Source organism: Apodemus sylvaticus, chromosome 13 (assembly GCF_947179515.1).
Source record: "Apodemus sylvaticus chromosome 13, mApoSyl1.1, whole genome shotgun sequence".
Taxonomy (NCBI): Eukaryota; Metazoa; Chordata; class Mammalia; order Rodentia; family Muridae; genus Apodemus; species Apodemus sylvaticus.
The window spans coordinates 59,642,389-59,786,567 of NC_067484.1; positions in this window are offsets into that span (position 1 = coordinate 59,642,389).

Consider the following 144,179-nt stretch of genomic DNA (forward strand, 5'->3'; position numbering starts at 1 on the left):
GGAAACATTCCTGAATCCAGTTCTCATTTGTATATGGCAAGATGGGTACATGGGCAGGTCAGGAATTGGAGTTTTAGGATGTCTAAAGAGCTAAGATAATATAGGGCAAACTTGAGCTTGCTGAATGGAAATAATGAACCCAGGCAGTTTCCATCTCAATCCAGCCTTCCCAACTAAGTGCTTCTGCCACAGTAAAGCTATTTCCTTGTGAAGGCTAAACTGGTCATTGGCATCTCTCTAGATTTTCATTTTATCTGCCTTGGAAACTCAGGAGGAGAGAGATTCCCTCAATATTCTCAGCCAAAGAGATTAATTTTCGCCAACCTCAGGAGTGGTCAAAGATATTTCCCTTCTCATGACCCAGGAACAGCCAGTTAAGCCTGCTAAATGTTTGATTGGCTTCTAAAGGGGTGGTAGTCACTTACAATGATCTTCACTGGGATGGAGCATAGAGTAAGTTGGAAACAGCTATTTGAAGGATTGATGCATTGGCTAACTTTCATACCAATGAAGCCTCCAGTACGTAATCGTCACACTTGGACAGGTCAGGAATGAGGACACTGAACAGGGTTAGGAGTAACAAAAGCAGTCTGGTCCCAAAGAACTTTTGAGAAGTCGCTCTTCTCACACAAACCCATCATGGAAGAAACTTACATCTGAGGAGAAGATAGAGGAGAAAGGGACCAGGGCAGCCTGAAAAAATGAGAGCATACACCTGAGGCTGGTGCTCTTCAGAACCTAGGGTGCTGAAACCCAACCTTTGGCTAATGGCAAAAGCATATAGGAAACTTAGTATGGCAGGGTCTACAAGGCAGTTGGTGAGCAGAGATTCCAAGCCCACTAACTCCAGAACAGGCCCTGGATCTCCCAGTTTTCTAACTGTGGAGCTGTGATGAGCCTATGAGTTAGTTGAAAGTTCCCAAAGATTCTGTTTTCTGTCTAGTTCAGATTATGGGACTTGGAACATCCACCTATGGCTGTGGAAAAGAAGCAGGACCCAGGGGAATAAAGGAGAATCCCAGCCTGGAGGATTCTAATCTGAGGGCAGACTTTGGATTTCAGGAAAGATATAGGTTCAGTGGTGGCAAACAGAAACTACAACAGAGGAGGTTTGAATCTGAATGAATTTAGGAGCTCTAAATAAGGATTTTTATACAAGAAGAGTTGCCATTACCATTTCAAAAGATGTCGCCAGTAAGGCAGGCACAATTATTATAAGCATTTGGCACAAGGAAATGCAAAATCAATCAGGCACAATGCTTCTCATGTAACAGATTTAGAGGATCAATTTACAGATACTTGATAGTATCTGTAGATACTTGGTAGTATCTTCCTGATTAGAATACAGAGCTACTTGTAGTTAACAGCAAACCTTTTAAAAGAGTTTCAACTTTCTTATACGCCCTGGGGCTTAATGAGTTCCCAGGTGAAATCCTTATCTAACATTTACCTTTTAACTTCTAAAAACTTATAAACTTAATCAATGCTTTCCTTAGTACAGTGTCAGAGCCACCCTCTTCTACATATGCAAGGCATATAAACCTGCATGATGTTGGGGGTTGTAATTATGTAAACGACTATGAGGCAAAGTGTTGTAGGTCTTAAAAAGAGTTTGCAGTCAGTGATTCCACTTCAAAAAATGGATTATCGGCCAGGGCTCTTAGGACCAACTTGTGAGAGAGGAAAAGAGGAAATTGTATTGAAAACTGATTTTGAGAACAAAGGTGCAGAATTATTCTCCAACTGGAGAGTTCCACAGCCTTTCCAGGAGACTTTCTCCTCTGAGTCAAATGCCTCATTCTGTGGAAAATTTTTGCCACACAGAATATACTGGGGTTGGTGTGACATCTCTCCCTTTTCTAGTTTTTTAATTGAAGTTCATATATATATCTTTGGCAGAAATGGAGAAGACTAGTCTCAAAATGAATGGAAGAATAAGGAGGAGAAAAAGGGTTCTTTCTGTAGCCATAGTGATGACAATAATCCAATGTAACCAACTTATAGGGTTCAGAGACTGCAGACCAAGTCTAATAGATTGAGCTAAGTCTTCTAGATTTTTGGACCCATCATATGCCTTGCTCATAGCTGAAATTTGAGTTTGTAATTGAGCCATATCATGAGTAATACTATTATCTTTCCAAATTCCCAACACATGATTTTTAATAAGAGTCCAATTATGTTGTTTATCATAGGCTAATGGGATTATGGATATGTATCGAAAGCTTGCATGGCACCTGGTAGAAAGCTGAATCTTAATATTTTCTACCTCTTGTCCTAATCCTAAAACTACATCCTCTAAAGCATCAAACTTTGCTTCTACTTTCTTATCTATAATTTGTTGCTTTAGTAGCATCAAATAAATATTTTTATTTAAATCATTAACGAGGTGTGCAGGCTTCATTTCTGAGACTAGAGTCACTGATGAAGCTTTAAATGAAGTTATAATTGTAATCAAAGCAGTAATATTTAATATCAAGGCTGTTATAAAATGCTTTGGTGTAATAAGCCCCTTCAATCTTTTAAATAGCTGTAAAATTTCCTTGTCAAACCAAGCATCTTTGAAATCTATAGGAAGCATAACATATATAGAATCATATGTTGTATGATTCTAGAATCATGACTGTTATATATTTATCTATGTCCGAATCCACACAATTGGTATGTCTACATGCATAGCAATTAATCATACAATGCAAGGAAAATAAATTTAAGAGTCTGTGGCTGCTACTGAACAGTTACCAACTCTATAGCTTCTCTTTTTAGATTCTTTAGCTGTGTCCATGTCAGCAGTCAGCAGTCTCTTTGGAGCCAGTGAAAGCTTTTGTAGCTTCCTTTTTGTCTTCTGTCTCTCTTGCTTTTCTTTTCTCTGCTGTCTCTCTGAACAGCTGTAGATCACACAAGCTGCTCAGGGATCTCAAGTGAGGAGTTAGTATCCTGTGGAGACATATATGAATATCCCCTCTTGAAGGAGATTAAAGCATTTTGTCCTTTTTAGGCTCCCTGCCTAAAGGACAGGAATTCAAGGCCCATACTTAAACATAGTAAAAGCAAAATACAGCAAACTGGTAACCAGCATCAAACTAAATGGAGAGAAACTTGAAGCAATCCCATGAAAATCAGGGACTAGATAGGTCTGCCCCTTTTCTCCTTATCTTTTCAATATTGTACTTGAGGTAATAGCTCACGCAATTAGACAACATAAGGAGATCAAAGGGATACAAATTGGAAAGGAAGAAGACAAACTATCATTACTTGCAGATGACATGATAGTCTACTTAAGTGACCCAAAAAAATCTACTAGAGAACTCCTACAGCTGATAAACAACTTCAGCCAAGTGGCAGGTTATAAAACCAACACAATCAAATCAGTAGCTTTCCTATACCCAAAGGATAAGCAGGCCGCGAAAGAATTTAGGGAAATAACACCCTTCACAATAGCCACAAACAGTATAAAGTACCTTGGGGTGACTCTTACCAAACATGTGAAAGATCTGTATGACAAGAACTTCAAGACTCTGAAAAACGAAACAGAAGTAGACCTCAAAAAATGATTAAACCTCCCAAGCTCATGGATTGGCAGGATTAATATAGTTAAAATTTTCATTTTGCCAAAAGCAATATACAGATTCAAAGCAATACCCATCAAAATCCCAACTCAATTCTTCATAGAGTTATAAAGATGAATTCTCAAATTCATCTGGAATAACAAAAAATCCAGGATAGCTAAAACTATTCTCAACAACAAAAGAAACTCTGGCGGAATCAGTATCCCTGACCTCAAGCAATACTACAGAAAAATAGTGTTAAAAACTGCATGGTATTGGTACAGTGACAGACAGGCAGATCAATGGAACAGGACTGAAGATCCAGAAATGAACCCACACACCTATGGCCACTTGATCCTCGACAAAGGGGCTGAAAACATCCAATGGAAAAAAAGATAGCCTTTTCAACAAATGGTGCTGGTTCAACTGGAGACCAGCATGCAGAAGAATGTGAATTGATCCAATCTTGTCTCCTTGAACTAAGCTCAACTCCAAATAGATGAAGGACCTCCACATAAAGCCAGACACTCTGAAGCTAATAGAAAAGAAACAGGGGGAGACCCTTAAGGACATCGGTACAGGGGGAAAGTTCCTGAACAAAACACTAATAGAACTTGCGCTAAGATCAAGAATTAAGAAATGGGACCTCATGAAATTACAAAGTTTCTGTAAAGCAAAGGACACCATCAAAAGGACAAATTAGCAACCACCAAATTGGGAGAAGATCTTCACCAACCCCGACATCAGACAGAGGGCCAATATCCAATATATATAAAGAACTCAAGAAAATAGACCCCAGAAAACCAAATAAACCTATTAAAAATGGGGTACAGAGTTGACTTTCTTTATTACGATATGTAAGTATTTTAAGGACTGTTATTTTTCTTAATATGTTTCTTTTCCAATTGTTTTTGTACAAGTTTATTTATACCCTGTATTTTTTCTTCCGTTAGGGGCCACAATTGAGCCATATAGGCTTTTTTTCATTTTTATTTCACCTTATCTATATTAAAAGCTCCTTTATTGGCCCTTATGAAAAATGCTGTATATTTTGGTTGTCTGAGGTTACTAGTTCTACGTCCATATTAACAGCTGTTTCCTCTCTTTCAAGTTTGTGGCTGAGGGGCTGCTTCTGACTTTAAAAATGTAAGTTGAGTTTTCCTTTCTTTTGCCCTGTAAGGGGTGGTCGATCCTTGTGGAGCTTTGATTTCAATTCATCATTCCAATGCTTGCCTTTTTGGCAATGAGCGCAAACTCCTGGAGGAGCACTCCTTTTATTGGAGTTGCTCTTATTATTTCCTGGACATTGCCTTTGCATATGTGCTGACTCACTATATTTAAAACAAATGGGCTTCGAGGTTCCTTTTCCTCCTCTACCATAGGATTGTTTAACATAGGTGCTGAATTTCTGTCCTTTCATAGCTGCATCATAAGCCCTTCCTTGCACTATGGCTGGTGAGGCATCTATGCAGGCCTTTATATGTTCCTGCACTGTTCCTGTTTTCACTGTTCCTGTTCCAGATACAGAGCGACAGTGCCATCCATGCTAAAGAGACTTTCTGCTTAATGGAAATGGAAGCAAGTGCAGATAACCTGGAAGGGCCAGAGACACACACACAGTTGACAAAGGAAGACCAAGGGAATACTCTTACAGAAGAAATTTTAATCCATGAATGCACGTTTTTATCACATACGCTATAGCTCAACAGAAGCACACATATATATTTATACATACAACTTTTCTTTTGGTGTGGGAGCTTTTTAATAGGCCACCAGTTGAGAACAGCACACAGAATGAAATACAGAGACTCAGGGTGTCATATTGAGCAGGCACACTGAAATCGCAGTGACTAGCAATCACAGGTGAACAGGAGTAAAAGACAGATAACTTGAGGACAGAACACAGGAACACGGAGGGGCTGAGCCAAGCAATTTCCATGCCTGGCAACTAAGCATATAAAACAATGCAGCCCAGAATCCCTGTCAACCTTGAGCAGCAACAAGAATATCAATAGCTGCAATAATACCAACAGCTGCCTTCCTAGTTACTAATTCAAGGGTCACCAAGGCAGCCATAAAGATAGGAAATCCAGGCATTTCTGGATTTCCACTAATTAATTAGATCACTGGGGTTAATTTAGAAAGGCTGGCTCAGGCTGTTGTGGTACACACTTTCAATCCCAGCACTTGAGAGGCAAAGGCAGGCAGATATCTGAATTCAAGGCCAGCCTGGACTACAAGTTGAGTTCCAGGACAGCCAGGGATACACAGAGAAACCCTGTCTCAAAAAAATGCTCTATTCTGCTTGAGATTCATGCCTATCACCAGGGTTGCAATAGGATCATTGGCTCTTAGGAGGATGCATCATTCTAAGGAGTCAGGATCTTACCATCTTTGCCCAAAGGTAGCTACCTGCCCCACACCTCCACGAAGAGTCAGTGGGAATGCCCTGGAGATTTCTAACTGCAGTGCCCAGAGTGATTTACATCCAGGACATTTTGGTTTTCAAATACTGCTCAGGCCTTTCAGATGCTCTGTAGAATAAGGGGGGGGGGGGGTAGGAATCTGCTTGGACAGATTGCACTGGGAACAGAAGAAAGGATAAAGTAGTCCCACTGGTTTCTGAAGTTCTCAGAACTAATCCTTCTCAGAAATAATTATATTTCATCTGGTGGGTGCTAACTTTTAGCCCATATTAGGAAGTAAAACAAAGAAGCAATTACCAGTTCTTGGGAAAGTTGTTGTTTGTTTTCTTGCTTGCTTGGTTTGTTTTCTTCTTGATGTTTTTCCTCTTCTTAAAATGCACAGCAGTAAGTGGTGCTCAGAACCAGCTATTCTACACAGCCAGATTCAGTGATTCTATCTCTGTGTGTGTGCTGGGAATCTACCCAGGTCTTCACTCATGCTGAGCACATATTCTACTACTGAGGTCTTCACTCATGCTGAGCACATATTCTACCACTGAGTCACAGCACAACCCACTGCATTTGTTTCTGTTTGTTTTTCTTTCTCACTAGCCACACACTGTGTACCAGTAATTTACCCAACTCCTACCCTGCCTGGTAACCAGCATATCCCCACTTCTGGAAGCAACAGTGCTCAGAAAGATGCCAAATGGGAATACAATCTAGAGATTTAAATTTTAGAGGTCACCTGAGCTTCTTCCCCCTTCTAAATGTTTAAAGACACAGAACAGAACAGTCCAAATCACCCTGTGGAGACCTGTTGGCCCTGCAGGCCTTTAGGCTCCTGTTTTGGAGGATGTTGACAAGGTCCAAGAGCAGGAGTGGCCAGATGAGGGAAGTTAAATGCATAACACATCCAACACATGGTGTCATCAATACAGAAAAACAAAAGGTGGAATCTGGAGCATGCACTTGGACCCTGACACTTGCAGGCTCATCTCTGGGTTGCTATGTTTCACCCATTCACGCCTCTGAAGGTCAGGGAAATGCTCTGAGTTAAACAGTGATGGAGTACAAGCAAAATGTCACAAATAACATTTGAGAACTTCAGAGATAGGTGCTGAACGAAAGAAGTGGGCTTTGAGTCTTTATATGATTCTACATATGTGTGTGTTTGTGAGTCTGTGTGTGTGTGTGTGTGTGTGTGTGTATGTTTTCTCTTAGTAGAAAAGGACCATGTCCCAGTCACACTAGTATATGGAGATTTATAAATGCTAGTCTCACCTTCAGGTCTTGTTTCTCTACACAAGCTCTCTTGCCTCGGTGTCGACCATTTACTTCCACCTGTCTGCCTTTTCCAAATGACATCTGTTAATCAAGCTGGCCCTTTGGACCAGAGTGCTGTCACCATGGTTATGCCTGTACTATCCATAGGGAACACCATTAGATGGCCTCAGTTTCCCAAGAGTTGAAAACAGTGCTCTGTAAAACTATATCTTGGGTTTACACAGTGTCACCCTGGGGCACCTGAAGAAGTTCTTCAAACATCTCATATTCATGAGCTCAGTAGAGTTACAACATATGAACGGTTAGGTGAATTATACTTTGCACATGACTGAAATACACAGACAACAAAGAGTCAGATCTCAATATTTCCAGTAGCAAGACAATTCTGCCAGCCTTCTCACAGTGATTAAATAATGTGGGGGCATCGGTATCCCTGAATTTGACCTCTGGGATCTATAAGCCATCCTGCTGCTTTAAATGTAACTCAGGAGAGAAGACATGTAGGCATATGTAAAATTGTTCCATATTTTAGTTAAGCTCTATGAAAAACAAAGGGCCAAGGAATACAAAATCATGCTTATGTTTCTTGACAACAAAAAGCTATTAACCTTTTTCCCTTTCACTTTGGAGAGCTAGGAGTTTCTCAAGGCAAAGTTTGCTGGCTTCCAAATGGAAAATGCAAAACTCTACTATATGGTGTAACATCACTGAACAGGTGCAAGTAACCCTTTAGTTCAGCAGTACTGTCTGATCCTCTGCAGAATCTGGTCTCTGATAATCTTGAGGGACATTTGCCCTCAAGTTAGAAACATACTGGCATATGATATTTTGCAACTGCCATGCTGAAAAAAAAAAAAAAAAAACTGTTTCCCAACCCGCAGCATTTGCTCAACTTCTTTGTGTGTGACTTCTATCAGTGGAATTTTGTTCAATTGATCAAGGCCACTTCAAAGGCAGAAGAGAAGGGGGGAGGCCACATACACAGGAGGCACTTGCAAACAGATTCCTTGCAGATGTAGTCTCCCACTGCAAGGTCCTACTTCTAATCTGACCTATGTATTTATTTCTAATGGAACATCTTTATTCCTACACAATCAAGCTTTGGAATTCTGGCCCCTGTGTGATATTCTCTAGACCTGAAGCGGCTCACTATGTACAGAGTGTTCATGTTTCAGTGTCATCAAAAGGAATAAAGAATAAATCTACATTCAAATATTCATTTAAAAATAAGAATAAAGGCTGTTTAGAACAACTGTAGCATTAACAGAGCAAAGACCAGTTCTTCTGAAATAACCCTCTATATTTTCAGTGGGGAACTAAAACAGAGGAAGTAGTTAAATGATTCCCTTAAGGTCACAGACTCAGTGTGTACAGAAGCCAGAACTGAAGTGCTCAGAACCAGGAACTCTCTTCCTCTCCTGTTGCTGCAGAGTGGCACCACCTTTGAGGACTTTTCAATCACATTCTCTAAGTCATGAGGTATAAGAGTGGCAAGAACTGCTGTCAGCTCTTCTGTTGTGGTAATCAGGAGTTTCCAGCCAGGTGCCAAACACTGTCCTACGAAGCATTTTATGGGTTGTTATTCTGCCAATCCTCTTTTGTGCTGTTTTTGGTTTGTTCCAAGGCTACATTTCCTTTTCTTTGATTAGATTCTCTTTTTACTCTTAATGGAAAAAAGTATGGAGAGAGAGGGATGGTAGGAGAGAGTATCATTCATTAAAGGAGAAAGGAATTTAAACTTTTGAAATGATAGCATATAATCCAAAATTTTTCATTCTTTTAAAATGTAATTAAAAGAAAATTAAAACATTTCTATGTCCATTTTCTCACTACTACCCATTTTTTGTCTGACCCAGCCCCTACCAAATCCACGGCCTTCTTGTCTTTAATCATTGTTGTTACAAAAGTAAATGAATAAATATATGAATGTAAGCTCTATATGAATAAACAAATGAATAACTATATGAATGTAACACTAAAGTTCATTCACTTTTGCCTCAATTTATAACGAAGTCTGAGCTAAGAAAGCTTTTACAAGTCATCATGTTGGGCTCAGTAGTTAGAGCCATTGATGAATAAGCCTGACACCCTGACTTTAATTCCAAGGGCCCACAAATGGTGGAAAGGGGAGAACTGGCTCCTGCAGCTTTTCCAGTGGCTACCTCTCATTTTTCTCATGCCTGAAAATGTTAATTCTTTATAAATAGTCACCATGTTGACATTCCAGTTCACAAATATACTATACAGGGGTAATTTAACAATTAAAAAACAGGGACAAAAAAAGGCTCCTGCTATTTCAAAATCTCCATCCTGGAATTGCATCCTTTTTTATTGCCATAAAAATAAAAACTTAAAAATAGATTGCCATGATGGCCCAGTGAAACCTGGAACATCATATTTTACAGACAGAGGTGAGAAAAGTCTCCTAGGAAAAAGTAGAACTCCCTGTATATTCATAAGCTGAAAATCTCACTTGGCAATTTACTATACTTCTGAAAACTCTCCTTCTTCCTAGTGACAAGGAAATAGTATAACCAAGCAAATATAGATAGGAAAGAATCCATCTTGTAGCCAAAAATTCTGCTAATCTTTGCTCTAATCATTTATGTAATCACTGTAAAAAAAATTCCAGAAACTCTAAATCACAGGTTCTTTCTTTCTTTCTTTCTTTCTTTCTTTCTTTCTTTCTTTCTTTCTTTCTTTCTTTCTTTCTTTCTTTCTTTCTTTCTTTCTTTTTTTCTTTCTTTCTTTTTTCTTTCTTTCTTACTTTCTTTCTTTTTTTCTTTCTTTCTTTCTTAAGGGCAGGTAGATTCCAAACAATAGGTCCAGACTAAGGATATTTACATCAGAAAAACCTTACAAGGTTCTTGCCATATGAATGGGTATTGGACAAAATAGAAACGTTTTACATTTGAGTTGGTACCTGACTCATAGCTACCTTTCCCCATTCCAGAGGCCAGGCTTTCTGTCTTGCAACTGAGTTTGGATATACCACGGACATCCACTGACATGTTAAGCCTGTTCTGCCTTTAACTCTTGAGCTTGCTTGTTATGCAGACAGGCTATTTCTACCCAGGCCCACCTGGATGGCAAGGGAAGTTTGTGAGGACCTGCTTTTGTGTTGCAGACTCCACCTAGGGAGTTTTTGACCAAAACAACATTTTTACCTTATCCATGTGAGATTCAGGAGACAGTAGGTACTTTTAACTCAGAGAGATAATTGGAGTAGCAGTGAAATAGTTAGCACACCAAGCTGGGCCTAAGGGTTGCAGCTGGTTAGTTTACCAGACTGGGCTTTAGGGCTGCAGCTGGTGAGTTCATCAGGCTGGGGGCTAGAGGCTGCTACCAGAGCTGATCACCAGGGGCATCAGAGGCCTATGGTGGCACCCGGCATGGCACAAAGAAGAATACAATTGGTGGACTAGGCATAAGTGCTCTTTGAAGACAGCTCGAGCCAGGCAGCTTATCAAACTTTACAATGCCGCCATCTTTGTCTGGAAGAGCAGACATGGGAACCATCCTTCTTCAGCTCCCAGGATAGCATGACAGTGGAGCCAAGGTGAGGAAACCCTTTAACCGCATGTGCCCTGGACTTTGGGTAAACATCCTATATTGCCCTAGAAACCCTAGCCATTTACAGAGGAATGTGATGCTTAATTTGAGATGTTAACTTGACTGTGTTGGGGTTTTGTCTAAGCTCCACCCCACACCTCTCTGGCAATAGCCAGGTATGCCCCGCCCCAGAGATCTGACCCACTATAAGAGGGGCTACTTGCTCCTCCTTTCTCTCTTTGCTCTCTGCTCTCCCACACTCTCTCACCTCTCTGTCCCTGGGGCTCTTCACCCTCCACGTGGTCATGGCCGGCCTCCACTCTCTCTCTTCTCTCTCTCTCTCTCTCTCTCTCCCTCTCTCTCTCTCTCTACCTCTCTCTCTCTACCATTAACTCCCATCCCCTATTCTGAATAAACTCTATTGTATACCAGGTATGTGTGTGTGTGGTTCCTCAGGGGCAGAGATGCCCAGGCAAGGGCCCGCCTGGACACCTTCCCCCAAGCCGCCTAGCCATACTCACCTAACCCCCTATACTCCCCCCTTTTAAGCCCTTTCATCTTGCTGCCGAAAGTCTTCACTTGGTGCCGAAACCTAGGAATGAGAAACACCATGGGATATTAAGCCTCTGGGTAAGTCTTACACACCCACTGGTGAGAGCAATAGTCTCTGAACTTCCCGCATTTCCCTGCAGGACCGCTGCTGTTCTGTTCCCTCCCTCTATCCGGGTGGAACTCAGCAGCGTGCAGAGGCAATGCCCTTCCATGCAAGTGCCACCAGGCTCAGCTATCTATTTCACTCCTGCATCTTATTGCTATGACAGTAGCATTTATTCTACTGGTTCCCCTTGTTTTCTTGCCTGCTGGCTTGGTGGCCCGCGGGGCTCATGGGGCGCTGGCCAAGCCCCGGCCTTGGCTGCAGCTGCTGCGGCCCACGCCAGACCCCCTCCTGCTCCAGAACTGCTGATGAAGCTGCTGCGGCTGCTGCCACTTCCGCAGCAGCTCTGCCCCTCCTGTGCCATTGCTAGGATAAGAAACAAGCTACTCCCCAGCTACTGCAGGCTACCTAACTTCCTACTTCCGCTGCTGACAGGAAGTTCTGCCCTGCGCATGCTCGATCACTAACTTTCATCAGAACCGCTGCAGAGTTGGGACAGTGACTGCTACCCATGGCGAGGTCTCTCCAGGCTCTCAGAATCGGCTGTGCTCCATCCCTGCTGAGCAATGCTGCCTCCTCCCCACAACAAGCCTGCACTCCTTTCCCGTTGCTGCACCTCACCCCCTACCACCATACTGTCCTGCTCTGCTGGCTACAGTGCAGATTTCTAGGGCTTTTACCTGCAAAAGCCTAGCCACAGACCATGCCCAACTCCACACTGGCTGCTGGGATGCCCCATCAATTCTACTACCCGATTCTCTCACAGCTCTACGGCTTCTCCCTACAACCCTGTCTTCCCTCTTCTTCACTGCGAGGTCCCACCACTCCCAATGTACTCTACTGTTAATAGAGCAGGCCATGACTGGTCTTGCAGCCATACACAGGCAGGAGAAGCAAGGTTGGGGGACTGGGTCCCACAGCCAAGCAGTCCACACTGGCTTCCACTCATGTGTGCTACAAGTCAGGTTCTTCCGTCTAGCAGATTAAAAATTTAAATAAACATTAACAATAATAGTAAATAACCCCCACCCCCCCATTCTGAATAAAACCTATTCTATACCATGTATGTGTGTGTGTGGTCCCTCATGGGCAGAGGTGCCCAGGCAAGGACCTGCCTGGACACCTTCCCCCATGCCGCCTAGCCACACTAACCTAACCACCTATACTCCCCCCTTTTAAGCCCCTTCATCCTGGTGACGAAAGTTCTTCAGACTGGACTAGGAGACATCCAGAAATATACATTCTTATTTCACACTCCTTCTGTGGTCCTGTCAGTTTGTCATCACCCTGGACCTGTGCCTTCCTGAACCAAAGAATCCTGGTTATCTTGGGGCAGACTTTGGTCTATAACATATATGAAATCCCTGCAAACAAAATCTGCCTATATGATATCATTTTAAGTCACTAGTCTACAGCCCAGAGTTACATACTTTTCTCTGTTGAAAATAATAAATTCTTTCAGAACAGCATCAAGATGCACTTGAAGAAGGCATGTCTTCAAGGGGAACATGACAAAGAAACAGAGGCACACTTACATGACACATGGGGACCTCAAATGTCCCATACACCATAGAGCATTCAGTGAGCACCATGTATAGAGGAATACCTGTTTCCAGATGCACAAAGTGTCCGGCATATATATATATATATATATATATATATATATATATATATATATATATATATATAACCTGGGCCAAATTAATTGGCAAAGAGAGTGGCACGACTAGAAATTGTGGCCCTTTTGCAGTTGGTATGTCAATGTGGGTGTATGCTGTAAGACCCTCATCCTAGCTGCCCAGAAGTGCGAATTCTGATAGCAGCCTTCAAAAGAAGATGGAGAACTCTCAGCTCCTCCAGCTCCATGCCTGCCTGGGTGCTGCCATGTTCCCGCCTTGATGATAATGGTCTGAACCTCTGAACCTGTAAGCAAGCCGCAATAAAATGTTGTCCTTATAAGCATTGCCCTGGTCATGGTGTCTGTTCACAGCACTAAAAGCCTAACTAAGACAGTTCTCAACCCTGGATAATTGCACTATCAGAATTAGGTACAATGTTTTTGGAACTCTAGAATATAGACATACATATTGTGTGTGTGTGTTTGTGTGTGTGTGTGTGTGTGTGTGTGTGTGTGTGTATGTGTGTGTATGTAATCACGCATAACTTCCATGAGTAGGTGAGATAAATTGCAATTTCACTGCTAATACTGTAGAGGTTATTCCACCCATTGTGTCTTTGGGAGGAATCCTGCACATGTACCTTCAGAAAGCTGTACCACACCTTGCAGATGGGAAATTGTGACAATATCTTTTAAATCCTGGGAAACTGTCTTCTGCTTGCTGCTTGTTGCTGCATCACAGGGGTGAAGACAAATAACCTAATGGTCTCTGTTGCTGTGCCTCCCTTATTATTATAAGCCCCCAGCATCATGAAGGGGCAAGCTTCTAAGATGTACTGCCTTAGCAGATCTGAAATGAACTGCCCTTACTTTAGTTTGGTGGGAAGCCTATCTACCTGAGAGGAGTCACTTTTCCTCATTTCCTTCTCCTTTTTTGCCAGGATCCTCTTTTTTTCTTTTTTTTCTTTTTTTTTTTTTTTGTGAAGAGTTTTTGATTCCAAAATCACTTGTTTCAGTTCAAAGTGGGATCACAATTGAGCCTGCCTTTCTGTAAGAAGGAATGCATGGCTCAGTCCTCAGATCCCTGTATCATTCTTAAGACATAGAAGCCTAACACAGAGAGTTATGAATTGCCTTGATGGGGTAGCCCAAGAATAATAACAGGTTCTCCTCTCTCTCTCTCTCTCTCTCTCTCTCTCTCTCTCTCTCTCTCTCTCTCTCTCTCTCTTTCTCTCTCTCAGAATTTATAGCATTTAATGGCAGCATTTATTGTTACATTCTTTGATAGTATAGTTTAGTTAATTTTACAAATATCTAACTATACCTAGGTGTGCAAGGAGGAAGACAATATTGAAACAATATTGCTAAGGTTTGAAATTCTGGGATTCTCAGTAGACCAGAATCATTGCCATTGCTTGGTCACCATCCAAGTTCCACAACCAGGTTTCAATATCAGGATTTCTGAATGTGAGGCCAAGAATTTGAAACTTGATAAATTCTGCAAAGAGTCGGATTTACAGAAAGTGCCAAGATCTATAAGGTGGATATTCTTCTAGGGTGTGAGGAGCAGCTAAAAGAAGGAAGGTGTTGTCTGTGGCAGGTGGCACCCAGGGTCCCCCATAGTCACCTCACTTTCCTCTCACTCACTAGAGTAGACACTGACATACTTGAATGCCACCACACTGTTCCAACTTCCACAAGGCTTTCATCTGACACATTAACAATGCACCTTTTCCAGCTATTCATTAAACAGCCAGTTGCCCATGTCTCCAGGACAAGTGCCTCGCTTGGACGTGAAGAGAAACCCCCGATTTCTCTCTATACACCTCTGCAGAGCACATTGCTCTTGCCAATATTCCTATATCCTGTGGTATAATTTAAATACCAAGGAAAGAAAAAGAGAGAGGAGATTCAGTAAGGCTGCAACCTAACACTTACTCAGCAATATTCCATGAGACACAATATCCCTTGATTGGGTACTGAACCAATGGAAATTATTTCTCTATCACTATTAGTTTTTTAACTTTTATTAATTTATTTATATTATTGTTAATTTTACTATTAGTCCAGGAAACTATGGATCAGTACAATAAAACTAACGAAAGAGGAGGAATGATCCTGGAGTTTTACCATTAACCAAATCATAGATTTCAATGGACATTAAAGAGTACCTCATTGCAATAAGGAAACTTCTTTTTCTATGAGAATATTTCTGAAAATGACTATTAGGAACACTAGAACCACTTATAGAAAAATGTGTTGCTAAAGCCTAGAAGTTCATATGTTGACATCCTGCTTAGTGACTTGCCAATCATGTGACTTAGGGGTTTCAACTTACCCTACATATGCCTCCATTTTCTTCTCTGTAAAGCTAGCATCAGGGTGTTATTTTACTGTTGTACTCATCAAGTGCAACCCAGGGTGGACTTGTGCACAGAGTAATGGGAAAAGAATGTGGGAAGGTTTTGGACTTGTAAGGCTTGACTCACCGTTGAACAAAGCCTAGAATGAGCCTCTTCTGCAGGACTGTGTCCCAGTTCATTTCACTCATGTATGGGAAATTCTGAATGTCAGTCAAGTGAAAAAAGCTTTGGTCTGGATTAGGTTCAAGCAGCTGCCAATGATATACAAGCATTTTTATTCCTAGGAATGCCAGACAGGTGGACCAAGTACGCAGATACCCACTAAGTGTTCTAAACTGAGTGTCCAGTGGAAGTCTAACGCTCAGATCCAAATAAAGTATATAGTGGAGAATTCTATGCTAGAATAAATGCTTAAACAACCACAAATTTTTCTAAAATAATTAGTGTCATCTATAACTGCCAAGGAAAACCTCGGCTTAAATAGGGGTTCTAAGAGAAGGGGTGTATGTCAACGGTTGAAAACAAACTCAAATCAGCTGTCCAAGCTGATGACCTGTTTGGCTCAAGGCAGCTGGGAGACTGCTTGTTTTTTTGTTTTTGTTTTTGTTTTTTTTTTAAATTTGCTCAGTTTGGAGATTACCAAGCAGCTTTTTCTCTCAAGATAGCTGTTGTTGTTATTGTTGTTGTTGTTGTTGTTATTTTGGTTTTTTGAACTAGCGTTAGCCTTATAACCCTAGTTGTCCTGAAAATGACTGTAGAGCAGGCTGGCCTCAAACTCAGAAATCCACCTGCCTGTGCCTCCCAAGTGCTGGGATTAAAGATTTGAGCCAGGACTGCCTGGATAGCTTTATTCATCTAACACTTCACACTGTTGTTCATCACCAAAGCAAGTCAGGGCTGGAAGTCAAGCTGGTCAGGAAGAAATAGCTAATGTAGAGTTCTTGGTGGGATGTGACTTACTGGATTGTTCTCCTGATTGCTCAGCTTGCTTTCTTATAGAGTCCAAGACTACCAGCCCAGGGACAGCACCACCAACAATTGGCCCTCCCACCATTGATGACTACTTGAGAAAATGCCTTACAGCTGATGAGTAACCATACTAATATTATTTCATGGAGACATTTCCTCAACTGAGACTCCTTTCTCTGTGATAACTCCAGCCTCTATCAAGATGACAAACAAAACTGACAATACAACTCCATTATTTTTCAGTTTTTTGTTAACTTATTCACTTTCCACACTGGTCACTGTCTGCCTGCAGGTCACACCCTCTCACAATAGTTCCAATAGAGTGATAGGGACACAAACCCACCCACCAAACTTTAGACACAAAATGTATCCTGTCCACAAGAAAAGTAGGGATGGAGGATGGAGCGGAGACTGAGGGAAAGGACAACAAATAACCAGCCCAAGTTAAGACCCATCCCACGGGCAAGCACCAATCTCCAAAACTATTAATGATACCCAGGTATGCTTAAGACAGAAGACTAACATGGCTGTCCTCTGAGGCACTCCACCCAGCAGCTGACACAAATAGATGCAGATACATCCACAATTATATAAAAATATGTATCAGCAGGATGCAGAGAATAGTGGTGTTAACACAAACAGAACACTTAGCATGCAACAGGTATCGGTGAAGCACCTTATATATGCATTATTCACTTAGTCAAATGGCAAACTTAGATGGAAAATAATGTCAGAATATGTTCCTTATTTACTTAACACCCATTTTTAAGAAAAGAAAGCCTAGGTTTCAGAAAGCTAGCAATTTGTTCCAAGTCCTGGAGTCAACTAAGCCGGAAGGACCAGGAATGAGGCATGGAGACCAAGCTGTGTCTGAGTCACACATTTTGCCCTCTGTCTTCAGTTGACCATCTGGTACCTGAACCTGAGTTTAACCTGACAGAGGCCTATGAAAAGTGGCATAAGTGGGCTGCTTCTAACAGCTGTTGCAACTATGCTTTGCATAGCGTGATGTGGACATCACGCACTGGAATGACAGTGTCTAACAGGAAGTGCAGAACCTCAGCAAAGCAAAAGGTGAGCCAAAGCAAGTTCACCAGCCTTGTCTCTCTGCTGCCTTGTCTGCACCTCCCACAACTTCCTATGCATGTGAGTCATTAATCTTGATTGGAGTCTGATAACTGAAACATGAGAGATGCCTGAGGGGCTTGTTCCAGGCACTTTCTTTTTATGAAACTTTACTTTTTGTAGGATCTTCATGAGTTAAAAATAACTATGCAGACAAAAAACGCAGGAAGGAATCCAGCGGGCCCCTGTGGGAGCCTTTAGGTGTCTGCTTCAAGTGTGCTCTGGTGAAGCCAGCAGGCCCCGGTAGGACCATTCAGGGGTCTACTTTGGGATCTGAACAGCCTGGGCCACAGCACTCGGTCTCCAGGAATTGTGGGAGACCTGGTGTGCACCAGGAGGCAGTCTAGGAGCCCACAGCTTGCTCCGGTGGTACGGAGCTTACATTCCAGTCCTGAGACCTCTGGCAAGAGCCCTCAGATCGCTCTGCTTCCAGATCCAGATCAGCCTGGGTGTCAACACCACATCTCCAGGTCCTGCAAGAGGCAATATGGGCTTCTGGGAGGCCAGCTGGGAGTAGTCAATGTGCTCTGGTGAATCCAGCAGGCCCCCTGCAGGAGCCTTCAGGTGTCTGCTTCGGGATCTGAACAGTCTGGGCAACAGCACCCTGTCTCCAGGCAGTGCAGGAGGTAAGCTGTGCACCAGAGGCCACCTGGGAAGAGGCAGCTTGCACTGGTGAGTCCAGCATTGACAAGAACAACTAACACCAGTGAGAACTAGATGGCAAAAGGCAAACGTAGGAATGTCACTAACAGAAATCAAGGCAATATGGTAACATCTGAACCCAATTCTCCTTTAACAGCCTGTCCTGGATACCCCATCACACCAGTAAAACAAGACTTGGATTTAAAATCACTGGTCATGATGCTGGTACAGGACATACTTAAAGAAATTCAAGAGAAAATGGATCAAAAGTTAGAAGCCCTTGCAAGGGAAACACAAAAATCATTGAAAGAAATTCAGGAGAATACAAAAGCCAATAAGGAGGAAATGCAAAAACCACTTAATGAAATACAGGAGTACTTTGGTCAACAGGCCAAGGTCATGAAAGAGGAAACACAAAAATCTCTTAAAGAATTACAGGAAAGCACAAACAAGCAAGTGAAGGAGCTAAGCAAAACCATCCAGGATCTAAAATCTGAAGTAGAAACAACTAAGAAAACTCAAAGTGAGACAACTTTGGAGATAGAAAGCCTTGGGAAGAAATCAGGGGACATAGATGCAAATATCAACAACAGAATACAAGAGATAGAAAAAAGAATCTCAGATGCTGAAGATACCATAGAAACCATGGACTCAACAGTTAAAGAAAATGCAAAATGCATAAAGCTTGTAACCTAAAATATCCAGGAAATCCAGGACACAATGAGAAGACCAAACCTAAGGATTATAGGAACACATGAGAGTGAAGATGTACAACTTAAAGGGCCAGCAAATATCTTCAATAAAATTATGGAAGAAAACTTCCCTAACTTAAAGAGAGAGATGCCCATGAATATACAAGAAGTCTACAGAATGCCAAACAGACTGGATCAGAACAGAAATACTTCCCATCACATAATCAAAACACCAAATGTACTAAACAAGGAAAGAATATTAAAGGCAGTAAGAGAAAAATGCCAAGTAACATATAAAGGAAGACCTATCAGATTCACAGCAGCCTTTTCACCTGAGACTATGAAGGCTAGAAGATCCTGGGCAGATCTCATGCAGACTCTAAGAGAACACAAATGCCAGCCAAAACTACGATATCCAGCAAAACTCTCAATCACTATAGATGGAGAAACTAAGATATTCCATGAAAAAAACAAGTTTACCCAATATCTATCCACAAATCCAGCCCTACAAAGGATAATGGGAGGAAAACAGCAATACAAGGAGGGAAACTTCACCCTGGAAAATGCAAGATAGTAACCTTTCATCAAACCCAAAACAAGTTAACCAATCAAATGTAAAAAAAATAACGTCATAAATGACAGGAAGTAACAATCACTATTCCTTAATAAATCTTAACATCAATGGACTCAATGCCCCAATAAAAAGACATAGACTAGCCGGGTGGTGGTAGTCCACGCATGTAATCCTAGCACTCTGGGAGGCAGAGGCAGGTGGATATCTGTGTTCGAGGCCAGCCTGTTCTACAGAGTGAGTTCCAGGACAGCCAAGGCTACACAGAGAAACCCTGTCTCGAAAAAACCAAATCCAAAAAACAAAAAGACATAGACTAACCGACTGGATACGTAAACAGGACCCTGCATTTTGCTGCTTACAGGAAACACACCTTAGGGTCAAAGACAAACACTACCATAGAGTAAAAGGCTGGAAGACAATTTTACAAGCAAATGGTCTCAGGAAACAAGCTGGAGTAGCCATTTTAATATCACAAAAATTGACTTTCAACCCAAAGTCATCAAAAGAGACTCTGAGGGACACTTCTTGCTGATTAAAGGAAAAATACAACAAGAAGAACTCTCAATCCTGAACATATATGCTCCAAATGCAAGGTCACCCTCATTTATAAAAGACAGTTTATTAAAGCTCAAAGCACACATTGCACCTAACACAATAATTGTGGGTGACTTCAACACTACACTTTGCTCAATGGACCGATCAGGAAAACAGAAACTAAACAGGGACACAATGAAACTAATTGAACCTTTGGACCAATTAGATTTAACAGATATATATAGAACAATCTATCCTAAAGCAAAAGAATATACCCTTTTCTCAGCACCTCATGGTACCTTCTCCAAAATCGGCCATATAATTGGTCACAAGACAGACCTCAACAAATATAAGAAGATCAAACTAATCCCATGCCTCCTATCAGATCACTATGGAGTAAAAGTGGTCTTCAATAGCAACAAAAACAACAGAAAACCCACATAACTGTGGTAACTGAACAATATCCTACTCAATGATACCTTGGTCAAGGAAGAAATAAAGAAAGAATTTAAAGACTTTTTAGAACTTAATGAAAATGAAGACACAACATACACACATCTATGGGACACAATGAAAGCAGTGCTAAGAGGAAAACTCACAGCCCTGTGTGCCTCCAAAAGGAAAATGGAGAGAGCATACACTAACAGCTTAATGACACACCTGAAAGCCCAGGAACAAAAAGAAGCAATTTCACCCAGGAGGAGTAGAAGGCAGGAAATCATCAAACTCAGGGCCGAAATCAATCAAGTAGAAACAAAGAGAGCCATACAAAGAATCAACAAAACCAGGAGCTGGTTCTTTGAGAAAATCAACAAGATAGATAAACCCTTAGCCAGACTAACCATTCGACATAGAAACAGTATCCAGATTAACAAACTTATAAATGAAAAGCGAGATATAACAACAGAAACTGAGGACATTCATAAAATCATTAGATCCTACTACAAAAGCCTATACTCAACACAACTGGAGAATCTGGAGGAAGTGGACAGTTTCCTAGACAGATATCTGACACCAAAACTAAATCAGAATCAAATAGATCAACTAAATAGTCCCATAACACCTGAAGAATTAAAAAGGGTCATAGAAAGTCTCCCAAACAAAAAAAGCACGGGACCAGATGGCTTCAGTGCAGAGTTCTATCAGACCTTCATAGAAGACCTAACACCAATACTCTTCAAACTATTCCAAAAAAGAGAAACAGGAGGAACTCTACCCAACTCGTTCTATGAAATCACAATTATGCTGATTCCAAAACCACACAAAGATCCAACAAAGAAAGAGAACTTCAGGCCAATTTCTTTTATTAATATTGATGCAAAAATATTTAATAAAATTTTTGCAAACCGAATCCAAGAACACATCAAAACGATCATCCACCACGATCAAGTAGGCTTCATCCCAGGGATGCAGGAATGGTTCAATATAAGGAAATCCAACAATGCAATCCACTACATAAACAAACTCAAAGAAAAAAATCATATGATCATCTCATTAGATGCAGAAAAAGCATTTGATAAAATTCAGCATCCTTTGATGCTAAAAGTCTTGGAAAGAACAGGAATTCAAGGCCCATACCTAAACATCGTTAAAGCAATATGCAGAAAACCGGTAGCAAACATCAAACTAAATGGAGAGAAACTTGAAGCAATCCCACTAAAAATCAGGGACTAGACAAAGCTGTCCTCTCTCCATATCTTTTTAATATAGTACTTGAAGTTCTAGCTAGAGCAATTAGACAACATAAGAAGGTCAAGGGGATACAAATTGGAAAGGAAGAAGCCAAATTATCACTGTTTGCAGATGACATGATAGTCTACTGAAGTGACCTGAAAACCTGCACCAGAGAATTCCTACAGCTGATAAATAACTTCCACAGAGTGGCTGGTTATAAAATCAACTCAAGCAAATCAGTTGCCTTCCTATACTCAAAGGATAAGCAGGCTGAGAAAGAAGTTAAGGAAATGACACCCTTCAAAATAGCCACAAACAATATAAAGTATCTTGGTTTGACTCTAAACAAACAAGTGAAAGATCTATATGACAAGAACTTCAGGTCTCTTAAGAAGGAAATTGAAGAAGACCTCAGAAAATGGAAAAATCTGCCATGCTCCTGGATTGTCAGGATTAATATAGTTAAAATGGCCATCTTGCCAAAAGCGATCTACAGATTCAATGCAATCCCCGACAAAATCCCAACTCAGTTCTTCACAGAGTTAAAAAAAGCAATTCTCAAATTCATCTGGAATAACAAGAAACCCAGGATAGCTAAAACTATCTCATCAAATTGGGAAAGGATATTCACAAACCCCACATCTGATAGAGGGCTAATATCCAATATATACAAAGAACTCAAGAAGTTAGACCCCAGGGAACCAAATAACGCTATTAAAATGGGGTACAGATCTAAACAAAGAATTTTCACCTGAAGAAATTCGGATGGACAATAGGCACCTTAAAAAGTGCTCAACATCATTAGTCATTAGGGAAATGCAGATCAAAACAACCCTGAGATTTCACCTTACGCCAGTCAGAATGGCTAAGGTCAAAAACTCAGGAGACAGCAGGTGTTGGCGAGGATGTGGAGAAAGAGGAACACTCCTCCACTGCTGGTAGGGCTGCAAGATGGTACAACCACTGTGGAAATCAGTCTGCAGGTTCCTCAGAAAACTGGACATGAGACTTCCAGAGGAACCTGCTATATCTCTCCTGGGCATATACCCAAAGGATTCCCCAGCATGCAATAAAGACACATGCTCCATTATGTTCATAGCAGCCTTATTTATAATAGCCAGAAGCTGGAAAGGACCCAGATGCCCCTCAAAGGAGGAATGGATACAGAAAATGTGTTATATTTACACAATGGAATACTACTCAGCAATTAGAAACAATGAATTCACGAAATTTTTAGGCAAATGGTTTGATCTGGAAAATATCATCCTAAGCGAGGTAACCCAAGCACAAAAGAATACACATGGAATGCAATCTCTGACAAGTGGATATTAATTAGCCCAGAAGCCTTGAAAACCCACGGCACAAATAGCATAACAATGACTCCCATGAAGAAGTATGGAGAGGGTCTTGATCCTGGAAACGGTTGATCTAGCATTGGAAGGGAATATAAGGAAAAAGAAAAAGGAGGGAGGTGATTGGAGAAGGGATGGAGAAAAGAAGGTTTATGGGACATATGGGGAGGGGGGATCCGGTAAAGGGGAAATCATTTGGAATGTAAACAAAGAATGTAGAAAATAAAAATATTAAATAAAAGAAAAAAAAGAATGCATAACGTATTTTTGAGCCATTTTCTTTGTAAGAGTGAACAGAATGGCTGGTTTACTTATGTATTTTTAAGTATGTGTTCTATTAGCAGGGTCCTTGTCAAGAATTTCTTAGAAATAAAATCCCACTGCCGTGTCTCTTTCTTGTTCCAGAGTTGAAGAAGATCATTTATGAGCTCACCGATTTAAAGATCATCACATCTAAGACTGTACAAGCAAGCACATGGAAACAGACATTTCCCCAGATCAAGTACAGCTGAGACAAGATCAGACACTCAAAAGCAAAAAAAGGACATGTATAAAGTTGTAACTTCCTTGCTAAATAAAAGCTGTTTTTAAAGCCAAAATAAATAAATAAATAAATAAATAAATAAATAAATAAATAAATAAATAGAAAAAAAAAAAAGAAAAACGCAGGAAGTCAGGATAACTGCCTAGGGTGACATTTAATAGGCCACAGATCAGCACAAAGATTATTATTTCCACCTTCATGGGCATCTGAGTTAATTATTGCTATGATTAAAAATCATGACAAAAAGCAAATCAAGGACTAAAGGGTTTCTTACATCTTACAGCTGGTAGTCTGTCACTGAAGGGAGGCAGGACATGAACTCAAGCAGGACAGGAACCTGGTAGTCAGAGTGGAAGTATAGACCTTGAAGAAGCACCTCATGGCTTGCTCAGTCTGCCTTTTACAGCACATAGAACTATCATCCCAGGGATGACTCTGTCCACAGTGAGCTAGATTTCCCACATTAGCCACGATTCAAGAAAAATATATTACAGGTTTGCCCGCAGTAGAAACATTTTCTCTGACTGGGTTCCCTCTTCCAAAATGACCTTCATTTGAATCAGGTTGACATGAAACTACCCAGCACAATGCATCAATACCAGTACTACAAAGGCAGAACTTGCAGCAAGGGGACAAATCTTTCCTGAGGTCACATTCCTAACAAATCTGAGAACAAATGATTCTAACCTCTATCTGCTTTATAAGACCAAATGTTTATATTATGTAATAATGACACATCTTTAAGAAAGTCTAAGATATGCAAGGAGCAAGGATAGATTGATAGTTAGTAATAAAAAATGCAGTGTGTGTGTGTGTGTGTGTGTGTGTGTCCATCCTATCATTGCAATGATGATTTTGGTTCCATTATCATCATAGATTCTTCTGGTCTCTTCTTATGTTCTTGTCATTAGACTCTGTACATCCACAGGATCACACATAGTTATACAAATGAGTCATGTGCTTAGCTTTGTAAAGTGATCCAGAATATCAGAGATGGATAAACAACAGCCTCTGCTGATGTTGTGGTGCAAAGTAAAGCAGTTGAAGTAATGGCAGCAGATAGGATGCTTCAAAGCACCAGTTCTGTTTTGTCACTGTGCAAAAACTTTAGGGAAATATTATGTGTCTAAGTTGGAGGAGAGAGGATGATCTCTCAAAGGATGCCTCCTCCTTTCTATCCCTTCCCGCACCCTATAAATCTTGCCCAATCCTTGAGCACACAAAACAACAATTAGCCCCATCCTCCTTCTCTGTTGCCTGACACACATAGAATTTTAATAGTAGTAAAAATTCAGCTGTTTTAAGGAAATTACACAACTTGGGTCATTCCAAGAATTACTTGGAGGCTTTTGGAAATGAGAATATTGTGTAAAACTGCCCTGAGATGACCCACACTGAGTTCCACCATCCCAACTACTTATTGATGTGGTTGAAAATCAAATAGATCTTTTCCTATAATGCTGATGACTTAGGTATGAGAGTACAAGGCATAGATTCAAGTCACAAATTGCTATCTGTACTCTCTGTTAATTGACTGAAGCCAGGTTTTATATCTAATTTTTATTTCTACATTTGAAATTTAGAAACTGCATTCAAAGCTTAGAAACTTCACACGTGAAAGAGTTATTCTTCAAACTGTTGAACATTTTCTTAGTCAATGTTATTTGCTGTGAATATACCATGAGCACAGCAACTCTTATAAAACTGAAACATATCATTGAGGCCACCTTACAGATTTGGCGGTTTACTCCTTTATCCCCATACTGGGAAGGATGGGACTACACAGACAGACATGGGGCTGGAGATGTAGCTGAGGCTTAGACATTTAGATCTGTAGTCAGGAGGAAGAGAGAAAAACACTAAATCTACAATTGAAAACTCCAAATCACATCACCTGTGACAAGTTTGCTTCAATAGGCCATACTAAACCCAACAAGGCTACATCTTAATCACTGCCAAGCATTGCCACTCCATAATGACCATTTAAATAAGTCAGCCTATGGGAGTCACTCCTATCCAAACAGCCACACTGAGTAGATAGTATCCACCCTTTTCTAATAAAAGTCATGATATTCTTACATGGAAAGCTAGATTATTTTTTCTTTCTGAGATAGGGTTTCTCTGTAGCCTTGGTTGTCCTGGATCTTGCTCTGTGGACCAGGCTGACTTTGGACTCACAGATTGTTGCCTGTCTCTGCCTTCTTACTGCTGGGATAAAAGTAGGCTTGGGCCACCACCACCTGTTTTATTCTTCAAACAATTTGTAAAGAATGGTGGGAAAATAATATAGTTAGAAAAAACTGTGCAGGTGTGCTGTGTTTGTGTGAGTCCATGTGTACATGTGCTGTGTATGTGTGTATTGAAAAGTGTAAGTTCCATGGCAGAAAATATTGCATCCTATAAGTATATACATTCTACAAATTACAAAATAGTTTTTATGGAGGATACAAGGCTTTCAGAGATTTGGCTTTAATTTTATTTTGATGCAAAGCCTTACTGGGTGGCCAGATAAGTTTTATGTAGCCCAGGCTACTGGCAAAACTCATGGGATACACCAAGTCATAGAAAGAAAATTCAAGGTAATCTTCCTGCCTTAGCCAACCCAATAATAGGATGATAAGCTTTTCCCATCGCCAGGTCTAGCCCATAAGTAGTTTTTAAGGTTAGTTTTTATTGTATTCTTTCTCCTCTTTGGCACTTCAGCCTGCAGCATAGTATATAACAGTCTTTTACCAAATAGTGAAATAAACCCACCCCATGGAGACCATATGCTCGCCTCACAGGGACTAAAAGACCACTGGATCCTTTAATGGTGAACTACTTCCTCATGAGGTGAGTGTTATTTTCCAATTTACAAGGGTGGAGGAACAGATGCCCCAAAGGGAAGCATTCCCAGGTTATCATGGTGTGGTGGAACATTCATGTTCTACAACCCCTAGTGTCTTTGCACAGCTGGTATGTTAATGTAACTTCTTGGTATCTGCTTCCTCAAACAATATCAATTTTGCTCTTCTAAATTCTGGCAATGCTGGGAATTGAGAGTAGCTAAAGCTGCAGACGGGCGACACCATTCTGCCAAGACACTACTAACAAACTATGGATTTTACAGGACAAGAAAGGACATGATAGGATAAAAGCATTACAAATGTCTTCACCTCTATTGGACAGGCATCTGAGCCATGTGCTCAGGGTCTTTCTGTCTCTCTGTCTCTGTCTCTGTCTCTGTCTCTCTCTCTCTCTCTCTCTATCTGTGTGTGAGGGATGGGGGAGTGTGTGCGGTTTTTTATGTATATATGATAAACATGAAACGACTATGTTGATAGGGAATCATGACTTTTTCATGACTTTTTTCCTTTTCTTGCCTGGCAGGTGTAAATTCCTTCATGGTTTACACGGCCAACTAGGATTTATATCAAGTTTTCAACACTGAGGTAACAACCCATTAGGTTGTCTGGTTTGGATGGTCTGCATGGGTTTCCTATTGTTGCTGTTGACCCTGGCTTTTGGGACATGAGCCACTATGGTTGCCTGTGGGTGGCCACTATGCCAGGTCGTTTATTGAAGACCTTGCTGTACATACTACATTTTAAAGAAGGTTATGGTTTGGGTACCTAAGGTGCTTGAATAAGGGAAAGCTGGTCTCTGAACCTCTTATAAACCTGGTGAAAATGTGCATTTGTCTACCTCATAGAATCAGGTAGGCTTCCTGCCCGTTGCACTGGCTTGGCTGTCATATTCGTATCAGTTTGTCTTTTCCTAGGAAATATCATGGATGTGAATGAGTTTTGATAAACCTGAATCAATCATGGGAAATGCAAGAAAATAATACTCTTAACTTGGTGGGGAGTAAGGGTAATTTTGTCTTGAAAGACTCAGAGTAATAGTTTGAATATGTGTGTTAGCTTTGACCATGCCCTTGGGGGCTGTTGGAGCACTTGTTGAAAAGAATTCTAGTGTACCATGTCTAAGCTCAATGAAAAATTCCTCCATTCAATCTGGATGCCTGAGAGAAGGTTCCTCAGATACTGGTCCAAACTGTATGTAAGTCCTGACAAATCTTTTATAGAGACAAAGCCTCTTAAATCTCTTTGGACTATATTCCTATCCATTTTAAGACAGGTTAAGTCCTGGTTTTAATAAATGGCCTTTTTTATCATGATGCTAAAAGATGCAGTAATGTTGTTTATTTCTGTTTTAGCTCAATGAGATCTTCGCCTTCCTGGAAAAGCTGGAGGCCATTGCTCAAGTTCATGCCAAGAGTGCAGATATCATTACCCGGGTAACTGCATGGAGTGAGTAATCTGTGTGAACTTGGTTCTGCTTCACATCCATTTCTTCTCTTCAGCATAGCTTGAACACCCCAAGTGTTCATGACTCTGGCATAAACACATTGCTAAAATCAAAATCCATGCTCAAAAAGCTTATAGCTCCAGGCTTACTTTTTACTCCCAATATTAGGTCTGCAGAGGTAGGAGGGTACTCAAAATTTCAAGGCATTTAGATGTGATTTCAAGCTTTTTGTTCCTGGCTGGAAGTACTGTGTCTTTGTTCTTTAAGAATCAAAATGATCATCAACCAGGATCAAATAGGCTTCATCCCAGGGATGCAGAGATGGTTCAATATAAGGAAATCCATCAATGCAAACCACTACACAAACAAACACAAAGAAAAAATCCACATGATCATTTCATTAGATGCTGAAAGGGCATTTGACCAAATTCAGCATCCTTTCATGCTAAAAGTCTTGGAAAGGACAGGAATTCAAGGCCCATATCTAAACATAGTAGAAGCAATATACAGCAAACTGGTAGCCAACATCAAACTAAATGGAGAGAAACTTGAAGCAATCCCACTAAAATCAGGGACTAGACAAGGCTGCCCCTTCTCTCCCTATCTTTTCAATATAGTTCTTGAAGTCCTTGCTAGAGAAATTTGACAACATAAGAAGATCAAATGGATACAAGTTGTAAAGGAAGAAGTCAAACTATCACTATTTGCAGATGATATGATAGTATACGTAAGTGACCCAAAAAACTCTGCTAGAGAACTTCTACAGCTGACAAACAACTTCAGCAAAGTGGCTGGCTACAAAATCAACTCAAGCAAATCAGTAGCCTTTATATATTCAAAGTATAAGCAGACTGAGAAAGAAATTAGAGAAATGACACCCTTCAAAATAGCCACAAACAGCATAAAGTACCTTGGAGTGACTCTATCCAAACAAGTGAAATAACTATATGACAAGAACTTCAGATCTCTGAAGAAGAAAATTGAAGAAGATCTCAGAAAATGGAAAAAAATCTTCTTGATCATGGATTGGCAGGACTAATATTGTTAAAATGGTCATATTGCCAAAGGCAATGTGCAGTTTCAATGCAATACCCATCAAAATCCCAACCCACTTCTTCATAGAGCTACAAAGAGCAATGTTCAAATTCATCTGGAATAACAAAAAAACCAGGATAGCTAAAACTATTCTCAACAGTAAAAGAACTTCAGGGGAATTTAGTATCCCAGACCTCAAATTTTACTACAGAGCAATAGTGATAAAAACTGCATGGTATTGGTACAAAGTCAGGCAAGCAGATCAATGGAATAGGATTGAAGACCAAGAAATGGACTCACACATCTATGGTCACTTGATCTTGGACAAAGGAGCTGAAAGCATCCAGTGGAAAAAAGATAGTCTTTTCAACAAATGGTGCTGGTTCAATTGGAGGTCAGCATGCAGAAACATGTAAATCGATCCATTCTTATCTCCTTGTACTAAGCTCAACTCCAAATGAATCAAGGACCTCCACATAAAACCTGACACACTGAAACTAATAGAAAATAAAATGGGGAAAACCCTTGGGGACATGGGCACAGGGAAAAAGTTCCTGAATAGAACACCAATAACTTATGCTCTAAGATAGAGAATTGACAAATGGGACCTCATACAAGTCCAAAGTTTCTGTAAGGCAAAGGACATTGTAAAAAGGACAAAACGTCAACCAACAGATTGGGAAAGGATCTTCACCAGCTCTAAATATGACAGAGGGCTAATATCTAATAAATACAGTGAATTCAAGAAGATAGAACCTAGAGAATGAAATAACCCCATTAAAATTGGAGTTAATTCAATGTGGGGTACCGAGCTAAACAAAATTTTTCACATGAACAACTTCAGAGGGCTGAGAGACACCTTAAGAAATGTTCTACATCATTAATCATTAGGGAAATGCAAATCAAAACAACCCTGAGATTTCACCTCACACCAGTCTGAATGGCTAAGGTCAAAAACTCAGGAGACAGCAGGTGCTGTCAAGGATGTGGAGAAAGAGGAACACTGCTCCATTGCTGGTGGGATTGTAAGATGGTGCAACCACTTTGGAAATCAATCTGGTGGTTCTTCAGAAAACTGGGCATGGCACTTCCAGAGGACCTTGATATACCACTCCTGGGCATATCCCCAAAGGATTTCCCAGCATCTAATAAGGACACATGCTCCACTATGTTCATAGCAGACCTATTTGTAGTAGCCAGAAGCTGTAAACAACCCAGGTGTCCCTCAACAGAGGAATGGATACAAAAAATGTGGTATATTTATATAATGGACTACTTACTATTCAGCCATTAGAAACAATAGATTCATGAAATTCGTAGACAAATGGATGGAGCTGGAGAACATCATAGTAAGTGAGGTAACCCAGTCTCAAAAGGTCAGCCATGGTATGAACTCACTGATAAGTGGATAATAACCTAAAAACATTGAATACCCAATAAATAATCCACATATTAAATGATGTCCAAAAAGAACAGAGGAGTGGCTCCTGGTTCTGGAAAGACTCAATGCAGCAGTATAGGGCAATACCAGAACAGGGAAGTGGGAAGGAGTTGATGGAGGAACAGAGGGAGGGAAGATGGCTTATGGGACTTGTGGGGAGTGGGGACCAAGAAAAGGGGAAATCATTTGATATGCAAATAAAGAATACATCGAATAAAAAAAAAAAGAAAAAGAATTGGTCATCAGCCAGGCAGTGGTAGCAAATGCTTTTAATCCCAGCACTCTAGAGTCAGAGGTTGTAGGGTCTCTGAGTTTTTGGCCAGAATGGTCTACAAATCCAGGTTAAGAACAACCAGGACTACACAAAAAAGGCTATCTCAAAATCAAAACAAAATGCAAAAACACATCTTAATTTTCAAGGTCATTTAATGGTGTGTACCTTTAATCCCAGCACTAAGGAGTCAGAAGAAAGGTAGATCCTGTGAGTTCCAGGACAACCAAAATTGTATAGTAAAACCCTGTTTCAGAAAACAAAGCCCATGCAAACAAACAAACAAACAAAAAACCCAACCAAAGAAAAATGAATCTTCAAATTTTCACCATAAATCTGGTTACAAAATTTTCTTTCTAATTTGACTGATATCTTCTCCAATTGTTTTTAATTTTGAGGCAGCAGTTTCAACTTATATATTTAGTTAGATAAGAAGTGAAGAAAGGAATATCTAAAAGTTACATGCTAAGTAAGTCTTCTGTCACTAAAAGAGTTTACATCTAGAAAATTTTGATTGGATTATTGGCCGGTCTTTTAATTGCATCTGGAATCAAAAACAAATTCCTGAACAAGGTCATGCACAGCTTCTCTCTCTCTCTCTCTCTCTCTCTCTCTCTCTCTCTCTCTCTCTCTCTCTCTCTCTGTCTCTCTCTGTTGCATATCTCTCTCTACCTCCATCCTTCCATCTAGAACTTTCTATATACACTAGTCCCCATGGAGCCGAAAGAAATCCCGTTGCTTCCAGTTCCAGAATTCTTGGATTAAAGGTGTGTGCTACTATGCCCAGATACCAAGGAGTTTTCTGTAATTGACCTTTTGATGTGAGGCCCTCCCTAAATGTGGGCGGGGCCTTTTGCCTGGGACATCTATAAAAGGACTTGATGGAAGGAATGTTTGCTTTTCTGCCACTTGCCCTCCTTCTTGCTGGTCAGTTACCTTGTCCTGCTGTTTGCTGCTCCATCACTGGAAGTAGGACCAAGTTCCTTGCGATTTCACCAAAGACCAAAGACTGTAGAACAGTACAACAGGATTCTATTCAGATTTCTATGCCAGATTGAGACTGTGGAGAAGTCCAGCTTGGTGCACTGAGCAGCTCTGGATTGTCAGCTTTTTCAGATAGAGAAAGACACTGACTGTTGGATTATGCAGACCACATCCTTACCTATGAAAGAAGGCTTCTTCTACAGAGTTCAAGAAATGGAACTCCTCAGAGATAACTCTACATCCAATATCCTCAACATGGCGGAACCTGAGATTGAGGTGGAAATCAAAGATGACCAAGAGGTAATTGCTGCTGAAGAGAATAGCATTTTCCATTATGCTGTATTAGGCCTCGTGGACAACCCCGAGTACCAGGGTATCCTGAACCAACAGGGTGATAAGAACCTGGAAGTCAGCTTCAATGACCTTGGTGTTGATGTCGCCTTCTGGAATCACGAGAGTCATCAAAACCCCAGACATGTACAGTTGGAGGTATTGGACACCTTAGATGCCAGAGTTCAACAACCACAAGTACTTGCTGCTGAAGAGAACAGCGTTCTCCTAGAACATGCACTAAGCTTTCTGGACAACCCTGAGCACCATGGTATCCTGAATCAACAGGGTGATAAGAAGTTAGAAGTCAGCTTGAATGACCTTGGTCGTGATGTCACCTTATCAAACCAAGAGAGCCATCAAAGCCCCAGACATCTACAGTTGGAAGGATTGGAGACCATAGTTGCCAGAGTTCCAAAACCTCAGCCCCGGTGCACTCGACCACGAATTCGTAGAGGTCTTACACCCTGGCAGCAAGGCACACTTGAGCAAGCTTTTCAAGAAGTTCAGTACCCTAATGAGATCACAAAGAAGATCCTTGCAAGACAGCTGTATATGGGACAATCCGAAGTGCACCGGTGGTTTAAGATGAGAAGAGCTAAGTACAGGAAAATTCAGAGACTGCAAAAGCTCAAAAGTGCCCCTAACGGTACCCAAATTTCCATTGACTAACATTTCTGGAGAAGTCCTGGCATGGCATCTTAGTCCAGGAGCAACCTAACCCTTTCATCAGTCACAATCTGAATATTAAGAAAGAGAAACAACTTTTCATTTCAAGGCCAGCCATAGCTACTTAGGGGTATGCTGACTTAGCAGAAAACATCTGTAAAATAAACACTTGAGCTTCCTGGTCTCTGAGAGAAGAACAAAAAACACCAGAAACAACAACTACAAAAAAAGGTAGAGCAAGTCATGAAAAGTAAAACAAGCGAGGAGAGGATTGACAGTCTAGGGAACCAGGCTATAATAGAAAGAATAGTTTGAGAGTGAGCCAAAGCTACGTGATGTTATGCCTGTGCTAAGGCAGCATTTCTTCAGAAATCTGACCCAGGACAGCAGATCTCAGAGCCTTCCATAATAATGAATTTAGGTCATGTTGGTATCCACTGGCTTCTCAGGAACCATATTAACTTTCTAAAGAAATGATGAAAGCAAGAGCTTCAACGTCCACAATGATTATCTGTAGGAAGCGAAGCCATTCACTACCCGTTTCCTGGACTGCCTAATCGGATGGATGCACAGTCCCGACATGCTTTGTGAAATGCACTCAGCCCTGAACTCTGCTAGGAGGAACCAGGAAGAAAAGGAGATGGAGATCTCCATTCATCTGATGACATTCACAGCGAGGAAAACAGTTCCTTCCTGCAGCATCTCTTAAACACCTGGTGCCAGGCACTAGACTGTAGAGGCCAGCACAAACAGGCTTTGCATAGCCTTCGATGCCAAAGAGAATTCAAACTAATCTCCTTCAGAACATAAGCAGAGTCCGTGACTGTGGCAGTCAGGCCTACAGGAGTGGTATATAGGCTCTCATGTTGTTCTGTGACCCCTTCCATTCTCACCATGTAGCTTAGGCTGTCCTTGAACTTACAGAGATAGATCTGCCTGCCTCTGTCTCCTTTGTGCTGGGATTAAAAGTATGTGCCACTAGACCATTTTCAATGAAATAAATAAATAAAACTTGGTCTCTCAGTGCAGTTATTTGGGGACTAATATAAGTTTAAAACTGTGGGAGGGGTAACTGAGAAAGGGACAGCATTTGGAATGCAAATAAAATGATTAATTTAAAAATCAAAAGAGCCACTCAACTTCAGGCTCAACGGGATGTTACCACTGGCTTATGGATCATAATGTATTACCAGTACAAGCAATTTTAATCTCTCAAATTGATATCCCCCAGCAGGCATCTTTACTCAGAGATACTGTATCTGGGGCTCCTTTCCTTTTCAAGTCCCAAAATACCAGACTCTAGCTGTTGTGATTTCAGAGGCTCAGCAATATCTTGAGAGAGGAGGTGAGCGAAGTATACAATTCACTCTGACATGTTTTAGTGCAGTGATATGCTTTCTTCCCATGACTCCTGAACACCCAAACTTAAATCTTTTTACCCAGAGTCCCCAGTTTGTAGTGCTCTCATGGGATGGACCCAGGGGTGCTAGAACTGTTACCCCTTCCCCCTTCTCATGTGTTCAGCCCAGCAGCCAGAGGCCTTAGCTCTTCCTTGGCAGCCATTGAATCCAGTCGACTTCTTGTATTTCGGACTTGTAGTGCCATTGCTTGGTTGGAAAGTTTCCCCCCTGTGGCTCCTCAGTGCAGATGCTCCCCCCCTCCCCTTCACTCCACTTCTTCCTGATCTTGGAAACATCTGTTCTCCATAAGGAAGAAGAATCAGGGCATTTTTCCATTTGGATAATTTCTAGTGTGTATTTATTAGATTCAGCTACAGCTGAACATTATACCACGTCACCTAAAGGAAGGCATCTGCTATCCTCAAGAGTTTTCCTGTATGCTTCCACAGGATTAAGAGGAAAATGCAATCTCCATGGGGTAGAAACAAGGAGAATTTTCAAATCTCCCAAATTGCCAAGCTAGGGCTGAGCTTTCTTAAAAGATACAATGTCATTAAACCCACAGAGAAATGTATCTCCCCTCCTCATTAGGTGTGTAGAGCTGACGGTGCCTTAAAGATGGCGCTGCCCTAGCCTGGCCATCCAGAGTAAACAAGCCCGTATAAGGCTTGGATCACTCAGTGGCGTGATCTCACTCCATGTTGCTTGGCCTATGGTAGAGCGAAGCGTCATCTCGGACCATGGGCCATCCTAGCAAATGTATATCAGTCACGCTCTAGGGAGATTCGGGGGCACACCCAGCAAGCTGTAACTAAACATTCATTCTGAGTAAACTCTCCCTGGAAGGAACTGGTGTGCTAGTCTTTCTTCCAGCTTGTCAGGGAACCAGCATGGCATATTTGGTGGCCTGTACAGGTACCCTTTTTTCTTCACGTCCCCGGGAGTTCCAGAACCTGATGAGAGTCAGAGCAAGCGCTTGGTAATTGGCCGGTAAGTTGGGCTCCACATTAGAAAGTCCTCCGAATGAGGCCTCATCCCTTTTAGGTCCTTGGAAGGAGGCATCATAAGGTGAAAGTAAAAGCAGCCAGCAGACTATGTTCATGCCGGGAGGAATCCCTCTGTTAATTGTCATTCTGGTGTTTGTGGCAGTGGTTCTGATAACTTTAATCAGCTGTTTTTGCCTCCGCTGCCACAAGTTCAAAGGCAAAACTATTCAGAACTTTTTTAACGGGAGTGAGGGGTTTGGGGAAAGTTATCTGCAGCTGTCTGACTTGTGAGAGTTGCCTGCCTGCCATACAGGCTACAGCTGAGGCCATAGAGCAGGTTAAAGAGGCCTGCTCTGGTACATGCTCGGTTAAATCTCAAGAGCCTCCTTGCAAACCACCGCGCCTGTATCCTAGCTTGAAAGGAATAGAGGGGGAGCAGGATTCAGGAACAGATGGCATCTCTGAGAGTGAGCGAGATATGGAGGATCTAGAAGAAGCTATACGGGAACTCCTAGCAAAGGTAGAACGAAGGAGAAAAAAAGAGAAGAAGGAGAAGCAAGACAATGAGTTAAAGGGGGCGAACATGGACGTGAGACACAGGGTGTTGCAGACAGCCCCTCCACCCTATGCGGAAGTGTCCACTGGCCCATCGTCCCTAGGATCAGCAGAGGGGGCCCAAGCATCTCATACCTTTTGCCCTAATACATGGAGAGAAGCCGCTATGGCTTTCCCAGTCTATGAAGATGCTAATCAAGTGAGATCTCATGAACTGCCCGACATCAAGCTCCTAAACAATTTGGCAGAGTCAGTTCAAGCATATGGCATTAATGCCTCTTTCACCCTTGGTCAGGGAACCAGCGCAGCACAATTAGGAAATATCCATTTGCAGTAGACAGAGACAATCAGAAAACCGCACCAGGTCAAAGACAGAGAAGTACTATCTCAGTGGTTATAGCTACAACAGAGCTGCTCTCACACTGACAGGACTTAGAGGAGTCAAAATTGTTGTAAGATCCTCTAGGAAGTCAGCCGTGAGAGTGTATCTCCAGGAAACAACTGGGAAACCTCAACCCTGTTAACACCATCTTAGAACATCAAAACAAGAACCAAGCAAAAGCACTAGTAGATATGATGATCCAGAAGAACAAAATCTCATAGGGCCTCAACACTAGGCAAAGAATTGCAGGTAAAATAAAAACTAGCTTCTCTCAGAATGAATTCAGAGATAGATATCTAATACAAATTAGTTAATCCTGAAATTATGTGCATATGAGTGCCTCCAAAAAGATTCAACTTGATTAGATGTCTCTGCTATTACATTTTCATTTCAAGGCCAGCCATAGCTACTTAGGGAGATGCTGACTTCGCAGAAAACATCTGTGAAATAAACACTTGAGTCTCCTGGTCATCAGGTTGATTAGATTTCTCTGCTATTACATATATGTAACAATAACAATATTTTTAAAAACCATGTCAACAGGCCACGCTTTTGAGGGGAAGTGAGAGGCAGGTATTTGAGAGGTGGTGGAAGAAAAAAGGGAAGGGAGAAAGTAATATAATCATATTTGAATCAAAAGAAACAAAAATTTTTAAAAAACATTTAATCTGTATATCCTATGTTCCAAGCAAAAATAAAACAAGGGTCATTGCCTCATTCATGCAAGGAAGCCACAGCTGTGCTTTGTCCAGAATAGTGAAGTCTTTATTGTTGTGATGGACTCATGGAAGCTGTGTGTTAAGAGTATGACCCTGATAAACTGGCTTCATTATGCGTTAACACATGTTACCCGAAGATAGTTGATATAAGGCAGAAGATATTTCATTGTAAACCTTAACCTTTATGTGCCTCATTAGGGAGGAGGGCTCTTACTAGAGCCTGAAAGAAAATATTTCTAGAATTCAATCAACGAGAATGGCCAGAAGACAAAAGGAGGTTGATATAATAGAAAAATCAGCCTCTGAGGTGTTAAGAGATGTTTTCATAGTGTGTGTGATATAAGTTTTTAAGGCGTCCTCCTATGTGTTCACCCTGCCACACCACACCAACCATCCCCATGCCAGATTTGTTTTTCTGAGATAGGGTTTCTCTGTATAGCCCTAGCTGCCCTGGAACTTGATCTGCAGACTAAGATAGCCTTGAACTCAGATATCTGCTTGCCTCTTCCTCCCTAGTGCTGGGCATTTAGCTTTCTTTTTTTGTTTTGTTTTGTTTTGTTTTGTTTTGTTTTGTTTTGTCTGGTTTGGTTTGGTTTGCTTGGCTTTGGTTTGCTTTGGTTTGCATTGGTTTGCTTTGGTTTGCTTTGGTGTGGTTTGTTTTTTTTTTTTTTTTTTTTTTTTTTTTTTTTTTTTCGAGACAGGTTTGCTCTGTATAGGCCTGGCTGCCCTGGAACGAACTCTGTGGAGCAGGTTAGCCTCAAAGACAAAAATCCCCAAGCCTCTACCTCCCAAGTGGTGGGATAAAGGTGTGTGCCACCACTGTCTGGCCCTTGGCTTTCTGTTGGTTGTTTGAATTGTCTGGAAGAATTTGGCCCACCCTCAGTTAATCTGTAGACACACCCAGAAGTATCGCTCACTAATCTAGTCTCCTAGGTGATAACAAATTCAATCAAGTTGCAGAAAGAATGCTAAGGCTGAGGTAACTATTTTCTGTCTAGTCTGCCATTTTTTGCTATTATTAGAGCTATAAGAAAATTTTCTCACATATATTTGCTGCTCTTATTAGGATGTTCTGCACTTTGGTGTTCTTAGAAGCCAATCACAACGGAAGTCAGTTAGAACTGCTGTGTATACTTAGCCACAATAAGCTTGGATCTGCACCAACCACTCAGCTATATTTCCTGATTCTGTGTGTGACCTTTTATGCTATTGCATTTATAAGCTGCCCCTGGGATGGACTCCAAGAAAAGAGAGACACTTGCACCTATTTAGAATAAGAGTTCCATTTTGAATAGGAATTGAATAAAAATTTTTTAGCCCTCAATTTTATTATATTTAACTTTTTCCTGCAAAGAAAATTTATTGTAAGTACAATATAATTAAACATTTATATAAGTGTTGCCAATGGAAAGATTTTATAAATGGTAATATTTTCTGATACATTGTTTTATAACATTTGCATGTCCTAAAGAACTTTGATAACCATGATACTGTTCCTTATAAAGTGTTATAGATCAATGAGAGATGAATACATATGACAATAGTGAGTATTTTTTCCAAGCAAAACTGAGTGATATATTAAGTTTAATTTGTTTCAGGCTGCTTTATCTGCCTAGACTATCCTATCTCACAACATCTGTTCCTTTACAAACCATCAAAATAGCCAAATGCTATAATATATTCTATTGTATATTTCTGTAAACACCAGAGAAAAGAACGTCAATTTTCAATTATCATTTGGTTATTTTATAGTTGGTTATATTGCACTTTTAATTTTTTAAAGAATACTTTGTACCTCATAGTTTAAAAATAATTCTATTAGCATACACATTGCTGAACATATGATCTTATTTATTTTCTGTTTTAAATGGTTAAATAATTCTATTATGGATTTTTAAAACTCTAGTAAAATTTCTTCTCTAGAGACATCACTAATTATTTAATGATTATCTCTAAGTTGGGTTTTGACTAGAATTTGAATAAAATCTTCCAGAAAAGCTTTTATTAAATAGAGTCATGTTAAAATCATGACTTCTGAATACAGTCCCAGTTAGTGAATGCAAGCCACAATACTTTACATTTGAAGTTCTTCATATAATATCACTCCAACTTTTCTTAGTATGTCTTAAAATATTTACAAGTTTCTACTTTATGCAGTAGCTTACAAGGTATTTCATATCCCCACACCCTGCACTGTATCAATAACACAGAAATGAGAAAGATACATTGCTCTCTGTAAGAGCATTACCAAAGTGCTAATAATGAAAGAACATCATAACTAGGATGTGGAACCAGAGACAATCCAGAAGTTTTGAATAAAAAGAAAATGGATTCAGCATCCCTTGTAAAGTAGAAATACCTGAACAACAGTGTCAGTAGCTATAAAACAAAATCACTCATTAATCAGGATGTTCATCTTTTATTGACTGGATAAAATAGTACCAGTGAACTAACTCTAAGTACTGACATGAGTAGGTTTATTACTGTGGGTGTGTATATTCATTTCCAGATACAGATTGTTGTTCATAGATCTCTTTTTTTAAATGATACAGTTACTAAAACTAACCAGGAAATTAACACTTCACATTGTACAAGACCTGTATTTTATATATACACACACATTCTGTGTTTCCATTGCAAATGATTTTTCTTTCCCAGTTCACCCCTCCCCATAAGTTTCATAAACCTTATACCCTCAGCCCATTCTCCACTCAACATTTCCTAATTCTCTGTCCTGGTACTCCCCTACAATGCAGGAACAAGTCTTTACAGGACCAAGGCCCTCTCTTCCCTTCTTCTTGGGAATCAATTGATATGTGAATTGTGTCTTGGGTATTCAGAGCTTCTGTGCTAATAACCACTTATCAGTGACTGCATTCCATGTGTGTTCTTTTGTAATTAGGTTACATCATTAGGATGATATTTTCTAGTTCCAAACATTTGCCCAAGAATTTCATGAAATCATCATTTTTAATTGCTCAGTAGCATTCCATTGAGTAAGTATACCACATTTTCTGTATCCATTCTTTCCTTTCATTGAATACAAATAAAGCAAAGATTGACCCATCCAGCAAGTATGCAAGGAGATGTTCCCAGGGTGTTCCGTCTGAAAATCGTGAAGAATAAGTGACATTTTATTGGTAATGTAGATAAAACAGGGACACTCTTCTCAAGAGATTTTAATAATAATGATAGAAATATTAATAATAATGATAAAAGAAACCAATTAACTTTTTAAAGATTTGACTATATTGCTCCAAATGTGCAAATACATTTTCATAATGTGTGATGTAAGTCCTTAAGGCTTACTCCTGTGTGTTCCCCCTGACATACCACACCAACCATCCCCACGCTGGATTTGTTTTGTTTTCTTTGATTTTCTGAGATAGGGTTTCTCTGTATAGCCCTAGCTGTTCTGGAACTTAATCTGCAGACTCGGATAGCCTTGTACTAGGATATCTGCATGCCTCTGCCTCCCAAGTGCTGGGCATTTGGCTTTCTATTTTGTTTGGCTTGTTTGTTTGTTTTTTGTTTTGTTTTGTTTTGTTTGTTTTGTTTTGTTTTATTTCATTTTGTTTGGTTTTGTTTTGTTTGGTTTGCTTTGCTTTGCTTTGCTTTGCTTTGTTTTGGTTTGCTTTGGTTTGCTTTGGTTTGCTTTGGCTTGGTTTGGTTTGGCTTTGTTTGGTGTGGTTTGTTTTTTTTCGAGACAGAGTTTCTCTGTATAGCCCTGGCTGTCCTGGAACAAACTCTGTAGACCAGGCTGGCCTTGAACTCAGAAATCCGCAAGCTTCTACCACCCAAGTGCTGGGATTAAAGGTGTGTACCACCGCTGTCTGGCCCTTGGATTTCTGTTGGTTGATAGAATTGTCCAGAAGAATTGTGCCCACCCTCAGTTAATATGTAGACACACCCAGAGAAGTATGCCTCACCATTCTAGTCTCCTAGGTGATAACAAATTCAATCAAGTTGCAGATAGTTGAGGTAAGTATTTTCTGTCTAATCTTACATTTTGTGCTATCATTAGCACTCATAAGAAAACTTTCTCACATACTTTACTGATCTTAATAGGATGTTCTGCACTTTGGTGTTCTTAGAAGCCAATCACACCAGAAGTCAAATAGAACTGCTGTAGATACTTAGACACAGTAAACTTGGATCTGCACCATCCACTGAGCAACACTTCCTGATCCTGTGTGTGACTTTTTATGGTATTGCCTGTCTAGTCTGCCTCTGGGATGGACTCCAAGAAAAGAGAGACACCTGTACCTATTTAGAATAAGACTTCCATTTTGAGTAGGGGTTGAATGAATTTTTTTAAGCCCTTTATTTAATTTTATTTTTTTTCATGCAAAGAAAATTTATAGTAAGTACAATATAATTAAACATTTGTATCAGTGTTACCAATGGAAAGATTTTATAAATGATAATATTTTCTGATACATTGTTTTATAACATTTGAATGTCCTAAAGAACTTTGATAACTATTGTACAGTTCCTTATAATGTTTTATAGATCAATGAGAGGTGAATACATATGACAATAGTGAGTATTTTTTCCAAGCAAAGACTGTGTGATATAATAAGTTTTAATTTTCTCAGGCTGTTTTATCTGCCTAGACCATCCTATCTCACAACTTCCGTTCCTTTACAAACCATCAAAATATCCAAATGCTTAAATATATCCTATTGTATATTTCTGAAAACACCAAAGAAAAGAACATTGATTTTCAATTATACTTTGGTTCTTTTGTAGATGGTTTTATTGCATTTTTAATGTTTTAAAGAATAATTTCTACCTCATAGCTTGGATATAATTCTATTAGAATCCACAATGCTGAACATATATGATCTTATTTATTTTCAATTTTAAATGGTTTAAATAATTTTATTATGGAATTTTATATCTCTAGTTAAAGTTTTTTTTCTAGAGACATCACTAATTATTTAATAATGATCTCTAAGTTGGGTTTTGGATAGAATTTGAATAAAATCTTCCAGAAAAGCTTTTATAAAATAGAGTAATATTAAAATCATGACTTCTGATTACAGTCCCAGTTAGTGAATGCAAGCCACAATAATTTACATTTGATGTTATTCATATAATATCACTCCAACTTTTCTTAGTATGTCATAAAATATTTACAAGTTTCTTTTTTATGCTGTAGATTACAAGGCATTTGATATCACTAAACCCTGTACTGTATCAATACCACAAAAATGAGAAAAAGATACACTGCTCTCTGTAAGAGCATTACCAAAGTGCTAATAATGAAAGAACATCATAACTAGGATGTGGAACCAGAGGCAATCCAGAAGTTTTAAATAAAAAGTAAATGGATTCAGCATCCCTTGTAAAGTAGAAATACCTGGACACCAGTGTCAGTAGCTATAAAACAAAATCACTCATTAATCAGGATGTTAATCTTTTATTGACTGGATAAAATAGTACCAGTGAACTAACTCTAAGTACTGACATGAGTAGGTTTATTACTGTGGGTGTGTATATTCATTTCCAGATACAGATTGTTGTTCATAGGTCTCTTTTTTCTATGATACAGTTACTAAAACTAACCAGGAAATTAGCACTTCACATTGTACAAGACCTGTATTTTATATTTACACACACATTCTTTGTTTGTAGACCTGTATTTTATATATACACACACATTCTTTGTTTCCATTGCAAATGATTCCTCTTTCCCAGTTCACCCCTCCCCATAAGTTCCATAAACCCTCTTCCCTCAGCCCATTCTCCAATCAACCCTTCCTACTTCTCTGTCCTGGTACTCCCCTACAATGCAGGAACACTCCTTTCCAGGACCAGGGCCCTCTCCTTCCTTCTTCTTGGGAATCATTTGATATGTGATTTATGTCTTGGGTATTTAGAGCTTCTGGACTAATACCCACGTATTAGTGACTGCTTTCCATGTGTGTTCTTTTGTGATTATGTTACATCACTGTAGGATGATATTTTCTAGTTCCAAACATTTGCCTAAGAATTTCATAAATTCATCATTTTTAATTGCTGAGTAGTATTCCATTGAGTAACTATAAGACATTTTCTGTATCCATTCTTCCCTTTCATTGAATAGAAAAAAGGAAAGATTGACCCAGCCAGCAAGTAGGCAAGGAGATGTTCCCAGTGAGTTGGGTCTGAAAGACTTGAAGAATAAGTGACATTTTATTGGTAATGTAGATAAAACAAGGACACGATTATCAAAAGATCTTAATAATAATGATAGTAATAATAATGATGATGATGATGATTATAAAAGAAACCAGTTAACATTTCAAAGATTTGACTATATTGCTCCAAATGCAGAAATATGTATTTGCCCAACATAATAAATTTTATACTTTTACCTTTGAATGTATTTTTGCCAAGAGCATACAAATATAATTTTCTCAAATGCTGCCTTCAGTCATCTAAGAATATTTCCCATTTTGTTTCTCTTATTTTAGGAGCAGACATGGATGCTAGACATGTGGATAACTGGCCTAGAAGCCCATATTCTGAGTTGACAGGAGGAGGTGGGTTTCACGGGGGTTGAGGGAGAAGCACAGGGTGAAAAGCCAAAATGAGCATGAGACGTGTTTTCACCAGTGTTTTCTGGGAGACTGGATGTCACAGTCCTAGCTTGCCACTCACTTAATGTACTCTGGGATATTTCTATTTGTTCTTGCTTGAGCCACATCCACACACAGTTTAGGCACAAGTTCGACTGGAAGAATGTGATAGAATCTAAGATTCAATTTATCATTGTTGGGTGACTTCTCTCAGAGACCTCTTCTGGCTAGAAAGGGTAATGGAGATGCTCTCTGCCCTTCAATTGACTTATGCTCCCTAGTGCTTGATTAGTAGATCTGTATGTCTCATCCTTTGCTAATCATCCAAAATTCTAGAGAAATTCTATGCACTTTTTTCACATTGCTGTGAGTCTTACAAAACATTGACAAGGGGGGAAGGAAGTTGAACAGACTTTTCAGTCAATATGCCTAGTGGTTCTTGTCTCTTTTGTCAGCACCTGCTGCTGGAACAGGGCACAGGACTTGGAATTAGTTGCCCACCAATCTGAGAGCAGTGTTGTTCTGACATTCCACATTATGGGATCTCAAGGCTCCCATATCAATGAAGCTAATCCTCTTATGGCAAACTCCACTGAAGAAGCAGAACCTAAACATTTAGATCTTTCCTCATCTCTTCTATAGCCAGCAAGAAATTTACATGTAACACAGATATAGGGAAAGTTTCCTATTAAAATGGTGCTATACATTTTTGCAAGCTGAATAATACATTTGTGTCAGGTGGATCCAGAAGGAGATGTAGAACATGGTCAGCTTTCTAGATGTTGTCAGTTGATATTATCTGTAAATTAAGGATGGGCATTCCAGTCACACACAACATTCCTGAAAAAAATATGTGCCTTAATGATGCCAGGGTCTTTATTAGAGACAGTTATTCCTAACTGTGTTAACTTCATGCCTTATTTCTGGTATTATTGCTTCCGTACAATGTACTGGCCATTCGTAGGTAAAGTTAGAGGTCAGCCATGGGCTAATCATGTTTAAAGGACTAAAAATTCATTTCTATGGTGTTAGCTGGCCATACTGGTCAACGCTTTGTGAAACTGGAAATTCTGGTCTCTGAAGAGATAGGCTGGCAGGACAGATTTCTTTAGAAACAACCAGGGATTCACAGCAAAGTTTATTTTTGTTCCTTGGTTTCATTTCTCAACATTGCTCTACATCCACCACCTCAACCTTTCCCAGACCCTTCTCTTTTTAGGAAGAAGGCCTCTTAGCTGTAAGTCTCTCCAGCTGTTGAAGCTCTTTAGAGTATAGTTGAAATGTGAAGTAACCTTCTAAAGATAGTCATGTCATCCAAGTGCAGAAAATCCTTTGTCAGCTGGAGGGAACAGGATCAAAGGGGCCAGGGCTGGAGTCATAAAGGCTGCTGAAGTGGTGAGCAAAGGTATGAAGAGGAGGGGGCCTGAGCCTTGGAAAAGCCAAAGCCTTTTAGCTCAAAGCTCACCAAGACATAATCTCAATTGATGCTGTTCAGAAAACAGAGCAATGGGCACTGAGCATATTCTCTGAGGTGCGGTGTCTGAGTGCTTGTAGTTACCTGCACCCCAAAGCCATCTGGAACATTCCAGCTCTGTCAACCCAGTTCCTCAAGCTGACTGAACCATATATACAATGGAGTGACTCCTTTGCTTTATGAAGCCACTAGACATCCGTAAGCCATTTGAAGCATTTTTTTTAGTATTGGTCTGTGCAAGCTAATCCAGAAAGTTATATCCATATGAAAAGAAATGGCTGCTGAATCCATGATGAATCACCACTGTGTCTGTACTCTAGGAGGAGCTGGACTTGCTCAGGGTTTAGGCAATGGCAGACTTAGCATTGGTCAGAAACTGACCAACAATCACACCAACAGCCTCTGGTCCAGGCACTGATGTCTCAAAGGGATTAATCATTTCATCCTTACAATGGCTCCAGAGATCAGGACTCTTTGGTGCTCCCACTTTGCCAGGAGAGCAGCAGCACCGCTGGGAGATTCTGAGAACTACGAGAGGTTCCCTGCTTTGTACATAACAGAACCAGATTTTACTCTCAGTCAATCAAGAGAGCCCGAGCTCCCAGATCACTATTGGTTAATCAAGTGTGGGTAAACTAATCTGTATTCCCCACATGGATTAAGTGCAGCTGGCTAGTTGGCATATTTGGAAGCATGAACTCTACATTGTAGTAGGCTTGAAGTGATCAGTAATAAAAAGAATTGCTGTGCTTTGAGGCTTGGTAAAAATTCTAATAAGAAATCCTATGTAGAACTAACCCTTTCCTGACACCATAGCTGCAGGAAATCTCTTGAAGAACTTATGTTCCTAATAGTCTCCCCTGTGAATGATGGGATTTTGCTTGCCCAGAGACTCTGCCCTGAGGTTGGGGAATAGAGGCATGTTGGAGGGGGGGTGCTTCATGCTAACTACAGGAGAGGAGAAAGGTACAATGACAGGCAGTGCCCTAGGCACAACCCTATGATATTCTCCTCCTCCCAGACAGAGGGAAACACAGGAATGTAAGAAGAGGAATCCCAAAGGCAGATCCAAGTCTTGTAAATTCAAATCCTCCTGGTGGTTCTTAGCCTCATCAAAGTACTTTATCAGCACCTGTTATAGAGACAGGACCTGTCAATGGTGAGGAGCTCTGTTTTACTGACTGGGTCTATTTATAGATGGAAAATGAGGCTGTGTTCCGTGCCATCACTGTCACCAGCCAGAACAACTATCCCCTCTATGTCACCAAGGTCATGAGCAAGAGTGCCGCTGATCTCCTCTCACATGCCAGGAAGAAAGGTGATCTGTTCTCCCAGTATGGTGAACTTCCCACTGCCCTATGTAGCACCTCCCCTGCCTCTCAGGGTGCCCAGTGTAATAGAAATGGCATTTCTTCAGTTCCTTGCCATTATCTCTAGGACGTCCTACCTATAACTAGAATTCTGAGGCGTCTTTCCATCTTTCATTTGAGTAAACTATGCTCAGAATGCTTAAGTAATTTGCCCAAAATAACACCACAAATTAATTTCTCTAAGACTTAGTTCATGTTCCACTCATTTTCCATCTGTCTTCATTCAGTCCACATTTTCTAAGATTCAAAAATAGATAGTTCAGTAAATATTATGCAGACTATACAAATCAAAGATCCTGGTCAAAACTGGGTTAAACCAACCATCAACAAGTAAAATATTGCTTCTGATTGGGGCACAGTTAGCTTGGCAGGTTTCAGCAATGACATTAGGACACTAACTCTCTCATCCACCATTTTTTATAGTTCTTTATCTCCCTGTTGGTTCCACAATCAGTATTAACTGTGAAAGGAATAGATGATAAGGGAAAGGGGGTATCTATTGTACTCAATTCACAGTGAAGGAAACAATGAAGAAATGGCCCAAGCAAGCATCTAAGAATTTGATTATTTTGCCTGGGTTCTGGTTGCATGTCTGAATCAGAGGCTGTCCCTGAGCCAGCATCATCAGGCCAGTCCCCAGAGCTCATCAGAGGTGTGGTCACTGTACCTGAACATTCAGGCCAGAACAAGCTAGTTTAGAAAGGAGTAGAATGACTTTTGTGCTGTGGTCTTCAGGACACAGGGCTCTGTCCTCCTTGCCTTTCTGCCTTCTGCTGTGCTGTCCACTGCTTTTAATTTAACCAGGGCTTGCAGTGTATAGAACTCCCTGTTCAAATGTTTTATTTTATTTTTTTAATTTTGTGTCTGTCCTTTGTGAAAGGCTCTTGGGCTTAGTGTATTTGAGAAACTAGAGATGTGGACTCCCTTGATTGTGAAAGAAGCTTCCCCAGACAGTCATGCATTGTTGGTGCTGTGTGCTGATGACCATCTGCTAGCAGAGACCTATGATGAGTGATTCATTAACTAAGTGGTCCCAAGGAAAATCCATTTCATAGTGACTATGGTGCTTAGGGGCAGTCCAGCTGAATTCTGATGATGTTTTTCAGTTCTCTGGCTTTTTGGACCCTTTTCCAATGGGACAAGGATCTATCTAAGTGTCCAATTGTCTTCCTAGTGGTGAGGTTCTGTGGTATTTCCCACTTTTCCATGTTTATGGAAAAACTGCTGGTTTATTGTTCAGTAGTTAATGATCCTACTGCAGTGGATAAGAGCAATTTCGGAGAACTAGAAAAGCAGTCATATTATCCTTACTAGAAGTGATGTTTGGATAGGAAGAGGTGAAAAGTAGGGAGAAAGAAGAGCAGGAGAGACCATTACACTCACCCTATCCACCCAGTACATTAACCTCTCCTGCCCTCTGCTGGTGTATCCCACATGAGCTCTGTGCTTGGAATAACCCTCAGACAGTGTGTTTTCAAGTGTAAGCTACCCTTGCTTCATATTTCACAATAGAAAATTCATTGCATTACCCTTCTGACTTGTGATTGTCTGGTAAGGAGGACACACACAGCTCTTCTTCCATGGTTAAGGAGGACTTGCAATTGTGGGACAGAATAAAGGTCTTCAGATATAGAAACTATGAACATTTTTTTGGACAACCATTCTCAGGGAGAATTGAGAGTACTTCCAACAGAGAAATGGAATATGGCTTCCTCCTGGATTTATTAAAGTTCAATTTCCAAAGGATCTCATTATCCAACATCAGTGCTTTTTAAGACCTCTGGTGCTCATAATTAATATAAAAAATCCTGACTTAGGGCTGGTGGGTAGGGGAAGTGCCCTAAGCACCTGTGTAAAAGCACTTGTGACAAAGAACAAGGACCTGGGTCAGGCTCTTTCTACACACACACATATTCACACGCACACACAAACTGTGTAATAAAGCAAGCAATGACATGACTATTATAAATACAGTAGTCTCAAACAAATCTAAGTCATGTGATGTGGTCATTGTTATCACCTTGTTTTGAATTAAAAATTTAGTGCAATCAGCTGGATGGACCAGTATTCTAATTCCAATCAATTGAGAATGCTACTTTCTCTAAATTCTGTTCTAAATATAGTTCTAAGGTACATATGGTCCTCTCAAGGATGTGTTAATTATCATTGCTGAGGGTTTTCCTTGAATCTCACTTCTTAATTTCTTTTTGCCCCTATATTTTTGTTAATCCTTTTCGTTACCACCCCATCAGAAAGGGATGCATATGTCAATAACTGCTATTCTTGTATTGTTTTCTGTAGTAGATACCACTAATCAATCATGGATATCTTCTAGTGAAGACACAATACGCAATAGACACACAAATAGAATTCCCCGTACCTACTATTCCAGGGAATTGTTAACAGTTGAAATTGAAACAAAGCAAAACCTCTTTCTAATGCTGGCTGCAAAACCTCATAGAACATGTGCAAACTCTGGAGGCAGAAGGTAGAAAAGGATGAAAGCCAAAAAAATTTGCAAGGATTATGGACATATGTTTGTCCCTTATGCTGAACTAATGAAATGAGGGGCCGACCAACTTTAAGGAACAGCATTTCCTTCTGAATCTCTACCTACTTTTTAAGAAGTATAACATAGGCCTCATACAGCATCCAAAGGCCAGTTCCATCTTGATGCCTTTCAAAGGAGGTAGGTGAGTACCAGCGATGTATGATGGTTAGAAGGTGTGAAAAATCTCATGAATTCCCTGGGACTTTTAGGACTAGGCTTCCTCAGACTCTCCCAGCCACAGCCATAGCAACAGATTGGTGCTGAAGCAATGGTGGGCAGAATTCAAAGTATGAAAACAGGACTTCTAAACAAGTTTGGTCATAGAAAATTTCATTTCCACCAATAATTCTTACATATTATTATAATACTTAAGTTTCAAATTGGAAGGATTTGACATAATGATAGTATTTTTTATAGACAAGTTCTTCCCAAAAGGCTTAATACAAGAACAACTTGATAACTAGCCATCTAGCTTGCCCAAGGTTGCTCCATTGGGAGCATGCTTACAGCTTTCAATTACTGTGGTTCATATGAACTCTCTCTCTCTCTCTCTCTCTCTCTCTCTCTCTCTCTCTCTCTCTCTCTCTCTCTCTCCCTCTCTCTCTCTCTCTCACACACACACACACACACAAAACTGGAGTAGTCTGGGTTATTTAAGATGGGGTCTCTGTCCTCATTTCTCTGAGTCCTTCTTCTCTCCTCATCAACTTCCAGTATTCTTGGAATTCTCCTCAAGTGAGTTATCCCAGACCCTGAGAATGTGATAACAGTGGATGTCTTGAGTTCTCTACTTTAGTTTTTGGCTTACTAGAAAAGAGAATGAAAGCCAGACTTCCCCAGTATAGACATTTTCTTACTGTAATTTATATTCTGGGACTGAAGAAATGGCATTGCTACAGTGTATCTGGATGAGCAGTACTGATTACTCCCCCATCACTCATACTATGTGGACAGGGTCACTGTGCCTGGTCAATGCACAGAAGGCAGGGGTAGGGCTCCACATGCTTCATCCTTCCTTGACTGGTTCATAGGGATACACATTCTCCCTGCCTCAGTACGGCCCATGATGTGACAAGGATTGGATTGGATTTCTGCTGCCTGGGTAGTCTAATCATGCTTGTCTCATAGGCCATAAACGCCGCTGTGGGACATGACATATTTCACAAGGGTATAAACCCCAGCCCTTGGCATAATCTCTGTACAACACACAAAGGTGATTGATATTGCTGTCTGATTACACAGTCCCAAGGCAAATTTACAGCTGAAGGTCAATGGGTGGGACCACAGACACTCAGTTTGGGGCCTTGAATGCCCAACTTGAGAAAAGCCCTGAAAAGCCCTGAGTGGACCTCCCTTAGGATCTTATTCTGCCAGTGTATGTGACCGCATCTTAAGACTCCTGTTCTTGCTACTGGCTCTACTCCAACTGCCTTAATAGTTCTTCCATTCTATCATGTTCCTACTTCTAGCTAGCTATACTTGCTGATCTTTTGCTGCCTCTATTAACATCTACAGCAATGCTTAGTATCCTCTCAGCCATTTCCCACTCTGTAGGCCAAGATGGTCATTTGATCCTTTAGAACAGTTGTTCTCAAGTGGTAGATCTCAACTGCTTTGAGGGGGATACAGAGGGGCGGGATGGGGATTGTGATCTTCCCTTTATATTGGCTTGTGTAAAACATAAAATTTGACAGCTTAATTGGGATTAGACTTGCTGTCAGTTTCTTTGTGTCTTTGCCCCTCTGCCCTCATTTTAGGTAGCTCCAGGAACACTGTTGACTGTCCTGCAGGTCGGGACACTCTGGCACCCAACAGTGAAGTAACTGTGGAACTAGTAAGATGAAGAAGGCCATAGGAAAAAAAGGAGGAGGGCCCTTCACATACAGCTCCAAGATTAGATTAGTTCAAGGCATATTTGACAGGCCAGTGCACTTGGCCAGAGGAAAATCTCCATGTCAGCTCATCTCGAAGGTGAGACACAATGGGGCAAAATTCATTCAGCCTGATTTAAGGCTCGAGACACAAGGGGCGGGGTTAAGAAAAGGAGATCTTAGGTACTTCTTTGAGAAGTACTTAGGGTTTTAAGCATTATCTCGGACAAATTTTCCCAGTTCCCAGTGGAAGGACCCATAGATAAGAAAACATGTGCTGGAGTAAGAAATTACAATGCAATTTTTGGTCCGGGAACTAAAAATGTTCTGGTTACTGCCTTTAACTACTGGTCTCTCATTAATGATATTATTCAGAATTCTTCCTGCTTCCAGCATCTAGTTCTCTGAAAAAGTGTTCGTCCAGACACTGTCCCTATACTTTCTTATCGCTCCCGCCTCTGACAGATATGGAGGACGGACATTTCAAATGGTCTCTCTGTATGTCTCCATTTTTCACTAATTCTCAAAAAGACCAAAGTCTATCCTTCTTCATAAACTCTTAAATCTAGTCATAATTCAGGTGCTGACACTGTCTCTCCTGGGGAGCAAGTACACTTGAAGGAGAAAGCTGCCAGCAGAAGAGCCACTGAAAAATATCTTCTCTCTGCCAAATGATAGCCAAAGAAAGCAAGTAGCCCTCTTAAAGGAGCTACGAGACTTAAAGGGACAAATGGTCACTCTAACTTCAAGATTTATTTCAAAGACAAACCTCTAGAAAAAGCCAGAATCAAAACAACCCCCTTGACTTTAAAATTTTAGAAAAAATAAAGTCCACAGTCACAGCCTATGAGCAGACTGCTTCCTTTACTTTGGCACTTAGAATGTTTCACTGAGAGCTGGATCACACATGAGGAATTTACCCAGGTTGTCCAACCTGAGCTCTCTGGGCGAGAATTTTTTCTTTGGAAGTCAGAGGCAGCTGAAGTGCCCGGAGAAATCAAAAGTAAAAACCACTCATTGGCGGAGTGTAAGTCCTGGACTGCAACAAAATTCCTGGGCTCTCCTCCCCTCCCACCTCTATGCACATGGTCATAGTCAGTCTCTACATTTCTATACACACTCTCTCTGCCTTTCTCTGTCTCTACTATGCCATTTACTCTCATTCTCTGTCCTGGATAATGATTATTCTATACCATGTCTGTGTGGTAACCTAGGCACCCCCCCCATTCCATATACCAACATATATCATGTTTTCTAAAACTCTTTCTCTTTTTATGAACCCAATAGGGATAAAAGCAGGGTACTATGGAGTAACTATCAGTGCTTTCCACTGTGTCTCCCTTCCAGTCTCGGGCAGAATTCCCAGAAGAAAAAGAAGATTGGGAGTTAAATCTTAGACAAGAGAAAAAGCAGGGTTCAGAAAAGCAGTTTTTCCTTGTGCAGGATGTGCTATCAAAAAAAAAAAATGGTTAAAAGCTATTTCAAAACTCTCCTGGGGAGGAGAGTAAAATAGAAGATGTCCTGATTCCTCTCTTAATCCTACTGGAGATATCCTGAGTTCTGGTTTAGATATTTAGATCCCTTTAAAACATCAAGTTCCCTCTCTGTCTGTTGTCTGTCTTTGGTGTACCAAAACGTGTCCATATGTGTGTCAATTTATGTTTGCCTATTGTTTTAATTGGCTGAATGATTTTTTTAATCTTTTATGTTGAAAAGAAAAAAAAAAAAACATGGTAAAAATGCGTTATATGCTGGCAGTCCTGCCAGTCTGCAATTTACACAGAGGAGGGTGATTTAAGGTGCCTCACATTAATAACTAGGAGTCAAACACAGCTGAACAAAAGCTACTTCTTAAAGGGCCAACAGTCTCAACCTCTAGGACAAGTAGGAATGGTTAATTCTCCTAGAAAAAATTATACCATGGTGATGATTGGTTTCAAATGCGTCATTCCCCTGAAATTACAGCTGGAAAAAAATGTATTTGTTTTAAATTTATGAGATTTGTGTGATCACTTTTCTTTATTTCTAATTGATCTTAAAGGTATAAATGTTTTATGTGCCTTGACTATAGAGTATTGGCTCATAAGTTATTGGACATCATTTAAAAAATATAATGATGGTCACAAAAGTAAAGATTAAAACTGATAATTCAGGGTTAGAGCTATCTTAAGCAGCATGTGACATGACACAACCCAAGATAAACAGACCTCTGAGCATTTCTGAATTGGCATATTGTTTTAAGTGGTTCTTATTCTAGAAATCAGACTTATAAAAATAAGATTTAAAATATTAGTTACACTGTCATACATTCAAACATACAAGATGATGGACAAACTTTGCAATGTGAAAGTGATGTGTTTGACATTAATTTTGAGAAGAAGAGATTGTTTAAAACTGGGTTTTGCTTTCAAAAACTTGTAGTTATGCTTTGATATTACAGGTTCCTTTTGTTATTTGACCTTCATACAGTGGGGTCTAGTTACAGGCTACTCCTTGCCAGACTGATGGGTGTAGGTCTGGTTTTAGAGATAATCAACTCAGATCAGAAGTTTTACATTTGATTTAATACAAAGCTCAGAGCTGTCTAAGCAGAGGCTTGATAGATGCAACTTTCCTCTTGCAGGCCTCACCTAGAGAGTTTCTGTCCAAAAGAACCTTTTTAACAGATTCATACAGATGTAGTTCAAAATAAATTCAAACTTAGATCTGTGAAAGGTTAATATGGCTTTATAGAAGCTAACTTTAAAAAAAACAATAAAGTAATTACATTAAAAAGTTCTTCCTCAAGAAATGGTTTGCTCTTAGCAATGGGCTTCAAAAATTTTTAAGTAAATGATTTTCAAATATGTTAAGATAATTTCTTTGGCTTAGACACTGCTTTAAGTTTGCCATAAGAGTTTGCCTCTGATGTTCTCAACGTAAATGCAAAATAAATATTGAGAAACATAACTTTGAGAAAGTTACAATAAGTATTTGTTTCCAGTTTATGATATATCTTCATTTCCATTGCTTGACAAAGAGAACTTTAATGTAAAATCTCTCCAAATAAAGTTCTAACATCTCGAATAATGATTTGGTGTAATAATAAAATGTTGCAAGATAAAATCATAAAAAAAATTTTAAAAGGAATGTTTTAAGAGCATGATGAAATGTTTGTTCCTTATTTTTAACAGCAATCAAATTGATTATTATTAACTGTTAATCTATTATATGGCAAGCCTTTCTTGATAAAATTAATAATTGTTTTCTGAAAGATGAATTATTTAAAATGTGCCTCCATACATGTTTTTATATATTTATAGACTTATACATGCATCCTATAAAAATGCATCTACTGTGGGAGTAAAGCAAATATAATTAGATCACATCGTTATTCCTTTGAGCTTCCCCTCGTTTTAGCACAGATAACTGAATTGGGTGTGGTAGCTGCTCTTTTTACAATGTTAAAAATCAAATTTTTATTTATATATTAATAATATATATAGCTCGTGGCTTATAATCGCTTGAAATTTTTTTAATACTACTAATTCTTACCTTTTAACTATTTATACAAATACAATTTAAAAAGTTTAATTAAAGATATACATATGATTATTAACAGCTATTCAGGGATTCTAGTTATAAATGTTTTACAGAAGAAACAACAACAAAAATTAAAATTAGTCATTACATATGTTATTTTTTCTATACTGAATGTTCCATATCAGTAAGACAAATATTATAACTGATTATTAAAGTCAGTAAGATGTTTTATTATTTATTTATTATTATTCATATAACTGAGATTCCTTATAACCCTCAAGGACAAAATATTATGGTACAGGCCCATAAAACTTTACAACAATATTTTAATAAATAAAAGAGGGGAGAATCATATCTTTATATACCACAAAAAATTTAAAATTTTAATGCCAGGGAACACTCTGAGTATAGAAAAGAGGGCATGCTTTTGTTTTTTCTACAGGATGCAGAAGGAACATGCTAGCTGTCAAACTATGCTAATGCTGAGACAAATAATGATGCCGATTATAATCATTAAAAATGGATACAGTCCCCAACACCTTTGGATGTCTCCTACTAATGCTTACACCACAGACATCAACATCCCTCTTTGCATGGCAATTTTATTTAGCTCAAAATTAAACAAATTATAAACAGATTAAAGGGGAGATATTGGCTACTGCTGATTGCCCCTCCTTCAGGGTGTCATAAGGCTGTATATTTAAATATTACAAATTTCAAGTGTAGACAAGATAGAAGGTGGCCTGCAATTTATTTTTTTTAAGACATCCACAGGATTTACTTTGGTTGTTTGGGACCCTTGAGAGAGCCTTTAAACTTCTTGTGAGATTACATTCAAGTAAAGCATAATGTTACATGCTCAGCTAGATCTCAAAAATATGATGAGTCCCTCTAATCCTTCTACAAAAGTATGGTGCACACCTTTATGAACTACATTCACTACCCATGCAAAATCTCCCAATCTACACTGGCAAATAGGCTATGAATGGGGTCTTCGCCTCTATGTACTTGGCTTTGATGCAGGTATTATTTTCTCTATTAAGCTCCTTAAAGAGCCTTTATATCATGCCCAGCCAGTCCCAATGGGACCTAATTCTATTTTGATACCTAACCCTGTTCCTCCTAAAGGAATTGATCAAGACACCACCCATGCTCCTGATTTTAAAGGCACCTCCCTACCTTCTGTATTTCCTCTCCAACCAGCAGCTAAGGCATCAAACACTAAATTGCCTGTACAGCCAGCTTCCACTAAAAATCTTGTACCTTCTTTAGTTAATCAGATATATCTCAACTTAAATGACATTTCCTCTGAACTTGTTGAGGACTGCTGGTTGTACTATCATTCCCAACCACACTTTTATGAAGGAACTGCTGTTCTTGGTGATAACCTCCATGCTGATGATCCACAGCGCTGCCATTGGCAAAAGGGCACTTGTACAGGTCTTTCATTAACCCAAATATATATACTGCGAATTTTTGTGTGATTTCTAGTGGAACAAATGACCCCTCAGTTTATGCTCACATGTGTAATCAAACCTAATTTCCCCCTCCTGGCAATTATTTCATTCTCCCCCCCCCCCAGAAGGAACATGGTTGGCATGCCTTGATGGCCTTATACCTTGCCTCACCACCTCAGTTTTTCAAAATCAAAAGAATGGTGTGAGGCCTGAGTTTTTCATCCTTATTAAGATGATTCCTCACTTAGTTTATTATCACTCTGAAGAATTTTTTCACTAGTGGGATCAATCCACATCCACTGAAGTATCCACTTCTTTGAGCCGCCCTTGCAGAGAACCTATCTCTGCTGTTACTCTCTCTGTCCTACTTGGCCTTGGATCTGTGAGAGTGGGGACAGGCATTTCTTCCCTTGTTCTTTGCAACTCTAGGTACACAGAGCTAAGTGCCACCATCGATCAAGATGTCCAACGCCTTCAGTAGGGGATAATTGATCTCTCTGACTCCATTGATTCCCTAGCTGAGGTTGTCCTCCAAAATAGGCAAGGACTTGATCTAATGTTCTTCCAACAGGGTTCACTTTGTGTAGCTTTGAAAGAAGTGTTCTGTTTTTATGCTAGTAAGACAGGAGTTGTAAACAATAGCATGAAAATAGAAAAGGACTAGAAAAACATAAAAGAGAAAGAGAACAGAAAGAAAGTTGGTATGAAAATTGGTTTTCCACCTTTCCATGGCTCAATACACTTTTACCCAGTATATTAGGTCTCTTTGTAGGAATATTACTGTTATTTTCATCAGGACCATGGACTTTTAAATGTGTCACTGCCCTAATTAAGAAGCAGGAAGATGACTTGGCAGCCAAGCCTATTCAGGTACATTACCATCGTTTGGCTTTGTAGGATTGAGAGATGGCTACCTATACCCCAGTGCAAAACAGCCCAAACAGCACACTCTAGTACCTTTACAGAGAGTGCGTTTTTGTCACAGCCATTCCAGCTGGGATTCCAGAAGGAACCCCACAAGCTGAAGGCATCAGTAACAATTAAATTTCTGGGTAGTTAGCCAATGACTCGCAACTTCCCAGATCCAGTCCCACTTAAGACAGGAGTTTCTGGAGACTGGCAGAGACATCCTAATGGGAACAGGATGTTGGATGACTGGGTCGATTGTTAAGACAAGCACTGTCCCATTATTTTGATTCCTTATCTGCTTTACATCAATGGCTGTCTGAACTCTGGTCTCTACTATACAGAGAAGGTGGAGATGTCAGGAGCCATCCTCACTTAGATCTCAATGCCAAGAAATCTCCATTCCAGAAGCCATCCCCACCCAGATCTCAATGCCAGGAGACCTTGATAACAGTGGTCATTCTCATTTAGATCTCCATCACAGGAACCATTCTTACATAGATGTCGATACCCCTTCCTTTCTAAGCTCTTCTTTGGATAGGTTACTATAGTAACCCTTTTCAACTTTACCTCCTCCTGACCCCCTTTATCGTTCCAAAATTCCAGCATCAATAACTAACTTTACCCAGAAATTATGTTTCTTAGAATGATGCCAACCCCCTGAGATTGTTCCCCCCTTTACCCCTCCCAAACCATGTGAGCTTCCCTTTATATTGGCTTATGTAAAACATAAAATTTGACAGCTTGATCAGGATTAGACTTGCTGTCAGTCTCTTCGTGTCTTTGCCCTTCTGCCCTTGTTTTAGGTAGCTCCAGGAACCCTGTTGTCTGCCTTGCTGATCGGGGCAGTCTGTCAGAGGTGGAAGCCCATGTTCCTCTCATACCATTTCCAGAATCAATCATGACCCAGATTCTGTGAGAAAGGCAGAGGACTTTATTAGCCAGCTACTCTCCTGCAGAAGACATGGCAGCCACCTTGGCTCAGACTTCTGTGCTCTGGGGGCCATCTTGGTGAGAACTATTGCACTGAGCATTAATTATCCTGAGGAACAAAGCAGGCCTCATACACTTTCTATTTACTTATGGAAAACCGCTATCTCTGCCTGCAGGTATTATTTGTTTTTGCTAAGTTATCTTTTTTATTCGATATATTTTTTATTTATATTTCAAATGATTTTCCCTTTTCTGGCCACCCACACCCTGAAAGTCACATTAGCTCCCTTCCCTCCCCCTGTTCTCCCATTCACCCCTTCCCTATTCCCTGTTCTGGTTTTGCCCTATACTGCTATACTGAGTATTTCCAGAACCAGGGGCCACTCCTCTGTTCTTCTTGGAAGTCATTTGATGTGTGGATTATGTTTTGGGTATTGTTTTTGAGGTAGGGAATTTTTATTTATTTCATTTTGTGATGCTGGACAACTGAGTCCAGGGCCGCTTGAATGCTAGGCAAAACTCTGCCACTGTGACATTGCCCCGAACCCTGACTGTAGGTTGTAATAAAACTGAAAACTAGAGAAATATGAGCAGTTTGGATACATAAGGACTTGGAAGTAGCAGAGAATGGAATTTCCTTAAGAAAGCTCCCTTCCGTTCTAATCATGGAAAAGACTCTTTTAACTCATAATAGGAATCTTGTTACATTAAAGGTCTCATGGTGCTTTCATTCTAAAGGCAACATTAGCAGAAAAAGACTGGAATGAAGTTTTGAACTACAATTCAAATTTGGGGACATATCCAGGAAAACAGAAGGACTTTTAGATGCAAACAGTGTTTGCCAGTTCTGCAGCATGTAAACTAAATACCTCAATAGCCAGGTTTGGCAGCAGTACAGGATATACTACCACCATTGGCCACATGATGGGGAAGAGACATGTAAATGAATTGCAATTCTGGGCCTCCAGCATTGTCTGGTTGCCCATACCTGAGGCCCTCCAAGGTCTCCCTGGTCATGAAAAATGAATTCAGCTGGGTCATCGGCACTGCACTTGGCACTTCCAATGTATCCCTAAAACCTTATATTCCACTCAAGCAAGGAGCAGCTAGCTTCTCCAAGTCCTCAAGGTGCCATCTCAGGATGTGCCCCTATCTTCATTCACTATAAGTAGCACCAAGGATAGTAAATCCTTAGCATTCCTGAGCAGCTCCACAACTGGAATTTTTCTTGGCAACTGTGTTACTTGAATTACAAGTTTAAATGCAAATTGGTTCTGCTTCACAGACAAGACAGCCCCAGTCAGTGGGTATCAGGGAGGAAAATGACAGGGAGTTGCATTTTGCTCTAGGGTTGCTCTCCAAGATCGCTGGCACGTGAGTGAAGCTCGGGCGAGTATGCTCTCTTAAGAGGCTTTTTCTTCTGGGTTTTTCACCAATCCCCCTCTAAGAAAACCCTGCAATCTCCAACTGCCAAGTTATTTCTGAGATCACAGTGGCAATCTGTTTATCAACATTCTTTCTGAAATGGCCACAGATTGAAGAGGTTGATATGGTCTCTCTGGATCAATTAAAGCAGCTTCTCCAGAGGAAAATCTGAGATCTCAAAGTTTGTTTTTTTTTGGGGGGGGGGGTTGTTTTTCTAAAACTAATAGGATTATAGTTATGTGCCAAAATAGCCTCACTCCATCTTCAAAGTTCAGTAGCACTTTGGATTTTCTTTATTGTGATATACAGAGGTCTAACTCCCAAGGCCTGAGTCCTAACCCTGGAAACATTTCTGCTCTTTCTGCTAAGTCCCTTCCAAAAGGCGAGTGCTTCCTGACATTGTTTCTTGCCCCAAGCCTCACAGCTTCTCCCCTAGACAGCCCAGCTGAGTTGTAATGCAAGTCATTTGCTGGTCCAGGCAGCCAGCATTCCTCGAAATTCCTGTGACCTGTACTAATTGTGAGGCAGCTTGGAGATTGAAGAGTTATTTGGTTTGAACCATGAAGAAAACTGTGTATTGAGTTAGCTGAGATTAAAGAATCAAGCAAAATAGCTCACCAACTGACTGTTAATGTAAACCTGGATACTCAAATAATTACAAAGTGACCACCTTTGCTCTCCAGTAGTTTGTGTGAGGAAAACCATTTCACCTAATATATTGAAAATCTGGGAGTCTAGGAAATGTTTCAGTGGGTAGGAGAGCTCACAGTATAAGAAAGAAGACCTGAGTTCCAATCTCAGTGCCCACCTAAAAACCTAGATATGACTAACATATGTACCCATAACCATGTTGGTGGGGATGAGGTAGAGACAGAAGGAAAGCTGGGTTTGGTAGATTCAAGTTCAGGTTGAGATTTTGATTCAGTGGTGAAAATTGTTACAAAGGAACATATGATGTCCTTTCCTGGTTCCCAGGATCATGCATCATGCACACGGTTGCACAGCCATATCTAGATGTATATGTTTCACACACACAAACACATACACACACACACACATACATGCGCACACCCAAACACACACACACACACACACACACACACACACACTCACATACCATACAAGACAAAAGAAGAAATGTCTATTTCCCTTCATTGACATTGAACTGTGAGCCACTGACCTGACAATGAAAGGTGAAACCTTGGAAATCACTTAAGATTTCTAATAAGCAATAACATTTAAAATAAGTGTAAAAAATGTTTATTGGGAATAAGTCTAGCTGATTTTGAAACAGAACTTTAAAAGGGTTTTTTTTTAAGTTGTGCCTTTATGTATTTTTTGGGTTTGTGTGTGTGTGTGTGTGCGTGTGTGTGTGTGTGTGTGTGTGTGTGTGTTTGTGTGTGCATGTACGTGTCTTCTCCAAACAGAGGTTATTATGCCCTTCTGTACACACCATCATCTTAGTCCCTAAAGTCTAGGCATGGAGCAAAAGCCCCCATCTAAATGCACACCAGATGTATCCTTCAGCAAGTGATCTCTAAGAGTCTGAAAAATGTCTGAAAAAAACTCCTGGCCATGCCCTCACTTCTGGGAGCTTCACTGTGCATATTAGATAGTTGGAAGTTTTGACTTGTGTAATGAGTGTTTATAGGTCGTCCATCCTTGGGGATGAAGCTTGAGGGCAGAGCATTTGTTTACCTAGCGGGAAAAAGTCCCTTGTTTCAATCCCCAGAACTGTAAAAACAGAAACATAAAACCCCCCACGAACAAAGAGATCAAAGCTTAAGTCAGGTCTTTTAGATCCTTTTGGCTATTAACCTCCATCATTTCTCTCCCTGTGTTGGGAAACATTCCTGAATCCAATTCTCATTTGCATATGGCAAGATGGGTACATGGGCAGGTCTGGAAGTGGGGTTTTAGGATGTCTAAAGAGCTCAGATAAAATAGGGCAAACGAGATTGCTGAATGGAAATAATTAACCCAGGCAGTTTCCATCTCAATCCAGCCTTCCCAACTAAGTGCTTCTGCCCCAGTAAAGCTCATTCCTTGTCAAGGCTATACTGGTCATTGGCATCTCTCTAGACTTTCATTTTATCTGCCTTGGAAACCCAGGAGGAGAGAGATTCCCTCAATATATTCAGCCAAAGAGATTAATTTTCGCCAACCTCAGGAGTGGTCAAAGATATTTCCCTTCTCATGACCCAGGAACAGCCAGTTAAGCCTGCTAAATGTTTGATTGGCTTCTAAATGGGTGGAGGTCACTTACAATGATCTTTACTGGGATGGAGCGTAGAGGAAGTTGGAAACAGCTATTTGAAGTATTGATGCATTGGCTAACTTTCATACCAATGAAGCCTCCAGTACGTGATCGTCACACTTGGACAGGTCAGGAATGAGGACACTGAACAGGGTTAGGAGTAACAAAAGCAGTCTGGTCCCAAAGAACTTTTGAGAAGTCGCTCTTCTCACTCCAATCCATCACGGAAGAAACTTACATCTGAGGAGAAGATAGAGGAGAAAGGGACCAGTGCAACCTGAAAAATGAGAGCATACACCTGAGGCTGGTGCTCTTCAGAACCTAGGGTGCTGAAACCCAACCTTTGGCTAATGGCAAAAGCATATAGGAAACTTAGTGTGGCAGGGGCTACAAGGCAGTTGGTGAGCAGAGATTCCAAGCCCACTAACTCCAGAACAGGCCCTGGATCTCCCAGTTTTCTAACTGTGGAGCTGTGATGAGCCTATGAGTTAGTTGAAAGTTCCCAAAGATTCTGTTGTCTGTCTAGTTCAGATTATGGGCCTTGGAACATCCACCTATGGCTGTGGAAAAGAAGCAGGACCCAGGGGGGTAGAGAAGAATCCCAGCCTGGAGGATTCTAATCTGAGGGCAGACTTTGGATTTCAGGAGAGATATAGGTTCAGTGGTGGCAAACAGAAAGAACAGCAGAGGTGGTTTGAATCTGAATGTATCTAGGAGCTCTAAATAAGGATTTTTATACAAGAAGAGTTGCCATTACCATTTCAAAAGATGTAGCAAGTAAGTCAGGCACAATTATTATAAGCATTTGGCACAAGGAAATGCAAAATCAATCAGGCACAATGCTTCTCGTGTAACAGATTTAGAGGGTCAATTTACAGATACTTGATAGTATCTGTAGATACTTGGTAGTATCTTCCTGATTAGAATACAGAGCTACTTGTAGTTAACAGCAAACCTTTAAAAAGAGTTTCAAGTTTCTTATACACCCTGGGGCTTAATGAGTTCCCAGGTGAAATTCTTATCTAACATTTACCTTTTAACTTGTAAAAACTTATAAACTTAATCAATGCTTTCCTTAGTACAGTGTCAGAGCCACCCTCTTCTACATATGCATAGCCATATAAACCTGCATGATGTTGGGGGTTGTAATTATGTAAATGACTATGAGGCAAAATGTTGTAGCTCTTAAAAACAGTTTGCAGTCAGTGATTCCACTTCAAAATATGGAGTATCGGCCAGGGCTCTTAGGATCAACTTGTGAGAGAGGAAAAGAGGAAATTTTAGAGAAAACTGATTTTGAGAACAAAGGCACAGAATTATTCTCCAACTGGAGATTTCCACAGACTTTCCAGGAGACTTTCTCCTCTGAGTCAAATGCCTCATTCTGTGGAAAATTTTTGCCACACAGAATATACTGGGGTTGGTGTGGCATCTCTCCCTTTTCTAGTTTTTTAATTGAAGCTCATAAATATCTCTTTTGGCAGAAATGGAGGAGAAGACAAGTCTGAAAATGAATGGAAGAATAAGGAGGAGAAAAAGGGTTATTCCTGTAGCCATAGTGATGACAATGATGCAATGTAAACAACTTAGAGGGTTCAGAGACTGCAGACCAAGACTAATAGATTGAGCTAAGTCTTCTAGATTTGTGGACCCATCATATGCCTTGCTCATAGCTGAAATTTGAGTTTGTAATTGAGCCATATCATGAGTAATACTATTATCTTTCCAAATTCCCAACACATGATTTTTAATAAGAGTCCAATTATGTTGTTTATCATAGGCTAACGGCATTGTGCATATGTATCGAATGCTTGCATGGCACCTGGTAGAAAGCTGAATCTTAATATTTTCTACCTCTTGTCCTAATCCTAAAACTACATCCACTAAAGCATCAAACTTTGCTTCTACTTTCTTATCTATAATTTGTTGCTTTAGTAGCATCAAAGAAATATTTTTATTTAAATCATTAACGAGGTATGCAGGCTTCATTTCTGAGACTAGAGTCACTGATGAAGCTTTAAATGAAGTTATAATTGTAATCAAAGCACTAATATTTAATATCAGGGATGCCATAAAATGCTTTGGTCTAATAAGCCCCTTCAATCTTTTAAATAGCTGTAAAATTTCCTTGTTAAACCAAGCATCTTAGAAATCTATAGGAAGCATAACATATGTAGAATCATATGTTGTATGATTCTAGAATCATGACTGTTATATATTTATCTATGTCAGAATCCACACAATTGGTAAGTCTACATGCATAGCAATTAATCATACAATGCAAGGAAAATAAAATTAAGAGTTTGTGGCTGCTACTGAACAGTCACCAACTCTATAGCTTCTCTTGTTAGCTTCTTTAGCTGCGTCCATGTCAGCAGTCAGCAGTCTCTTTGGAGCCAGTGAAAGCTTTTGTAGCTTCTCTTTTGTCTTCTGTCTCTCTTGCTTTTCTTTTCTTTTCTCTGCTGTCTCTCTGAACAGCTGTAGATCACACATGCTGCTCAGGGATCTCAAGTGAGGAGTTAGTATCCTGTGGAGACATATATGAATATCTCCTCTTGAAGGAGATTAAAGTATTTGGTCCTTTTTAGGCTCCCTGCCTAAAGGACAGGAATTTAAGGCCCATACTTAAACATAGTAAAAGCAAAATACAGCAAACTGATAACCAGCATCAAACTAAATGGAGAGAAACTTGAAGCAATCCCACTAAAATCAGGGACTAGATAGGTCTGCCCCCTTTCTACTTATCTTTTCAATATTGTACATGAGGTAATAGCTCGGACAATTAGACAACATAAGGACGTCAAAGGGATACAAATTTTAAAGGAAGAAGTCAAACTATCATTATTTGCAGATGACATGATAGTCTACTTAAGTGACCCAAAAACTCCACTAGAGAACTCCTACAGCTGATAAACAACTTCAGACAAGTGGCAGGTTATAAAATCAACACCAGCAAATCAGTAGCTTTCCTATACTGAAAGGATAAGCAGGCCGCGAAAGAAATTAGGGAAATAACACCTTTCACAATAGCCACAAACACTATAAAGTACCTTGGGGTGATTATTACCAAACATGTGAAAGATCTGTATCACAAGAACTTCAAGACTCTGAAAAATGAAACAGAAGAAGACCTCAAAAAATGGTAAAACCTCCCAAGGTCATGGATTGGCAGGATTAATATAGTTAAAATTTTCATTTTGCCAAAAGCAATATACAGATTCAACGCAATACCCATCAAAATCCCAACGCAATTCTTCATAGAGTTATAAAGAGCAATTCTCAAATTCATCCGGAATAACAAAAAACCCAGGATAGCTAAAAATATTCTCAACAACAAAAGAAACTCTGGGGGAATCAGTATCCCTGACCTCAAGCAATACTACAGAAAAACAGTGTTAAAAACTGCATGGTATTGGTACAGTGACAGGCAGGCAGATCAATGGAACAGGATTGAAGATCCAGAAATGAACCCACACACCTATGGCCACTTGATCCTCGACAAAGAGGCTGAAAACATCCAATGGAAAAAAAGATAGCCTTTTCAACAAATGGTGCTGGTTCAACTGGAAACCAGCATGCAGAAGAATGTGAATTGATCCATCCTTGTCTCCTTGTACTAAACTCAACTCCAAATTGATGAAGGACCTCCACATAAAGCCAGACACCCTGAAGTTAATAGAAAAGAAACTGGGGAAGACCCTTAAGGACATCGGTACAGGGGGAAAGTTCCTGAACAGAACACTAATAGAATTTGCTCTTAGAACTTGCGCTAAGATCAAGAATTAAGAAATGGGACCTCATGAAATTACAAAGTTTCTGTAAAGCAAAGGACACCATCAAAAGGACAAATTAGCAACCACCAAATTGGGAGAAGATCTTCAACCCCTACATCAGAAAGAGGGCCAATATCCAATATATACAAAGAACTCAAGAAAGTAGACCCCAGAAAACCAAGTAAACCTATTAAAAATGGGATACAGAGTTGACTTTCTTTATTACAGATATGTAAGTATTTAAAGGACTGTTATTTGTCTTAATATGTTTCTTTGCCAATTGTTTTTGTACAAGTTTATTTATAGCCTGTATTTTTTTCTTCCGTTAGGGGCCATAATTAAGCCATATAGGATTTTTTTCATTTTTATTTCACCTTATCTATATTAAAAGAGCCTTAATTGGCCCTTATGAAAAATGCTGTTTATTTTGCTTGTCTGAGGTTACTAGTTCTATGTCCATATTAACAGCAGTTTCCTCTCTTTCAAGTTTGTGGCTGAGGGGCTGCCTCTGATTTAAAAAATCTAAGTTGAGTTTTCCTTTCTTTTCCCCTATAAGGGGTGGTCGATCCTTGTGGAGCTTTGATTTCAATTCATCATTCCAATGCTTGCCTTTTTGGCAATGAGCGCAAACTCCTGGAGGAGCACTCCTTTTTATTGGAGTTGCTCTTATTATTTCCTGGACATTGCCTTTGCATATGTCCTGACTCTCTACATTTAAAACAAGTAGGCTTGGAGGTTCCTTTTCCTCCTCTACCATAGGATTGTTTAACATAGGTGCTGAATTTCTGTCCTTTCATAGCTGCAGCATAAGGCATTCCTTGCACTATGGCTGGTGAGGCACCTATGCAGGCCTTTATATGTTCCTGCACTGTTCCTGTTTTCACTGTTCCTGTTCTAGCTACAGAGCGACAGCGCCATCCATGCTAAAGAGACTTTCTGCTTAATGGAAATGGAAGTTAGAGCAGATAACCTGGGAGGGCCAGAGACACACACAGTTGACAAAGGAAGACCAAGGGAACACTGTTACAGAAGACATTTTAATCCATGAATGCTCGTTTTTATCACATACGCTATAGCTCAACAGAAGCACACATATATATTTATACATATAACTTTTCTTTTGGTGTGGGAGCTTTGTAATCGGCCACCAGTTGAGAACAGCACACAGAATGAAATACAGAAACTCAGCGTGTCATATTGAGCAGGCACACTGTAATTGCAGTGACTAGCAATCGCAGGTGAACAGGAGTAAAAGACAGATATCTTGAGGACAGAACACAGGAACACGGAGGGGCTGAGCCAAGCAATTTCCATGCTTGGCAACTGAGCATATGAAACACTGCAGCCCAGAATCCCTGTCAACCTTGAGCAGCAACAAGAGTATCAATAGCTGCAATAATACCAACAGCTGCCTTCCTAATTACTAATTCAAGAGTCACCAAGACAGTCATAAAGACAGGAAATCCAGGCATTTATGGACTTCCACTAATTAATTAGATCACTGGGGTTAATTTAGAAATGCTGGCCCAGGCTGTGGTGGCACACACTTTCAATCCCAGCACTTGTGAGGCAAAGGCAAGCAGATTTCTGAATTCAAGGCCAGGCTGGACTACAATTTGAGTCCAGGACAGCCAGGACTACACACAGAAAACCTGTCTCAAAAAATGCTCTATTCTGCTTGAGATTCATGCCTATCACCAGGGTTGCAATAGGATCATTGGCTCTTAGGCAGATGCATCATTCTAGGGAGTCAGGATCTTACCAGGGTTGCCCAAAGTTAGCTACCTGCACCATCCCTCCACGAAGAGTAGGTGGGAATGCCCTGAAGATTTCTGACTGCAGTGCCCAGAGTGATTTACATCCAGGACATTTTGATTTTCAAACACAGCTCAGGCCTTTGAGATGCTCTGTAGAATAAGGAGGGGGTAGGAATCTGCTTGGGCAGATTGCACTGGGAACAGAAGAAAGGATAAAGTAGTCCCACTGGTTTCTGAAGTTCTCAGAACTAATCCTTCTCAGAAATAAGTAAATTTCATCTGGTGGGTGCTAACTTTTAACCCAAATTAGGAAGTAAAACAAAGAAGCAATTATCAGTTTTTGGAAAAGTTGTTGTTTGTTTGCTTGCTTGCTTGGTTTGTTTTCTTCTTGATGTTTTTCCTCTTCTTAAAATGCACAGCAGTAAGTGGTGCTCAGAACCAGCTATTCTACACAGCCAGATTCAGTGATTATATCTCTGTGCGTGTGCTGGGAATCTACCCAGGTTTTCACTCATGCTGAGCACATATTCTTCTACTGAGTCACAGCACAACCCACTGCATTTGTTTCTGTTTGTTTTTCTTTCTAACTAGCCACACACTGTGTACCAGTAATTTACCCAACTCCTACCCTGTATGATAACCAGCATATCCCCACTTCTGGAAGCAACAGTGCTCAGAAAGATGCAAAATGGGAATACAATCTAGAGATTTAAATTTTTGAGGTCACATGAGCTCCTACCCCCATCTTAATGTTTAAAGACACAAAACCAAACAGTCCAAATCACCCTGTGGAGACCTGTTGGCCCTGCAGGCCTTTAGGCTCCTGTTTTGGAGCATGTTGACAAGGTCCAAGAGCAGGAGTGGCCAGATGAGGGAAGTTAAATGCATAACACATCCAACACATGGTGTCATCAATACAGAAGAACAAAAGGTGGAATCTGGAGCATGCACATGGACCCTGACACTTGCAGGCTCATCTCTGGGTTGCTATGTTTCACCCATTCACACCTCTGAAGGTAAAGGAAATGCTCTGAGTTAAACAGTGATGGAGTACAACCAAAATGTCACAAATAACATTTGAGAACTTCAGAGACCGGGCCTGAATGAAAGAAGTGGGCTTTGAGTCTTTATATGTTTCTACATGTGTGTGTGTGTGTGTGTGTGTGTGTGTGTGTGTGTGTCTGTGTGTTTTCTCTTAGTAGAGAAACACGATGTCCCAGTCACACTAGAATATGGAGATTTATAAATGCTAGTCTCACCTTCATTTCTTGTTTCTCTACACAAGCTTTCTTTCCTAGGTGTCGACCAATTACTTCCACCTGTCTGCCTTTTCCAAAGGACATCTGTTAATCAAGCTGGCCCTTTGGACCAGAGTGCTGTCACCATGGTTATGCCTGTACTATCCATAGGGAACACCATTAGATGGCCTCAGTTTCCCACGAGTTGGAAACAGTGCTCTGTACAAGTATCTATATCTTGGTTTTACCCAGTGTAACCAGGGGGGCACCTGAAGAAGTTCTTCAAACATCTCATATTCATGAGTTCAGTAGAGTTACAACATATGAACAGTTAGGTGAATTATACTTTGCACATAACTGAAATACACAGACAACAAAGAGTCAGACCTCAACAATATTTTTAGTAGCAAGACGATTCTGCCAGCCTTCTCACAGTGATTATATAGTGTGAGGGCATCAGTATCCATGAATTTGACCTCTGGGATCTATAAGCCATCTTGCTGCTTTAAATGTAACTCAGGAGGGAAGACATGTAGGCATATGTAAAATTGTTCCATATTTTAGTTAAGCTCTATGAAAAACAAAGGTCCAAAGAATACAAAATCATGTTGATGTTTCTTGACAACAAAAAGCTATTAACTTTTTTCCCTTTCACTTTGGAGAGCTAGGAGTTTCTCAAGGAAAAGTTTGCTGGCTTCCAAATGTAGCATGCAAAACTCTACTATATGGAGTAACATCACTGAACAGGTGCAAGTAACCCTTTAGTTCAGCAGTACTGTCTGATCCTCTGCAGAAGCTGGTCTCTGATAATCTTGAGGGACATTTGCCCTCAAGGTAGAAAAATACTGGCATATGATATTTTGCAACTGCCATGCTGAAAAAAAAAAAAAAAACTGTTTCCCAACCCGCAGCATTTGCTCAACTTCTGTGTGTGTGACTCCTATCAGTGGAATTTTGTTCAATTGATCAAGGCCATCTCAAAGGCAGAAGAGTAGGGGAGAGGCCACATGCACAGGAGGCACTTGCAAACATATTCCTTGCAGATGCAGTCTCCCACTGCAAGGTCCTACTTCTAATCTGACCTATGTATTTATTCCTGATGGAACATCTTTATTCCTCCACAATCAAGCTTTGGAATTCTGGCCACTGTGTGATATTCTCTAGTCCTGAAGTGGCTCACTGTGTACAGAGTATTCATGTTTCACAGTGTCATCAAAAGAATAAAGAATAAATCTACATTCAAATATTCATTTAAAAATAAGAATGAAGGCTGTTTAGAACAACTGTAGCATTAAAAGAGCAAAGGCCAGTTCTTCTGAAATAACCCTCTACCTTTTCAGTGGAGAACTAAAACAGAGGAAGTAGTTAAATGATTCCCTTAAGGTCACAGTCTCAGTGTGTACAGAAGCCAGAACTGAAGTGCTCAGAACCAGTAACTCTCTACCTCTCCTGTTGCTGCAGAGTGGCACCACTTTTGAGGACTTTTCAATCACATTCTCTAAGTCATGAGGTACAGGAGTGGCAAGAACTGCTGTCAGGTCTTCTGTTGTGGTAATCAGGAGTTTCCAGCCTGGTGCCAAACACTGTCCTACGAAGCATTTTATGGGTTGTTATTCTGCCAATCGTCCTCTTCTGTGTTGTTTTTGGTTTGTTCCAAGGCTACATTTCCTTGTCTTTGATTAGATTCTCTTTTTACTCTTAATGGAAAAAAGTATGGAGAGAGAGGGATGGTGGAAGAGAGTATCATTCATTAAAAGAGAAAGGAATTTAAACTTTTGAAATGATAGCATATAATCCAAATTTTTTCATTCTTTTAAAATGTAATTAAAAGATAATTAAAACATTTCTATGTCCATTTTCTCACTACTACCCATTTCTTGTCTGACCCAGCCCCTCCCAAATCCACGGCCTTCTTGTCTTTAATCATTGTTGTTACAAAAGTAAATGAATAAATATATGAATGTAAGCTCTACATGAATAAACAAATGAATAACTATATGAATTTAACACTAAAGTTCATTCACTGTTGCCTCAATTTATAACAAAGTCTGAGCTAAGAAAGCTTTTACAAGTCATCATGTTGGGCTCAGTAGTTAGAGCCATTGATGAATAAGCCTGACTTTAATTCCAAAGGCCCACAAATGGTAGAAAGGGGAGAACTGGCTCCTGCAGCTTGTCCAGTGGCTACCTCTCATTCATCTCATGCCTGAAAATGTTAAGACTTTATAAATAGTCACCATGCTTACATTCCAGTTCACAAATATACTACACAGGGGTAATTTAACAATTAAAAAACAGCGACAAAAAAAGGCTCCTGCTATTTCAAAATCTCCATCCTGGAATTGCATCCTTTTTTATTGCCATAAAAATAAAAACTTAAAAATATATTGCCATGATGGCCCAGTTAAACCTGGAAAATCATATTTTACAGACAGAGGTGAGAAAAGTCTCCTAGGAAAAAGTGGAACTCCCTGTATATTCATAAGATGAAAATCTCACTTGGCAATTTACTATACTTCTGAAAACTCTCCTCCTTCCTAGTGACAGGGAAATAGTATAACCCAGCAAATATAGATATGAAAGAATCCATCTTGTAGCCAAAATTCTGCTAAGCTTTGCTCTAATCATTTATGTAATCACTGTAAAAAAAATTCCAGGAACTCTAAATCACAGGTTCTTTCTTTCTTTTTTCCTTTCTTTCTTTCTTTCTTTCTTTCTTTCTTTCTTTCTTTCTTTCTTTCTTTCTTTCTTTCTTTCTTTCTTTCTTCTCTTTCTTTCTTCTCTTTCTTTCTTTCTTTCTTTCTTTCTTTCTTTCTTTCTTTCTTTCTTTCTTTCTTTCTTCTCTTTCTTTCTTCTCTTTCTTTCTTTCTTTCTTTCTTTCTTTCTTTCTTTCTTTCTTTCTTTCTTTCTTTCTTTCTTTCTTTCTGTCTTTTGTTCTTTCTCTCTTAAGAGCAGGTAGATTACAAACAATAGGTCCAGACTAAGGATATTTACATCAGAAAAACCTTACAAGGTTCTTGCCATATGAATGGATAATGGACAAAATAGAAAGATTTTACATTTGAGTTTGTACCTGGATCATAGCTATCTTCCCCCATTCCAGAGGCCAGGCTTTCTGTCTTGCAACTGAATTTGGATATCCCAGGGACATCCACTGACATGTTTAGCCTGTTCTGCTTTTAACTCTTGAGCTTGCTTGTTATGCAGACAGGATATGTCTACCAAAGACCACCTGGATGGCAAGGGAAGTTTGTGAAGAACTGCTTTTGTGTTGCAGACTCCACCTAGGGAGTTTTTGACCAAAACATTTTTACCTTATCCATGTGAGATTCAGGAGACAGTAGGTACTTTTAACTCAGAGAGATAATTGGAGTAGTAGTGAGTTAGTTAGCACACCAAGCCGAGCCTAAGGTTTGCAGCTGGTTAGTTTACCAGGCTGGGCCTTAGGGCTACAGCTGGTGAGTTCATCAGGCTGGGGGCTAGAGGCTGTTATCAGAGCTGATCATCAGGGGCCTCAGAGGCTTATGGTGGCACCGGGCATGGCACAGAGAAGAATACAATTGGCGGACTAGGCATAAGTGCTCTTTGAAGACAGCTCGAGCCAGGCAGCTTCCCAAAATTTACAATACCGCCATCTTTGTCTGGAAGACCAGACATGGGAACCATCCTTCCTCAGCTCCCAGGATAGCATGACGGTGGAGCCAAGGTGAGGAAACCCTTTAACTGCATGTGCCCTGGACTTTGGGTAAACATCCTATATTGCCCTAGAAACCCTAGCATTTTACAGAGGTGCTACTTGCTCCTACTTTCCCTCTTTGCTCTCCGATCTCCCACACTCTCTCACCTCTCTGCCCCTGGGGCTCTTCCCCCCTCCACGTGGTCATGGCCGGCCTTCTCTCTCTCTCTCTCTCTCTCTCTCTCTCTCTCTCTCTCTCTCTCTCTCTCTCTCTCTCTCTCTCTCTCTCTCTCTCCCTCTCTCTCTCTCCCACTAACTCCCATCCCCTATTCTGAATAAACTCTATTCTATACCATGTATGTGTGTGTGTGGTCCCTCAGGGGCAGAGATGCCCAGGCAAGGTCCTGCCTGGACACCTTCCCCCACACCGCCTAGCCACACTCACCTAACCCCCTATACTCCCCCCTTTTAAGCCCCTTCATCTTGCTGCCGAAAGTCCTTCACTTGGTGCTGAAACCTAGGAATGAGAAACACCATGGGATATTAAGCCTCTGTGTAAGTCTTACACCCCCACTGGTGAGAGCAATAGTCTCTGCACTTCCTGCATTTCCCCGCTGCTGTTCTGTTCCATCCCTCTATCCGGGTGGAACTCAGCAGTGTGCAGAGGCAATGCCCTGCCAGGCAAGTGCCACCAGGCTCAGCTATCTAATTCACTCCTGCATCTTATGGATATGACAGCATCATTTATTCTACTGGTTCTCCTTGTTTTCCCGCGTGCTGGCTTTGTGGCCCGCGGGGCTCATGGAACGCTGGCCAAGCCCCGGCCTTGGCTGTGGCTGCTGCAGCCCACGCCAGACCCCCTCCTGCTCCAGAACTGCTGACGAAGCTGCTGTGGCAGCTGCCACATCCTTGGCAGCTCTGCCCCTCCTGCACCATTGCTAGGATAAGAAACAAGCTACTTCCCAGCCACTGCAGGCTACCTGACTTCCTACTTCCCCTGCTGACAGGAAGTTCTGCCCAGCGCATGCGCGATCACTAACTTTCATCAGAACCGCTGCAGAGTTGGGACAGTGACTGCTACCCATGGCGAGGTCTCTCCAGGCTCTCTGAATCGGCTGTGCTCCATCCCTGCCGAGTGATACTGCCTCCTCGCCACAACAAGCATGTACTCCATACTCGTTGCTGCACACCCCCACCACCATACTGTCCCGCTCTGCTGGCTACAATGCAGATTTCTAGGGCTTTTACCTGCAAAAGCCTAGCCACAGACCAAGCCCAGTTCTGCATTGGCTGCTGGGATGCACCATCAATTCTACTACCCGATTCTCTCACAGCTCTATGGGTTCTCCCTACCACCCTGTCTTTCCTCTTCTTCACTGCGAGGTCCCACCACTCCCAATGTCCTCTACTGTTAATAGAGCAGGGCATGACTGGTCTTGCAGCCACACACAGGCAGGAGAAGCAAGGTTGGGGGACCGGTTCCGACAGTCAAGCGGTCTACACTGGCTTCCACTGATGTGTGCTACATGTCAGGTTCTTCCCTCTAGCAGATTAAAAATTTAAATAAACATTAACCATAAAAGTAAATAACCCTTAGCTTTCAATGAAGTCTGGCCAACCTCTTTTGGAACGAAGGGTTTCCTCTCATGCCTAGTCGACACTCCTGCTTAGGACTTCTAGAACCACCCTCGGGTGTATCCTAATCCGGAAGTGATCCTGAGTCTCCCTTTGGCTTTTGCAGCTGTCCTCGAAAATCCTGGTCCAGGCGGGATGCTTCCTCCCTCTTTTAAAGCTCCGGCTTTTCTAGCCCTGGCTCCCAAGCGTCCTCACGACGGTCTGGACTCTTTGGCTTAGCTGCCTTTCAGTTGTTTCTGCACTCTTTAGGACGCTAAGTTTGCAGAACAACTCCCTCCCCTACCTAGTGGGTGCTACTTGTCTTCAACTGTATACTTTTAAAATTAACAGTCTGGTAAATGATAAAGAATCTGAACCTCACCTATTCTGTGTTCCCACACCCTTAACTCATTTGCGCCTATAGCTTGCGTGCTCAAGTTGATGTTAACAAGCCTAAATCTGCCTAGACAAACTCATTTTCTGTCACCACAATTTTATCCATCGCTGCCAGCTTTCTTACTCTGATCCTAGCATCTTTACTAACCAAGGCAATATACTTTCCTCTACCTATGCAACCTGTCAAACTACTTAAGATTTCCATTCCTATTCTCTCTTAATTATTGCTCTCCTCTCTTGTACTCAATCTTGTCAGACATTTGTTATTAGATATAAGACAGACAGAATTCCCAAAGGCCTGACAGCTTCTCCCAGGAGGTCTCAGAAGAAAGATGGACACTGCCACAGGATGCTGCCTGAAAGAGTGCAGTGGACAAAACTGGATACCTTGAGTCAAATGACTTAGCTAAACAAAAGTAAGCCATTTCTCATGTCATGGGTATCCATTCCACAGAAAAAGCTGTGCATCGTCTGTGCTTGAAAGCCAGACTGACAACCAAAGCCGCCATGGAGACCAGAGACCACAGAGAACTGCTGGCTACTGAAATCTGTCATTCTTTAATAATATAACTGCTAAGTTATTGTTTATTCCTCAGACTTCTGACTACATTGACAGCTAGACAGTTATCTCCTTACCTAAACTCTGTTTCCATTAAATGCTTCATATTTCCCCTTTTGCTCTGTCACTGTCCCAACCTTCAATTCTATTCCTTCTGATCCACAAAGGCTCATCTTAAAGACTGTTCATGTGGTTAACACATGTTGTTATCTCTTTAATAAACTTGTTAGCTACAGGAAACCTACTGCTCATGGACCAAGTAGGCTCCATCCAGATAAGTACATCTGCCCAAGTTCCCACTTTACTACCTTTCCAAAGGGTGGGATTCCTCTGGGATTCAATTGTACATCTTAAGAAAATTTTCCTTTCTCCCAAATGTACTTAGTCTTATTCCCTAACTATACTAATGTGTTCCAACATCTTGTTAAGTCCAGGCACTTGCCATATCCAGGACAGCTCCAGAGAAGCAACCTTCAGATGCTCCAATCTCCTCTCAGCTTCTCCAAATGCAGACAGCTTCTACTGGACCTGTTCTCCTGACCTATCTTCAAATGGCTCTACAAACCCTGGACAGCAAAGAAGCAGCCTGTCCTCCTGAGACTGGACCATCACCCCCCATACCGCTTTCTCTAGGTTCCGCAGAGACACGTCGCCCCAATGTCAGCATGAAGCAGCCAGATCTCAACAACGACCCTATTCCTGCTTCACTGTATTCTCCGTCCCTTCTTTTCTTTTTTCTTTTTCTTTAATTAATTAAGCAAACCTTGGGGTATGTTGGGGTTTTGTCTAAGCTCCACCCCACACCTATCTGGCAATAGCCAGGTATGCCCTGCCCCAGAGATCTGGCCCACTATAAGAGGGGCTACTTGCTCCTCCTCTCTCTCTTTGCTTTCTGCGCTCCCACACTCTCTCACCTCTCTGCCCCTGGGGCTATTCCCCCCTCCACGTGGTCATGGCCGGCCTCCACACTCTCTCTCTCCTCTCTCTCTCTCTCTCTCTCTCTCTCTCTCTCTCCTCTCTCTCTCTCTCTCTCTCTCTCCCTCTCTCTCCCCCCCTGTCTCTCTACCACTAACTCCCATCCCCCATTCTGAATAAACATTATTCTATACCATGTATGTGTGTCTGTGGTCCCTCATGGGCAGAGGTGCCCAGGATGCCTCCTAGCCACACTAACCTAACCACCTATACTCCCCCCTTTTAAGCCCCTTCATCCTGGTGAAGAAAGTCCTTCAGACTGGACTAGGAGACATCCAGAAATATACATTCTTATTTCACACTGCTTCTGTGGTCCTGTCAGTTTGTCATCACCCTGGACCTGTGACTTCCTGGACCAAAGAATCCTGGTTATCTTGTGGCAGACTTTGTTCTATAACATATATGAAATCCCTGCAAACAAAATCTGCCTATATGATATCATTTTAAGTCACTGGTATACAGCCCAGAGTTACTTACTTTTCTTTGTTGAAAATAATAAATTCTTTCAGAACAGCATCAAGATGCACTTGAAGAAGTCATGTCTTCAAGGGGAACATGACAAATAAACAGAGGCACACTTACATGACACATGGGGACCTCAAATGTCCCATACACCATAGAGCATTCAGTGAGCACCATATATAGAGGATACCTGTTTCCAGATGCACAAAGTGTCTGACATATATATATATATATATGTATATATATATAACCTTGGCCAAATTAATTGGCAAAGGGAGTGGCACGACTAGAAATTGTGGCCCTTTTGCAGTAGGTATGTCAATGTGGGTGTGTGCTGTTAGAACTTCATCCTAGCTGCCCAGAAGTGCGAATTCTGGTAGCAGCCTTCAAAAGAAGATGTAGAACTCTCAGTTCCTCCAGCCCCATGCCTTGGTTGTCCTTATAAGCACTGCCTTGGTCATGGTGTCTGTTCACAGCACTAAAAGCCTAACTAAGATAGTTCTCAACGTTGGATCATTGCTCTATCAGAATTAGGTACAATGTTTTTGGAACTCTAGAATATAGACATACATATTGTGTGTGTGTGTGTGTGTGGGTGTGCATGTAATCACACAAAACTTCCATGAGTAGGTGCAGATAAATTGCAATTTCACTGCTAATACTGTAGAGGTTATTCCTCCCATTGTGTCTCTGAGAGGAATCCTGCACATGTACCTTCAGAAACCTGTACCACACCTTACAGATGGGAAATTGTGACAATATCTTTTAAATCCTGGGAAACTGTCTTCTGTTTGCTGCTTGTTGCTGCATCACAGGGCTGAAGATAAATAACATAATGTCCTCTGTTGCTGTGCCTCCATTATTATTATAAGCCCCCAACATCATGCAGGTGCAAGCTTCTAAGATGTACTGCCTTAGCAGATCTGAAATGAACTGCCCTTCCCTTAGCTTGGTTGCGAGCCTATCAACCTGAGAGGAGTCACTTTTCCTCATTTCCTACTCCTTTTTTGCCAGGAGCCTCTTTTTTTTTTGTGAAGAGTTTTAGACTCCAAAATCACTTCTTCCAGTTCAAAGTGGGATCACAATTGAGCCTGCCTTTCTGTAAGAAGGAAAGCAGGGCTCAGTCCTCAGATCCCTGTATCATTCCTAAAACAGAAGACTAACAGAGAGAGTAATGAATAGTCTTGATGGGGTAACCCAAGAATAATAACAGGTTCTCTCTCTCTCTCTCTTTCTCTCTCTCTCTCTCTCTCTCTCTCTCTCTCTCTCTCTCTCTCTCTCTCTCTCTCTCTCAGAATTTATAGCATTTAATGGCAGCATTCATTGTTACATTCTTTGATAGTATAGTTTAGTTAATTTTACAAATATCTAACTATACCTAGGTGAGCAATGAAGCAGACCATACTAAAACAATATTGCTAAGGTTTGAAATTATGGTATTCTCAGTAGACCAGTATCATGGCCATTGCTTGGTCACCATCCAAGTTCCACAACCAGGTTTCAATATCAGGATTTCTGAATGTGAGGCCAAGAATTTGAAACTTGATAAATTCTGCAAAGAGTCAGATTTACAGAAAGGGCCAAGATCTATAAGGTGGATGTTCTCTTAGGGTGTGAGGAGCAGCTAAAAGAAGGAAGGTGTTGTCTGTGGCAGGTGGCACCCAGGGTCCCCCATAGTCACCTCACTTTGCTCTTACTCACTAGAGTATACACTGACATACTTACTGCCACCACACTGTTCCAACTTCCACAAGGCTTCCATCTGACACTTTAACAATGCACCTTTTCCAGCTGTTCATTGAAACAGCCAGTTGCCCATGTCTCCAGGACAAGTGCCTCGCTTGGACGTGAAGAGAAACCCCCGATTTCTCTCTATACGCCTCTGCAGAGCATATTGCTCTTGCCAATATTCCTAAATCCTGTAGAGTAATTTAAATACAAAGGAAAGAAAAAGAGAGAGGAGCTTCAGTAGGGCTCCAACCTAACACTTACCCAGCAATATTCCATGAGACACAATATCCATTGATTGGGTACTGAACCAACGGAAATTATTTCTCTGTCACTATTAGTTTTTTTTTAACTTTTATTAATTTACTTATATTATTATTAATTTTACTATTAGTCCGGAAAACTATGGATCAGTACAATAAAACTAACGAAAGAGGAGGAATGATCCTGGAGTTTTACCATTAACCAAATCATAGATTTCAATGGACATTAAAGAGTACCTTTTAGCAATAAGGAAACTTCTATTTCTATGAGAATATTTCTGAAAATGACTATTAGGAACACTAGAACCACTTATAGAAAAATCTGTGGCTAAAGCCTAGAAGTTCATATGTTGACATCCTGCTTAGTGACTTGCCAATCATGTGACTTAGGGTTTTCAACTTACCCTACATATGCCTCCATTTTCTTCTCTGTAAAGCTAGCATCAGGGTGTTATTTTACTGGTGTACTCATCAAGTGCGACCCAGGGTGGACTTGTGCACAGAGTAATGGGAAAAGAATGTGGGTACGTTTTGGACTTGGAAGTCTTGACTCAACGTTGAACAAAGCCTAGAATGAGCCTCTTCTGCAGGACTGTGTCCCAGTTCATTTCACTCATGTAAGGGAAATTCTGAATGTCGGTCAAGTGAGAACAGCTTTGGTCTGGATTAGGTTCAAGCAGCTGCCAATGATATACAAGCATTTTTATTCCTAGGAAGGCCAGACAGGTGGACCAAGTATGCAGATACCCACTAAGTGTTCTAAACTGAGTGTCCAATGGAAGTCTAACGCTCTGATCCAAGTAAAGTATATAGTGGAGAATTCTATGCTAGAATAAATGCTTAAACAACCACAAAATTTTCGAAAATAATTAGTGTCATCTATAACTGCCAAGGACCAACCTTGGCTTAAAGAGGGGTTCTAAGAGAAGGGGTGTGTGTCAACGGTTGAAAACAAACTCAAATCAGCTGTCCAAGCTGATCACCTGTTTGGCTCAAGGCAGCTGGGAGACTGCTTGTTTTTTTTTTTTTTTTTTGTTGTTTTGTTTTGTTTTGTTTTTGTTTTGTTTTGTTTTTGTTTTGTTTTTGTTTTTGTTTTTGTTTTTTTTTTTTTTTAATTTGCTCAGTTTGGAGATTACCAAGCATCTTTTTCTCTCTAGATAGCTTTTGTTGTTGTTGTTGTTGTTGTTGTTGTTTTGGTTTTTTGAACTAGGGTTTGCCTTATAACCCTAGTTGTCTGAAATGACAGTAGAGCAGGCTGGCCTCAAACTCAGAAATCCATCTGCCTGTACCTCCCAAGTGCTGGGATTAAAGATTTGTGCCAGGACTGCCTGGCTAGCTTTATTCATCTAACACTTCCCACTGTTGTTCATCACCAAAGCAAGTCAGGGCTGGAAGTCAAGCTGGTCAGGAAGAAAGAGCTAATGTAGAGTTCTTGGAGGGATGTGACTTACTGGATTGTTCTCCTGACTTGCTCAGCTTGCTTTCTTATAGAGTCCAAGACTACCAGCCCAGGAACAGCACCACCAACAATTGGCCCTCCCACCATTGATGACTAATTGAGAAAATGCCTTACAGCTGATGAGCAACCATACTAATATTATCTCATGGAGACATTTCCTCAACTGAGACTCCTTTCTCTGTGATAACTACAGCCTCTATCAAGTTGACCAACAAATCTGACAATACAACTCCATTATTGTTTTAGTTTTTTGTTAACTTATTCACTTTATACACTGGTCACTGCCCGCCTGCTGGTAACAGCCTCTCACAATAGTTCCAATAGAGTGATAGGGACACAAACCCACCCACCAAACTCTAGACACAGAATGTATCCTGTCAACAAGAAATGTAGGGATGGAGGATGGAGCAGAGACTGAGGGAAAGGACAACAAATAACCAGCCCAACTGAAGACCCATCCCACCGGCAAGCACCAATCTCCAACACTATTAATGATACCCAGGTATGCTTAAGACAGAAGAATAACATGGCTGTCCTCTGAGGCACTCCACCCAGCAGCTGACACAAATAGATGCAGATACACCCACAATTATATAAAAATATGTATCAGCAGGATGCAGAGTATAGTGGTATTAACACTTACAGAACACTTAGCATGCAACATGTATCGGTGAAGCACCTTATATATGCATTATTCACTTAGTCAAATGGCAAACTTAGATGGAAAATAATGTCAGCATATGTTCCTTATTTACTTAACACCCATTTTTAAGAAAAGAAAGCCTAGGTTTCAGAAAGCTAGCAATTTGTTCCAAGTCCTGGAGTCAACTAAGCAGGAAGGACCAGGAATGAGGCAGGGAGACCAAGCTGTGTCTGAGTCACACATTTTGCCTTCTGTCTTCAGTTGACCATGTGGTGCCTAAACCTGAGTCTAACCTGACAGAGGCCTATGAAAAGTGGCATAAGTGGGCTGATGCTAACAGCTGCTGCAACTATGCTTTGTATAGCATGATGTGGACATCAAACACTGGAATGACAGTGTCTAGCAGGAAGTGCAGAACCTCAGCAAAGCAAAAGGTGAGCCAAAGCATGTTCACCAGCCTTGTCTCTCTGCTGCCTTGTCTGCACCTCTCACAACTTCCCATGCATGTGAGTCATTACTCTTGATTGGAGTCTGATAACTAAAACATGAGGGATGCCTGAGGGGCTTTTACCTTGTTCCAGGCACTTTCTTTTTATGAAACTTTACTTTTTGTAGGATCTTCATGAGATAAATAGTCACTATGCAGTCGAAAAACGCAGGAAGGAATCCAGCGGGCCCCTGTAGGAGCCTTCAGGTGTCTGCTTCTAGTGTGCTCTGGTGAACCCAGACATACTTAAAGAAATTCAAGAGAAAATGGATCAAAAGTTAGACGCCCTTGCAAGGGAAACACAAAAATCATTGAAAGAAATTCAGGAGAATACAAAAGCCAATAAGGAGGAAACGCAAAAACCACTTAATGAAATACAGGAGGACTTTGGTCAACAGGCCAAGGTAATGAAAGAGGAAACACAAATATCTCTTAAAGAATTAGAGGAAAGCACAAACAAGGAAGTGAAGGAGCTAAGCAAAACCATCCAGGATCTAAAATCAGTAGTAGAAACAACTAAGAAAACTCAAAGGGAGACAACTTTGGAGATAGAAAGCCTTGGGAAAAAATCAGGGGACATAGATACAAATATCAGCAACAGAATACAAGAGATAGAAGAAAGAATCTCAGATGCTGAAGATACCATAGAAACCATGGACTAAACAGTTAAAGAAAATGCAAAATGCAAAAAGCTTGTAACCTAAAATATCCAGGAAATCCAGGACACAATGAGAAGACCAAACCTAAGGATTATAGGAATAGATGAGAGTGAAGATTTACAACTTAAAGGGCCAGCAAATATCTTCAATAAAATTATGGAAGAAAACTTCCCTAACTTAAAGCGAGAGATGCCCATGAATATACAAGAAGCCTACAAAATGCCAAACAGACTGGAGCAGAACAGAAATAATTCCTGTCACATAAACAAAACACCAAATGTACTAAACAAAGAAAGAATATTAAAGGCAGTAAGAGAAAAAGTAACATATAAATTAAGACCTATCAGATTCACTGCAGACTTTTCACCTGAGACTATGAAGGCTAGAAGATCCTGGGCAGATCTCATGCAGAGTCTAAGAGAACACAAATGCCAGCCAAAACTATGATATCCAGCAAAACTCTCAATCCCCATAGAAGGAGAAACTAAGATATTCCATGACAAAACCAAGTTTACCCTATATCTATCCACAAACCCAGCCCTACAAAGGATAATGGGAGGAAAACAGCAATACAAGGAGGGAAACTTCACCCTGGAAAAAGCAAGATAGTAACCTTCCATCAAACCCAAAACAAGTTAACCAATCAAATGTAAAAAAAATAATGTCATAAATGACAGGAAGTAACAATCACTATTCCTTAATATCTCTTAACATCAATGGCCCATACCTAAACATCGTTAAAGCAATATACAGAAAACCGGTAGCCAACATCAAACTAAATGGAGAGAAACTTGAAGCAATCCCACTAAAATCAGGGACTAGACAAGGCTGTCCTCTCTCCCTATCTTTTTAATATAGTACTTTAAGTTCTAGCTAGAGCAATTAGACAACATAAGGAGGTCAAGGTGATACAAAGTGGAAAGGAAGAAGTCAAATTATCACTATTTTCAGATGACATGATAGTCTACTGAAGTGACCAGAAAAACTCCACCAGAGAACTCCTACAGCTGATAAACAACTTCCACAGAGTGGCTAGTTATAAAATCAACTAAAGCAAATCAGTTGCCTTCCTATATTCAAAGGATAAGCAGGCTGAGAAAGAAGTTAGGGAAATGACACCCTTCAAAATAGCCACAAACAATATAAAGTATCTTGGTGTGACTCTAAACAAACAAGTGAAAGATCTATATGAAAAGAACTTCAGGTCTCTGAAGAAGGAAATTGAAGAAGACCTCAGAAAATGAAAAAATCTGCCATGTGCTTGGATTGTCAGGATTAATATAGTTAAAATGGCCAACTTGCCAAAAGCAATCTACAGATTCAATGCAATCCCTGACAAAATCCCAACTCAGTTCTTCACAGAGTTAAAAAAAAGCAATTCTCAAATTCATCTGGAATAACAAGAAACCCAGGATAGCTAAAACTATCTCATCAAATTGGGAAAGGATATTCACCAACCCCACATCTGATAGAGGGCTAATATCCAACATATACAAAGAACTCAAGAAGTTACACCCCAGGAAACCAAATAACGCTATTAAAATGGGGTACAGATCTAAACAAAGAATTTTCACCTGAAGAAATTCGGATGGCCGAGAGGCACCTTAAAAAGTGCTCAACATCATTAGTCATTAGGGAAATGCAGATCAAAACAACCCTAAGATTTCACCTTACACCAGTCAGAATGGCTAAGGTAAAAAACTCAGGAGAAAGAGGAACACTCCTCCACTGCTGGTTGGGCTGCAATATGGTACAACCACTGTGGAAATCAGTCTGGAGGTTCCTCAGAAAACTGGACATGAGACTTCCAGAGGACCCTGCTATACTTCTCCTGGGCATATACCCAAAAGATTCCCCAGCATGCAATAAAGACACATGCTCCATTATGTTCATAGCAGCCTTATTTATAATAGCCAGAAGCTGGAAAGAACCCAGATGCCCCTCAAAGGAGGAATGGATAGAGAAAATGTGTTATATTTACACAATGGAATACTATTCAGCAATTAGAAACAATGAATTCACAAAATTTTTAGACAAATAGTTTCATCTGGAAAATATCATCCTAAGCAAGGTAACCCAAGCACAAAAGAATACACATGGAATTCAATCTCTGATAAGTGGATATTAATTAACCCAGAAGCCCTGAAAACCCACGGCACAAATAGCATAACAATGACTCCCATGAAGAAGTATGGAGAGGGTCCTGATCCTGGAAAGGATTGATCTAGCCTTGGAAGGGAATATAAGGAAAAAGAAGAAGGAGGGAGGTGATTGGCGAAGGGATGGAGAAAAGAGGGTTTATGGGACATACGGGGAGGGGGGATCCGGTAAAGGGGAAATCATTTGGAATGAAAACAAAGAATATAGAAAATAAAAATATTTAAAAAACAGAAAAAAAGAATGCATAATATATTTTTGAGCCATTTTTCTTTGTAAGAGTGAATAGAATGGCTGGTTTACTTATGTATTGTTAAATCTGTGTTGTATTAGCAGGGTCCTTGTCAAGAATTTCTTAGGAATAAAATCCCACTGCCCTGTCTCTTACTTGTTCCAGAGTTGAAGAAGATCATTTATGAGCTCACGGATTTAAAGATCATCACATCTAAGACTGTACAAGCAAGCACAGACATTTCCCCAGATCAAGTAGAGCTGAGACAAGATCAGACACTAGAAAGCAAAAAAGGACATGTACACAGTTGTAATTTCCTTGCTAAATAAAAGCTGTTTTTAAAGCCAAAATAAATAAATAAATAAATAAATAAATAAATAAATAAATAAATGAATAAATAAATAAATAAATAGAAAAAAAAAGAAAAAAAGAAAAAAGAAAAATGCAGGAAGTCAGGATAACTGCCTGGAGTGACATTTAATAGGCAACAGATTTGCACAAAGATGATGATTTCCACCTTCATGGGCATCTGAGTTAATTATTGCTATGATTAAAAACCATGACAAAAACCAAATCAAGGACTAAACGGTTTCTTACATCTTACAGCTGGTAGTCTGTCACTGAAGGGAGGCAGGACTTGAACTCAAGCAGGACAGGAACCTGGAGGTCAGAGTGGAAGTATAGACCTTGAAGAAGCACTGCTTACTGGCTTGCTCCTCATGGCTTGCTTAGTCTGCCTCTTACAGCACATAGAACTATCATCCCAGGGATGACTCTGTCCACAGTGAGCTAGATTTCCCACATTAGCCACCATTCAAGAAAAGTATATTACAGGTTTGCCCACAGTAGAAATATTTTCTCTGTCTGTGTTCCCTCTTCCAAAATGACTCTAGCTTGAATCAGGTTGACATGAAACTACCCAGCACAATGCATCAATACCAGTACTACAAAGGCAGAACTTGCAGCAAGGGGACTAATCTTTCCTGAGGTCACATTCCTAACAAATCTGAGAACAAATGATTCTAACCTCTATCTGTTTTATAAGAACAAATGTTAATATTATGTAATAATGACACATCTTTAAGAAAGTCTAAGACATGCAAGGAGCAAGGATAGATTGATAGTTAGTAATAAAAATGCAGTGTGTGTGTGTGTGTGTGTGTGTGTGTGTGTGTGTCCGTCCTATCATTACAATGATGATTTTGGTTCCATTATCATCATAGATTCTTCTGGTCTCTTCTTATGTTCTTGTCATTAGACTCTGTACATCCACAGGATCACACATAGTTATGCAAATGAGTCATGTGCTTAGCTTTGTAAGGTGATCCAGAATATCAGAGATGGATAAACAACAGCCTCTGTTGATGTTGTGGTGCAAAGGAAAGCAGTTGAAGGAATGGCAGCAGATAGGATGCTTCAAAGCACCAGTTCTGTTTTGCCACTGTGCAAAAACTTTAGGGAAATATTATGTGTCTAAGTTGGAGGAGAGAGGATGATCTCTCAAAGGATGCCTCTTCCTTTCTATCCCTTCCTGCACCCTATAAATCTTGCCCAATCCTTGAGCACACAAAACAACAATTAGCCCCATCCTCCTTCTCTGTTGCCTGACACACAGAGAATTTTAATAGTAGTAAAAATTCAGCTGTTTTAAGGAAATTACACAACTTGGGTCATTCCAAGAATTACTTGGAGGCTTTTGGAAAAGAGAATATTGTGGAAAACTGCCCTGAGATGACCCACACTGAGTTCCACCATCCCAACTACTTCTTGATGTGGTTGAAAATCAAATAGATCTTTTCCTATAATGCTGATGACTTAGGTATGAGAGTACAAGGCATAGATTCAAGTCACAAATTGCTATCTGTACTCTCTGTTAATTGACTGAAGCCAGGTTTTATATCTAATTTTTATTTCTACATTTGAAATTTAGAAACTGCATTCAAAGCTTAGAAACTTCACACGTGAAAGAGTTATTCTTCAAACTGTTGAACATTGTCTTAGTCAATGTTATTTGCTGTGAATATACCATGAGCACAGCAACTCTTATAAAACTGAAACATGTCATTGAGGCCACCTTACAGATTTGGCAGTTTACTCCTTTATCCCCATGCAGGGAAGGATGGGACTACACAGACAGACATGGGGCTGGAGATGTAGCTGAGGCTTAGACATTTAGATCTGTAGGCAGGAGGAAGAGAGAAAAACACTAAATCTACAATTGAAAACTCCAAATCACACCACCTGTGACAAGTTTGCTTCAATGGGCCATACTAAACCCAACAAGGCTACATCTTAATCACTGCCAAGCATTGTCACTTCATAATGACCATTTAAATAAGTCAGCCTATGGGAGTCACTCCTATCCAAACAGCCACACTGAGTAGATAGTATCCACCCTTTTCTAATAAAAATCATGATATTCTTACATGGAAAACTAGATTATTTTTTTCTTTCTGAGATAGGGTTTCTCTGTAGCCTTGGTTGTCCTGGATCTTGCTCTGTGGACCAGGCTGACTTCGGACTCACAGATTGTTGCCTACCTCTGCCTTCTTAGTGCTGGGATAAAAGTAGGCTTGGGCCACCACCACCTGTTTTATTCTTCAAACAAATTGTAGAGAATGGTGGGAAAATAATATAGTTAGAAAAAACTGTGCAGGTGTGCTGTGTATGTGTGAATCCATGTGTACATGTGCTGTGTATGTGTGTATTGAAAAGTGTAAGTTCAATGGCAGAAAATATTACATCCTATAAGTATATACATTGTACAAATTACAAAATAGTTTTTATGGAGGATACGAGGCTTTCAGAGATTTGGCTTTAATTTTATTTTGATGCAAAGCCTTACTGGGTGGCCAGATAAGATTTATGTAGCCCAGGCTACTGGCAAAACTCATGGGATACACCAAGTCCTAGAAAGAAAATTCAAGATAATCTTCCTGCCTTAGCCAACCCAATAATAGGATGATAAGCTTTTCCCATCGCCAGGTATAGCCCATAAGTAGTTTTTAAGGTTAGTTTTTATTGTATTCTTTCTCCTCTTTGGCACTTCAGCCTGCAGCATAGTATATAACAGTCTTTTACCAAATAGTGAAATAAACCCACCCCATAGAGACCATATGCTCGCCTCACAGGGACTAAAAGACCATTGGCTCCTCTAATGGTGAACTACTTCCTCATGAGGTGAGTGTTAATTTCCAATTTACAAGGCTGGAGGAACAGATGCCCCAAAGGGAAGCATTCCCAGGTTATCGTGGTGTGGTGGAACATTCATGTTCTACAACCCCTAGTGTCTTTGCACAGCTGGTATGTTAATGTAACTTCTTGGTATCTGCTTCCTCAAACAATATCAAGTTTGCTCTTCTAAATTCTGGCAATGTTGGGAATTGAGAGTAGCTAAAGCTGCAGACGGGCGACACCATTCTGCCAAGACACTACTAACAAACTATGGATTTTACAGGACAAGAAAGGACATGATAGGATAAAAGCATTACAAATGTCTTCACCTCTATTGGACAGGCATCTGAGCCATGTGCTCAGGGTCTTTCTGTCTCTCTGTCTCTGTCTCTGTCTCTGTCTCTCTCTCTCTCTCTCTATCTGTGTGTGGGGGGGTAGGGGAGTGGGTGCGGTTTTTTATGTATATATGATAAACATGAGACGACTATGTTGATAGCTAATCATGACTTTTTCATGACTTTTTTCCTTTCTTGCCTGGCAGGTGTAAATTCCTTCATGGTTTACACGGCCAACTAGGATTTATATCAAGTTTTTAACACTGAGGTAACAACCCATTAGGTTGTCTGATTTGGATGGTCTACATGGGTTTCCTATTGTTGCTGTTGACCCTGGCTTTTGGGACATGAGCCACTATGGTTGCTTGTGGGTGGCCACTATGCCAGGTCGTTTATTGAAGACCTTGCTGTACATACTACATTTTAAAGAAGGTTATGGGTTGGGTACCTGAGGTGCTTGAATAAGGGAAAGCTGGTCTCTGAACCTCTTATAAACCTGGTGAAAGTGTGCATTTGTCTACCTCATAGAATCAGGTAGGCTTCCTGCCCGTTGCACTGGCTTGGCTGTCATATTTGTATCAGTTTGTCTTTTCCTAGGAAATATCATGGATGTGAATGAGTTTTGATAAACCTGAATCAATCATGGGAAATGCAAGAAAATAGTAGTCTTAACTTGCTGGAGAGTAAGGGTAATTTTGTCTTGAAAGACTCAGAGTAATAGTTTGAATATGTGTGTTAGCTTTGACCAGGCCCTTGGGGGCTGTTGGAGCACTTGTTGAAAAGAATTCTAGTGTACCATGTCTAAGCTCAATGAAAAATTCCTCCATTCAATCTGGATGCCTGAGAGAAGGTTCCTCAGATACTGGTCCAAACTGTATGTAAGTCCTGACAAATCTTTTATAGAGACAAAGCCTCTTAAATCTCTTTGGACTATATTCCTATCCATTTTAAGACAGGTTAAGTCCTGGTTTTAATAAATGGCCATTTTTATCATGATGCTAAAAGATGCTGTGATGCTGTTTATTTCTGTTTTAGCTCAATGAGATCATCGCCTTCCTGGAAAAGCTGGAGGCCATTGCTCAAGTTCATGCCAAGAGTGCAGATATCATTGCCCGGGAAACTGCATGGAGTGAGTAATCTGTGTGAACATGGTTCTGCTTCACATCCATTTCTTCTCTTCAGCATAGCTTGAACACCCCAAGTGTTCATGACTCTGGCATAAACACATTGCTAAAATCAAAATCCATGCACAAAAAGCTTATAGCTCCGGGCTTACCTTTTACTCCAAATATTAGGTCTGCAGAGGTAGGAGGGTACTCAAAATTTCAAGGCAATTAGATGTGATTTCAAGCTTTTTGTTCCTGGCTGGAAGTACGGTGTCTTTGTTCTCTAAGAATCAAAATGATCATCCACCAGGATCAAATAGGCTTCTTCCCAGGGATGCAGGGATGGTTCAATATAAGGAAATCCATCAATGCAAACCACTACACAAACAAACACAAAAAAAATCCACATGATCATTTCATTAGATGCTGAAAGGGCATTTGACCAAATTCAGCATCCTTTCATGCTAAAAGTCTTGGAAAGGACAGGAATTCAAGGCCCATATCTAAACATAGTAGAAGCAATATACAGCAAACTGGTAGCCAACATCAAACTAAATGGAGAGAAACTTGAAGCAATCCCACTAAAATCAGGGACTAGACAAAGCTGCCCCCCCTCTCTCTATGTTTTCAATATAGTTCTTGAAGTCCTTGCTAGAGAAATTTGACAACATAAGAAGATCAAATGGATACAAGTTGGAAAGGAAGAAGTCAAACTATCACTATTTGCAGATGCTATGATAGTATACTTAAGTGACCCAAAAAACTCTACTAGAGATCTTCTACAGCTGACAAACAACTTCAGCAAAGTGGCTGGCTACAAAATCAACTCAAGCAAATCAGTAGCCTTTATATACTCAAAGTATAAGCAGACTGAGAAAGAAATTAGAGAAATGACACCCTTCAAAATAGCCACAAACAGCATAAAGTACTTTGGAGTGACTCTAACCAAACAAGTGAAATAACTATATGACAAGAACTTCAGATCTCTGAAGAAGAAAATTGAAGAAGATCTCAGAAAATGGAAAAAATCTTCTTGCTCGTGGATTGGCAGGACTAATATAGTTAAAATGGTCATATTGCCAAAGGCAATGTGCAGTTTCAATGCAATCCCCATCAAAATCCCAACCCACTTCTTCATAGAGCTAGAAAGAGCAATGCTCAAATTCATCTGGAATAACAAAAAACCCAGGATAGCTAAAACTATTCTCAACAGTAAAAGAACTTCAGGGGAATTTAGTATCCCAGACCTCAAATTTTACTACAGAGCAATAGTGATAAAAACTGCATGGTATTGGTACAAAGTCAGGCAAGCAGATCAATGGAATAGGATTGAAGACCAAGAAATGGACTCACACATCTATGGTCACTTGATCTTGGACAAAGGAGCTGAAAGCATCCAGTGGAAAAAAGATAGTCTTTTCAACAAATGGTGCTGGTTCAATTGGAGGTCAGCATGCAGAAACATGCAAATTGATCCATTCTTATCTCCTTGTACTAAGCTCAACTCCAAATGAATCAAGGACCTCCACATAAAACCTGACACACGGAAAGTAATAGAAAATAAACTGGGGAAGACCCTGGGTGACATGGGCACAGGGGAAAAGTTCCTGAATATAACACCAATAGCTTATGCTCTAAGATCGAGAATTGACAAATGGGACCTCATACAACTCCAAAGTTTCTGTAAGGCAAAGGACACTGTAAAAAGGACAAAACGTCAACCAACAGATTGGGAAAGGATCTTCACCAGCTCTAAATATGACAGAGGGCTAATATCTAATATACACAGAGAATTCAAGAAGATAGAACCCAGAGAAGGTAATAACCCCATTAAAGTGTGAGGTACCGAGCTAAACAAAATTTTTCACATGAAGAACTTTGGAGGGCTGAGAGACACCTTAAGAAATGTTCAACATCATTAATCATTAGGGAAATGCAAATCAAAACAACCCTGAGATTTCACCTCACACCAGTCTGAATGGCTAAGGTCAAAAACTCAGGAGACAGCAGGTGCTGTCAAGGATGTGGAAAAAGAGGAACACTGCTCCATTGCTGGTGGGATTGTAAGATGGTGCAACCACTTTGGAAATCAATCTGGTGGTTCCTCAGAAGACTGGGCATGGCACTTCCAGAGGACCTTGTTATACCACTCCTGGGCATATACCCAAAGGATTTCCCAGCATCTAATAAGGACGCATGCTCCACTATGTTCATAGCAGACCTATTTGTAGTAGCCAGAAGCTGTAAACAACCCAGGTGTCCCTCAACAGAGGAATGGATACAAAAAATGTGGTATATTTATATAATGGACTACTTACTATTCAGCCATTAGAAACAATGGATTCATGAAATTCGTAGACAAATGGATGGAGCTGGAGAACATCATAGTAAGTGAGGTAACCCAGTCTCAAAAGGTCAGCCATGGTATGAACTCACTGATAAGTGGATAATAACCTAAAAACAATGAATACCCAAGAAATAATCCACATATTAAACGATGTCCAAAAAGAACAGAGGAGTGGCTCCTGGTTTTGGAAAGACTCAATGCAACAGTATAGGGGAATACCAGAACAGGGAAGCGGGATGGAGTTGATGGAGGAACAGAGGGAGGGAAGAGGGCTTATGGGACTTGTGCGGAGTGGGGACCAAGAAAAGGGGAAATCATTTGATATGCAAATAAAGAATACATCAAAAAAAAAAAAAAAGAAAAAGAATTGGTCATCAGCCAGGCAGTGGTAGCAAATGCTTTTAATCCCAGCACTCTAGAGTCAGAGGTTGTAGGGTCTCTGAGTTTTTGGCCAGAATGGTCTACAAATCCAGGTTAAGAACAACCAGGACCACACAAAAAAGGCTATCTCAAAATCAAAACAAAACGCAAAAACACATCTTAATTTTCAAGGTCAGTTAATAGTGTGTAGCTTTAATCTCAGCACTAAGGAGTCAGAAGAAAGGTAGATCCTGTGAGTTCCAGGACAACCAAAATTGTATAGTAAAACCCTGTTTCAGAAAACCAAAGCCCATACAAACAAACAAACAAACAAAAAACCCAACCAAGCAAAAATGAATCTTCAAATTTTCACCATAAATCTGGTTACAAAATTTTCTTTCTAATTTGATTGATATCTTCTCCAATTGTTTTTAATTTTGAGGCAGCAGTTTCAACTTATATATTTAGTTAGATAAGAAGTGAAGAAAGGAATATCTAAAAGTTACATGCTAAGTAAGTCTTCTGTCACTAAAAGAGTTTACATCTAGAAAATTTTGATTGGTTTATTGGCCGGTCTTTTAATTGCATCTGGAATCAAAAACAAATTCCTGAACAAAGCTCCTCTCTCTCTCTCTCTCTCTCTCTCTCTCTCTCTCTCTCTCTCTCTGTCTCTGTCTCTCTCTGTTGCATATCTCTCTCTACCTCCATCCTTCCATCTAGAACTTTCTATATACACAAGTCTCCATGGAGCTCAAAGAAATCCCGTTGCTTCTACTTCCAGAATTCTTGGATTAAAGGTGTGTGCTACTATGCCCAGATACCAAGGTGTTTTCTGTAATTGACCTTTTGATGTGAGGCCCTCCCTAAATGTGGGCGGGGCCTTTTGCCTGGGACATCTATAAAAGGACTTGATGGAAGGAATGTTTGCTTTTCTGCCACTTGCCCTCCTTCTTGCTGGTCAGTTACCTTGTCCTGCTGTTTGCTGCTCCATCACTGGAAGTAGGACCAAGTTCCTTGCGATTTCACCAAAGACCAAAGACTGTAAAACAGTACAACAGGATTCTGTTCAGATTTCTATGCCAGATTGAGACTGTGGAGAAGTCCAGCTTGGTGCACTGAGCAGCTCTGGATTGTCAGCTTTTTCAGATAGAGAAAGACACTGACTGTTGGATTATGCAGACCACGTCCTTATCTATGAAAGAAGGCATCTTCTACAGAGTTCAAGAAATGGAACTCCTCAGAGATAACTCTTCATCCAATATCCTCAACATGGCGGAACCTGAGATTGAGGTGGAAATCAAAGATGACCAAGAGGTAATTGCTGCTGAAGAGAATAGCATTTTCCATGATCCTGCATTAGGCCTCATGGACAACCCCGAGTACCAGGGTATCCTGAACCAACAGGGTGATAAGAACCTGGAAGTCAGCTTCAATGACCTTGGTGTTGATGTCTCCTTCTGGAATCACGAGAGTCATCAAAACTCCAGACATGTACAGTTGGAGGTATTGGACACCTTAGATGCCAGAGTTCAACAACCACAAGTACTTGCTGCTGAAGAGAACAGCGTTCTCCTAGAACATGCACTAAGCTTTCTGGACAACCCCGAGCACCATGGTATCCTGAATCAACAGGGTGATAAGAAGCTAGAAGTCAGCTTGAATGACCTTGGTGGTGATGTCACCTTCTCAAACCAAGAGAGCCGTCAAAGCCCCCGACATCTAAAGTTGGAAGGATTGGAGACCATAGTTGCCAGAGTTCCAAAACCTCAGCCCCGGCGCACTCGACCACGAATACGTAGAGGTCTTACATCCTGGCAGCAAGGCACACTTGAGCAAGCTTTTCAAGAAATTCAGTACCCTAATGAGATCACAAAGAAGATCCTTGCAAGACAGCTGTATATGGGACAATCCGAAGTGCACCGGTGGTTTAAGATGAGAAGAGCTAAGTACAGGAAAATTCAGAGACTGCAAAAGCTCAAAAGTGCCCCTAACGGTACCCAAATTTCCATTGACTAACATTTCTGGAGAAGTCCTGGCATGCCATCTCATTCCAGGAGCAACCTAAGATTGTGATCATCAGTCACCCTTTCATCAGTCACAATCTGAGTATTAAGAAAGAGAAACAAGTTTTCATTTCAAGGCCAGCCATAGCTACTTAGGGAGATGCTGACTTAGCAGAAAACATCTGTAAAATAAACACTTGAGCTTCCTGGTCTCTGAGAGAAGAACAAAAAACACCAGAAACAACAACTACAAAAAAAGATAGAGCAAGTCATGAAAAGTAAAACAAGCAAGGAGAGGACTGGACAGTCTAGGGAACCAGGCTATAATAAAAAGAAGAGTTTGAGAGTGAGCCAAAACTATGTGATGTTATGCTTGTGCTAAGGCAGCATTTCTTCAGAAATTTGACCCAGGAGAGCAGATCTCAGAGCCTTCCATAATAATGAATTTAGGTCATGTTGGTATCCACTGGCTTCTCAGGAACCATATTAACTTGCTAAAGAAATTATGAAAGCAAGAGCTACAAGGTCCACAATGATCATCTGTAGGAAGCGAAGCCATTCACTACCCATTTCATGGACTGCCTAATCGGATGGATGCACAGTCCCGACATGTGTTGCGAAATGCACTCAGCCCTGAACTCTGCTAGGAGGAACCAGGAAGAAAAGGAGATGGAGATCTCCATTCATCTGATGACATTCACAGTGAGGAAAACAGTTCCTTCCTGCAGCATTTCTTGAACGTAGAGGCCTCTTGAATGTAAAGGCCAGCACAAACAGGCTTTGCATAGCCTTCGATGCCAAAGAGAATTCAAACTAATCTCCTTCAGAACATAAGCAGAGGTCAGTGACTGTGGCAGTCAGGCCTACAGGAGTGCTATATAGGCTCTCATGTTGTTCTGTGACCCCTTCCTTTCTCACCATGTAGCTTAGGCTGTCCTTAAACTTACAGAGATAGATCTGCCTGCCTCTGTCACCTTTGTGCTGGGATTAAAAGTATGTGCCACTAGACCATTTTCAATAAAATAAATAAAGAAAACTTCGTCTCTCAGTGCAGTTATTTGGGGACTAATATAAGTTTAAAACTATGGGAGGGGTAGCTGGGAAAGGGACAGCATTTGGGATGTAAATAAAATGATTAATTTAAATAGGAAAAGAGCCACTCAACTTCAGGCTAACAGGATATTACCACTGGCTTATGGATCATAATGAATCACCAGTAGAAGCAATTTTAATCTCTCAAATTGATATCCTCCAGCAGGCATCTTTACTCAGAGATACTGTATCTGGGGCTCCTTTCCTTTTCAAGTCCCAAAATACAGGACTCTAGCTGTTGTGATTTCAGAGGCTCAGCAATATCTTGAGATAGGAGGAGGTGAGCGAAGCATACAATTCACTCTGACATGTTTTAGTGCAGTGATATGCTTTCTTCCCATGTCTCCTGAACACCCAAACTTAAATCTATTTACCCAGAGTCCCCAGTTTGTAGTGCTCTCATGGGATAGACCATGGGTGCAAGAACTATTACCCCTTCCCCCTTCCCATGTGTTCAGCCCAGCAGCCAGAGGCCCTAGCTCTTCCTTGGCAGCCATGGAATCCAGTTTGCTTCTTGTATTTCGGACTTGTAGTGCCATTGCTTGGTTGGAAAGTTTCCCCCCTGTGGCTCCTCAGTGCAGATGCTCTCCCCCTGCTCTTCACCCCACTTCTTCCTGATCTTGGAAAGATCTGTTCTCCATAAGGAAGAAGAATCAGGACATTTTTGCATTTGGATATTTTCTAGTGTGTATTTATTAGATTCAGCTACAGCTGAACATTATACCACGTCACCTAAAGGAAGGCATCTGCTATCCTCAAGAGTTTTCCTGTATGCTTCCACAGGAGTAAGAGCAAAATGCAATCTCCATGGGGTAGAAACAAGGAGAATTTTCAAATCTCCCAAATTGCCAAGCTAGGGCTGAGCTTTCTTAAATGACACAATGTCATCAAACCCACAGAGAAATGTATCTCCCCTCCTCATTAGGTGTGTAGAGCTGACGGTGCCTTAAAGATGGTGCTGCCCTAGCCTGGCCATCCAGAGTAAACAAGCCCGTATAAGGCTTGGATCACTCAGTGGCGTGATCTCACTTCATGTTGCTTGGCCAATGGCAGAGAGAAGCTTCATCTCGTACCATGGGCCGTCCTTGCAAAGGTATATCAGTCACGCTCTAGGGAGATTCGGGGGCACACCCAGCAAGCTGTAACTAAACATTCATTCTGAGTAAACTCTCTCTGGAAGGAACTGGTGTGCTAGTCTTCCTTCCTGCAGGTCAGGGAACCGGCATGGCATATGTGGTGGCCTGTACGGGCACCCTTTTTTTTCACGTCCCTGGGAGTTCCAGAACCTGTTGAGAGTCAGAGCAAGCGCTTGGTAAGTGGCCAGTAAGTTGGGCCCCACATTAGAAAGTCCTCCGAAGGAGGCCTCATCCCTTTTAGGTCCTTGGAAGGAGGCATCATAAAGTGAAAGTAAAAACAGCCAGCAGACTATGTTCATGCCTGGAGAAATCCCCCCGTTAATTGTCATTCTGGTGTTTGTGGCAGTGGTTCTGATAACTTTAATCAGCTGTTTTTGCCTCCGCTGCCATAAGTTCAAAGGCAAAACTATTCAGAAATTTTTACTGGGAGTGCGGGGTTTGTGGAAAGTTATCTCCAGCTGTCTGACTTGTGAGAGTTGCCTGCCTGCCATACAACTACAGCTGAGGCCTTAGAGCATGTTAAAGAGGACCGCTCTGATACATGCTCTGTTAAATCTCAAGAGCCTCCTAGCAAACCACCGTGCCTGTATTCTAGCTTGAAAGGAAGAGAGGGGGAGCAGGATTCAGGAACAGATGGCAGCTCTGAGAGTGAGCTAGATATGGAGGATCTAGAGGAAGCTATACGGGAGCTCCTAGCAAAGTTAGAACGAAGGAGAAAAAAAGAAAGAGAAGAAGGAGAAGCAAGAGAAGGAGTTAAAGGGGGAGAACATGGAAGTGAGACACAGGGTGTTGCAGACAGCAACTCCTCCCTATGCGGAAGAGTCCGCTGGCCCATCGTCCCTAGGATAAGCAGAGGGTGCCCAAGCATCTCATACCTTTTGCCCTAATACGTGGAGAGAAGCCGCTATGGCTTTCCCAGTCTATGAAGATGCTAATCAAGTGAGATCTCATGAACTGCCCGACATCATGCTCCTAAACAATTTGGCAGAGTCAGTTCAAGCATATGGCATTAATGCATCTTTCATCCTTGCGCTGGATGAGCACATATCTGGGAATGTTATGATGCCCTCTTATTGGCAATCCACAGTTAAGGCATGTTTGACTATGTGGCAATATCTAGACTGGAAGTCCATATACGCTGAACTGGTACAACAACAAGCCAGGGAGAATGTTGCTAATGGCCAGGCTGCTTGGACTTATGACATGCTCATGGGCAAGGGACAGTGGCTGAACAATCAGATTAACTTTCCCATCCAGGTGTATGATCAGGTGAGACAGATAGCCAAGAAGGCCTGGAAGTCTCTCCCATATAAAGGAGAGGTTTCTGGGAACAGCCAAAATTCGTCAAGTGGCTACCCAGCCATTGTCAGATTTTTGTGGCCAGAATGATGGAGGCAGCAGATCGGATTTTTGGAGATGCCGATGTGGCCATGCCACTGGTGCAGCAATTAATTTTTGAGCAGTGCACTCGTGAATGCCGCAATGCCATTACCCCATGGAAAGGGAAGGGACTTCAGGCTTGGATGAAAGCATGTCGCGAGATAGGAGGACCTTTATCTAATGCTGGATTGGCAGCAGCTGTTGTGCAAGGAGTAGTTCAATATTCTAAAACTAAACGAAGATCTCCTGGAGCTTTCTTTTCTTGTGGTAAGCAAGGACACCTGAAGAAGCAATGCCCTAATAAAGGAGGATTTGCCCCAGGTGTTGTAAAGGAAATCACTGGGCCAATGAGTGCAGGTCGGTCAAGGACATCCATGGCCAGTCTTTAACTCACGGCTATGGTGGGCCCCGGCAAAAAAAACGTGCAGAGGGGCCCTCAACCCCAGGGCCCACAAATATATGGGGCCATGACAGCGCCAGGCCCTGGAACTACACTGGGCTTTCCGAGATACCGAGAAGGTCAACCCCAGGATCCGCAGGGTTGGACCACCTATGCACCTCCCGAGTTGTATTAATACCACAGGTGGGGGTACAGCTGATCCCTATGGAGTTTAAAGGTCCATTACCAGCAGGAACAGTGGGGTTGCTGTTGGGGAGATCCTCTTCTGCCTTAAAGGGCCCAATCATTCATCCAGGAGTTATTGATTCTGATTATGAAGGGGTTGTTAAAATCATGGCCTCCTCTCCTAGGGGAGTTACGGCCATCACTCCAGGAGATCGCATCGCCAAAGTTTTACATTTGCCCAGTTGCCATAGTTCATTTGCTGCGCGTGCAACTCGCCAAGGTATCCTCGGATTTGGCTCAAAAGGTAATGATGCTATATTCTTTAGTTTACATCTGGACGATGTTACAATTAATAGTTAATGGCAAGAAAATCCAGGGTTTATTAGATACTGGAGCTGATTGTAGCATCATTGCCACTGAGGAATGGCCTACCGCCTGGCCGGTATAGGCATCTGCTCAGTCCCTGCAGGGCCAAGGGTATGCAAAAGCTCCTAATATGAGCGCAGCCCTCCTTTCTTGGAAGGATGAAGAAGGATATAGTGGTCAATCCCAACCTTATGTGCTGGAGTTACCTATCAGCTTTTGGGGCAGAGACCTGCTAACACTCATGGGATATCAATTGACCAATAGTGGATATTCAATGCCCTCACAGTGGATGATGTGGCACATGGGATGGCAGCCTGGGCAAGGATTGGGTAAAGATTCTCAGGGTGATATACATCCAGTAATGACAACCCCTAAAAGAGATAAAAAAGGACTGGGTTTTTCTTAGTGGCCTCTGAGAATATTCCTATCACCTCATAGACAGAGGAGCCAGTGTGGGTTCCTCAGTGGCCTCTCTCTTCTGAAAAATTAGCTGCTGCAGCTGGTGTGGCTCTTTCCCAGGGCATTCAAAATGCTGCCGCGTTAAATAATCTATTGGCCAATGTTGCACAAGCACTAGATGTACAAGCCTCCATTAATGGGCAGATTAAGGGAGGCCTCATGGTTGTCAATCAGCGAATTGACTTAGTGCAAGAACAAATAGATACACTCTGGCAGATAGCCCAATTGGGATGTGAGTGAAAGTTTTCTGGATTGTGTGTGACCTCTGTATATTATAATAATTATTCTCAAGCTGCAAATATTTCTAAAGAATTTTCTAGCTATCTTATAGGTAAATGGTCCAGATCATTTGACAGCCTCATGAAAGAATTGCGTGTCTCCATTACCATGGTTAATTCTCCATGTGTGGATGCCTCGCTTGCTGAAGGATTTTCTTCTTGGATTCTTCAAGCAATGTCTCACCTAAAGGAGTGGGCAGGAGTAGGAGTGTTGACTCTTGCCCTGCTGGGGTCCTGTGCTCTGGGTGCATTTTATCTCTGCTGGATGGCTCTAGAGCACAGGCCCTTGAGGCAGGAGTTTCTCCTCAGGCGTGGCTGGCAGCGATTGATAAGCGCTAACCTCCTTTCCCCAATTTCTCAAGCGTAGGACAGCCCTTGCACCCCATGTGATATTGTTCACATTCTACTGTGGATGGGTGTCCATTTGTTTTGTGGCCCAGCCTTTGCACCTGGAGGGATTCTTGCACATTGCACCCAGTAATGTGGGTCAACTTCTTGGCCTAACCATTCTTGATCACAGGACCACTCATGAAGGGTTTTGTTTGAACAAATGGTATCAGCCTTTTATAAAAACAAAAAGGGAGAACTGTGGAGAGCTGACCGTGCCTTAAAGATGGCGCTGCTGGAGCCTGGCCGTCTGGAGTAAACAAGTCCGAATAAGGCTTGAGGCTTGGATCACTCAGTGGCGTGATCGTGATCTCATGCCATGTTGCTTGGCCAATGGTAGAGCGAGGCATCGTCTCGGACCATAGGCCATCCTAGCAAGGGTATGTCAGTCATGCTCTAGGGAGATTCGGGGGGCACACCCAGCAAATTGGACCTAAACATTTATTCTGAGTAAACTCTCTCTGGAAGGAACTGGTGTGCTAGTTTTTCTTCCCTGCTGTTCAGGGAACCAGCGTGGCACAATTAGGAAATATCCATTTGCAGTAGACAGAGACAATCAGAAAACTGCACCAGGTCAAAGACAGAGAAGTACTATCTCAGTGGTTATAGCTACAACAGAGCTGCTCTCACACTGACAGGACTTAGAGGAGTCAGAATTGTTGTAAGATCCTCTAGGAAGTCCGCCGTGAGAGTGTGTCTCCAGGAAACAACTGGGAAACCTCAACCCTGTTAACACCATCTTAGAACATCAAAACAAGACCCAAGCAAAAACACTAGTAGATATGATGACCCAGAGGAACAAAATCTCATAGGGCCTCAACACTAGGCAAAGAATTGCAGGTAAAATAAGAACTAGCTTCTCCCAGGATGAGTTCAGAGATAGATATCTAATACAAATTCGTTAATCCTGAAATTATGTGCATATGAGTGCCTCCAAAATGATTCAACTTGATTAGATGTCTCTGCTATTACATTTTCACTTCAAGACCAGCCATAGCTACTTAGGGAGATGCTGACTTAGCAGAAAACATCTGTGAAATAAAAACTTGAGCCTCCTGGTCATCAGGTTGATTAGATTTCTCTGCTATTACATATATGTAACAATAACAATATTTTTAAAAACAATGTCAACAGGCCATGCTTTTGAGGGGAAGTGAGAGGCAGGTATTTGAGAGGGGGTGGAAGGAAAAAGGGAAGGGAGAAAGTAATATAATCATATTTGAATCAACAGAAACAAAAATTTAAAAAAAACATTTAATCTGTATATCCTATGTTCCAAGCAAAAATAAAATAAGGGTCATTTCCTCATTCGTGCAAGGAAGCCACAGCTGTGCTTTGTCCAGAATAGTGAAGTCTTTATTGTTGTGATGGACTCATGGAAGCTGTGTGTTAAGAGTTTGACCCTGATAAACTGGATTCATTATGGGTTAACACATGTTACCCGAAGATAGTTGATATAAGGCAGAAGATGTTTCATTGTAAACCTTTACCTTTATGTGCCTCATTAGGGAAGAGGGCTCTTACTAGAGACTGAACGAAAATATTTCTAGAATTCAATCAATGAGAATGGCCAGAAGACAAAAGGAGGTTGATATACTAGAAAAATCAGCCTCTGAGGTGTTAAGAGATGTTTTCATAGTGTGTGTGATATAAGTTTTTAAGGCGTCCTCCTATGTGTTCACCCTGCCACACCACACCAACCATCCCCATGCCAGATTTGTTTTTCTGAGATAGGGTTTCTCTGTATAGCCCTAACTGCCCTGGAACTTGATCTGCAGACAAGATAGCCTTGAACTCAGATATCTGCTTGCCTCTGCCTCCCTAGTGCTGGGAATTTGGCTTTCTTTTTTGTTTTGTTTTGTCTGGCTTGGTTTGGTTTGCTTGGCTTTGGTTTGCTATGGTTTGCATTGGTTTGCTTTGGGTTGCTTTGGTGTGGTTTGGTTTTTTTGAGACAGGTTTGCTCTGTATAGGCCTGGCTGTCCTGAAACGATCTCTGTGGAGCAGGTTAGCCTCAAAGTCACAAATCCCCAAGCCTCTACCTCCCAAGTGCAGGGATTAAAGGTGTGTACCACCACTGTCTGGACCTTGGCTTTCTGTTGGTTGTTTGAATTGTCTGGAAGAATTTGGCCCACCCTCAGTTAATCTGTAGACACACCCAGAAGTATCGCTCACTAATCTAGTTCCCTAGGTGATAACAAATTCAATCAAGTTGCAGAAAGAATGCTAAGGCTGAGGTAACTATTTTCTGTCTAGTCTGCCATTTTTTGCTATCATTAGAGCTATAAGAAAATTTTCTCACATATATTTGCTGCTCTTATTAGGATGTTCTGCACTTTGGTGTTCTTAGAAGCCAATCACAACGGAAGTCAGTTAGAACTGCTGTGTATACTTAACCATAATAAGCTTGGATCTGCACCAACCACTCAGCTATATTTCCTGATTCTGTGTGTGACCTTTTATGCTATTGCATTTATAAGCTGCCCCTGGGATGGACTCCAAGAAAAGAGAGACACTTGCACCTATTTAGCATAAGAGTTCCATTTTGAATAGGAGTTGAATAAAAAATTTTTTAGCCCTCAATTTTATTTTATTTAATTTTTTCCTGTGGTTTTGTTCTTTGAATTTGTTTATGTAGTGGATTGTATTGATGGATTTCCGTATATTGAACCAACCCTTCATTCCCGGGATAAAGCCTACTTGATCATGGTGGATGATCGTTTTGATGTGTTCTTGGATTCCGTTGGCAAGAATTTTATTGAGTATTTTTGCATCGATGTTCATAAGGGAAATTGGTCTGAAGTTCTCTTTCTTTGTTGGATCTTTGTGTGGCATAATCACTATGCAGATGAAAAACGCAGGAAGGAATCCAGCGGTCACCTGTGGGAGCCTTTAGGTATCTGCTTCTAGTGTGCTCTGGTGAACCCAGCAGGCCCCGGCAGGAGCATTCAGGGGTCTATGTTGGGATCTGAACAGCCTGGGCCACAGCACTCGGTCTCCAGGAAGTGCGGGAGACCTGGTGTGCACCCGGAGGCAGTCTAGGAGCACACAGCTTGCTCCAGTGGCACAGAGCTTACATTCCAGTTCTGAGGCCTCTGGCGGGAGCCCTCAGATCGCTCTGCTTCCAGATCCAGATCAGCCTGGGTGGCAACACCACATCTCCAGGTCCTGCAAGAGGCAATAGGGGCTTCTGGGAGACCAGCTGGGAGTAATCAATGTGCTCTCATGAATCCAGCAGGCCCCCAGCAGGAGACTTCAGGTGTCTGCTTCGGGATCTGAACAGCCTGGGCAACAGCACCCTGTCTCCAGGCAGTGCAGGAGGTAAGCTGTGCACCAGAGGCCACCTGGGAAGAGGCAGCTTGCACTGGTGAGTCCAGCATTGACAAGACCAACTAACACCAGTGAGAACTAGATGGCAAAAGGCAAACGCTGGAATGTCACCAACAGAAATCAAGGCAATATGGGAACATCTGAACCCAATTCTCCTTTAACAGCATGTCCTGGATACCCCATCACACCAGTAAAACAAGACTTGGATTTAAAACCACTGGTCATGATGCTGGTACATAAACACATGAAGGACATACTTAAAGAAATTCAAGAGAAAATGGATCAAAAGTCAGAAGCCCTTGCAAGGGAAACACAAAAAATCATTGAAAGAAATTCAGGAGAATACAACAGCCAATAAGGAGGAAAGACAAAAACCACTTAATGAAATACACGAGAACTTTGGTCAACAGGCCAAGGTCATTAAAGAGGAAACACAAAAATCTCTTAAAGAATTAGAGGAAAGCACAAACAAGCAAGTGAAGGATCTAAGCAAAACCATCCAGGATCTAAAATCAGAAGTGGAAACAACTAAGAAAACTCAAAGTGAGACAACTTTGGAGATAGAAAGCCTTGGGAAGAAATCAGGGGACATAGATGCAAATATCAACAACAGAATACAAGAGATAGAAGAAAGAATCTGAGATGCTGAAGATACCATAGAAACCATGGACTCAACAGTTAAAGAAAATGCAAAATGCAAAAAGCTTGTAACCTAAAATATCCAGGAAATCCAGGACACAATGAGAAGACCAAACCTAAGGATTATAGGAACACATGAGATGAAGATTTACAACTTAAAGGGCCAGCAAATATCTTCAATAAAATTATGGAAGAAAACTTCCCTAACTTAAAGAGAGAGATGCCCATGAATAAACAAGAAGCCTACAGAATGCCAAACAGACTGGAGCAGAACAGAAATACTTCCCGTCACATAATCAAAACATCAAATGTACTAAACAAAGAAAGAATATTAAAGGGAGTAAGAGAAAAAGGCCAAGTAACATATAAAGGAAGACCTATCAGATTCACAGCAGAGTTTTCACCTGATTCTATGAAGGCTAGAAGATCCTGGGCAGATCTCATGCCGACTCTAAGAGAACACAAATGCCAGCCAAAACTACGATATCCAGCAAAACTCTCAATCACCATAGATGGAGAAACTAAGATATTCCATGACAAAACCAAGTTTACCCCATATCTATCCACAAACCCATCCCTACAAAGGATAATGGGAGGAAAACAGCAATACAAGGAGGGAAACTTCACCCTGGAAAAAGCAAGATAGTAACCTTTCATCAAACCCAAAACAAGTTAACCAATCAAATATAAAAAAATTAACGTCATAAATGACAGGAAGTAACAATCACTATTCCTTAATATCTCTTAACATCAATGGACTCAATGCCCCAATTAAAAAAAATAGACTAGCCGGTTGGTGGTGGCCCACGCCTGTAATCCTAGCACTCTGGGAGGCAGAGGCAGGTGGATCTCTGAGTTCGAGGCCAGCCTGGTCTACAGAGTGAGTTCCAGGACAGCCAGGGCTACACAGAGAAACCCTGTCTCGAAAAAACCAAATCCAAAAAACAAAAAGACATAGACTAACCGACTGGATACGTAAACAGGACCCTACATTTTGCTGCATACAGGAAACACACCTCAGGGTCAAAGACAACCATTACCTTAGAATAAAAGGCTGCAAGACAATTTTACAAGCAAATGGTCTCAGGAAACAAGCTGGAGTAGCCATTTTAATATCAGATAAAATTGACTTTCAACCCAAAGTCATCAAAAGAGACTCTGAGGGACACTTCTTGCTGGTCAAAAGAAAAATACAACAAGAAGAACTCTCAATCCTGAACATATATGCTCCAAATGCAAGGGCACCCTCATTTATAAAAGACAGTTTATGAAAGCTCAAAGCACACAATGCACCTAACACAATAATTGTGGGTGACTTCAACACTACACTTTGCTCAATGGACTGATCAGGAAAACAGAAACTAAACAGGCACACAATAAAACTAATTGAAGCTTTGGACCAATTAGATTTAACAGATATATATATAGAACAATCTATCCTAAAGCAAAAGAATATACCTTTTTCTCAGCACCTCATGGTACCTTCTCCAAAATCGGCCATATAATTGGTCACAAGACAGACCTCAACAAATATAAGAAGATCAAACTAATCCTATGCCTCCTATCAGATGACTATGGAGTAAAAGTGGTCTTCAATAGCAACAAAAACAACAGAAAACCCACATACACGTGGAAACTGAACAATATCCTACTCAATGATACCTTGGTCAAGGAAGAAATAAAGAAAGAAATTAAAGACTTTTTAGAACTTAATGAAAATGAAGACACAACATGCCCAATCTATGGGACACAATGAAAGCAGTGCTAAGAGGAAAACTCATAGCCCTGAGTGCCTCCAAAAGGAAAATGGAGAGAGCATACACTAACAGCTTAATGACACACCTGAAAGGCCAGGAACAAAAAGAAACAATTTCACCCAGGAGGAGTAGAAGGCAGGAAATCATCAAACTCAGGGCTGAAATCAATCAAGTAGAAACAAAGAGAGCCATACAAAGAATCAACAAAACCAGGAGCTGGTTCTTTGAGAAAATCAACAAGATAGATAAACCCTTAGGGAGACTAACCAATCGACATAGAAACAGTATCCAGATTAACAAACTTATAAATGAAAAGCGAGATATAGCAACAGAAACTGAGGAAATTCATAAAATCATTAGATCCTACTACAAAAGCCAAACTCGACACAACTGGAGAATCTGGAGGAAATGGACAGTTTCCTAGACAGATATCTGACACCAAATCTAAATCAGGATCAAGTAGATCAACTAAACAGTCCTATAACACCCGAAGAATTAAAAAGGGTCATAGAAAGTCTCCCAAACAAAAAAAGCACGGGACCAGATGGCTACAGTGCAGAGTTCTTTCAGACATTCATAGAAGACCTAACACCAATACTCTTCAAACGATTCCACAAAATATAAACAGAAGGAACTCTACCCAACTCGTAATATGAAGCCGCAATTACGCTGATTCCAAAACCACACTAAGATCCAACAAAGAAAGAGAACTTCAGGCCAATTTCTCTTATGAATATTGATGCAAAAATACTTAATAAAATTCTTGCAAACCGAATCCAAGAACACATCAAAACGATCATCCACCAGGATCAATTAGGCTTTGTCCCAGGGATGCAGGGATGGTTCAATATAAGGAAATCCAACAATGCAATCCACTACATAAACAAACTCAAAAAAATTATATGATCATCTCATTAGATGCAGAAAAAGCATTTGACAAAATCCAGCATCCTTTCATGCTAAAAGTCTTGGAAATAACAGGAATTCAAGGCCCATACCTAAACATCGTTAAAGCAATATACAGAAAACCGGTAGCCAACATCAAACTTAATGGAGAGAAACTTGAAGCATAACACTAAAATCAGGGACTAGACAAGGCTGTCCTCTCTCCATATCTTTTCAATATAGAACTTGAAGTTCTAGCTAGAGCAATTAGACAACAGAAGGAGGTCAAGGGAATGCAAATTGGAAAGGAAGAAGTCAAATTATCACTATTTGCAGATGACATGATAGTCTACTGAAGTGACCCGAAAACCTCCACTAGAGGACTCCTACAGCTGATAAACAACTTCCATAGAGTGGCTGGTTATAAAATCAACTCAAGCAAATCAGTTGCCTTCCTATACTCAAAGGATAAGCAGGCTGAGAAAGAAGTTAGGGAAATAACACCCTTCAAAATAGCCACAAACAATATAAAGTATCTTGGTTTGACTCTAAACAAACAAGTGAAAGATCTATATGACAAGAACTTCAGGTCTCTGAAGAAGGAAATTGAAGAAGACCTCAGAAAATGGAAAAATCTGCCATGCTCCTGGATTGTCAGGATTAATATAGTTAAAATGGCCATCTTGCCAAAAGCGATCTACAGATTCAATGAAATCCCCGACAAAATCCCAACTCAGTTCTTCACAGAGTTAAAAAAAAAGCAATTCTCAAATTCATCTGGAATAACAAAAAACCCATGATAGCTAAAACTATCTCATCAAATTGGGAAAGGATATTCACCAACCCCACATCTGATAGAGGGCTAATATCCAATATATACAAAGAACTCAATAAGTTAGACCCCAGGGAACCAAATAACGCTATTAAAATGGGGTACAGATCTAAACAAAGAATTTTCACCTGAAGAAATTCGGATGGCCGAGAGGCACCTTAAAAAGTGCTCAACATCATTAGTCATTAGGGAAATGCAGATCAAAATAACCCTGAGATTTCACCTTACACCAGTCAGAATGGCTAAGATCAAAAACTCAGGAGACAGCAGGTGTTGGTGAGGATGTGGAGAAAGAGGAACACTCCTCCACTGCTGGTAGGGCTGCAAGATGGTACAACCACTGTGGAAATCAGTCTGGAGGTTCCTCAGAAAACTGGACATGAGACTTCCAGAGGACCCTGCTATACCTCTCCTGGGCATATACCCAAAGGATTCCCCAGCATGTAATAAAGACACATGCTCCATTATGTTCATAGCAGCCTTATTTATAATAGCCAGAAGCTGGAAAGAACCCAGATGCCCCTCAAAGAAGGAATGGATACAGAAAATATGGTATATTTACACAATGGAATACTACTCAGCAATTAGAAACAATGAATTCACAAAATTTTTAGGCAAATGGTTTGATCTGGAAAATATCATCCTAAGCGAGGTAACCCAAGCACAAAAAATACACATGGAATGTAATCTCTGATAAGTGGATATTAATTAGCCCAGAAGCCCTGAAAACCCACGGCACAAATCACATAACAAATGACTCCCATGAAGAAGTATGGAGAGGGTCCTGATCCTGGAAAGGATTGATCTAGCATTGGAAGACAATATAAGGAAAAAGAAAAAGGAGGGATGTGATTGGAGAAGGGATGGAGAAAAGAAGGTTTATGGGACATACGGGGAAGGGGATCCTTTAAAGGGGAAATCATTTGGAATGTAAACAAAGAATATAGAAAATAAAAATATTAAGAAAAAGAAAAAAAAAGAATGCATAACGTATTTTTGAGCCATTTTTCTTTGTAAGAGTGAACAGAATGGCTGGTTTACTTATGTATTGTGAAGCCTGTGTTGTATTAGCAGGGTCCTTGTCATGAATTTCTTAGGAATAAAACCCTAATGCCCTGTCTCTTTCTTGTTCCAGAATTGAAGAAGATTATTTATGAGCTCACGGATTTAAAGATCATCACATCTAAGACTTTACAAGCAAGCACACGGAGACAGACATTTCCCCAGATCAAGTACAGCTGAGACAAGATCAGACACTCGAAAGCAAAAAAAAAAAAAAAAAAGGACATGTACACAGTCAGTTGTAACTTCCTTGCTAAATAAAAGCTGTTTTAAAAGCCAAAATAAATAAATAAATAAATAAATAAATAAATAAATAAATAGAAAAAAAAGAAAAACGCAGGAAGTCAGGATAACTGCCTGGGGTGACATTTAATAGGCAACATATCTGTAGAAAAGAGAATGCTTTCCACCTTCATGGGCATTTGAGTTAATTATTGATATGATTAAAAACCATGTCAAAAAGCAAATCAAGGACTAAAGGGTTTCTTACATCTTACCACTGGTAGTATGTCACTGAAGGGAGGCAGGACATGAACTCATGCAGGACAGGAACCTGGAGGTCAGAGTTGAAGTACAGACCTTGAAGAAGCACCTCTTACTGGCTTGCTCCTCATGGCTTGCTCGGTCTGCCTCTTACAGCACATAGAAGTATCATCCCGGGTTTTTTGTTGTTCCAGATGAATTTGATAATTGCTCTTTCTAACTCTGTGAAGAATTGAGTTGGGATTTTGATGGGTATTGCACTGAATCTATATATTGCTTTTGGCAAAATGGCCACTTTAACTATATTGATTCTACCGATCCATGAGCATGGGAGGTTTTCCCATTTTTTGAGGTCTTCTTCCATTTCCTTCTTCAGAGTCTTGAAGTACTTGTCATACAGATCTTTCACATGTTTGGTAAGAGTCAACCCAAGATACTTTATACTGTTTGGGGCTATTGTGAAGGGGGTCATTTCCCTAATTTCTTTCTCAGCCTGCTTATCCTTTGAGTATAGGAAGGCCACTGATTTGCTTGTGTTGATTTTATAACCGGCCACTTTGCTGAAGTTGTTTATCAACTGTAGGAGCTCTCTAGTGGAGTTTTTTGGGTCACTTATTGGGTTACAAACTATTCTCAGCAACAAAAGAAAATCTGGGGGAATCAGTGTCCCTGACCTCAAGCAATACTACAGAGCAATACTGTTAAAAACTGCATGGTATTGGTACAGTGACAGGCAGGAGGATCAATGGAACAGGATTGAAGATCCAGAAATGAACCCACACACCTATGACCACTTGGTCCTCGACAAAGAGGCTGAAAACATCCAATGGAAAAAGATAGCCTTTTCAACAAATGGTGCTGGTTCAACTGGAGGGCAGCATGCAGAAGAATGTGAATTGATCCATCCTTGTCTCCTTGTACTAAGCTCAAATCCAAATGGATCAAGGACCTCCACATAAAGCCAGACACTCTGAAGCTAACAGAAAAGAAACTGGGGAAGACCCTTGAGGACATCGGTACAGGGAGAAAGTTTCTGAACAGAACACCAATAGCGTATGCTCTAAGAGCAAGAATTGACAAATGGGACCTCATAAAATTACAAAGTTTCTGTAAGGCAAAGGACACCATCAAGAGGACAAATCGGCAACCAACAAATTGGGAAAAGATCTTCACCAATCCTACATCAGATAGAGGGCTAATATCCAATATATATAAAGAACTCAAGAAGTTAGACTCCAGAAAGCCGAACAACCCTATTAAAAAATGGGGTACAGAGTTAAACAAAGAATTCACACCTGAAGAACTTCGGATGGCGGAGAAGCATCTTAAAAAATGCTCAACTTCATTAGTCATTAGGGAAATGCAAATCAAAACAACCCTGAGATTTCATCTTACACCAGTCAGAATGGCTAAGATTAAAAATTCAGGAGACAGCAGGTGTTGGAGAGGGTGTGGAGAAAGAGGAACACTCCTCCACTGCTGGTGGGGCTGCAAATTGGTACAACCACTCTGGAAATCAGTCTAGCGGTTCCCCCGAAAACTGGGCACCTCACTTCCTGAAGATCCTGCTATACCACAACTGGGCATATACCCAGAGGATTCCCCACCTTGTAATAAGGATACATGCTCTACTATGTTCATAGCAGCCCTATTTATAATTGCCAGATGCTGGAAAGAACCCAGGTATCCCTCAACAGAAGAGTAGATACAAAAAATGTGGTATATCTACACAATTGAGTACTATTCAGCCATTAGAAACAATGAATTCATGAAATTATTAGGCAAATGGATGGAGCTAGAGAACATCATACTAAGTGAGGTAACCCAGACTCAAAAGGTGAATCATGGTATGCAGTCACTAATAAGTGGTTATTAACCTAGAAAACTGGAATACCCAAAACATAATCCACACATCAAATGAGGTACAAGGAGAAAGGAGGAGTGGCCCCTGGTTCTGGAAAGACTCAGTGAAAGAGTATTCAGCAAAACCAGAACGGGGAAGTGGGAAGGGGTGGGTGGGAGGACAGGGGAAGAGAAGGGGACTTAAGGGACTTTTCAAGAAAAATATATTACAGGTTTGCCCACAGTAGAAACATTTTCTCTGTCTGGGTTCCCTCTTCCAAAATGACTCTAGCTTGAATCAGGTTGACATGAAACTACCCAGCACACTGCATCAATACCAGTACTGTAAAGGCAGAACTTGTAGCAAGGGTACTAATCCTTCCTGAGGTCACATTCCTAACAAATCTGAGAACAAATGATTCTAACCTCTATCTGTTTTATAAGACCAAATGTTAATATTATGTAATAATGACACATCTTTAAGAAAGTCTAAGACATGCAAGGAGCAAGGATAGATTGATAGTTAGTAATAAAAAATACAGTTTGTGTGTGTGTGTGTGTCCGTCCTATCATTGCAATGATGATTTTGGTTCCATTATCATCATAGATTCTTCTGGTCTCTTCTTATGTTCTTTTTATTAGACTCTGTACATCCACAGGATCACACATAGTTATGCAAGTGTGTGTCATGTGCTTAGCCTTGTAAGGTGATCCAGAATATCAGAGATGGATGAACAACAGCCTCTGCTGATGGTGTGGTGCAAAGGAAAGCATTTGAAGGAATGGCAGCAGATAGGATGCTTCAAAGCACCAGTTCTGATTTGCCACTGTGCAAAAAACTTTAGGGAAATATTATGTGTCTAAGTTGGAGGAGAGAGGATACTCCCTCAAAGGAGGCCTCTTCCTTTCTATCCCTTCCTGCACCCTATAAATCTTGCCCAATCCTTGATCACACAAAACAACAATTAACCCATCCTCCTTCTCTGTTGCCTGACACACAGAGAATTTTAATAGTAGTAAAAATTCAGCTGTTTTAAGGAAATTACACAACTTGGGTCATTCCACGAATTATTTGGAGGCTTTTGGAAATGAGAATATTGTGTAAAACTGCCCTGAGATGACCCACACTGAGTTCTACCATCCCAACTACTTCTTGATGTGGTTGAAAATCAAATAGATCTTTTCCTATAATGCTAATGACTTAGGTATGAGAGTACAAGGCACAGATTCAAGTCACAAATTGCTATCTGTACTCTCTGTTAATTGACTGAAGCCAGGTTTTATATCTAATTTTTATTTCTACATTTGAAATTTAGAAACTGCATTCAAAGCTTAGAAACTTCACATGTGAAAGGGTTATTCTCCAAATTGTTGAACATTGTCTTAGTCAATGTTATTTGCTGTGAACATACCATGACCACAGCAACTCTTATAAAACTGAAACCTGTCATTGAGGCCACCTTACAGATTTGGCGGTTTACTCCTTTATCCACATGCTGGGAAGGATGGCACTACACAGACAGACATGGGGCTGGAGATGTAGCTGAGGCTTAGACATTTAGATATGTAGGCAGGAGGAAGAGAGAAAAACAATAAATCTACAATGGAAAACTCCAAATCACACCACCTGTGACAAGTTTGCTTCAATAGGCCATACTAAACCCAACAAGGCTACATCTTAATCACTGTCAACCATTGTCAATCCATAATGACCATTTAAATAACTCAGCCAATGGGAGTCACTCCTATCTACACAGCCACACTGAGTAGATAGTATCCACCCTTTTCTAATAAAAGTCATGATATTCTTACATGGAAAACTAGCTTATTTTTTCTTTCTGAGATAGGGTTTCTCTGTAGCCTTGGTTGTCCTGGATCTTGCTCTGTAGACCAGGCTGACTTTGGACTCACAGATTGTTGCCTGCCTCTGCCTTCTTAGTGCTGGGATAAAAGTAGGCTTGGGCTACCACCACCTGGTTTATTCTTCAAACGAATTGTAGAGAATGGTGGGAATATAATATAGTTAGAATAAAACTGTGCAGGTGTGCTGTGTATGTGTGAATGCATGTGTACATGTGCTGTGTATGTGTGTATTGATAAGTGTAAGTTCCATGGCAGAAAATATTACATTCTATAAGCATATACATTTGACAAATTACAAAATAGTTTTTATGGAGGATACAAGGCTTTCAGAGATTTGGCTTTAATTTTATTTTGATGAAAAGCCTTACTGGGTGGCCAGATAAGTTTTATGTAGCCCAGGCCACTGGCAAAACTCATGGGATACACCGAGTAATAGAAAGAAAATTCAAGGTAATCTTCCTGTCTTAGCCAACCCAATAATAGGATGATAAGTTTGTCCCATCACCAGGTCTAGCCCATAAGTAGTTTTTAAGGTTAGTTTTATTGTATTCTTTCTCCTCTTTGGCACATCAGCCTGCAGCATAGTATATAACAGTCTTTCACCAAATAGTGAAATAAACCCACCCCATGGAGACCATATGCTCGCCTTACAGGGACTAAAAGACCATTGACTCCTTTCATGGTGAACTACTTCCTCATGAGATGAGTGTTATTTTCCAATTTACAAGGGTGGAGGAACAGATGCCCCAAAGGGAAGCATTCCCAGGTGATCGTGGTGTGGTGGTACATTCAGGTTCTACAACCCCTAGTGTCTTTGCACAACTGGTATGTTAATGTAACTTCTTGGTATCTGCTTCCTCAAACAATATCAATTTTGCTCTTCTAAATTCTGGCAATGCTTGGAATTGGGATTAGATAAAGCTGCAGAAGGGAGACACCATTCTGCCAAGACACTACTAACAAACTATGGATTTTACAGGACAAGAAAAGACACGATAGGATAAAAGCATTACAAATGTCTTCACCTCTATTGGACAGGCATCTGAGCCATGTGCTCAGGGTCTTTCTGACTCTCTGTCTCTATCTCTTTCTGTCTCTGTCTCTGTCTCTGTCTCTCTCTCTCTCTCTCTCTCTGTGTATATATATATATATATATATATATATATATATATATATATATATTTATATATATTGGGTACAGTTTTGTATGTATAAATGATAAACATGAGACGACTATGTTGATAGCTAATCATGACTTTTTCCTGACTTTTTTCCTTTTCTTGCCTGGCAGGTATAAATTCCTTCATGGTTTACATGGCCCACAAGGATTTATATCAACTGTTCAACACTGAGGTAACAACCCATTAGGCTGTCTCGTTTGGATGGTCTGCATGGGTTTCCTATTGTTGCTGTTGACCCTGGCTTTTGGGACATGAGCCTCTATAGTTGCTTGTGGGTGGCCACTATGCCAGGTCATTTATTGAAGACCTTGCTATACATACTTCATTTTAAAGAAGGTTATGGGTTGGGTACCTCAGGTGCTTGAATAAGGGAAAGCTGGTCTCTGAACCTCTTATAAACCTGGTGAAAGTGTGCATTTGTCTGCCTCATAGAATCAGGTAGGCTTCCTGCCCGTTGCACTGGCTTGGCTGTCATATTTGTATCAGTTTGCCTTTTTTTAGGAAATATAATGGATGTGCATGAGTTTTGATAAACCTGAATCAATCATTGGAAATGCAAGAAAATAGTACTCTTAACTTGTTGGAGAGTAAGGGTAATTTTGTCTTGAAAGACTCAGAGTAATAGTTTGAATATTTGTGTTAGCTTTGACCAGGCCCTTGGGGGCTGTTGGAGCACTTGTTGAAAAGAATTCTAGTGTACCATGTCTAAGCTCAATGAAAAATTCGTCCATTCAATCTGGATGCCTGAGAGAAGGTTCCTCAGATACTGGTCCAAACTGTATGTAAGTCCTGACAAATCTTTTATAGAGACAAAGCCTCTTAAAACTCTTTGGACTATATTTCTGTCCATTTTAAGACAGGTTAAGTCCTGGTTTTAATAAATGGCCATTTTTGTCATGATGCTAAAAGATGCTGTGATGCTGTTTATTTCTGTTTTAGCTCAATGAGATCTTCACCTGCCTGGAAAAGCTGGAGGCCGTTGCTCAAGTTCATGCCAAGAGTGCAGATATCATTGCCCAGGTAACTGCATGGAGTGAGTAATCTGTGTGAACTTGGTTCTGCTTCCCATCCATTTCTTCTCTTCAGCATAGCTTGAACACCCCAAGTGTTCATGACTCTGGCATAAACAGATTGCTAAAATCAAAACACATTGCTTATAGCTCCGGGTTTACCTTTTACTCCCAATAATAGGTCTGCAGAGGTAGAAGGGTACTCAAAATTTCAAGGCAACTAGATGTGATTTCAATCTTTTTGTTCCTGGCTGGAAGTACTGTGTCTTTGTTCTTTAAGAAACAAAACGATCATCCACCAGGATCGAGTAGGCTTCATCCCAGCGATGCAGGGATGGTTCAAAATAAGGAAATCCTTCAATACAAACCACTACAAAAACAAACGCAAAGAAAAAATTCACATGATCATTTCATTAGATGCTAAAAGGGCATTTGACCAAATTCAGCATCCTTTCATGCTAAAAGTCTTGGAAAGGACAGGAATTCAAGGCCCATATCTAAACATAGTAGAAGCAATATACAGCAAACCGGTAGCCAACATCAAACTAAATGGAGAGAAACTTGAAGCAATCCCACTAAAATCAGGGACTAGACAAAGCTGCCCCCCCTCTCTCTATGTTTTCAATATAGTTCTTGAAGTCCTTGCTAGAGAAATTTGACAACATAAGAAGATCAAATGGATACAAGTTGGAAAGGAAGAAGTCAAACTATCACTATTTGCAGATGCTATGATAGTATACTTAAGTGACCCAAAAAACTCTACTAGAGATCTTCTACAGCTGACAAACAACTTCAGCAAAGTGGCTGGCTACAAAATCAACTCAAGCAAATCAGTAGCCTTTATATACTCAAAGTATAAGCAGACTGAGAAAGAAATTAGAGAAATGACACCCTTCAAAATAGCCACAAACAGCATAAAGTACTTTGGAGTGACTCTAACCAAACAAGTGAAATAACTATATGACAAGAACTTCAGATCTCTGAAGAAGAAAATTGAAGAAGATCTCAGAAAATGGAAAAAATCTTCTTGCTCGTGGATTGGCAGGACTAATATAGTTAAAATGGTCATATTGCCAAAGGGAATGTGCAGTTTCAATGCAACCCCCATCAAAATCCCAACCCACTTCTTCATAGAGCTAGAAAGAGCAATGCTCAAATTCATCTGGAATAACAAAAAACCCAGGATAGCTAAAACTATTCTCAACAGTAAAAGAACTTCAGGGGAATTTAGTATCCCAGACCTCAAATTTTACTACAGAGCAATAGTGATAAAAACTGCATGGTATTGGTACAAAGTCAGGCAAGCAGATCAATGGAATAGGATTGAAGACCAAGAAATGGACTCACACATCTATGGTCACTTGATCTTGGACAAAGGAGCTGAAAGCATCCAGTGGAAAAAAGATAGTCTTTTCAACAAATGGTGCTGGTTCAATTGGAGGTCAGTATGCAAAAACATGCGAATCGATCCATTCATATCTCCTTGTACTAAGCTCAACTCCAAATGAATCAAGGACCTCCACATAAAACCTGACACACTGAAACTAATAGAAAATAAACTGGGGAAGACCCTTGGGGACATGGGCACAGGGGTAAAGTTCCTGAATAGAACACCAATAGCTTATGCTCTAAGATCGAGAATTGACAAATGGGACCTCATAAACCTACAAAGTTTCTGTAAGGCAAAGGACACTGTAAAAAGGACAAAACGTCAACCAACAGATTGGGAAAGGATCTTCACCAGCTCTAAATATGACAGAGGGCTAATATCTAATATATACAGAGAATTCAAGAAGATAGAACCTAGAGAACGAAATAACCCCATTAAAATGTGGGGTACCGAGCTAAACAAAATTTTTCACATGAAGAACTTCGGAGGGCTGAGAAACACCTTAAGAAATGTTCAACATCATTAATCATTAGGGAAATGCAAATCAAAACAATGCTGAGATTTCACCTCACACCAGTCTGAATGGCTAAGGTAAAAAACTCAGGAGACAGCAGGTGCTGTCAAGGATGTGGAGAAAGAGGAACACTGCTCCATTGCTGGTGGGATTGTAAGATGGTGCAACCATTTTGGAAATCAATCTTGCGGTTCCTCAGAAAACTGGGCATGACACTTCTGGAGGACCTTGTTATACCACTCCTGGGCATATACCCAAAGGATTTCCCAGCATCTAATAAGGACACATGCTCCACTATATTCATAGCAGATCTATTTGTAGTAGCCAGAAGCTGTAAACAACCCAGGTGTCCCTCAACAGAGGAATGGATACAAAAAAAATGTGGTATATTTATATAATGGACTACTTACTATTCAGCCATTAGAAACAATGAATTCATGGAATTCGTAGACAAATGGATGGAGCTGGAGAACATCATACTAAGTGAGGTAACCCAGTCTCAAAAGGTCAGTCATGGTATGCACTCACTGATAAGTGGATAATAACCTAAAAACTTTGAATACCCAAGAAATAATCCACATATTAAATGATGTCCAAAAAGAACAGAGGAGTGGATCCTGGTTTTGGAAAGACTCAATGCAACAGTATAGGGGAATACCAGAACAGGGAAGTGGGAAGGAGTTGATGGAGGAACAGGGGGAGGGAAGAGGGCTTATGGGATTTGTGGGTAGTGGGGACCAAGAAAAGGGGAAATCATTTGATATGTAAATAAAAAATACATCGAATAAAAAAAAAGAATTGATCATCAGCCAGGCAGTGGTAGCAAATGCTTTTAATCCCAGAACTCTGGAGTCAGAGGTTGTAGGGTCTCTGAGTTTTTGGCCAGAATGGTCTACAAATCCAGCTTAAAAACAACCAGGACTACACAAAAAAGGCTATCTCAAAATCAAAACAAAGTGCAAAAACACATCTTAATTTTCAAGGTCAGTTAATGGTGTGTACCTTTAATCCCAGCACTAAGGAGTCAGAAGAAAGGTAGATCCTGTGAGTTCCAGGACAACCAAAACTGTATAGTAAAACCCTGTTTCAGAAAACCAAAGCCCATACAAACAAACAAACAAACAAACAAAAAACCCAACCAAACAAAAATGAATCTTCAGATTTTTACCATAAATCTGGTTACTAAATTTTCTTTCTAATTTGACTGTATCTCCTCCAATTGTTTTTAATTTTGTGACAGCAATTTCAACTTATATATTTAGTTAGATAAGAAGTGAAGAAAGGAATATCTAAAAGTTACCTGCTAAGTAAGTCTTCTGTCACTAAAAGAGTTTACATCTAGGAAATTTTGATTGGATTATTGGCTGGTCTTTTAATTGCATCTGGAATCAAAAACAAATTCCTGAACAAGGTCATGCACAGCTTCTCTCTCTCTCTCTCTCTCTCTCTCTCTCTCTCTCTCTCTCTCTCTCTCTCTCTCTCTCTGTCTCTCTCTTGCATATCTCTCTCTACCTCCCTCCTTCCATCTAGAACTTTCTATATACACAAGTCCCCATGGAGCTCAAAGAAATCCCCTTGCTTCTACTTCCAGAATTCTTGGATTAAAGGTGTGTGCTACTATGCCCAGATACCAAGGAGTTTTCCATAATTGACCATTTGATGTGAGGCCCTCCCTAAATGTGGGCGGGGCCTTTTTCCTGGGGCATCTATAAAAGGACTTGATGGAAGGAACGTTTGCTTTTCTGCCACTTGCCCTCCTTCTTGCTGGCAAGTTACCTTGTCCTGCTGGTTGCTGTTCCATCACTGGAAGTAGGACCAAGTTCCTTGCGATTTCACCAAAGACCAAAGACTGCAGAACAGTACAAGAGGATTCTGTTCAGATTTCTATGCCAGATTGAGACTCTGGAAAAGTCCTGCTTGGTGCACTGAGCAGCTCTGGATTGTCAGCTTTTTCAGATTAAGAAAGACACTGACTGTTGGATTATGCAGACCACGTCCTCATCTATGAAAGAAGGCTTCTTCTACAGAGTTCATGAAATGGAACTCCTCAGAGTTCCTCAACATGGCATATCCTCAACATGGCAGAACCTGAGATTGAGGTGGAAATCAAAGATGACCAAGAGGTAATTGCTGCTGAAGAGAATAGCATGATGACATTCACAGTGAGGAAAACAGTTCCTTCCTGCAGCATCTCTTGAACACCTGGTGCCAGGCACTTGACTGTAGAGGCCAGCACAAATAGGCTTTGCATAGCCTTCATTGCCAAAGAGAATTCAAACTAATCTCCTTCAGAACATAAGCAGAGGTCCGTGACTGTGGCAGTCAGGCCTACAGGAGTGCTAAATAGGCTCTCATGTTGTTCTGTGACCCCTTCCATTCTCATCATGTAGCTTAGGCTGTCCTTGAACTTACAGAGATAGATCTGCCTGCCTCTGTCTCCTTTGTGCTGGGATTAAAAGTATGTGCCACAAGACCATTTTCAATAAAATAAATAAAGAAAACTTGGTCTCTCAGTGCAGTTATTTTGGGACTAATATAAGTTTAAAACTGTGTGAGGGGTAGCTTTGAAAGGGACAGCATTTGGGATGTAAGTAAAATGATTAATTTAAAAATCAAAAGAGCCACTCATCTTCAGGCTCAACACGATGTTAACACTGGCTTATGGATCATAATGAATAACCACTAGAAGCAATTTTAATCTCTCAAATTGATATTCCCCAGCAGGCATCTTTACTCAGAGATACTGTATCTGGGGCTCCTTTCCTTTTCAAGTCCCAAAATACAGGACTCCTGCTGTTGTGATTTCAGAGGCTCAGCAATATCTTGAGATAGGAGGAGGTGAGCGAAGTATACAATTCACTCTGACATGTTTTAGTGCAGTGATATGCTTTCTTCCCATGTCTCCTGAACACCCAAACTTAAATCTTTTTACCCAGAGTCCCCAGGTTGTAGTGCTCTCATGGGATAGACCATGGGTGCTAGAACTGTTACCCCTTCCCCCTTCCCATGTGTTCAGCCCAGCAGCCAGAGGCCCTAGCTCTTCCTTGGCAGCCATGTAATCCAGTCTGCTTCTTGTATTTCAGACTTGTAGTGCCATTGCTTGATTGGAAAGTTTCACCCCTGTGGCTCCTCAGTGCAGATGCTTTCCCCCTCCTCTTCATCCCAATTCTTCCTGTTCTTGGAAAGATCTGTTCTCCATAAGGAAGAAGAATCGGGGCATTTTTCCACTTGGATATGTTTCTAGTGTGTATTTATTAGATTCAGCTATAGCTGAACATTATATCACGTCACCTAAATGAAGGCTTCTGCCATCAATAGTCTTCCTGTATGCTTCCACAGGAGCAAGAGCAAAATGCAATCTCCATGGGGTAGAAAAAAGGAGAAATTTCAAATCTCCCAAATTGCTAAGCTAGGGCTGAGCTTTCTTAAATGACACAATGTCATTAAACCCACAGAGAAATGTATCTTCCCCCTCATTAGGTGTGTAGAGCTGACCGTGCCTTAAAGACGGTGCTGCCCTAGCCTGGCCATCCAGAGTAAACAAGCCCGTATAAGGCTTGGATCACTCAGTGGTGTGATCTCATGCCATGTTGCTTGGCAAATGGTAGAGCGAAGCATCATCTCGGATCATGGGACGTCCTAGCAAAGGTATATAACTCTTGCTCTAGGGAGATGCGGGGGCACACCCAGCAAGCTGTAGCTAAACATTCATTCTGAGTAAACTCTCTCTGGAAGGAACTGATGTGCTAGTCTTTCTTCCTGCTGGTCAGGGAACCGGCATGGAATATTTGGTGGCAAGTATGGGCACCCATTTTTCTTCAAGTCCCCGGGAGTTCCAGAACCTGTTGAGAGTCAGAGCTAGTGCTTAGTAAGTGGCCGGTAAGTTGGGCTCCACATTAGAAAGTCCTCAGAAGGAGGCCTCATGCCTTTTAGGTCCTTGGAAGGAGGCATCATAAAGTGAAAGTAAAAGCGGCCGGCAGACTATGTTCATGCCAGGAGGAATCCCTCCGTTAATTGTCATTCTGTTGTTTGTGGCAGTGGTTCTGATAACTTTAATCAGCTGTTTTTACCTCCGTTGGCATAAGTTCAAAGGCAAAACTATTCATAACTTTTTAACGGGAATGCGGTGTTTGTGGAAATTTATCCACAGTTGTCTGACTTGTGAGAGTTGCCTGCCCGCCATACAGGCTACAGCTGAGGCCTTAGAGCAGGTTAAACAGGCCCGCTCTGATCCACGCTCTGTTAAATCTCAAGAGCCTCCTAGCAAACCACCGAGCTTGTATACTAGGTTGAAAGGAATAGAGGGCGAGCAGGATTCAGGAACAGATGGCAGCTCTGAGAGTGAGCTAGATATGGAGGATCTAGAAGAAGGTATACGGGAGCTCCTAGTAAAGGTAGAACGAAGGAGAAAAAAGAAAGAGAAGAAGGAAAAGCAAGACAAGGAGTTAAAGGGGAGAACATGGAAGTGAGACACAGGGTGTTGCCGATAGCCCCTCCGCCCTATGCGGAAGTGTCTGCTGGTCCATCATCCCTAGGATCAGCAGAGGGCACCAAAGCATCTCATACCTTTTGCCCTAATACATGGAGAGAAGCCGCTATGGCTTTCCCAGTCTATGAAGATGCTAATCAAGTGAGATCTCATGAACTGACCGACTTCAATCTCCTAAACAATTTGGCAGAGTCAGTTCAACATATGGCATTAATGCCTCTTTCACCCTTGCGCTGGTTGAGTGCATATCTGGGAATGTTATGATGCCCTCTGATTGGCAATCCACAGTTAAGGCATGGTTGACTATGGGGCAATATCTAGATTGGAAGTCCATATACGCTGAACTGGCACAACAACAAGCCAGGGAGAATGTTGCTAATGGCCAGGCTGCTTAGACTTATGACATGTTCATGGGCCAGGGACAGTGGCTGAACAATCAGATTAACTTTCCCATCCAGGTGTATGATCAGGTGAGACAGATAGCCAAGAAGGCCTGGAAGTCTCTCCCATATAAAGGAGAGGTTTCTGGTAACAGCCAAAATTCTTCAAGCGGCTACCCAGCCATTGTCAGATTTTTGTGGCCAGAATGATGGAGGCAGCAGGTCAGATTTTTGGAGATACCGATGTGGCCCTGCCACTGCTGCAACAATTAATCTTTGAACAGTGCACTCGTGAATGCCGCAATGCCATTACCCCATGGAAAGTGAAGGGACTTCAGGCCTGGATGAAAGCATGTCACGAGATAGGAGGACCTTTATCTAATGCTGGATTGGCAGAAGCTTTTGTGCCAGGAGTAGTTCAATATTCTAAAACTAAACAAAGATCTCCTGGAGCTTGATTTTCTTTTGGTAAGCAAGGACACCTGAAGATGCAGTGTCCTAATAAAAGAGGATTTGCCCCAGGTGTTGTAAAGGAAATCACTGGGTCAATGAGTGCAGGTCGCTCAAGGACATCCATGGCCAGCCTTTAACTCAGGGCTATGGTGGCGCCCGGCCAAAAAACGTGCAGAGGGACCCTCAACCCCAGGGCCCACAAATATATGGGGTCATGACAGCGCCAGCCCCTGGAACTACACTGGCCTTTCCGAGATACCGAGAAGGGCAACCCCAGGATCCGCAGGGTCAGACTTCCTATCCACCACCCGAGTCTTATTGATAACACAGATGGGGGTACAGCTGATCACTATGGACTTTAAAGGTCCATTACCAGCAGGAACAGTGGGGTTGCTATTGGGGAGATCCTCTTCTGCCTTAAAGGGTCTAATCATTCATCCAGGAGTTATTGATTCTGATTATGAAGGGGTTGTTAAAATCATGGCTAGGGTTGGTTAAGGCCATCTCTCCAGGAGATCGCATCGATCAACTTTTACTTTGCCCAGTTGCCATAGTTCACTTGCTGCGTGTACAACTCGACAAGGTGTCCGCAGATTTGGCTCAACAGGTAATGATGCTATATTCTTTAGTTTACATCTGGACGATGTTACAATTAAGAGTTAATGGCAAGAAAATCCAGGGTTTATTAGGTACTGGGGCTGATCGTAGCATCATTGCCACTGAGGATTGGCCTACCGCCTGGCCGGTACAGGAATTTGCTCAGTCCCTGCAGGGCTTGGGTATGCAAAAGCTCCTAATATGAGCGCAGCCCTCCTTTCTTGGAAGGATGAAGAAGGACATAGTGGTCAATTCCAACCTTATGTGCTGGAGTTACCTATCAGCTTATGGGGCAGAGACCTGCCAACACTCATGGGATATCAATTGACCAATAGTGGATATTCAATGCCCTCACAGCGGATGATGTGGCGCATGGGATGGCAGCCTGGGCAAGGATTGGGTAAAGATTCTCAGGAGGATATACATCCAGTAACGGCAACCCCTAAAAGAGATAAAAAAGGATTGGGTTTTTCTTAGGGGCCGCTGACAATATTCCTATCACCTGGAAGACAGAGGAGCCAGTGTGGGTTCCTCAGTGGTCTCTCTCCTCTGAAAAATTAGCTGCTGCGGCTGGTGTGGCTCTTTCACAGGGCATTCAAAACGCTGCCGCATTAAATAATCTATCTGCCCATGTTGCACAAGCACTCGATGTACAAGCCTCGATTAATGGGCAGATTAATGGAGGCCTCATGGTAGTCAATCAGCGAATTGACTTAGTGCAAGAACAAATAGATACACTCTGGCAGATACCCCAATTGGTATGTGAGTGGAAGTTTTCTGGATTGTGTGTGACCTCTGTATATTATAATAATTATTCTCAAGCTGCAAATCTTTCTAAAGAATTGTCTAGCTATCTTACAGGTAATTGGTCCAGATCATTTGACAGCCTCATGAAAGAATTGCGTGTCTCCATTACCATGGTTAATTCTCCACGTGTGGATGCCTCGCTTGCTGAAGGATTTTGTTCTTGGATTCTTCAAGCAATGTCTCACCTAAAGGAGTGGGCAGGAGTAGGAGTGTTGACTCTTGTCCTGCTGGGGGCTTGTGCTCTGGGTGCATTTTATCTCTGCTGGATGGCTCTAGAGCACAGGACCTTGAGGCAGGAGTTTCTCCCCAGGCGTGGCTGGCAGCGATTGATAAGCGCTAACCACCTTTCCCCAATTTCTCGAGCGTGGACAGCCCTTGCACCCCACGTGACATTGTTCACATTCTACTGTGGATGGGTGTCCATTTGCTTTGTGACCCAGCCTTTGCACCTGGAGGGATTCTTGCTCATTGCACCCAGTAAGGTGGGTCAACTTGTTGGCCTAACCATTCTTAATCACAGGAACACTCCTGTAGGGTTTTGTTTGAACAAATGGTTAATCTGTAGACACACCCAGAAGTATCCCTCACTAATCTAGTCTCCTAGGTGATAACAAATTCAATCAAGTTGCAGATAGAATGCTAATGCTGAAGTAACTATTTTCTGTCTAGTCTGCCATTTTGTGCTATCATTAGAGCTATAAGAAAACTTTCTCACATATATTTGCTGCTCTTATTAGGATGTTCTGCACTTTGGTTTTCTTAGAAGCCAATCACAACGGAAGTCAATTAGAACTGCTGTGTATACTTAGCCACAATAAGCTTGGATCTGCACTGACCACTCAGCTATATTTCCTGATTCTGTGTGTGACATTTTACGCAATTGCATTTATAAGATGCCCCTGGGATGGACTCCAAGAAAAGAAAGACACTTGCACCTATTTAGAATAAGAGTTCCATTTTGAATAGGAGTTGAATAATTTTTTTTAGCCCTCAATTTTATTTTATTTAATTTTTTCCTGCAAAGAAAATTTATTGTAAGTACAATATAATTAAACATTTATATAAGTGTTACCAATGGAAAGATTTTATAAATGATAATATTTTCTGATACATTGTTTTATAACATTTGCATGTCCTAAAGAACTTTGATAACCATGGTACTGTTCCTTATAATGTATTATAGATCAATGAGAGATGAATACATATGACAATAGTGAGTATTTTTTCCAAGCAAAACTGAGTGATATATTAAGTTTAATTTGTCCCAGGCTGCTTTATCTGCCTAGACTATCCTATCTCACAACTTCCGTTCCTTTACAAACCATCAAAATATCCAAATGCTTAAATATATTCTATTGTATATTTCTGTAAACACCAGAGAAAAGAACGTCGAGTTTCAATTATCCTTTGGTTCTTTCATAGTTGGTTTTATTGCACTTTTAATTTTTTAAAGAATACTTTGTACCTCATAGTTTGGAAATAATTCTATTAGCATAGACATTGCTGAACATATGATCTTATTTATTTTCTGTTTTAAATGGTTAAATAATTCTATTATGGATTTTTAAAACTCTAGTAAACTTTCTTCTCTAGAGACATCACTAATTATTTAATAATGATCTCTAAGTTGGGTTTTGAATAGAATTTGAATAAAATCTTCCAGAAAAGCTTTTATTAAATAGAGTCATGTTTAAATCATGACTTCTGAATATAGTCCCAGTTAGTGAATGCAAGCCACAATACTTTACATTTGAAGTTCTTCATATAATATCACTCCATCTTTTCTTAGTATGTCTTAAAATATTTACAAGTTTCTACTTTATGTAGTAGCTTACAAGGTATTTCATATCACCACACCCTGCACTGTATCAATACCACAGAAATGAGAAAAAAAATACATTGCTCTCTGTAAGAGCATTACCAAAGTGCTAATAATGAAAGAACATCATAACTAGGATGTGGAACCAGAGACAACCAGAAGTTTTAAATAAAAAGTAAATGGATTCATCCTTTGTAAAGTAGAAAGACCTGAACACCAGTGTCAGTAGCTATAAAACAAAATCACTCATTAATCAGGATGTTCATCTTTTATTGACTGGATAAAATAGTACCAAAGAACTAACTCTAAGTACTGACATGAGAAGGTTTATTACTGTGGGTGTGTACATTCATTTCCAGATACAGATTGTTGTTCATAGGTCTCTTTTTTTTAATGATACAGTTATTAAAACTAACCAGGAAATTAACACTTCACATTTTATAAGACCTGTATTTTATATATAAACACACATTCTTTGTTTCCATTGCAAATGATTTCTCTTTCCCAGTTCACCCCTTCCCATAAGTTCCATAAACCCTCTTCCCTCAGTCCATTCTCCAATCAACCCTTCCTAATTCTCTGTCCTGGCACTCCCCTACAATGCAGGAACAAGTCTTTCCAGGACCAAGGCCCTCTCTTCCCTTCTTCTTGGGAATCATTTGATATGTAAATTATGTCTTGGGTATTCAGAGCTTCTGTGCTAATAACCACTTATCAGTGATTGCATTTCATGTGTGTTCTTTTGTAATTAGGTTACATCACTTAGGATGATATTTTCTGGTTCCAAACATTTGCCCAAGAATTTCATGAAATCATTTTCAATTGCTCAGTAGTATTCAATTGAGTAAGTATACCACATTTTCTGTATCCATTCTTTCCTTTCATTGAATACAAATAAAGGAAAGATTGACCCAGCCAGCAAGTAGGCAAGGAGATGTTCCCAGGGAGTTGGGTCTGAAACACGTGAAGAATAAGTGACATTTTATTGGTAATGTAGATAAAAAAAGGACACTCTTCTCAAGAGATTTTAATAATAATGATAGAAATATTAATAAAAATGATAAAAGAAACCAGTTAACTTTTTAAAGATTTGACTATATTGCTCGAAATGTGCAAATAAATTTTCATAGTGTGTGATGTAAGTCCTTAAGGCTTACTCCTGTGTGTTCCCTCTGACATACCACACCAACCATCCCCACGCCAGATTTGTTTTGTTTTCATTTTTCTGAGATAGGGTTTCTCTGTATAGCCCTAGCTGTTCTGGAACATGATCTGCAGACTCCGATAGCCTTGAACTCAGATATGTGCTTGCTTCTGCCTCCCAAGTGCTAGGCATTTGGCTTTCTATTTTGTTTGGTTTGTTTTGTTGTTGTTGTTGTTGTTTTGTTTTGTTTTGTTTTGTTTTGTTTTGTTTGGTTTGGTTTGGTTTGGTTTGGTTTGGTTTGGTTTGCTTTGCTTTGCTTTGCTTTGCTTTGCTTTGCTTTGCTTTGCTTTGCTTTGGTTTGCTTTGGCTTGGTTTGGTTTGGCTTTGTTTGGTGTGGTTTGGTTTTTTTTTTTTTTTTCGAGACAGGGTTTCTCTGTATAGACCTGGCTGTCCTGGGAAAAACTCTGTAGACCAGGCTGGCCTTGAACTCAGAAATCCGCAAGCTTCTACCTCCCAAGTGCTGGGATTAAAGGTGTGTACCACCACTGTCTCACCCTTAGCTTTCTGTTGGTTGATAGAATTGTCCAGAAGAATTTTGCCCACCCTCAGTTAATATGTAGACACACCCAGAAGTATGCCTCACCAATCTAGTCTCCTAGGTGATAACAAATTCAATCAAGTTGCAGATAGTAGAGGTAAGTATTTTCTGTCTAATCTGACATTTTGTGCTATCATTAGCACCATAAGAAAACTTTCTCACAGACGTTATTTCTCTTATTAGGATGTTCTGCACTTTGGTGTTCTTAGAAGCCAATCACACCAGAAGTCAATTAGAACTGCTGTAGATACTTAGCCACAATAAACTTGGATCTGCACCAACCACTCAGCAACACTTCCTGATCCTGTGTGTGACCTTTTATGGTATTGCCTGTCTAATCTGCCCCTGGGATGGACTCCAAGAAAGGAGAGACACCTGTACCTATTTAGAATAAGACTTCCATTTTGAGTAGGGGTTGAATGAATTTTTTTAGCCCTTTATTTAATTTTATTTTTTTCATGCAAAGAAAATTTATTGTAAGTACAATATAATTAAACATTTGTATCAGTGTTACCAATGGAAAGATTTTATAAATGATAATATTTTCTGATGCATTTTTATAGCATTTGCATGTCCTAAAGAACTTTGATAACTATGGTACAGTTCCTTATAATGTTTTATAGATCAATGAGAGGTGAATACATATGACAATAGCAAGTATTTTTTCCAAGCAAAAACTGTGTGATATAATAAGTTTTAATTTTCCCAGGCTGTTTTATCTGCCTAGACCATCCTATCTCACAACTTCCGTTCCTTTACAAACCATCAAAATATCCAAATGCTTAAATATATCCTATTGTGTATTTCTGAAAACACTAAAGAAAAAAACATTGATTTTCAATTATACTTTGGTTCTTTTGTAGATGGTTTTATTGCATTTTTAATGTTTTCAAGAATAATTTCTACCTCATAATTTGGATAGAATTCTATTAGCATCCACAATGCTGAACATATATGATCTTATTTATTTTCAATTTTAAATGGTTTAAATAATTCTATTATGGAATTTTATATCTCTAGTTAAAGTTTTTTTTTCTAGAGACATCACTAATTATTTAATAATGATCTCTAACTTGGGTTTTGAATAGAATTTGAATAAAATCTTCCAGAAAGGCTTTTATAAAGTAGAGTAATATTAAAATCATGACTTCTGAATATAGTACCAGTTAGTGAATGTAAGCCACAATACTTTACATTTGATATTATTCATATAATATCACTCCAACTTTTCTTAGTATGTCATAAAATATTTACACATTTCTTTTTTATGCTGTAGCTTACAAGGCATTTCATATCACTACACCCTGTACTGTATCTATACCACAAAAATGAGAAAAAGATACATTGCTCTCTGTAAGTGCATTACCAAAGTGCTAATAATGAAAGAACATCATAACTAGGTTGTGGAACCAGAGACAATCCAGAAGTTTTAAATAAAAAGTAAATGGATTCAGCATCCCTTGTAAAGTAGAAATACCTGAAAACCAGTGTCAGTAGCTATAAAACAAAATCACTCATTAATCAGGATGTCAATCTTTTATTGACTGGATAAAATAGTACCAGTGAACTAACTCTAATTACTGACATGACTAGGTTTATTACTGTGGGTGTGTATATTCATTTCCAGATAAAGATTGTTGTTCATAGGTCTCTTTTTTCTATGATACAGTTACTAAAACTAACCAGGAAATTAACACTTCACATTGTACAAGACCTGTATTTTATATTTACACACACATTCTTTGTTTGTAGACCTGTATTTTATATATAAACACACATTCTTTGTTTCCATTGTAAATGATTTCTCTTTCCCAGTTCACCCCTCCCCATAAGTTCCATAAGCCCTCTTCCCTCAGCCCATTCTCCAATCAACCCTTCCTACTTCTCTGTCCTGGTACTCCCCTACAATGCAGGAACATTCCTTTCCAGGACCAAGGCCCTCTCCTTCCTTCTTCTTGGGAATCATTTGATATGTGAATTATGTCTTGGGTATTTAGAGATTCTGAGCTAATACCCACTTATCAGTGACTGCTGTCCATGTGTGTTCTTTTGTGGTTAGGTTACATCACTTAGGATGATATTTTCTAGTGCCAAACATTTGCCTAAGAATTTCATAAATTCATCATTTTTAATTGCTGAGTAGTATTCCATTGAGTAACTATACCACATTTTCTATATCCATTCTTCTCTTTCATTGAATAGAAATAAAGGAAAGATTGACCCAGCCAGCAAGTAGGCAAGGAGATGTTCCCAGGGAGTTGGGTCTGAAAGACTTGAAGAATAAGTGACATTTTATTGGTAATGTAGATAAAACAGGGACACGATTATCAAAAGATCTTAATAATAATGATAGTAATAATAATGATGATGATGATGATGATGATTATAAAAGAAACCAGTTAACTTTTTAAAGATTTGACTATATTGCTCCAAATGCAGAAATATTTATTTGCCCAACATAATAAATTTTCTACTTTTACCCCTTGAATGCATTTTTGCCCAGAGAATACAAATATAATTTTCTCAAATGCTGCCTTCAGTCATCTAAGAATATTTTCCATTTTGTTTCTCTTATTTTAGGAGCAGACATGGATGCTAGACATGTGGATAACTGGCCTAGAAGCCCATATTCTGAGCTGACAGGAGGAGGTGGGTTTCACGGGGGTTGAGGGGAGAAGCACAGGGTGAAAAGCAAAGATGGGCATGAGACTTGTTTTCACCAGTGTTTTCTGGGGGACTGGTTGTCACAGTCCTAGCTTGCCACTCACTTAATGTACTCTGGGATGTTTCTATTTGTTCTTGCTTGAGCCCCATCCACACACAGTTTAGGCACAAGTGCGACTGGAAGAATGTGATAGAATCTAAGATTCAATTTATCATTGTTGGGTGACTTTTCTCAGAGACCTCTTCTGGCTAGAAAGTGTAATGGAGATGCTCTCTGCCCTTCAATTACCTTATGCTCCCTAGTGCTTGATTAGTAGAGCTGTATGTCTCATCCTTTGCTAATCATCCCAAATTCTAGAGAAATTCTATGCACTTTTTTCACATTGCTGTGAGTCTTACAAAACATTGACAAGGGGGGAAGGAAGTTGAACAGATTTTTCAGTCAATATGCCTAGTGGTTCTTGTCTCTTTTGTCAGCACCTGTTGCTGGCACAGGGCACAGAACTTGGAATTAGTTGCCCACCAATCTGAGAGCAGTGTTGTTCTGACCTTCCACATTATGGGATCTCAAGGGTCCCATATCAATGAAGCTAATCCTCTGATGGCAAACTCCACTGAAGAAGCAGAACCTAAACATTTAGATCTTCCCACATCTCTTCTATAGCCAGCAAGAAATTTATATGTAACACAGATATAGGGAAAGTTTCCTATTAAAATGGTGCTATACATTTTTGCAAGCTGAATTTGTATCAGGTGCATCCAGAAGGATATGTAGAACATGGTCAGCTTTCTAGATGTTGCCAGTTGATATTATCTGTAAATTAAGGATGGGCATTCCAGTCACACACAACATTCCTGAAAAAAATATGTGCCTTAATGATTCCAGGGTCTTTGTTAGATACACTTATTCCTAACTGTGTTAACTTCATGCATTATTTCAGGTATTATTGCTTCCGTTCAATGTAATGGCCATTCGTAGGTAAAGTTAGAGGTCAGCCATGGGCTAATCATGTTTGAAGGACTAAAAATTCATTTCTATGGTGTTAGCTGGCCATACTGGTCAACACTTTGTGAAACTGGAAATTCTGGTCTCTGAAGAGATAGGCTGGAAAGAGAGATTTCTTTAGAAACAACCAGGGATTTCACAGCAAAGTTTATTTTTGTTCCTTGGTTTCATTTCTCAACCTTGCTCTACATCCACCACCTCAACCTTTCCCAGACCCTTCTCCTTTTTAGGAAGAAGGCCACTTAGCTATAAGTCTCTCCAGCTGTTGAAGCTCTTTAGAGTATAGTTGAAATGCGAAGTAACCTTCTAAAGATAGTCATGTTATCCAAGTGCAGAAAATCCTTTGTCAGCTGGAGGGAACAGGATCAAAGGGGCCAGGGCTGGAGTCATAGAGGCTGTTGAAGTGGTCAGCAAAGGTATGAAGAGGAGGGTGCCTGAGCCTTGGTAAAGCCAAAGCCTTTTAGCTCAAAGCTCACCAATACATAATCTCAATTGATGCTGTTCAGAAAGCAGAGCAATGGGCACTGAGCATATTCTCTGAGGTGCGGTGTCTGAGTGCTTGTAGTTACCTGCACCCCAAAGCCATCTAGAACATTCCAGCTCAATCAACCCAGTTCCTCAAGCTGGCTGAACCATATATACAATGGAGTGACTCCTTTGCTTTATGAAGCCACTAGACATCTGTAAGCCATTTAAAGCAATTTTTTTAGTATTGATCTGTGCTAGCTAATCCAGATAGTTATATCCATGTGAAAAGAAATGGCTGCTGAATCCATGATGAATCACCACTGTGTCTGTACTCTAGGAGGAGCTGGACTTGCTCAGGGTTTAGGCAATGGCAGACATAGCATTGGTCAGAAACTGACCAACAATCACACCAACAGCCACTGGTCCAGGCACTGATGTCTCAAAGGGATTAATCATTTCATCCTTACAATGGCTCCAGAGATCAGGACTCTTTGGTGCTCCCACTTTGCCAGGAGAGCAGCAGCACCACTGGGAGATTCTGAGATCTACGAGAGGTTCCCTGCCTTGTACATAACAGAAACAGGTTTTACTCTCAGTCAATCAAGAGAGTCCGAGCTCCCAGATCACTATTGGTTAATCAAGTGTGGGTAAACTAATCTGTTTTCCCCACATGGATTAAGTGCAGCTGGCTAGTTGGCATATTTGGAAGCATGAACTCTACATTGTAGTAGGTTTGAAGTGATCAGTAATAAAAAGAGTTGCTGTGCTTTGAGGCTTGGTAAAAATTCTAATAAGAAATCCTATGTAGAACTAACCCTTTCCTGACACCATAGCTGCACGAAATCTCTTGAAGAACTTATGTTCCTAATAGTCTCCCCTGTGAATGATGGGATTTTGCTTGCCCAGAGACTCTGCCCTGAGGTTGGGGAATAGAGGCATGTTGGAGGGGGGTGCTTCATGCTAACTTCAGGAGAGGAGAAAGGTACAATGACAGGCAGTGCCCTAGGCACGACCCTATGATATTCTCCTCCTCCCAGACAGAGGGAAACACAGGAATGTAAGAAGAGGAATCCCAGAGGCAGATCCAAGTCATGTAAATTCAAATCCTCCTGGGTGGTTCTTAGCCTCATCAAAGTACTTTATCAGCACCTGTTATAGAGACAGGACCTGTCAATGGTGAGGAGCTCTGTTTTACTGATTGGGTCTATTTATAGTTGGAAAATGAGGCTGTGTTCCGTGCCATCACTGTCACCAGCCAGAACAACTATCCCCTCTATGTCACCAAGGTCATGAGCAAGAGTGCCGCTGATCTCCTCTCACATGCCAGGAAGAAAGGTGATCTGTTCTCCCAGGATGGTGAACTTCCCACTGCCCTATGTAGCCCCTCCCCTCCCTCTCAGGGTGCCCAGTGTAATAGAAATGACATTTCTTCTGTTCCTTGCCATTGTCTCTAGGAAGTCCTACCTATAACTAGAATTCTGAGGCGTCTTTCCATCTTTCATTTGAGTAAACTAAGCTCAGAATGCTTAAGTAATTTGCCCAAAATAACACCACAAATTAATTTCTCTAAGACTTAGTTCATGTTCCACTCATTTTCCATCTGTCTTCAGTCAGTCCACATTTTCTAAGATTCAAAAATAGATATTTCAGTAAATATTATGCAGACTATACAAATCAAAGATCCTGGTCAAAACTGGGTTAAACCAACCATCAACAAGTAAAATATTGCTTCTGATTGGGGCACAGTTATCTTGGCACGTTTCAGCAATGACATTAGGACACTAACTCTCTCATCCACCATTTTTTATAGTTATTTATCTCCCTGTTGGTTCCACAATCACTATTAACTGTGAAAGGAATAGATGATAAGGGAAAGGGGGTATCTATTGTACTCAATTCACAGTGAAGGAAACAATGAAGAAATGGTCCAAGCAAGCATCTAAGAATTTGATTATTTTGCCTGGGTTCTGGTTCCATGTCTGAATCAGAGGCTGCCCCAGAGCCAGCATCATCAGACCAGTCCACAGAGCTCATCAGAGTTGTGGTCACTGTACCTGAACATTCAGGTCAGAACAAGCTAGTTTAGAAAGGAGTAGAATGACTTTTGTGCTGTGGTCTTCAGGACACAGGGCTCTGTCCTCCTTGCCTTTCTGCCTTCTGCTGTGCTGTCCACTGCTTTTAATTTAACCAGGGCATGCAGTGTATAGAACTCCCTGTTCAAATGTTTTATTTTATTTTTTTAATTTTGTGTCTGTCCTTTGTGAAAGGCTCTTGGGCTTAGTGTATTTGAGAAACTAGAGATGTGGACTCCCTTGATTGTAAAAGAAGCTTCCCCAGGCAGTCATGCATTGTTGGTGCTGTGTGCTGATGACCATCTGCTAGCAGAGACCTAAGATGAGTGTTTCATTAAATAAGTGGTCCCAAGGAAAATCCATTTCATAGTGACTATGGTGCTTAGAGGCAGTCCAGCTGAATTCTGACGATGTTTTTCAGTTCTCTGGCTTTTTGGACCCTTTTCCAATGGGACAAGGATCTATCTAAGTGTCCAATTGTCTTCCTTGTGGTGAGGTTCTGTGGTATTTCTCACTTTTCCATGTTTATGGAAAAACTGCTGGTTTATTGTTCAGCAGTTAATGATCCTACTGCAGTGGATAAGAGGAATTTCGGAGAACTAGAAAAGCAGTCAAATTATCCTTACTAGAAGTGATGTTTGGATAGGAAGAGGTGAAAAGGAGGGAGAAAGGAAGAGCAGGAGAGACCATTACACTCACCCTATCCACCCAGTACATTAACCTCTCCTGCCCTCTGCTGGTGTATCCCACATGAGCTCTGTGCTTGGAATGACCCTCAGACAGTGTGTTTTCAAGTGTAAGCTACCCTTGCTTCATATTTCACAATAGAAAATTCATTGCATTACCCTTCTGACTTGTGATTGTCTGGTAAGGAGGACTCACACAGCTCTTGTTCCATGGTTAAGGAGGACTCGCAATTGTGGGACAGAATAAAGGGCTTCAGATATTGAATTATGAACATTTTTTGGACAACCATTCTCAGGGAGAATTGAGAGTACTTCCAACAGAGAGATGGAATATGGCTTCCTCCTGGATTTATTAAAGTTCAATTTCCAAAGGATCTCATCATCCAACATCAGTGCTTTTTAAGACCTCTGGTGCTCATAATTAATATAAAAAATCCTAACTTAGGGCTGGTGGGTAGGGGAAGTGCCCTAAGCACCTGTGTAAAAACACTTGTGACAAAGAACAAGGACCTGGGTCAGGCTCTTTCTACACACACACATATTCACACGCACACACACACGGTGTAATAAAGCAAGCAATAACGTGACTATTATAAATACAGTATTCTCAAGTCTAAGCCATGTGATGTGGTCATTGTTATCACCTTGTTTTGAATTAAAAATTTAGTACAATCAGCTGGATGGACCAGTATTCTAATTCCAATCAATTGAGAATGCTACTTTCTCTAAATTCTGTTCTAAATATAGTTCTAAGGTACAGATGGTCCTCTCAAGGATGTGTTAATTATCATTGCTGAGGGTTTTCCTTGAATCTCACTTCTTAATTTCTTTTTGCCCCTATATTTTTGTTAATCCTTTTTGTTACCACCCCATCAGAAAAGGATGCATATGTCAATCACTGCTATTCTTGTATTGTTTACTGTAGTAGATACCACTAATCAATCATGGATATCTTCTAGTGAAGACACAATACGCAATAGACACACAAATAGAATTCCCCGTACCTACTATTCCAGGGAATTGTTAACAGTTGAAATTGAAACAAAGTAAAACCTCTTTCTAATGCTGGCTGCAAAACCTCATAGAACATGTGCAAACTCTGGAGGCAGAAGGTAGAAAAGGATGAAAGCCAAAAAATTTGCAAGGATTATGGACATATGTTTGTCCCTTATGCTGAACTAATGAAATGAGGGGCCGACCAACTTTAAGGAACAGCATTTCCTTCTGAATCTCTACCTACTTTTTAAGAAGTATAACATAGGCCTCATACAGCATCCAAAGGCCAGTTCCATCTTGATGCATTTCAAAGGAGGTAGGTGAGTACCAGCGATGTATGATGGTTAGAAGGTGTGAAAAATCTCATGAATTCCCTGGGACTTTTAGGACTAGGCTTCCTCAGACACTCCCAGGCACAGCCATAGCAACAGATTGGTGCCGAAGCAATGGTGGGCAGAATTCAAAGTATGAAAACAGGACTTCTAAACAATTTGGTCAAAGAAAATTTCATTTCCATCAATAATTCTTACATATTATTATAATACTTAAGTTTCAAATTGGAAGGATTTGACATAATGATAGTATTTTTTATAGACAAGTTCTTTCCAAAAGGCTTAATACAAGAACAACTTGATAACTAGCCATCTAGCTTGCCCAAGGTTGCTCCATTGGGAACATGCTTACAGCTTTCAATTACTGTGGTTCATATGAACTCTCTCTCTCTCTCTCTCTCTCTCTCTCTCTCTCTCTCTCTCTCACTCTCTCTCTCTCACACACACACACACACACACACAAAACTGTAGTAGTCTGGGTGATTTAAAGATGGGGTCTCGGTCCTCATTTCTCTGAGTCCTTCTTCTCTCCTCATCAACTTCCAGTATTCTTGGAATTCTCCTCAAGTGAGTTATGCCAGACCCTGAGAATGTGATAACAGTGGATGTCTTGAGTTCTCTACTTTAGTTTTTGGCTTACTAGAAAAGAGAATGAAAGCCAGACTTCCCCAGTATAGACATTTTCTTACTGTAATTTTTATTCTGGGACTGAAGAAATGGCATTGCTACAGTGTATCTGGATGAGCAGTACTGATTACTCCCCCATCACTCATACTATGTGGACAGGGTCACTGTGCCTGGTCAATGCACAGAAGGCAGGGTAGGGCTCCACATGCTTCATCCTTCCTTGACCGGTTCATAGGGATACACATTCTCCCTGCCTCAGTATGGCCCATGAAGTGACAAGGATTGGATTGGATTTCTGCTGCCTGGGTAGTCTAATCATGCTTGTTTCATAGCCCATAAACGCCGCTGTGGGACATGGCATATTTCACAAGGGTATAAACCCCCGGCCTTGGCATAATCTCTGCACAACACACAAAGGTGATTAATATTGCTGTCTGATTACATAGTCTCAAGGCAAATGTATAGCTGAAGGTCAATGGGTGGGACCACAGACACTCAGTTTGGGGCCTTGAATGCCCAACTTGAGAAAAGCCCTGAAAAGCCCTGAGTGGACCTCCCTTAGGATGTTATTCTGCCATTATATGTGCCCGCATCTTAAGACTCCTGTTCTTGCTACTGGCTCTACTCCAACTGCCTTAATAGTTCTTCCATTCTATCATGTTCCTACTTCTAGCTAGCTATACTTGTTGATCTTTTGCTGCCTCTATTGACATCTACAGCAATGCATAGTATTCTCTCAGCCATTTCCCTCTCTGGAGGCCAAGATGGTCATTTGATCTTTTAGAACAGTTGTTCTCAACTGGTAGATCTCAACTGCTTTGAGGGGGATACAGAGGGGCGGGATGGGGATTGTGATCTTCCCTTTATATTGGCTTGTGTAAAACATAAAATTTGACAGCTTAATTGGGATTAGACTTGCTGTCAGTTTCTTTGTGTCTTTGCCCCTCTGCCCTCATTTTAGGTAGCTCCAGGAACACTGTTGACTGTCCTGCAGGTCGGGACACTCTGGGACCCAACAGTGAAGTAACTGTGGAACTAGTAAGATGAAGAAGGCCATAGGAAAGAAAGAAGGAGTGCCCTTCACATACAGCTCCCAGATTAGATGAGTTCAAGGCATATTTGACAGGCCAGTGCACTTGGCCAGAGGAAAATCTCCATGTCAGCTCATCTCAAAGGTGAGACACAATGGGGCAAACTTCATTCAGCCTGATTTAAGGCTCGAGACACAAGGGGCGGGGTTAAGAAAAGGAGATCTTAGGTACTTCTTTGAGAAGTACTTAGTGTCTTAAGCATTATCTCGGACAAATTTTCCTAGTTCCCTGAGGAAGAACCCATAGATAAGAAGACATGTGCTGGAGTAAGAAATTACAATGCAATTTTTGGTCCGGGAACTAAAAATGTTCTGGTTACTGCCTTTGACTACTGGTCTCTCATTAATGATATTATTCAGAATTCTTCCTGCTTCCAGCATTTAGTTCTCTGAAAAAGTGCTCGTCCAGATACTGTCCCTATGCTTTCTTATCGCTCCTGCCTCTGACAGATATGGAGGACGGACATTTCAAATGGTCTCTCTGTATGTCTCCATTTTTCACTAATTCTCAAAAAGACCAAAGTCTATCCTTCTTTATAAACTCTTAAATCTAGTCATAATTCAGGTGCTGACACTGTCTCTCCTGGGGAGCAAGTCAACTTGGAGGAGAAAGCTGCCAGCAGAAGAGCCACTGAAAAATATCTTCTCTCTGCCAAATGATAGCCAAAGAAAGCAAGTAGCCCTCTTAAAGGAGCTACGAGACTTAAAGGGACAAATGGTCACTCTAACTTCAAGATTTATTTCAAAGACAAACATCTTGAAAAAGCCAGAATCAAAACAAGCCCCTTGACTTTAAAATTTTAGAAAAAATAAAGTCCACAGTCACAGCCTATGAGCAGACTGCTTCCTTTACTTTGGCACTTAGAATGTTTCACTGAGAGCTGGATCACACCTGAGGAATTTATCCAGGTTGTCCAACCTGAGCTCTCTGGGCGAGAATTTTTTCTTTGGAAGTCAGAGGCAGCTGAAGCGCCCGGAGAAATCAAAAGTAAAAACCACTCATTGGCGGAGTGTAAGTCCTGGACTGCAACAAAATTCCTGGGCTCTCCTCCCCTCCCACCTCTATGCACATGGTCATAGTCAGTCTCTACATTTCTATACACACTCTCTCTGCCTTTCTCTGTCTCTACTATGCCATTTACTCTCATTCTCTGTCCTGGATAATGTTTATTCTATACCATGTCTGTGTGGTAACCTAGGCACCCCCCCCCCCATTCCATATACCAACATATATCATGTTCTCTAAAACTCTTTCTCTTTTTATGTACCCAATAGGGATAAAAGCAGGGTACTATGGAGTAACTATCAGTGCTTTCCACTGTGCCTCCCCTCCCATCTCGGGCAGAATTCCCAGAAGAAAAAGAAGATTGGGAGTTAAATCTTAGACAAGAGAAAAAGCAGGGTTCAGAAAAGCAGTTTTTCCTTGTGCAGGATGTGCTATCAAAAAAAATGGTTAAAAGCTATTTCAAAACTCTCCTGGGGAGGAGAGTAAAATAGAAGATGTCCTGATTCCTCTCTGAATCCTACTGGAGATATCCTGAGTTCTGGTTTAGATATTTAGATCTCTTTAAAACATCAAGTTCCCTCTCTGTCTGTTGTCTGTCTTTGGTGTACCAAAACGTGTCCATATGTGTGTCAATTTATGTTTGCCTATTGTTTTAATTGGCTGAATGATTTTTTTTTTAATCTTTTATGTTGAAAAGAAAAAAAAACATGGTAAAAATGCGTTATATGCTGGCAGTCCTGCCTGTCTGCAATTTACACAGAGGAGGGTTATTTAAGGTGCCTCACATTAATAACTAGGAGTCAAACACAGCTGAACAAAAGCTACTTCTTAAAGGGCCAACATTCTCAACCTCTAGGACAAGTTGGAATGCTTAATTCTCCTAGAAAAAATTCTACCATGGTGATGATTGGTTTCAAATTGCGTCATTCCCCTGTAATTACAGCTGAAAAAATGTATTTGTTTTAAATTTATGAGATTTGTGTGATCACTTTTCTTTATTTCTAATTGATCTTAAAGGTATAAATGTTTTATGTGCCTTGACTATAGAGTATTGGCTCATAAGTTATTGGACATCATTTAAAAAATATAATGATGGTCACAAAAGGAAAGTTTAAAACTGATAATTCAGGGTTAGAGCTATCTTAAGCAGCATGTGACGTGACACAACCCAAGATAAACAGATCTCTGAGATATTTCTAAATTGGCATAATGTTTTAAGTGGTTCTTATTCTAGAAATCAGACTTATAAAAATAAGATTTAAAATATTCGTTACACTGTCATACATTCAAACATACAAGATGATGGACAAACTTTGCAATGTGAAAGTGATGTGTTTGACATTAATTTTGAGAAGAAGAGATTGTTTAAAACTGGGTTTTGCTTTCAAAAACTTGTAGTTATGCTTTGATATTACAGGCTCCTTTTGTTATTTGACCTTCATACAGTGGGGTCTAGTTACAGGCTACTCCTTGCCAGTCTGATGGGTGTAGGTCTGGTTTTAGAGATAATCAACTCAGATCAGAAGTTTTACATTTGATTTAATACAAAGCTCAGAGCTGTCTAAGCAGAGGCTTGAGAGATGCAACTTTCCTCTTGCAGGCCTCACCTAGAGAGTTTCTGTCCAAAAGAACCTTTTTAACAGATTCATACAGATGTAGTCCAAAATAAATTCAAACTTAGATCTGTGAAAGGTTAATATGGCTTTATAGAAGCTAACTTTAAAAAAAAAACAATAAAGTAATTTCATTAAAAAGTTCTTCCTCAAGAAATGGTTTGCTCTTAACAATGGGCTTCAAAAATTTTTAAGTAAATGATTTTCAAAAATGTTAAGATAATTTCTTTGGCTTAGACACTGCTTTAAGTTTGCCATAAGAGTTTGCCTCTGATATTCTCAACGTAAATGCAAAATAAATATTGAGAAACATAACTTTGAGAAAGCTACAATAAGTATTTGTTTCCAGTTTATGATATATCTTCATTTCCATTGCTTGACAAAGAGAGCTTTAATGTAAAATCTCTCCAAATAAAGTTCTAACATCTCGAATAATGATTTGGTGTAATAATAAAGTGTTGCAAGATAAAATCATAAAAATTTTTTTAAAAGGAATGTTTTAAGAGCATGATGAAATGTTTGTTCCTTATTTTAAACAGCAATCAAATTGATTATTATTAACTGTTAATCTATTATCTGGCAAGCCTTTCCTGAAAAAATTAATAATTGTTTTCTGAAAGATGAATTGTTTAAAATGTGCCACCATACATGTTTTTATATATTTATAGACTTATACATGCATCCTATAAAAATGCATCTACTGTGGGAGTAAAGCAAATATAATTAGATCACATCGTTATTCCTTTGAGCTTCCCTTCGTTTTAGCACAGATAACGGAATTGGGTGTGGTAGCTGCTCTTTTTACAATGTTAAAAATCAAACTTTTTATTTATATATTAATAATATATATACCTCGTGGCTTATAATTGCTTGAAATTTTTTTAATACTACTAATTCTTGCCTTTTAACTATTTATACAAATACAATTTAAAAAGTTTAATTAAAGATATACATATGATTATTAACAGCTTTTCAGGGATTCTAGTTATAAATGTTTTACAGAAGAAACAACAAAAATTAAAATTAGTCATTACATATGTTATTATTTCTATACTGAATGTTCCATATCAGTAAGACAAATATTATAACTGATTATTAAAGTCAGTAAGATGTTTTATTATTTATTTATTATTATTCATATTACTGAGATTCCTTATAACCCTCAAGGACAAAATATTATGGTACAGGCCCATAAAACTTTACAACAATATTTTAATAAATAAAAGAGGGGAGAATCATATCTTTATATACCACAAAAATTTTAAATTTTAAATGCCAGGGAACACTCTGAGTGTAGAAAAGAGGGCATGCTTGTGTTTTTTCTACAGGATGCAGAAGGAACATGCTAGCTGTCAAACTATCCTAATGCTGAGACAAATAATGATGCCAATTATAATCATTAAAAATGGATACAGTCCTCAACACCTTTGGATATCTCCTACTAATGCTTACACCACAGACATCAACATCCCTCTTTGCATGGCAATTTTATTTAGCTCAAAATTAAACAAATTATAAACAGATTAAAGGGGAGATATTGGCTACTGCTGATTGCCCCTCCTTCAGGGTGTCATAAGGCTGTATATTTAAATATTACAAATTTCAAGTGTAGACAAGATAGAAGGTGGCCTGCCATTTATTTTCTTTAAGACATCCACAGGATTTACTTTGGTTGTTTGGGACCCTTGAGAGAGCCTTTAAACTTCTTGTGGGATTACATTCAAGTAAAGCATAATGTTACACGCTCAGCTAGATCTCAAAAATATGATGAGTCCTGCCTGGCCTCTAATCCTTCTACAAAAGTATGGTGCACACCTTTATGAATTACATTCACTACCCATGCAAAATCTCCCAATCTACACTGGCAAATAGGCTATGAATGGGGTCTTCGCCTCTATGAACTTGGCTTTGATGCAGGTATTATTTTCTCTATTAAGCTCCTTAAAGAGCCTTTATATCATGCCCAGCCAGTCCCAATGGGACCTAATTCTATGTTGATACCTAACCCAGTTCCTCCTAAAGGAACTGATCAAGACACCACCCATGCTCCTGCTTTTAAAGGCACCTCCCTACCTTCTCTATTTCCTCTCCAACCAGCAGCTAAGGCATCAACCACTAAATTGCCTGTACAGCCAGCTTCCACTAAAAATCTTGTACCTTCTTTAGTTAATCAGATATATCTCAACTTAAATGACATTTTCTCTGAACTTGTTGAGTATTGCTGGTTGTACTACCATTCCCGACCACACTTTTATGAAGGAACTGCTGTTCTTGGTAATAGCCCCCATGCTGATGATCCACAGCGCTGCCATTGGCAAAAGGGCACTTGTACAGGTCTTTCATTAACCCAAATATATATACTGCGAATTTTTGTGTGATTTCTAGTGGAACAAATGACCCCTCAGTTTATGCTCACATGTGTAATCAAACCTAATTTCCCCCTCCTGGCAATTATTTTATTCTCCCCCCCCCAGAAGGAACATGGTTGGCATGCCTTGATGGCCTTATACCTTGCCTCACCACCTCAGTTTTTCAAAATCAAAAGAATGGTGTGAGGCCTGAGTTTTTCATCCTTATTAAGATGATTCCTCACTTAGTTTATTATCACTCTGAAGAATTTTTTCACTTGTGGGATCAATCCACATCCACTGAAGTATCCATTTCTTGGAGCCGCCCTTGCAGAGAACCTATCTCTGCTGTTACTCTCTCTGTCCTACTTGGCCTTGGATCTGTGAGAGTGGGGACAGGTATTTCTTCCCTTGTTCTTTGCAACTCTAGGTACACAGAGCTAAGTGCCACCATCAATCAAGATGTCCAACGCCTTCAGTAGGGGATAACTGATCTCTCTGACTCCATTGACTCCCTAGCTGAGGTTGTCCTCCAAAATAGGCAAGGACTTCATCTAATGTTCTTCCAACAGGGTGCACTTTGTGCAGCTTTGAAAGAAGTGTTCTGTTTTTATGCTAGTAAGACAGGAGTTGTAAACAATAGCATGAAAATAGAAAAGGACTAGAAAAACATAAAGGAGAAAGAGAACAGAATGAAAGTTGGTATGAAAATTGGTTTTCCACCTTTCCATGGCTCAATACACTTTTACCCAGTATATTAGGTCTCTTTGTAGGAATATTACTGTTATTTTCATCTGGACCATGGGCTTTTAAATGTGTCATGCCCTAATTAAGAAACAGGAAGATGACTTGGCAGCCAAGCCTATTCAGGTACATTACCATCGTTTGGCTTTGTAGGATTGAGAGATGGCTACCTATATCCCCAGTGCAAAACAGCCCAAACAGCACACTCTAGTACCTTAACAGAGAGTGCGTTTTTGTCACAGCCATTCCAGCTGGGATTCCAGAAGGAACCCCACAAGCTGAAGGCATCAGTAACAATTAAATTTCTGGGTATTTAGCCAATGACTCGCAACTTCCCAGATACAGTCACACTTAAGACAGGAGTTTCTGGAGACTGGCAGAGACATCCTAATGGGAACAGGATGTTGGATGACTGGGTCGATTGTTAAGACAAGCACTGTCCCATTATTTTGATTCCTTATCTGCTTTACATCAATGGCTGTCTGAACTCTGGTCTCTACTATACAGAGAAGGTGGAGAAGTCAGGAGCCATCCTCACTTAGATCTCAATGCCAAGAAATCTCCATACCAGAAGCCATCCCCACCCAGATCTCAATGCCAGGAGACCTTGATAACAGTGGTCATTCTCATTTAGATCACCATCACAGGAACCATTCTTACATAGATGTCGATACCCCTTCCTTTCTAAGCTCTTCTATGGATAGGTTACTATAGCAACCCTTTTCAACTTTACCTCCTCCTGACCCCCTTTATCATGCCAAAATTCCAGCATCAATAACTAACTTTACCCAGAAATTATGTTTCTTAGAATGATGCCAACCCCCTGAGATTGTTCCCCCCTTCACCCCTCCCAAACCGTGTGAGCTTCCCTTTATATTGGCTTATGTAAAACATAAAATTTGACAGCTTGATCAGGATTAGAGTTGCTGTCAGTCTCTTTGTGTCTTTGCCCTTCTGCCCTTGTTTTAGGTAGCTCCAGGAACCCTGTTGTCTGCCTTGCTGATCGGGGCAGTCTGTCAGAGGTGGAAGCCCATGTTCCTCTCGTACCATTTCCAGAATCAATCATGACCCAGATTCTGTGAGCAAGGCAGAGGCCTGTATTAGCCAGCTACTCTCCTGCAGAAGACATGGCAGCCACCTTGGCTCAGACTTCTGTGCTCTGGGGGCCATCTTGGTGAGAACTATTGCACTGAGCATTAATTATCCTGAGGAACAAAGCAGGCCTCATACACTTTCTACTCACTTATGGAAAACCACTATCTCTGCCTGCAGGTATTGTTTGGTTTTGCTAAGTTATCTTTTTTATTCGATATATTTTTTATTTATATTTCAAATGATTTTCCCTTTTCTGGCCACCCACACCCCGAAAGTCACATTAGCTCCCTTCCCTCCCCCTGTTCTCCCATCCACCCCTTCCCTATTCCCTGTTCTGGTTTTGCCCTATACTGCTATACTGAGTCTTTCCAGAACCAGGGGCTACTCCTCTGTTCTTCTTGTAAGTCATTTGATGTGTGGATTATGTTACGGGTATTGTTTTTGAGATGGGGAATTTTTGTTTATTTCATTTTGTGATGCTGGACAACTGAGTCCAGGGCCGCTTGAATGCTCGGCAAAACTCTGCCACTGTGACATTGCCCCGAGCCCTGACTGTAGGCTGTAATAAAACTGAAAACTAGAGAAATATGAGCAGTTTGGATACATAAGGACTTGGAAGTAACAGAGAATGGAATTTCCTTAAGAAAGCTCCCTTCCGTTCTAATCATGGAAAAGACTCTTTTAACTCATAATAGGAATCTTGTTGCTTTAATGGTCTCATGGTGCTTTCATTCTAAAGGCAATATTAGCAGAAAAAGACAGGAATGTAGTTTTGAACTACAATTCAAATTTGGGGACATATCCAGGAAAACAGAAGGACTTTTACATGCAAACGGTGTTGGCCAGTTCTGCAGCATGTAAACTAAATACCTCAATAGCCAGGTTTGGCAGCAGTACAGGATATACTACCACCACTGGCCACATGATGGGGAAGAGACATGTAAATGAATTGCAATTCTGGGCCTCTAGCATTGTCTGGTTGCCCATACCAGAGGCCCTCCAGGGTCTCCCTGGTCATGAAAAATGAATTCAGCTGGGTCATATGCACTGCACTTGGCACTTCCAATGTATCCCGAAAACCTTATATTCCACTCAAGCAAGGAGCAGCTAGCTTCTCCAAGTCCTCAAGGTGCCATCTCAGGATGTGCCCCTATCTTCATTCACTATAAGTAGCACCAAGGTTTGTAAATCCTGAGCATTCCTGAGCAGCTCCACAACTGGAATTTTTCTTGGCAACTGTGTTACTTGAATTACTAGTTTAAATGCAAATTGGTTCTGCTTCACAGACAAGACAACCCCAGTCAGTGGGTATCAGGGAGGAAAATGACAGTGAGTTGCATTTTGCTCTAGGGTTGCTCGCCAAGATCGCTGGCACGTGAGTGAAGCTCGGGTGAGTATGCTCTCTTAAGAGGCTTTTTCTTCTGGGTTTTTCACCAATCCCCCTCTAAGAAAACCCTGCAATCTCCAACTGCCAAGTTATTTCTGAGATCGCAGTGGCAATCTGTTTATCAACATTCTTTCTGAAATGGCCACAGATTGAAGAGGTTGATATGGTCTCTCTGGATCAATTAAAGCAGCTTCTCCAGAGGAAAATCTGAGATCTCAAAGTTTTGGGGGGTGGGTTTCTAAAATTAATAGGATTTTAGTTATGTGCCAAAATAGCCTCACTCCATCTTCAAAGTTCAGTAGCACTTTGGATTTTCTTTATTGTGATATACTGAGGTCTAACTCCCAAGGCCTGAGTCCTAACCCTGGAAACATTTCTGCTCTTTCTGCTAAGTCCCTTCCAAAAGGCGAGTGCTTCCTGACATTGTTTCTTGCCCCAAGCCTCACAGCTTCTCCCCTAGACAGCCCAGCTTGAGTTGTAATGCAGTCATGCGCTGGTCCAGGCAGCCAGCATTCCTCCAAATTCCCCATTGAGACATGGTGTGTTTGTGTTCAGTTCTGTGTCTTGTGGCTTTGGAAAGATAGTGAGTCCCCCTGTGACCTGTACTAATTGTGAGGCAGCTTGGAGATTGAAGAGTTATTTGGTTTGAACCATGAAGAAAACTGTGTATTGAGTTAGCTGAGATTAAAGAATCAAGCAAAATAGCTCACCAACTGACTGTTAATGTAAACCTGGATACTCAAATAATTACAAAGTGACCACCTTTGCTCTCCAGTAGTTTGTGTGAGGAAAACCATTTCACCTAAAAATTGAAAATCTGGGAGTCTAGGAAATGTTTCAGTGGGTAGGAGAGCTCACAGTATAAGAAAGAAGACCTGAGTTCCAATCTCAGTGCCCACCTAAAAACCTAGATATGACTAACATATGTACCCATACCATGGTGCTGGGGATGAGGTAGAGACAGAAGGACAGCTGGGTTTGG